The sequence below is a fragment of the Arachis hypogaea genome, chromosome 4, assembly GCF_003086295.3.
Source record: "Arachis hypogaea cultivar Tifrunner chromosome 4, arahy.Tifrunner.gnm2.J5K5, whole genome shotgun sequence".
NCBI lineage: Eukaryota > Viridiplantae > Streptophyta > Magnoliopsida > Fabales > Fabaceae > Arachis > Arachis hypogaea.
In genome coordinates this window covers 125,531,040-125,674,168 of record NC_092039.1, presented here as the reverse complement: position 1 = coordinate 125,674,168, position 143,129 = coordinate 125,531,040, and the positions used below count along the sequence as shown (strand labels likewise).

General features: G+C 33.6%; 14 protein-coding genes and 5 long non-coding RNA genes across 23 annotated transcripts; 10 read left to right on the top strand and 9 right to left on the bottom strand.

The window, feature by feature from the left end:
- The first annotated feature begins 4,907 nt into the window (after window positions 1-4,907).
- Window positions 4,908-6,000, top strand: LOC112794501 (uncharacterized). Its single transcript, XR_003198887.2, has 2 exons — window positions 4,908-5,171; window positions 5,531-6,000. It is a non-coding gene; the product is annotated as an uncharacterized lncRNA (long non-coding RNA).
- A 16,252-nt stretch (window positions 6,001-22,252) lies between these two features.
- LOC112797991 (uncharacterized) lies at window positions 22,253-30,199 on the bottom strand. Its single transcript, XR_003199891.3, has 4 exons — window positions 30,059-30,199; window positions 28,772-28,850; window positions 28,593-28,667; window positions 22,253-22,543 (listed from the first exon to the last, which is right to left on the bottom strand). It is a non-coding gene; the product is annotated as an uncharacterized lncRNA (long non-coding RNA).
- A 121-nt stretch (window positions 30,200-30,320) lies between these two features.
- Window positions 30,321-31,494, bottom strand: LOC140183991 (uncharacterized). The gene is made up of 3 exons (XR_011880599.1): window positions 31,135-31,494; window positions 30,683-30,802; window positions 30,321-30,354 (listed from the first exon to the last, which is right to left on the bottom strand). It is a non-coding gene; the product is annotated as an uncharacterized lncRNA (long non-coding RNA).
- Window positions 31,495-31,784: 290 nt separating this feature from the next.
- Window positions 31,785-36,408, bottom strand: LOC112797990 (protein FLX-like 2). Of its 2 annotated transcripts, none has more exons than XM_025841128.3 (5): window positions 36,185-36,408; window positions 35,261-35,849; window positions 33,843-33,988; window positions 33,648-33,745; window positions 31,785-32,662 (listed from the first exon to the last, which is right to left on the bottom strand). In XM_025841128.3, exons 2-5 carry the CDS (start codon window positions 35,824-35,826, stop codon window positions 32,282-32,284), a joined length of 1,191 nt encoding a protein of 396 aa, XP_025696913.1. In that variant the 5' UTR covers window positions 35,827-35,849; window positions 36,185-36,408; the 3' UTR covers window positions 31,785-32,281. The 2 variants fall into 2 exon arrangements, with proteins under 2 accessions (XP_025696913.1, XP_025696914.1); XM_025841129.3 differs by having other exon boundaries at window positions 35,261-35,939; window positions 36,185-36,382.
- A 4,115-nt stretch (window positions 36,409-40,523) lies between these two features.
- On the bottom strand, window positions 40,524-47,338 carry LOC112797989 (cell division cycle protein 27 homolog B). Its single transcript, XM_025841127.3, has 16 exons — window positions 47,059-47,338; window positions 45,968-46,040; window positions 45,665-45,774; window positions 45,488-45,534; window positions 45,249-45,346; window positions 44,646-44,950; window positions 44,244-44,399; window positions 43,734-43,941; window positions 43,254-43,480; window positions 43,048-43,113; window positions 42,727-42,846; window positions 42,529-42,605; window positions 41,927-42,046; window positions 41,594-41,813; window positions 41,199-41,480; window positions 40,524-41,054 (listed from the first exon to the last, which is right to left on the bottom strand). Exons 1-16 carry the CDS (start codon window positions 47,161-47,163, stop codon window positions 41,004-41,006), a joined length of 2,265 nt encoding a protein of 754 aa, XP_025696912.1. The 5' UTR covers window positions 47,164-47,338; the 3' UTR covers window positions 40,524-41,003.
- A 5,740-nt stretch (window positions 47,339-53,078) lies between these two features.
- LOC112797988 (uncharacterized) lies at window positions 53,079-56,878 on the bottom strand. 2 transcript variants are annotated; one of them, XM_025841124.3, is made up of 6 exons: window positions 56,563-56,878; window positions 55,464-55,782; window positions 55,054-55,199; window positions 54,575-54,851; window positions 54,174-54,446; window positions 53,079-53,730 (listed from the first exon to the last, which is right to left on the bottom strand). In XM_025841124.3, exons 2-6 carry the CDS (start codon window positions 55,770-55,772, stop codon window positions 53,245-53,247), a joined length of 1,491 nt encoding a protein of 496 aa, XP_025696909.1. In that variant the 5' UTR covers window positions 55,773-55,782; window positions 56,563-56,878; the 3' UTR covers window positions 53,079-53,244. The 2 variants fall into 2 exon arrangements, with proteins under 2 accessions (XP_025696909.1, XP_025696910.1); XM_025841125.3 differs by having other exon boundaries at window positions 55,464-55,773; window positions 56,563-56,723.
- Window positions 56,879-57,865: 987 nt separating this feature from the next.
- Window positions 57,866-60,843, bottom strand: LOC112797987 (uncharacterized). 3 transcript variants are annotated; one of them, XR_003199890.3, is made up of 5 exons: window positions 60,369-60,843; window positions 59,763-59,913; window positions 58,935-59,006; window positions 58,730-58,810; window positions 57,866-58,122 (listed from the first exon to the last, which is right to left on the bottom strand). It is a non-coding gene; the product is annotated as an uncharacterized lncRNA (long non-coding RNA). The 3 variants fall into 3 exon arrangements; XR_003199889.3 differs by having other exon boundaries at window positions 59,763-60,843; XR_003199888.2 differs by lacking the exons at window positions 59,763-59,913; window positions 60,369-60,843 and having other exon boundaries at window positions 58,935-59,668.
- Window positions 60,844-62,675: 1,832 nt separating this feature from the next.
- On the top strand, window positions 62,676-63,540 carry LOC112797985 (uncharacterized). The gene has a single exon (XM_025841123.3). It carries the CDS (start codon window positions 62,676-62,678, stop codon window positions 63,237-63,239), a length of 564 nt encoding a protein of 187 aa, XP_025696908.1. The 3' UTR covers window positions 63,240-63,540.
- A 111-nt stretch (window positions 63,541-63,651) lies between these two features.
- Window positions 63,652-67,204, top strand: LOC112797984 (uncharacterized). Its single transcript, XM_025841122.3, has 5 exons — window positions 63,652-64,302; window positions 64,956-65,140; window positions 65,825-65,923; window positions 66,037-66,188; window positions 66,463-67,204. Exons 2-5 carry the CDS (start codon window positions 64,961-64,963, stop codon window positions 66,848-66,850), a joined length of 819 nt encoding a protein of 272 aa, XP_025696907.1. The 5' UTR covers window positions 63,652-64,302; window positions 64,956-64,960; the 3' UTR covers window positions 66,851-67,204.
- Window positions 67,205-68,112: 908 nt separating this feature from the next.
- Window positions 68,113-71,451, top strand: LOC112797983 (proline dehydrogenase 2, mitochondrial). The gene is made up of 4 exons (XM_025841121.2): window positions 68,113-69,342; window positions 70,130-70,775; window positions 70,914-71,154; window positions 71,250-71,451. The coding sequence occupies exons 1-4, from the start codon at window positions 68,788-68,790 to the stop codon at window positions 71,290-71,292; spliced, it is 1,485 nt and encodes a 494-aa protein (XP_025696906.1). The 5' UTR covers window positions 68,113-68,787; the 3' UTR covers window positions 71,293-71,451.
- A 3,364-nt stretch (window positions 71,452-74,815) lies between these two features.
- On the top strand, window positions 74,816-79,963 carry LOC112795419 (uncharacterized). The gene is made up of 2 exons (XM_025837350.1): window positions 74,816-77,356; window positions 77,429-79,963. Exons 1-2 carry the CDS (start codon window positions 74,816-74,818, stop codon window positions 79,961-79,963), a joined length of 5,076 nt encoding a protein of 1,691 aa, XP_025693135.1.
- An 18,038-nt stretch (window positions 79,964-98,001) lies between these two features.
- Window positions 98,002-98,792, top strand: LOC112794499 (stress-induced protein KIN2). The gene is made up of 3 exons (XM_025836501.2): window positions 98,002-98,231; window positions 98,323-98,391; window positions 98,487-98,792. Exons 1-3 carry the CDS (start codon window positions 98,178-98,180, stop codon window positions 98,559-98,561), a joined length of 198 nt encoding a protein of 65 aa, XP_025692286.1. The 5' UTR covers window positions 98,002-98,177; the 3' UTR covers window positions 98,562-98,792.
- A 362-nt stretch (window positions 98,793-99,154) lies between these two features.
- LOC112794498 (short-chain dehydrogenase reductase ATA1-like) lies at window positions 99,155-100,988 on the bottom strand. The gene is made up of 3 exons (XM_025836500.2): window positions 100,936-100,988; window positions 100,375-100,852; window positions 99,155-99,481 (listed from the first exon to the last, which is right to left on the bottom strand). The coding sequence occupies exons 1-3, from the start codon at window positions 100,986-100,988 to the stop codon at window positions 99,155-99,157; spliced, it is 858 nt and encodes a 285-aa protein (XP_025692285.1).
- An 8,055-nt stretch (window positions 100,989-109,043) lies between these two features.
- On the top strand, window positions 109,044-111,881 carry LOC112797982 (S-adenosylmethionine decarboxylase proenzyme). The gene is made up of 3 exons (XM_025841120.3): window positions 109,044-109,295; window positions 110,098-110,247; window positions 110,348-111,881. Exon 3 carries the CDS (start codon window positions 110,554-110,556, stop codon window positions 111,610-111,612), a length of 1,059 nt encoding a protein of 352 aa, XP_025696905.1. The 5' UTR covers window positions 109,044-109,295; window positions 110,098-110,247; window positions 110,348-110,553; the 3' UTR covers window positions 111,613-111,881.
- A 4,149-nt stretch (window positions 111,882-116,030) lies between these two features.
- LOC140184368 (uncharacterized) lies at window positions 116,031-117,214 on the bottom strand. Its single transcript, XR_011880824.1, has 3 exons — window positions 117,086-117,214; window positions 116,783-116,851; window positions 116,031-116,311 (listed from the first exon to the last, which is right to left on the bottom strand). It is a non-coding gene; the product is annotated as an uncharacterized lncRNA (long non-coding RNA).
- A 750-nt stretch (window positions 117,215-117,964) lies between these two features.
- LOC112794497 (uncharacterized) lies at window positions 117,965-118,976 on the top strand. Its single transcript, XM_025836499.3, has 3 exons — window positions 117,965-118,191; window positions 118,296-118,364; window positions 118,627-118,976. Exons 1-3 carry the CDS (start codon window positions 118,135-118,137, stop codon window positions 118,693-118,695), a joined length of 195 nt encoding a protein of 64 aa, XP_025692284.1. The 5' UTR covers window positions 117,965-118,134; the 3' UTR covers window positions 118,696-118,976.
- Window positions 118,977-119,426: 450 nt separating this feature from the next.
- LOC112794496 (short-chain dehydrogenase reductase ATA1) lies at window positions 119,427-120,490 on the bottom strand. Its single transcript, XM_025836498.2, has 2 exons — window positions 120,017-120,490; window positions 119,427-119,750 (listed from the first exon to the last, which is right to left on the bottom strand). Exons 1-2 carry the CDS (start codon window positions 120,488-120,490, stop codon window positions 119,427-119,429), a joined length of 798 nt encoding a protein of 265 aa, XP_025692283.2.
- A 1,232-nt stretch (window positions 120,491-121,722) lies between these two features.
- Window positions 121,723-123,950, top strand: LOC112797981 (pentatricopeptide repeat-containing protein At3g02490, mitochondrial). The gene has a single exon (XM_025841119.3). The coding sequence runs from the start codon at window positions 121,741-121,743 to the stop codon at window positions 123,778-123,780; it is 2,040 nt and encodes a 679-aa protein (XP_025696904.1). The 5' UTR covers window positions 121,723-121,740; the 3' UTR covers window positions 123,781-123,950.
- Window positions 123,951-125,402: 1,452 nt separating this feature from the next.
- Window positions 125,403-126,240, top strand: LOC112797980 (ubiquitin-ribosomal protein eS31 fusion protein). Its single transcript, XM_025841118.3, has one exon. It carries the CDS (start codon window positions 125,678-125,680, stop codon window positions 126,143-126,145), a length of 468 nt encoding a protein of 155 aa, XP_025696903.1. The 5' UTR covers window positions 125,403-125,677; the 3' UTR covers window positions 126,146-126,240.
- Window positions 126,241-143,129: the final 16,889 nt, after the last annotated feature.

The window sequence follows — 143,129 nt, the reverse complement described above, 5'->3', positions numbered from 1 at the left end:
TACTTATTTGTTTTAAATTCTAATTATGTATGATTAATACAGTAACTTACTAACTTATATTATATAGTACGCTAATAAGAATTAGTTATTATTAGAGATTGCTTCTTTCGACAAGAGATCGATAGTATTGGTACTATTTCATTTTATTTTGTTATTTTTTTAGGGTAGTTGATGATGTCGACACATGTTTTAATGTTTACTAAAAAATTAATTAAGTTGAAGATACAATAAAACTTCTGAAATTTATTTGTTTTAATATGCAAATTGAAAGTAAATTGATTGACTCTGATATCTACACGGATCTGTAGCAGCCAAGATTATTATATATTATGAGATCTATGTGGTCATTATTCAAAGCTACATTTTTATATCTAACAAGCTTATTAGGACAAAAATAAAATACTAGACGAGATATTTCGTTTCTCAAGGTTCAAGTGCGTCTACTCTGTACATCGATATAGTTGAGCAATATTATTAAACTCTTTGTTTTAATTAATTAATTAAGACCTTCAGATACCCTAATATATATTAAGGAATAAAACTAGCGTTTGCATGTGACAATTTTTGAATCCGGATCAGATCTCTGCTTTATCTAATTGATACTCAGTTGCATTATCTTGGTGTCTATGTATACTTATTATAGGATTTCTTTTTCAAAATTTTTATAAACATGAACAACTCATAGTCATACTGTCATAGAAGCAATTTTCAACTTGGCAATTAGAATCTATGTATGAGAATTTCTTTAGTAAAATGTATTTTCATATGAAAAATTTTTGGGATGGTACGAATCTTTCGGGTTGACCTGTCGAATCCGTTAAGAAAAATGGATCAGGCTAGATTTTAGAACCCACTAAATTAAGAAAATTCGCCAAATTTACATCGCCAAAATTTGCGGATTTTGAGGGGACAGACCAACCAGTTGGGCCAAAAATTTTATTTTTTTATTAAATAAAAAAATAATTACTACAACAAAATTAATAATTATATAATTTTTAAACTCTTTTTTTATTTTTTATTCTTCTTTTAGTTATTAACTTTATTTATTTTATTTTACAATTTCGTATATATGCTCAAATTATGTGATTTATTTTTTAAAATAAAGATGGTTCTATTAATAAATATTATTTTGAACAATTTTATTGAAGTTAAAAGTTAAGAAAAAGATAGTAAAAAAAATTATCTTATTTTTTGATTAATTTTAATAAATTTTATTTAAAAAAAAAAGAATCAAGCGGGCTAGCCTGCCGGCCCGCCAATAATCCACTATAAAACGGGACAGGCTAATATTTTGAACCCACTTTAGTTTGACAGGGCGGACTAACCTGCCCCGTTTACTGGCCTAGGTGGGACGGGGCAAGTTGGGGTGGGTCGGCCCGCTTTACCACGCGAACATTTTTATTAAATTTGTAGAGATATATTCATTACATTTTACACATATTATTTTTTATTTTTTCTATTATAAAAGAATTCCTTTCACTGTTCAGTGAAATTAAAGTTACAAAACACCATAATATTACCTTATTGTCTATGTTAATTATAATTTTTCTGTTTTCTTTTTTTTTGGTAGTAAAAGTTTGAATTCATTTTATATTTCTGGTCTTTGTCACTCATGATTTCAACGGTAGTAATAACTACATTCTCATATTCGAGTTCCAATAGAGAGTATATTAAAATTTTTTGTAGAGTATATGTGTGTGAGTTCACTGAGTTGTATGAAAAAAAGGTTTATTTTGTTCCAAAGTGCTAATATTTTGAACTACATTTTTGGACCCTAATCATGTCTTGAAACGTTTTTGGAATAAAGTCATATCTTGAGTTTTGTTTTTGGCGATGATCATATCATATATTTTTGGTCATGATATCTTGAAATTTGATATCCATTTCATTTTTACATAATGGGCCTCTTTTTCACAAAGTTGTCGAGGTCCATTACATATCCACTTGTCACTGAGCCCAAAAATATTTGATCGTCATTTTTTTCAAAAAAGAAGAAGATATTTTAGTGTAAAAAAAATTACTAGTTTTTGTAAAAAGAACACGTGTGTTGGAGGTTGTTAAATTTCACCTTCATCAAAAAGAGAGAAAGTTAATTATTGCCAAAAGCTTATGTCATTTGTGTTTATTTGTTAGGAGTTAGTTATATATATATATACATAGTAATTAGTAATTTGTTACAAGTTAGCTATAGTTAGTTTTACTTAACTTTCAATCTTCATTATCTCCTACTAATACGTGTATATCAATCTTTGATATTATATTATTAGAAATGAGCAAGTTTACCAGAAATTTAATCTATTAATTTCACAATCTAATAATTTAATCAACTACATATTAACCAGAATTTGAAAACTTTGAAATTGTAAGAAATGGAGTGGTTTACCTTATTGGTGGTGTTAAGGGCCAAACTTTTATACGATGAAGTTGTATTTATAATTTCATATATTGATAACATGCTTGACGAGAATATACTGAAATGTGTCACGTTGCATAAATGTGAATAGGAAGAAAAAAAAATTATTCCCATATAAGAAATCCATATATATGTGAATATGTGATGATATTTATGCATGTTATGTAAGGTGGTTATGTCACGGTATGCCACATTGTAAATGTGTTCTTCTAAATGCATCTTATTGATAGATTTATTTTGGAAGCAAGTTTGGTATTTTGGTTTGTTGTGACACTTGGACTATGTAGTAGTACGATATATATAGCGACCTATATATATATATATATATATATATATATATATATATATATAATAATCGCTAGCTCCATATATTTTAAAAAAGAAATTCTTGGTAGCATTTGGCATATTACTGTTTTAAATAGTTAAAATCTTCTATAATAATTTTACTAATAAGAATAATGCTATATGATTATAGTAAATATTATTATTTCTGATCGATAATTAATTAACAATTATTTGTATTTATATTTATAGAAATTTTATATAAAAAATATATAAATTAATATAATTTATATTTATATTTTTTAAAAAATATATATATTAATTAATAAAATTTATTTATTAAAAAAAATTTAATATTTATGTTAGTCAAAAATACGTTTTTCTTCACTAATATATGCTAAAGAGTAAAAATAATCTTGAATTTTTTTTCTTTTATTTAAAAAACGTCATCTCAATTATTGGTTGATGGTACGCATGAGAAAACTAATTAGAAGGTGTTCTCTCTTTTCGAATTAAATTTTCTCTCTCATTTATATCAATTAGTTGAATATTCCAACAAATTTTTTTATTTTTTTGAACTTATCAATTTTTTTTCATAATTATCAAACAAATTAAAATCCCCTTGACTTTATGTAACTGGTTACTGTCATTTAGATATGAATTTATTGGACTTGATGAGTAGTTATGTCATTCATCCACGTTTGATTTCATGGTTTTCATGCATTTAATTAATAATGTTGAATAAATTTTGTTCAAAAATATATTTTTCTTTTTACGGTTGTTCAAAAATAGATATATAATCTTCAATATTATTATTTTAGCCTAGACATATGCTTGGCTGAATAAGGCTAGTCTTTTGTGCTTTATTATTCAAATGCTTCGAGCACTAATTTCTGAATTATTTACAAAACATATATTCAAGACACAAAAAATACAAAAAAAAAATAAACTAGAGAGCTAACTTTTTTTTTAATTAATATTAAGCAATTTTTATTAATTTTAAATTTTAAATTTTACATTTAAATTTAAACTCTAATTCTTCTAAAAAAATTTAAAAAAATAATTTTATAACAAAAAAATTAACTAATATTAATTAATTAAATTTCTTTTACTTATTCTTACAAAAAAATAACTTATTTAAAGATATAACAAAAAAAAAGTTCAAGTCAACTAAAATTACTAAGTACTTATTTTGATTCAGATTAATTGTCTGTTTGTTTGACCATCATACATTAATTCTATTTATTTTACACTAATAACAATAAGATTGGTCTTATTATATATCAAAGTATTTCTTAAGTCACTAAAAAAAGTATTTTTGTGAATTAAATTTAATTAATTATTCTAAATTCAACAAAAATACTCCCACAACTTACATATAAATTACATATTTTTTTTCATACATTTTTTTATCATTATTGTTGTTGTTGCATTTTTTTTCTTTTTTTTCTTACCTCTTTTTAGTTATTGCAGTCTTTTTTATTTCTTATTTTTTTATTTCTTTCTCTTATTTTTATTTTTGTTAAGATTAAAATCAGAGAACGAAACAAAAAGAAAAAAATAAGAAAAATATTGAAAAAATAAGAGAAAAATAAAAAGACAATAATGAATAAAAGAAGGATGAGAAGTCTTGAATTGTGCAAAATTTATTAAAAAAAGTAGTACCTAAATTTTTTAATTTTGATACCAAAATTTTTTAATAATAACACTAATTTTTATTAAGATGGTGAAATAAAAAAAATTATGAGAATAAAAAATAAGATAATAACAATGATAATGAATGATGATAAAGAGAAAGAGAAAGAATTAGAAAAATTTTGAATTTTGCAGATTTTATTAAAAATAGCATTGAATATTTTAATCATGATACAAGAATTTTTTTAATTTTAACACCAAAATTATTTACTCGTGATATATATTTTTGTTAAGAGGACAAAATAAAAAAATTATAAAAATATAAAACGAGAAGAGAAAGAATTAAAAGATAATAATAAAGAAGACAAAAGAAAAGAAGAAGAATTTTAAATTATATAAAATTTATTAAAAAAATAATATCAAAATTTTTTAATTATGATATATAATTTTTTTTTATTTTTAACATCAAAATTTTCTAATCATATATATAAATTTGAGTTAGTTAAACTTAGTTAAAAAAAAATAATTATCTACCATTTCTCGATAAAAATACATAGTAACATGTATAGGAATTTGAAGTGTTGGGGTGATGAGGTCCTTGGCATATATATGCGTGGTCTTAATGGTTACCATACAACACTCACTGAAATACTGACAACCAACCCACCTTCCTCTCATTCTTCATATTCATATTAATTCTCTCTTCCTCCATTCATATTCCTTCCTTTCTTCATTCTCTTACTCTCTCTTTTCTCTCTACACTTTTAGTGCAATTGTGGGAGCTTCTTTTCAACTTATAACCAAATAGTATTACACCACCTCAACAACCTAAGGTACTAAGGTAAGGTTAATTATTACTTTAATTTATTGTTTCAATTCCTCCTTTTTCTTTTCCCTTTTTTATTTTTCTCCTTTCTTGAGTTTCATTTTCACTTATCATTTATGAATTCTGCTAAGTAATCAACAGAGAGGTTTAATTAACAAGATAATTTTAATTTTTTAAATTATCAATAATTAGTGATTATTAAAATTTTATTTTATAAAAAATTTAAAATAAATAATTATTAATTTTAATTGTTTAAAGTTGACTGATTAAGAATTATTTGTCTATATTTTTTTATTTATTTATTCTTCTTTAATTTTCCCATGCACTACTTCTATGACGAGTCATTTATTTATTTATTTATTTATTTGGAGCAGCTAGAATTAATAAGATGAGTAGATAGAAGAAGATATATAGATAGAAAAAAAGATCAGAGAGATGAAGGGTTTGGGAAGGCTTGTGGTGAATCTAAAGTCAAAGATAAAGTCATTGAAAATGATGAAGAAAGCATCATCTTATTATTATGATAAGATGGAGAAGAGTGAGAGCATGAGGGTTGAGATTCGAAGCAGAAAAGCCAGAAAGCTTATTGAAGACACACTCAAAATTGCTGATTCACCAAAATCTTCCAAGACTTACACCTTCTAATAATTGTATTATCTTCTTCAATGTAGTAACATATATATACATTCTCTTTAATATAAGTTAATTAATTAAGCTTATGTAATGTAATGCTCTTCCATATTTATGTACTTCCAATTTCAGTGTGTATAACGTATATTTAGCTTAATTTTTCTAATTAATCTTCTATTAATAAAATAATCAACTCATGTCAATTTTAAATTTAGTCTTGTGTATATATGCAATAATTAAGTAGCATGCAATAACAATTTTTAAATAGAGTTTAAATAGATAATAAATTAATTTTTTTTAAGCAAATAAAGCTGTAAAAACTTGTTCGTGGGGAAGGGGGAATCCTTGTTTTAATCTCAAAGTATACAGATTTTTCACTTAGCTCCTTTCGTTTTCATATTTATTGCGTATTAAAATCAGGGCCATTTTTGGTTGGACCATCTATGAAGAAATAGTTCAGGGTAGTTATGCCATTCAATTTTATTTATTTAAAAAAATTATTAATGTCATGAATATAATAAATTGGTGGCACAAGAAATTGTTCTGTTGTTATTTTATTTTTAAAGGCCTATGTGTGCAAGTAAATTAAACACTTTAAGGGCTGAGATTTTTAAGAATATACTTGTTCCGGGGCTTACCTAGAACCGGACGGTGGTTGGATTTGTTTGAGGCCCAAGCGCTGGAGGAGTGTGGTCTCCGACTTGGTTTACGTCTGAGAGCCGCTTCCGAGTTGTGTGTTCCAAGAGATGGGGGGTGGTACCTGCAAAGACACTCCGATACCTAAGTTAGCAAGGGTGTGAGCAGGTCTAGAGAGTATTGGGCTTAGAGATACCTGAGGGGTGTCAGTGTATTTATAGTGGTGAGCCAATAACCACCGTTGGAGTATTGCCATATTTTTAGGGCGTTAACCGTCCCATTATCTTAGGGAGGTTAAGATATGGCTCGTGGAAGTGGTTAGAGAGATTCTAGGGATAGTTATTCATTTAAATGAGTGTTTATCCGCCAGCTAATCTCGTACCCGACTTCTTTAGAACAGGTCGTGGTGAGTACCGACTTCATAGGATGAAGATTGGTACTGGTGAGCCCCAACCCTTTGGATTAGGTTCTTTGATTGATCCTGTGCCTTTATTATTGGGCCAGGGTATGAACAGTGCCCCTACTCGAGCCCAATTTTTTCAAGATTTGGGTTCGAGTATTCTACTCGGGGTCGTAGCCGACTTATTGGAGGACCGACGTGATTTTCTAAAACCGACGTGACTTTCCGTGTCCTTTTGGTTCTGACAGTTACGTCTAATCAAGCGTCGTGTCCGTTAGGGATGTGCGTAGGTCTTGGTAACGGTGCATTTCTCATTAATGACTGCCCCGCTTTTACCATTATGCCCCTTAGCATGTTTATAAATACTTTCCCTCTCTTTCATTTTTTCGTTTCTGCAATTTTTCAAATTTCTTCTTTCTTCGTTCGTGCTGCGTTCTTGCGTTCGGAGACTTCTGCTTCTTCCAACCTTCACTTTTGGATAAAAGGTTAGCTTTTCTTCTTTCATGACATGCTTTGTGTTTGCATGCTTTTATCTCGTAGGTAGATAGGTTGGTTTGTAGATTTTGCCTCCGTATCTCCTCCCTTTAGAGACCGTGTTTTTGATTTCCTTTTTCTTTTTCTTTTGTAGGTTTTTGTCACCCTTTGTAAGAAAAAAGAAATGGCTTCCATAGATGTTCTTTCTCAATGGGTTGATGTCACGGTCCTAGGGGAGGAACCCTTGGTCGATGCTGAGTTTATTACTCATCTTCGTACTCACCACAGGATTTGTACTTCTGAGGAGAACGAGCCAAAGTATGAGTTGGTAGTCCCGGGTCCAGAAGACCGGGTTTGTTTTGGGAGGGCCGAAGAGGCGGCCCCTCATTTTTTCTTTATGTATGAATGTATGATCACCCGTTTGGGTGTTTTTCTTCCTTTTTCGCATTTTGAGATGTCTGTTTTGCACCACTGTCGAGTTGCCCCTACCCAACTTCACCCCAATTCTTGGGGTTTTCTGAAAATTTACCAATTTATTAGTCACGCTTTGGACTTTCCGACCTCTTTGAGGATTTTCTTCTATCTTTTCCACATGACTAAGCCCTTTAGTGGGCTAAATAACAAGCAGCAATGGGTGTCTTTCCGAGCCATACAAGGTCGGAGAATTTTCACCCTTTTTGACGAATCCTTCCACGATTTCAAAAATTATTTTTTCAAAGTGCAAGCTATAGAGGGTCACCATCCCTTTTTCTTGGATGAGAATTCTTCCCCTCGCTTTCCCCTCTATTGGTTGGAGGCCTCCCCTTGTGAGAAGTACGGTCTGGATGACCTGGATGAGGTAGAGGCGGCCATTGTGGGGTTTTTCCGAGAAGTGTGGGGGAGGGCCCCATACTTGGATACTAGGAAATTCCTCCAGGGATCGCCGACCTTTGTTCGGTCGCAACTAGGTAGTTTTTATATATTTCTTATTTCCGACTTGTGTCTGCCGACTTGAGGTTTGCCGACTTATAATTTTTGCTAATTGTTTCTTTTGTAGACATGGCAAGGAAGAATGCTCAGGAATCTTACCAAAGAGTTCAGGAGGCTAAGGCAAGATCCCGGGCTAGGACTGGTGGTACCAGGGCGATCGTCTCTCCTCCTCCTCTTCCTCCTCCTCCTCAGACTATGGGGACTCAGCCCATTGTGATTTCTTCAACTTTGTCTCGGCCACTCCCCTCCGCCCGACTTCTTTCTGAACCAGAGAAGAAGAAGCGCAAGACTTTAGAGTCTGGCTCTTCTTTTGATGGTGGGGTTAAGGCTGATGCTCTTGCATTCGTCCGAAAGAACATCTATCCTCATATAAGTATGGATGATGTTTCTGTTCGAAACCACCTCACCACTCTGGCTGAGGAGAGTTTTAGGGCGGAAGGTGTTTGTGGCAAGCTTTTGGATATTTTTTAGAAGACTCCTCTCAGCTCTTTGGGGTTAACCTCGAAGGTTGAGGAGCTGGAGGGGAGGCTTCTTTCTTATCAGGAGCATGAGAGGGAGTTGAAGGAGGAGGTCGCCAAGCTGAGGGCGGAGAGAGATAGCCTTCGGGAGAAGGAGAGTAAGTTGCGGGCCCAATGCAACATGGAGGCGAGTTTGAGGAAGACAGCACAAGAGAGTTATCAGAGTTTATTTCAAGATCTTGTGTCTGTGAAGAAGGATTTGCTGAACTCTCGAAATGCGTATGCCGAGTTGGAGGACTCTATCGCTGATGGTGCCGAGGAGGCTTGGAGGATTTTCAAGGAGCAGGTCGGAGTTATCGCTCCTGACTTGGATCTTTCTCCTTTAGATCCAGACAAGGTCGTCATTGATGGTGCTATTGTGGATCTTCCTGCCCCCGTAATCGTTTCTGAGTCAGAATTGAAGACTCGGGGGCAGAGGATTATTGAGTCCCCTCCTCGTTCAAAGGCCGCTTCGAGTTCTTCTGTTGTTCCTCCGACTTCCTCTTCATCTCTCGTGGTTGCCTCTCTTCCTGATCCTGGTGGCGCTCCTCCTGACTCTGGTGGTGGTGATCCGTCTACTCCTCTGCAGAAATAACTTTTTTATGGCTATATGGGGGCTCGGCCTGTGAGTCCCCCCTTTTTTAAACTCTTTACATGTTGTTTGTTGGTGGTGTTTGGACAATTTCTTTTGGCCTTTTAAGGCCGTAAACAAAATATTTTAGAAAGTGCCCTTTTTAATAAGGGTTTTAAATTAACAAAATAAATACCCCTTTTTTGGATAAGGGTTTAAGTTACCTTATGCGTGTATGCTTTTCTGATTTCGAAGTCCCCTTGATCTTTTTTCGAAAACCTTTCCCATTGGCTTGTCTGTTTTTCTGAGCCCTTTTGTTTAAGGACTTTTAGACAGCCTTTAAACTTTTTTCCTAGGTTTTTTCAGTCTCTTTTTTATTATTCCTTATGCTCAACTATGTTTTATTGAGTTCTTATGACTTAGGTTATTTTTGCGATGCGTTTTTCTTCTGCTCGGTTCTTCGCTCCGACTTTTGGGTCGAAGTGTTTTCGAGCTTCTCTACTCGGAGTTTTGTTTCAACTTATGAGTCGAGTTGTTTCTGAGTTGGCTACGATCAGCTTATATAACCTCTTTACACCGACTTGTACCTCGTCGTTTTATCCTGACGACCATCTAGGTCGGTTCATGGGATTTTCATGTTTTGTCGAGCTTAAGTCGGCGCGTTTCGTAGAAAGAAAGAGAAAACAAAAAAAGGAATTTATAAGAGATATTGTAAATGAAGAAAGATCTTTTATTGATTGGGGAGGTACCTTCTTGCTACTAAGGGTTTTTAATAGCCTATTTTCCCTTAGCCTCTACTATGATGCCTCGTTAAAAACCCTTCTCCAGAAAAAACCCTTTGATTTTGGGAAAAAATCATGAAGTTGGGAAAAGAGTACATCAGGGAGTAGAGTTCGCTTTTAACTGTAGTACATTTTCATATTACAAGCATGCCATGACCTTGGGAACTCAGTGCCGTTCAGGTCGGTTACTTTATAATAACCTTTTCCTAAAACTTCATTGACTTTGTATGGTCCCTTCCAATTAGCAGCAAGTTTTCCTTCCCCTGATTTGTTGACTCCAATGTCGTTTCTGATTAAGACCAAGTCATTCGGGGCAAATGTTCTTCGAATGACTTTTTTGTTGTACCTTGTAGTCATCCTTTGCTTCAATGCTGCTTCTCTTATCTGGGCATCTTCTCGGACTTCGGGGAGCAAGTCGAGCTTCTCTTTGTGCCTCTGTATGTTTCCAATCCCGTCATGGAGAATTACCCTTGGGCTTTGCTCATTGATTTCTATTGGTATCATTGCTTCTACGCCATAGACTAGTCGGAAGGGCATTTCTCCAGTGGCGGATTGGGGCGTTGTCCTGTAAGCCCATAGCACTTGGGGGAGCTCTTCAGCCCAAGCTCCTTTTGATTTTTGCAATCTTTTCTTTAGCCCTGCCAGTATGACCTTGTTGGCTGCCTCGGCTTGCCCATTGGCTTACGGGTGCTCCACCGAGGTGAACTAGTGTTTGATTTTCATACTGGCTACTAAGCTTCTGAAGGTAGAATCGGTGAATTGGGTTCCATTATCTGTAGTAATGGAATAAGATATCCCATATCTTGTGATGATATTTTTGTAGAGGAACCTCCGACTTCTTTAAGCGGTGATGGTGGCCAATGGTTCTGCTTCTATCCACTTTGTGAAGTAATCTATTCCCACGATCAGGTATTTGACTTGTCCTGGCGCTTGGGGAAAAGGACCTAACAAATCCATTCCCCATTTTGCAAAGGGCCATGGAGAAGTGACACTGATGAGATCTTCTGGTGAAGCCACGTGGAAATTTGCATGCATCTGACATGGTTGACACTTTTTTACAAATTCTGTGGCATCTTTTTGCAAGGTCGGCCAGTAGAATCCAGCTCGGATTACTTTTCTGGCTAGTGACCTTGCTCCGAGATGGTTTCCGCAGATCCCACTATGTACTTCCTCCAATACCTCGGCAGTTCTTGAGGTCGGTACACACTTTAATAATGGTGTTGATATCCCCCTTCTGTAGAGAATATTTCTCACCAAGGTGTAGTGTTGTGCTTCCCTTCGGATCTTTTTAGCCTCTTTCTCTTCTTCTGGGAGGATGTCGAATTTCATGTATTCGACCAAGGGGTTCATCCATCCGAGGTTTAAACCGACTACCTCAAGTACTTCTTGTTTGTCTTCTGTTTTTACTACTGAGGGTTCCTGGAGGGTTTCTTGGATCAGGCTTCTGTTGTTCCCTCCCGGCTTGGTATTTGCTAACTTGGATAGGGCGTCCGCTCTGCTGTTCAGATCCCGAGTTATGTGTTTTACCTCGGTTTCTGCAAAGTGCCCAAGGTGCTCCAGAGTTTTCTCCAAGTACCTCTTCATATTTGAGTCATTTGCCTGATACTCTCCACTTATCTGGGAGGTCACCACTTGTGAGTCGCTGTATATCATCACCTTTGTAGCACCGACTTCTTCTGCCAACTTCAATCCAACAATCAAGGCTTCATATTCTACCTGATTATTTGAAGCTGGAAATTCAAATTTTAGGGAAACTTCTATCTGGGTTCCTCTTTCATCTACCAATATTATGCCTGCGCCGCTTCCTATTTTATTGGAAGATCCATCTACATAGAGTTCCCATGTAGTTGGTTTTTCCTCCTGATCCCCTGCGTATTCTGCAACGAAGTCGGCGAGGCATTGGGCTTTGATCGCTGTTCGAGTTTCATATCTTAAGTCAAACTCGGAGAGCTCTATTGCCCATTGAACCATTCTCCCTACAACATCCGTTTTTTGGAGGATTTGCTTCATGGGTTGGTTCGTACGGACTCTTATTGTGTGAGCCTGAAAGTAAGGTTGTAGCCTTCGTGAGGCTATTACTAATGAGTAGGCAAACTTCTCTAGTTTGTGGTACCTTAGCTCAGGGCCTTGTAGAACTTTACTGATGAAATAAACTGGATGTTGTCCGACCTCATCTTCTCTTATTAGGGCTGATGAAACAGCCTTATCCGCTACGGATAAGTACAGGACGAGGTCTTTTCCAGATACTGGTCGGGTCAGAATAGGAGGTTGGCTTAAAAACTTTTTGAACTCTTGGAATGCCTCCTCGCATTCAGGAGTCCATTCGAACTGGCATCCCTTTCTTAATAAGGAGAACATTGGAAGGGATTTTAGTGCCGATCCTGCCAAAAATCTGGAGAGGGCTGCAAGTCGGCCATTCAACTGTTGGACTTCTCTCAAACAAGTCGGGCTTTTCATTTCTAGGATGGCTCTACACTTATCGGGATTGGCTTCGATCCCTCTTTGTGTTAGCATAAATCCTAGAAATTTCCCTGCCTCCACCGCGAAGGCGCACTTTGCAGGATTTAGTCTCATCCCATGCAGCCTTATGGTGTCAAAGACTTGTGAGAGGTCTGACAAGAGGTCGACTTCTTTCTTGGTCTTTACCAGTATGTCGTCGACGTATACTTCCATTAGACTCCCAAGGTGAGAGGAAAACACTTTATTCATCAACCTTTGATATATGGCTCCTGCATTCTTTAATCCGAATGGCATGACCACGTAGCAGAAATTAGCTCTGGGTGTGATGAATGATGTTTTCTCCTGGTCTGGCTCATACATTGGGATTTGATTATATCCCGAGTAGGCGTCCATAAATGATAAGTATTGATACCCCGAGCTGGAGTCCACTAGGGTATCAATACTTGGCAGTGGATAAGGGTCCTTGGGACATGCCTTATTTAAGTCGGTATAGTCGACACACATTCTCCACTTGCCATTCTGTTTTTTGACTAGCACTACATTGGCTAGCCATGTTGGGTACTTGACTTCTCTGATGAAGCCAGCTTCCAGGAGCACCTGCACTTGTTCTTCTACTATTAGTGCTCGTTCTGGGCCGAGCTTGCGTCTTCTTTGTTGTACAGGTCGGGATCCCGGATAAACCGAGAGCTTGTGGGACATGAGCTCGGGGTCTATCCCAGGCATGTCAGAGGCCTTCCAGGCGAAGAGGTCGGAGTTATCTCTTAGGAGCTTAGTCAATTCTTATTTTAGGGTTTCCTCTAGGTTGGCTCCTATATGAGTATTTTTCCCTTCCTCTTTGCCGACCTGTATCTCTTCGGTTTTTCCTCCCAGTTGTGGTCGCAGCTCTTCTCTGGCCCTTGCACCGCCGAGCTCTATTGTGTGAACTTCTCTACCTTTTCCTCTCAGATTTAGGCTTTCATTATAGCATTTCCTTGCCAACTTTTGATCCCCTCTTACCGTTGCTATCCCTGCTGAGGTCGGGAATTTCATGCAAAGGTGGGGAGTGGATACCACGGCTCCGAGTCGATTAAGGGTAGCTCTGCCGATTAAAGCATTGTATGCTGACCCCACATCAATGACTATGAAGTCTATACTCAGAGTCTTTGATTTTTCCCCTTTTCCAAAAGTGGTGTGGAGGGACAAAAATCCCAGTGGTTTTATTGGCGTGTCCCCTAATCCGTATAGGGTGTCGGGGTAGGCTCTTAATTCTTTCTCATCCAGCCCTAGCTTGTCAAAAGTGGGCTTAAAAAGGATATCCGCCGAGCTTCCTTGGTCTACTAGGGTTCTGTGGAGATGGGCATTCGCCAGGATCATAGTTATTACTACTGGATCATCGTGTCCATGGATTATTCCTTGCCCATCTTCTTTTGTGAATGAAATGGTAGGGAGGTCGGATGACTCTTCTCCGACCTGGTAGACTCTTTTGAGATGTCTTTTGCGAGAGGATTTGGTGAGTCCCCCTCCCGCGAACCCTCCTGAGATCATATGGATATGTCTCTCTGGAGTCTGCGGCGGTGGGTCTTTTCTTTCCATGACCGTCCGACCTTTCTATGAGATATCTATCAAGCCGACCTTCTCTAGCCAGCTTTTCTATCACATTTTTAAGGCCGTAACAGTCGTTTGTGGAGTGACCATATATTTTATGGTACTCACAGTAATCGCTGCGGCTCCCCCCTTTTTTATTTTTAATGGGTCTAGGGGGTGGCAATCTTTCAGTGTTACAAATCTCTCTGTATACATCCACTATAGAAACTTTCAGAGGAGTATAAGAGTGATATTTTCTGGGTCTCTCGAGACCGAGTTCTTCCTTTTTCTTGGTTTCCCTTTTCCCTCTCTTTTGTTGATGGAGGGGGCCCAGGTCACCAACTCAGGTCTCTCAACTTAGCGTTTTCCTCCATATTGATGTACTTTTCAGCTCTCTCCTGTACATCACTTAGAGAGACGGGGTGTCTTTTAGATATGGATTGTGAGAAGGGACCTTCTCTGAGTCCATTGACTAACCCCATTATGACTGCCTCTGTGGGCAGGTCTTGAATCTCTAAACATGCTTTATTGAACCTTTCCATATAGGCTCGTAAAGATTCTCCGACCTCCTGTTTTATTCCCAAGAGGCTCGGTGCATGTTTCACTTTGTCTTTCTGGATAGAGAACCTCATCAAAAACTTCCTTGAGAGGTCTTCAAAGCTAGTAACCGACCTCGGGGGGAGGCTATCGAACCACTTCATCGCTGCTTTCGATAGAGTGGTCGGGAAGGCTTTGCATCGCATAGCGTCGGAAGCATGAGCTAGGTACATCCGACTTTTGAAGTTGTTCAGGTGATGCTTTGGATCCGTGGTTCCGTTATAGAGGTCCATATCAGGACTTTTGAAGTTCCTCGGAACTTTTGCCCTCATTATGTCCTCGCTGAAAGGATCCTCCTCACCTAAAGGCGGTTCCTCTTGTTCGTCACGGGAGTTGCGACCTTTGAGGGAGGATTCTAACTTTAAGAGTTTTCTTTCTAACTCTTTTCGTCGTTCCATCTCCTCTTTTAGGTTCTTTTCAGTTTCCTTTTGTTGCTCCCGTTCTTGTTCTAACTGTTCCAGGCGACTGTGGACTAATCCCATGAGTTCAGTTACATGGGATAGTCCCTCTTTCTCTGATTCGCGCCCTTCTGAAGAGTTTACCTTCGGTTTTTTTTACTCCGGAGGTACCTTCCCTGTGTTGATTATCAATTTCCTGGTGGAGGGTGAAGTCCGCATCGTTATTGCCTGTGTCCAGATTCTCTTGCTCAGAATCTGTCTCCACATGACCTTCTTCGTGGGATCTGTCCGCCATCAGTGGTTGATCTCTCGGGTCCCCGGCAACGGCGCCAATGTTCCGGGGCTTACCTAGAACCGGACGGTGGTTGGACTTGTTTGAGGCCCAAGCGCTGGAGGAGTGTGGTCTCCGACTTGGTTTACGTCTGGGAGCCGCCTCCGAGTTATGTGTTCCAAGAGATGGGGGGTGGTACCTGCAAAGATACTCCGATGCCTAAGTTAGCAAGGGTGTGAGCAGGTCTAGAGAGTATTGGGCTTAGAGATACCTGAGGGGTGTCAGTGTATTTATAGTGGTGAGTCAATAACCACCGTTGGAGTAGTGCCATATTTTTAGGGCGTTAACTGCCCCATTATCTTAGGGAGGTTAAGATATGGCTCGTGGAAGTGGTTAGAGAGATTCTAGGGATAGTTATTCATTTAAATGAGTGTTTATCCACCAGCTAATCTCGTACCCGACTTCTTTAAAACAGATCGTGGTGAGTACCGACTTCATAGGATGAAGATTGGTACTGGTGAGCCCCAACCCTTTGGATTAGGTCCTTTGATTGATCCTGGGCCTTTATTATTGGACCAGGGTATGAACAATACTATATACAGAATCCAGAATATTCTTCAAGGAATTTCAAGTTTTTACTTTTTAGTGTTTACAAATCTAAATATTATATTTAAAATTGAAATTAACTTGAAGAGTTGGAAAGTATCAAAGAAAATATATCCCTGATTTTTCTACCGTTTCATATTGTTAGACATTCGTTTCATATATTGGGTAGCCAAGTAATGTAAGTGACTGAAACTAAAACAGAAAAGAAGAAGAAGAGAAGTTGTGGAAATTGGTTACACATGAACCATGAAAATATAGGGTTTGATGATGATGGAAGACAATTAAGGGACGTAATTTGTTTTCGATTTGGCTATTGCATGCACATGAAAATGAACTCTACTAGCTAAAAAAAAATCTACCTTTTTCAATTATCTAATTTGATGTTTTTGTTTTGGTGAGTTCTATGGTGTCTTTTACTATAGTGTCTAAATTGCCTAACTTTCTTTTAAAAGTAAAAAATAAAATGTTTAAAATAAAAAATAAAATATTTAAAATTTATTTATAAATTTAAAATTAATTTAATACTTTATTATTGACTAATGAATTACTACTATATTAAAATAGAATTCGATTATAATATTATAATAGATAAAATCTCAATTTCACTCTTAAAAATTTTTTATATTATAATTTTAAATGAATTAATTGATTTTACAAAATTCATATAAATAATTCTTATTTAATTATTTTGCTATTTAAATTTATGGGTTTTTTATTCTTAATATTATTTTCGGTATCATATAAGAAAAATGAGTAATATTTTTAGTATTTTTAAAAAGTAATTAATTAAATAGTTAGAAAAAAATGCATCTTTTTATCCCAATTTTAGAAAAGAATAATTTTAATTTATCAATTTACATTGACGGAATAATTACCAAAAAAAATTTACATTGATTGGATCTTACTGAAAAAAAAATCCAAATATCAAATAATCTGACTTTTATGTAATATTTAATTTTATAAAATTTGTATTAGGTTTGACAATTTTACAATTTAAATCTTGTTATGATTTTATATTTTATGTACTTAATTTATTTTTTTAATTTATCATAAAATTTCAATTTTTTCTACTTTATTCGATACTAATTAATTAAGGAGTTGAGAGAATTAACACTCTTTCGACCCAAATTTATTCTAACTAATTTGATTTAATGTTTGTAGCTTTTAACTAATAAGATCATAAATTTTTAATAGTGTGAATCATAAAATATTTGGATATAGAAATCCTCAAAAGTGAATTGAAGGTAGTTGTTGTAAAGTGAGAAACTGATAAATAATTACCATTCAATATTATTTTGGTTTTGGACTTATACAAAATGACAAGTATTAATATAATTAGTTTCTTATCTTTTCAGTTTTCACTTTATAACAACCTTCACTCTGTTTCAGGTTTAACTAAAAATGACTACTAATGTCAAAATCTTCAATTTCATAATGCATCAAAAGTAAAAAATAATTTTTGATGCAATAGATCAGAAAAGGACTTAGCATAATTAGCATATATATAATTGTTTCTTCCAAAAAGTATAGTCCAAATTAAAACACACCACACATCTTTTGTGCTTCTCATCATAAACATTGAACAACTTAATATATACAAAACAAAATAGTAGTACCGAGAATAATAATTCTTAGACAGAATCAGATCCTTTCACACATCACTAAGGTAACAGTAAAAAAGGGAAAAACACATAAAAGTAGATCATAGATTATATGATGTTCCCTCTCCTTATTAGAACTTTTTTTTGCTATGGGGCCAGGATTTGAGAGAACCCAAAAGCAAGAGACATTCATAACAGAAAAAAGAAACATTCATATTATTATAAATTGTTCTCTTTGGACAATGGGGTTATGAGATCCAATCAAAACATGTTCTATTGGTAGTGTGGACTTTTGATATATACCATAAATATATGAGGGGTGCAATTCACATTATTGTTACAACTTTAATTTGATTTTATTTTGATCACATAATATAATTTATACTTTATAGGATGAGTAGTCAAACTCTAAGTTATATATAATCCAAAAACATAGGACAAAACCTGAAAAAGAATTGCATGTTTTACTGAAAATGTTTTTGTTTCATATCATTCCTGTATCATATATGTTACCTCACATAATCAATATGAAGCAATAATCAATATATATAATCAAAGTATCCTTGTGTATGGAAATTATATTAATCAGGTTAGTTGAAATTCTTATATAATAAAAGAATTTTAGACAAAATAAAACATTATTTTTGCTTAAAGACATCAATACTTATTTATTTAAATAATTTCACAATTATTTTTTTTAAGTAATAACTGTTTTGGTTTAATAGTAAGGGATTTGAGTAATATTGTAAAAAATAAGTTGTTTCGATCTACTTTTTCATTAGTCATGAACATATATGTATATACATCTTTTAATATGAAATTATATCAAATTTTTTCTATTTTAAACGACATAATTTACTATCTTAATAAATTAGAATGCATCATTTTCTATCATAATAATAAATATACACGAGAGTACTCTTTGAGTATTGTATCTATGTTTAATTATAAAAATATTATATCAATAATTATCCATTAATATCCCCTCAAGGTAGAGCATGCAAGTCTTCAATGTCCATTTTGATCAATATTGTCTTAAACTTTTTGGCATCAAGAATTTTAGTAAAAAGGTCGGCCAATTGAATTGTGAGTGGGAACATAAGATGAAAAGAGGTTGGTGCACGATCTCATCCCGAATAAGATGACAGTTTATTTCAATATGCTTCCTGCGCGTTCATAAAATACATGATTTTTCTTGACGGTCGCAATAGAGACGAGTATTTTTCTTGACTGTCACAATAGAGACAAATGGAGACATGATGAGGGACGTATGAAGATGACAATATATTTTTAATGCACTTCAATTCTTTTGTTGTCCGAGTCATTCAACGACGTGCAGCCTTAATCGAGGAAGTAGACACTGTCTATTATTTCTGAATTTTCAAAAATATTGGTAAGTTAACAAGTTGGATGAATCAGTCTATGATTAATTTGCGAGTGAATGGACAACTAATCCAATTAGAGTCACGAAATGCGACGGCAAAACGCCGAAGAGGAAGTTCGGAAGGTTCTAAAATCCTATTTAGGACGAAATCGAACATGATGAAAAACTCATAATCGGGCGTTGACAACGACGTCTCAGATCGTTTATGTCATCAATGATCTTCCACGACAGACAGAGGAACATAATCTGATCGAGAATAAAAGGGTTTCAACAGCGAAATCGACGAACATAATCGGTCGTCTTCCGCAAGAAAATCTCTCAGAAAATCTCTCCAAAAGGTCGGAACCAGATGGTCGCAAACATTACAGGCGGAGAAGAGAGTGTTTAACTGGAGGTTATGTTTGAGTCCATTGGTTAGGACAAAATCGAACCAGCACTTGATCCATAACCATAGAGGAATAGTTCAAGAAACTGGTGCATCCGTGGGAGGTGGGGCCAGGAAATTAGATTTATCTCGACGGCGTAGTTTAGCTGCAGTCGATCTAAGAAGCTTGTGGATTTCGGAAGAGTGGCTCACAACCATTGATTTCTTTTAGGACTCGCTAGCTAGAAAATAAATTATTTCAACTTGTTTTTTTATTAGTAATATATATATATATATATATATATATATATATATGATATAAAATTATATCAATTTTTTTGTTTTAAAAGACATATTTTATGATCCTAATAAATTAAAATGTATTTTTTTAGTAATAAATATACACAAGAGTACTTTTTAAGTACTGTGTCTATACTTAATTATAGAAATATTATATAAATAGTCATGTAAAAAAAAACCAAAAAAGAAGAAATAATACAATTGAATAAATTTCAGTAGAGCAATGCTAGGGGTCAGCAATTTTTGTGATTGTTAGTTATCAATTAGCCATCAATGATGATTTGATGGTGTGAGATTGGTATGAAATTTCATCCAATGACTCACCTTTCTCTACTAGTTACATGCTGGCCAAAATTCAATAAAACTGTTGGCCCTAGATTTTTCCATTTCAGTAAGTAGTTTTCTGTTGTAATAAATACATCGAGTTTACTATTTTTCTTCCCAATTAATAACGGGCAATCTTGATTCTAACCATTTATATTCATATTTATTTATTTTTGAGGGTCAACCAATCACTTTTTGTTTTTGTCATAAACCAATTACCTTTTATTAAGAGTCTTATTTTATGAGACTATTATTTATTTAGAGGTATCAGCTTAAGCCCAACTACAAATTGGACTAAGTACGTTTTCATCCAAATTATTAGCTGGAGTTATTACCAAAAATAATTATTAGCTGTAGTTTAAAAATAAACTATATTTCGAGACAAAAAAAAATTATATTTGTAATTGAGACTTAATTTGAGAGTTGTCCAATTTATTTGATAAAAAAAAATTTATACTTATGCTGTAAGATTCATTTTGAATCGAAGATGGATCATCAGAAATATTTAACAAATAAATTTCACTAATTTATATGTGTAAACTCTAAAAAAATATAAGTGAAAATTATATTGATTTATGTGTATAAAATTCTAATAAATATATGTAAATTATATTTTTTTTTTGTGTAAAACATCTATAAATATAGATATAAATTATTATTAATCAAGTACTGACAAAAATAATAACATTTGTTAGTTATGTTGGATTGTTCGATGGATCAATCTAAAATCTTAACATCAATCTAACACCTCAAAAATGAATTTGTCCTTTAGATAGTTGCAATCTCATTATAAACAACTAGAGTGTAGAATAGTGTAAGAGAAACTAGACTAATTTAATTAAGTCATGTATCTGCTATGATGTATATCACCATTATCTTTGAGCTTCATTTTAAACTTGATCGTACTATTGGAATTCTAGCTTCTTCGGTATTCTCCTACAAGACCAAGTTGGTGGACTTCAAATCTTTTATGAAAACCATTAGAGTAATACAAATTGTTTTATCAAGTTATGAATAAAAGAGTTTAAGAGGATCAATTTTCACTAAGCTGATTGCATACGGAATATTTATTCAATTCTAAGATACCATTTAAGATGACAATGTCAATAATTTTATTTTTTATATGTTTTAAAAAATTTGTAAAACCTTGTTATTTACTGTTTTTATTGGGCTCTGTTGTGACTTCTTGATTTTGAATTTGTTTTTTCTTTTTTTGTTTGTTGTTTTTAGATGTCTGAAAATTAGGTGCTAATCACAACTATCATAGACTTAGTTTTGAGACAATGAATTGAGAAAGATAATTATGGACAACGCTAGTGAACATTGACTTCAACTCAATGAACTCAATCAACCATAATTTATTTGTTATTTATATACCCTAATTTGCTGTATCTAGTTTTAATAGTATTAAGTTGAGATAGTTAATTACTTGTTGCAATTTATGTTATTTGATATTAGTTTTTTTTGTCTATTTCATCGAATTGTTTAACAATAATTGGATTATATGTAACAATGCTCGAAATTTGGATACGAAGAAAACTAGATATAAAAGCCTATACACAATCTTGTCACTCAATCAAACTATATATAACTAACTCAATACAACCTTGTATATGATCTATTGTTGATGGTTTATAATCCTTTCTATATATGGAAGGATGCTCATCTTTTTTGTAATCAGTGAGCCTATTATGGGTTAGTTTTGTTGCCCTCCTCTGAAGAAATGTCTTAGAATTTTGAATCAAAGTCATGCGTGCAAGTTCAAAATCTTAATTAAGGTTGTCAAACTCTCAAATGAGCCAATAAACTCTCGTAATTTAGAGTTTACAAACTGAGTTTTGATCTCGTAATTTAGAGTTTACAAACTGAGTTTTGATTTGTAATTGATGGTTAGAAGAATAGATCAATACCCTTATCAATTACAAAGATTTTTTTTATCCAATAGTAAAAATAGGGTGACCATGTGGGCATAAAAACATATCCAAAAATTTCAGACCTTCTTTATTTACTACCTTAATACAGATTTTACAGTGCTATTGCTATACTGTATTCTTTTTTCACCAACAACCAAGGAATTAACCATTATGTTCAATGATGGATATGCTTGGAAAAAAATATACATGTAAATATTTTTTTGTGACAAAATGTCCATCAGCATTTCTTTTTAATCCTTCATTATTTCATTACTCCACGCTGCATGTATTGTGCAATAACAAGGCTACTTCACAAGACTTATGATGAATTCATTGCTTTGCATCCAAGTAAAAAGTTTCTCATTAAAACACAAGCAAACAACTCTTAATAAATAATATCGTATATCAAATATATTATACATGGATTGAAAATATATATTTGAGTGTCAAATAAAAAATTAAGCTAATCTTATGAACATAGTTTTGGCAAGTAATAAACAGTAGCATTGCTCAAACTCAAAGTATGATTCTTTGTCTTGTTTAGACTTGCCAATTGGGTCCCACTACTATGTATTCCTTCATCACCATCATACAACATTGTACTCTTTTTAGCATCCTCTTTCACATCAACGATAATGTTCTTCAAGCTTTTGAGAAACATGGAATCAAAGAAGCTTTTCAAGTGATCATTTTTCTACAGCAGACTTTTCATTCAGCTTTGTTTATTTACATTTAATCTTGGTTTTGTTTCTTAAAGAAACGCCAGATTTCTACTAAGATGTGTGACAGCTTCAGCTGACAACTTTTCATGCTTCAATGTGAAAGATATTCTCATTTTTTCATGATCACTTATTCTTACATAAATCTATGGTAGTTAAGCATCAAAGTAAATTCATCATAAACACTAAAAACCAAGAACAACATCTTAATGAACACAATTCAAGCAAAAACTAAAGTATCTTTAGATAAATATCTATGACAATGCATAATTGATCATGAGATTCTCTTGCAGTATCTAGAACCACTCTAATCAATGCTTCAAATTTACAAGGTTTGAAATGGGGATCAGGAGCAACTTCTAATAGGAACAAATGCAACATTTTCACAATTCGTTTTCATTTTTCTATTACAAAAGCTTAAAATAGGAATGCTGAAAATTTAATTGAGAATGCTGTCGTTTGTATAATAGTTACCATCTCTTTTTATTCTTTGCTGTCCTATTTATATTTTTCCATCAGTTTGAAATGCAAAAGTTTAATCTTTTTTCAAACTATGCCATAAATTTGTCTTATTTTGTGGAACATGCATGGCTTATATGAATCAGATACACCCTATTTTACCTCCCTGAGGTCCTCACAAATGAAAATTCAATTGATTTTGGCACAACACAGTTGGGAGAAAAGCTTGGTAAGATTTTCTACCACTGCTTTTTTGTACGTTTACATTGTATACAACAAATGCTTATTAATTTGCACATAAGGTGTCCCTTCTCCAATTAGTTTTTGTTATAACTTGTACCCGTATTATTAATGAGTCTAAATATGCAGGTATAAACAACGGGACAAGGAAGCTGTTGCAGCAAATAATGTTTTCTTTTATATTACCTATGAAGGGACAGTGGATATTGATAAAATCCCTGATCCTGTATGTCTCCTTTTCTCAACTATAATTTCTATTCAATTCCTATATGCAGAGTTATCTCAACAATTTTTGGATGAACTTTAATCAATGAATTGAATTTTGTATTAACCATTGAAAATTTGAAAGGTTGGAACTTGGTTTTCCTTTAGTTCCTATAGAAAGAATCATATGTAGTAACTCAAAAAAAAAAAAAAAAAAACATGAAAAGGGAATGATTCTGCAATGGCAGGTACTACAGTTTCTTAAGGATTCTGGTCATATTATCCATCTAAAGAATTGGTAAGCCTTCATTTTCTGAAATAAATATATGGAGTTCGGCTTCTTATCCAGCTATATTAGTTTATGTAGCTTACTTAGGCAAATCATTTTGGTGATAATTACAGGATGACAATAAAAGCAAGAAGGGTCTTGCAAACAGTTGAGGTCTGTATTTCTTTTGACCTTTAGTTACTGTTTTGGGTTGTGGACACCAAGAATATGTTGAGAAGGATGAGCCCACTTCTGCACGGTTGTCATTCAGATATTAACAGAAGTAACAGGTGGAAGTCTCAATTGCTTTACATTATTTTCTGAATTGAGATGTGTTCTACTGAATGCCTTTTATTTGTGTTCAGGCAAGCGAATTATTTAAGAAACTTGGCCTTTTAATTGGCTTGTGTTGAACTTGACAGGTATAGAGGACATGTCTGTTCAAATTAATATGCCTATTCTGGCAATGGAAGAAGTAAAGAGCTATTATCTTGCAATATCAATTTAATTTTTGCTTCTTCCAGCTACTAATGTCTTACAATGTGATACACTTTTCACGGGCAAATTGCGCCTATAGCTGTCTCAGATGCAACTATGCTGGCTCCTGAGAAGGTGTTCGAAGGCAAGCGTGATATTAAGGAAGAAACAGAGCTTACCAAGGAAGAGAAAGAGAGCTAATAAGAAAAGAAGATCTAAAGGTATGATTGTCTGCAATAAAGGTGCATATACCCTCTGTGTGATAGTTTTAGGAGGAAAGTTACCCAATATTTTGTTAAAATTATCCATGCACAGAGGATTCTCTTTTTAGTTTCAGTATTTAACAATGTTTATGGTTCAGCTGCAGCAGTAAAAAGAACGAGAAAGAAGGTGCAAGAGGGTGCATTGCCAGAAAGGTTAGCTCTTTATTAACACTGACCACATTTTCTAATAGAATGAGACATGATTATTATTAGATTGGCCATTCTATACTGAAATGTAGTTATGTTACTTGATTTCTATCTATTATTAGAAGTTTTGGTACCCTCTTCACTCTCATTTTTCTCCTCTTCCTCTCTTTTTTTTTTTGGGTTAAACTCAATTAATGGTTCATTCACCTTCTCTAGTGAGATTTGAACCAAGGTACAGTATTTTAATAGGCACGATGATAGACCATTAAGCTAAAGTTTCAACTGTTGCTGCACCAATTTATCTCCCAAGTCATTAGTTTCTTTTTTTTTTGGACAAAGCCTTCTAACCTTACCCGAACCCAACGGCACACATTCCAAATCCGCGATGTATAGAAACAACATCAATCTGAGAATGGCAAATCAGTTTATCTCATATTAATGGAACGATTCCCACTTTTAGCAATAGCTGGATTTAGTGTGTGTAAGTGGAGATTTATGTATGAGTGTGTATGTCCAGAAAAAGAAGAAAAGGGCGGCGTGATGCCAAAAAGCAGCAGTTATATGAGAGAAAAAGGGGTATTAAACAGCAATTGAGATGCGGCAGAGAGAATTGCTCATTGAAAAAGAAGGAAAGAGCATGTGTAATTCACTAATTCCTCTCTATCCTTTTTTCCCTGCAGCCTTAATGGAAGGAAAATAGAGTTAGTGTAATAGTATTTATTAAGTCCATCAACTTCCCTCTTTTCTTATGTGGGTTCAAATGTTCAATTGGGTGTGAGGGGGATTTTAATCCGACTCATATCTAAATCCAAAAAAAATGTACGCATAAATAGTTGCTTCTAAGGCAATTAAAAGAAAGTACATAACACAAATATTCAAAATTATAATAAATAATCAGCTTAAGGCTATAAGCAAATCATTGTACACCACTGCAAATCACCGAACTTTTTTAGGTTGCGTCTTATTTTTTTTTTAACTAATTATCTTTTCTTGCAGCAAGCTTTTGATCCAGAGATAAACTCTCTATTAACCTCTATGAATCATATGAGCCGTGTAAGTTGTGTTTCATAATTACTTCAAATAATTTCTTTTTGCAGAAAAAAAACTTGTTTGTTTTACAAAAAAAAAATTGTAGTAATTTTTTTAACAGTATAGGTTACATTTATCAACCATTAACTTGTATCTTTGAGAATCTTGGTACATAATAGAGGAGATCAAACCAAGGATGTGTATTTTTTTCTGCTCGTTTTTACCGTAATAAATTTAGAGCCTTGCATTTTCTTAACCTTCCTGTATTTAAAAAAAAAATAAGATTCTTAATTTTCAGGAAGGATTTACCATACATTTTACTTCGATAGTACCTATTATTGCAGTCTTTTGGAATTTTATTATAAATTTTATTTTAATAAGACGAATTTATCCTATGTTCTAATGTGTTTGAAGCTAATATTTTAGGTATTAGGATCGCTGCATGTTATTTCTGATTTAGTAAGAAAAGTAAAGAAAAAAGTTGTATAATAATAAATTCGTATACCATAATAATGTCATAGTTTACGATCTTAGGAGTATTGTGATAGCTCTAATAGTAAGTTTTATAGTACTTTTAATCTCTTTTTTATTATAGTTAGATATAAAAAAAGAAATATAATTTTCAAAATATTAGTTTTACGGAGAGTAGTATAAGTGTGTGAATATATGTATAATTAATTATTAATTATTTCATTAGTAAATTATAGTAAATTACAATTGTATACATATATTCACACACTTATACTGTCATGGTTAAAACTAACATTTTGAAAATTGTATTTTTTTTTATATCTAACCATAATAAAAATAAGATTAAAAATACTATAAAACATACCATTAGAACTATCATAATGCCATCTAAGATTGTAAACCATCACAGGTATAATATACAAATTTACTATTACACAATTTTTTGCTGCTCTTCTTACTAAATTAGAAATAACATGTGGCTGTGCTAATACCCAAATATTAGCCCCAAATATTGGAATATAAGATAAATTCGTCTTATTAAAATCAAGTTTACAATAAAACTCCAAAAGACTACAACAATAAGTACCATCGAAGTAAAAGATATAGTAAAACTTTCTTGAAAATTAAGAACTTTATTTTTTTAAACACATGAAGGTTAAGAAAATACAACGAATCCAAAGTTACCATAGCAAAAACGAGCAGCAACAAATCACGCATCATTGGCTTGATTTCCTTTGTTATGTGTACCAAGATTTTCAATAAAAATACAAATTAATGGTTGATAAATACAACCCATTCTGTTTAAAAGATTGCTGCAAAAAAAGTTTCTTATAAAACAATTTTTTTCTGAAAAAAAATATATGAAGTAATTATAAAACGCAACTTACACGGCTCATAGGCGTTAGATATGAAGGACTTATCTCTGGATCATAAGTTTGCTCCAAAAAAATAAAGAAAAGATAATTAATTTACCAAAATAATCAAAGCGCAGGATAAAAGGTCCGGTAGTTTGCAATGATGTACAATAGTTTGTTCATAGTTCTAAGCTAATCATTCGTTACTTTTCTTTAATTGCCTTAGATACGTTATTCATGTGTATTTTTTTTTTTAACTTAGATATGGATTGTGTTAAAACCCAACCCACACGCAATTGAATCCAAACAAGAGAAGAGGAAAGCTGATGCACTTGAATGTGTTTTCCACCCAGTATCTAATACCACTGCACTACCTCTATTCTTCTTCCATTAACACTTTAGGGAAAAGAACATGGAAGAATTACACATGCTCTCCCATTTTTCTTCAATGAGCAATCTTCTCTGTCGCATCTCATTGCTTTTCTGCAACACCTCACTTGCTGTTCAATACCCTTTTCCTCTCAGATGACCGCTACTTTACTTCTCTTTTATTTTGGACATACACACTCATACACACATCTCCACTCACACACACTAAATCCAGCTATTGCTCCTTGTGTGGCTTAATATGAGGCAAACTGATTTATCACTCTCATGTTGCGGCTTCTATACATCGTGGATTTGGATTTAGGGTCGGTTAAGGTTAGAGAGCTTTACCCGAGAACAATAAAAAAAAAAAAACTAATGACTTGAGGAGATAAATTGGCGCATCATCATGTCTCTTAAAATGATGTATCTTGGTTCAAGTCTTACTAGAGAAGGTGAATGAACCATTACCAAAAAATAGAGGTGGAAACTGTGTGTGCTTGAATAACAATCTATTTTCTGGAGTTATTATCTAACCATAGGATAGTGTTATGTTTAATTGACATTTTTATTAGTAATTTTCTGTGACAATTCTCATCACTTTTTACGCTGTTTTCCTAATTAATAATTCTAACTGACAATCTTGATTCTAAAAATTAGCAAATGGCCGTTTAAAAGGAGTCAGCTTAATCCCAACTTCGAATTGGGCTAAATACGTTTTCGTTCACAATATCAGCAATTATACTTGTGCTCACACCCCTCTGTATTGATCGCTATTGTACTTGATCAACAAGTTATAGAAAACAAGTAACAAAGTTTGCCAGCACCTTTTCATAAATTATAGATCAAATAGTTCAAAAATATATTAAAAAAATACACACAATAGTATAGTTTATATAAATGAAATTTCCATAATATATTAACAAATAAGATCTGCAAAGTTCATTTAAAAAATTTCAAGAAGTTTATTTTTAATCATAATAATTTTCGCCAATAAATTTATAGCATGCCTTCCTATTTGAAAGACATGCTTGTAATACATGTGTTGTATAAACTTTTGACATATAAATGTAGTAGCAAACAAAGTTTACAATTGAAATGACACACTTGTAACATTAATTTGTTGACCATCAAATTTTAGTTCACCTTTTATGCACTCTAATATTCTACTATGAGGGAAAGAACGCAAGTGAGCTTACCTTGAATGATTGGTGACAAAAACCTCCTTTGAACAATTGAATCCATATTCTTTTGACTTCTATAGGTCTCATGTTCTTGCATAAAATTAAAGGAGGAAAGCAAGAGGTTAAAAATTATCAATTCATATGAATTAATTTATGAATATATAAAAAACTTATATTGATTCAAAAAGGCTTACCTTTAGTTTGTTTTTGTAGCAATTTCCTTTTTTTTTCCCACTTCTTATCTCCCATCTTCTTTTACGTGCATTCTTGGTGCTTTTCAAATCCATGGAGAAGTGTCAATGAAGACAATTTGGTTTAGTTTTACTTTTGGTTGTTATTAGTTTGCTATTACATAATTAGAGCAAATACGAGAAAATCCTACAATTAATTACATATCCAAAGATGCTCGTGATGAAACACATGCAAAAGTCAACAAAATATTATTAGTAGAACTTAAAACTATTCAAAGAGAACTCTTTGAGCGATCATCAAGATGATGGCGTCATGCTGGGGTTAAGGAGATTTGAGATCAAACAAAAAAGGGGCATTAAAATGTCGGTTAAAGAGAAAATTAAATTATAACTTGCAAGAGCTGAAATGGTAGTCAAATATCTTTACACTTAATCACAGAAAAGGCTTTTTTTGTAATTATTTTTTATTTTTGACAAATAATTGCAAATTAATCACTTACTCTTTGTCTCTCTCCCTCCCTCTTTCTCCTCCTTTTTCTCTTCAAATGTAGTAAAAATAATTTAAGTAAAAAGATCATATAATGTTTTTTTTTTTTTCTTTGGAGCTAGTCAAAACACTTCATTAACATTTGATGCTTCAAATTAAAAAAAAATTGCTTATAAAAATTTCATTTCAAGACATTATTGTTAAGTCTCTTAGCTACTAATAGCCAAACTTCCAACAAAAATAAACAAAAGCAAAATACTAACAAACTAAAATAAAATGGAAACTAAAACAAAAAATAAGGTTAATTGGCCAGGTGAAATTAAAGCAAAAATCTTGATCTAATTACTTGCTGCTTAGTATATGAAAAGTTAGATTTTAAATCGAAAAAAAAAAAAGTCAAACCCAAAAAAGAGTGAAAAAAAAAAAGCTAGTAGTCAACAATGAACAAGAATCATGTAACACAAAAAGTAACCGTACAAGTACACAAGATTATCAGATAAATATATATACTAACCAGATCTGATACATCTAACAACATTACACTCTAAATATGAAATCAAATTCTCTCAACATAAGATCTTATAAGCTGAACCCCACAAAAAAAATTACAAAAGTAATCATTATTATTATATTAAACAGAAAAAAAAAAACAAAGTCAAGTAGATAAACATTGCTTCAATCAAATCAAGCAAATCCCAGAAAATTAAAAAACAAAAAATGAACATATATTAGCAAAGAACAACACTAGATCTCATCATAAGACACATAATAAAGAGATGAAAGAAGAAAAGAAAGATGAATACCTAGAGCTGCTACAGAACTCATAGAGTTTTCCTCTGTTGGAGAAGATGATGAGGGCAACCTCAGCATCACAAAGAATTGAGAAGACCATTCCTTCTCTTTGCAAATGTGACTTGCCTGTTTATCTTCTTCTCTATCCTCTTCAACTCAACTCTTCCCCTCCCCGTAACAAATTAAAGTTAAAAATCCCCCCTTTTTTGATTCTATTTCTATCCAACATCTATCTGTTTCTTCCCTCACTTTTTTTTTCTCTCGTTTCCTTCTCCTCTTGTGGGGGTTGCCTGATGGTGCTTCTTCTCTGGAGCAGTACCCAAGTGCAACCAAATTTGTGAAAAACAAGAGAAAGTTGGATACTTATTCAAGTTGAAACTTGAAACCCTATGAGAGAATTATAAGAGGAAAGAGCATGGACCAGAGAGAGAAAACTGATTCAAAGAGAGAAAAATAATAACCCGGGGTATTACTGTATAACTTTCTATTTTCATGCAAAGTTTTTTTTCCCATGCTTTTTCATGTTAAGCTATTTTTGGAAAAAGGACATGTTGGGCAAGCGCTCACACAGCGCGTATAATATATTCAACTTGAAATACGATGAAATGCAGAGTGCTTAAGTGATTAGTACTCACCTTAACACTAATAATGTCAACTTCAATTATGGTGTCACAGCTCTGAAATTATCATCCTCGGTTGAGTAATAGGGAATTCCTCCCACATATATCTTTGTAGGATTATCACAACCATCTTGACTGGAAATACAGAAACAAAAATAAATACATAAATAAATAAAAAAAGAAAAAATAGTTTCAGCACATAATCACACTCCTACAACAATATTACTGAAAACAGATCCAACCATTGCATTGTTATCGACTAGCCTTCTACAATAAATTTTATTGGTATAAATTTTTTTAATTTTATTTTTTCAAATAATAATTTTATAAATACCAATAAATTAATTATAATAAAATTTAATAAAATTCATAAAGTTTAAAAAGTTATAATTGGATTTTAATTATGTTAAATAAAAATGTGTAATTATATTTTTACTAGTTGTTAAAAGTACTAAAAGTTACATTACCTGCTATTAGCATTAGTATTATTATTACTGTCATTCAACACTGTAGATTGTGGCACTTCCCCTTCATGATTGGAACTGTGTTGTTCTACTGTTTTGGTCTTCTTTTTCTTCTTCTACTGCTTCTGTTTCTTTTTCTTGTTCGTTGATTTCTCAGCATCATTGGGAGCTTCAGTTGCCACATCAGCATCGTCCTTTACCTTCCTCTTCTTATTCTTCTTCTTACTGGCCAAACCCCCTGAGCCATTTTCCTTGTTGCTTCCTTCTCGGCTGTGGGTGTTCCAAAGATCGAAGCTTTCGACGTCTCTCTCTTGGATAATACGGGCATTGTGGGTAGTAGAGTCAACAAGACATTGAGAGAATGAGAAGAAGGAGAAGAAGAAGAAGGGGTATAAAAAGCAACAAGGTTTGGATTAAGAGGGCTTATAGGCCTGTATTAAAAAAGAAATAAAAAAGAAACCAATAAAAGCAGAAAGGTTTACTCCGTAAAGCCCAAAACCAAGTATATACAGATTTTCCAATTTGGCATCTCAACATTTGTAATTTACACATTAGACCATGTGCTGGGGAGAATAACAATTTGTATACAAGATACTTTTCTTTTTGTTATGTTTTTCATGTTATTAGAGACATTGCAGCCAAAGAATAGAATATTCAGGAAGAATGATCACATCTATTCTCAATATACAAACTCCCTATGGCAATCTGTATAGTTCATTAGTCTCTTATACACTTTGTGTTGCACCTGATACAATAGTAGTAACTAAAAATTATTTGAATCTGAACATGGATGCATCAACTTAAACTCTGGCAAGAAAAGAATGGCATGGGTTGTTTTAAATTACCAGTTAGAGTATATTTCCCTTTTCCAAAAAAAAAGGGGGGGGGGGGGTTGAAGATTGTAATTTTTCATGGGCGACCTGCATTTTTTCATTCTTTGGTAGATTGCACATTATACATAAGAAAGATGAGGCATACAACTCAGGAAACACTAGACAATATTCATCGATTTTCCCCCAAAGTTGCTCATAAATCTTCCAACCATGCATAATGGGGCAACATCTCGTTATGAGAGGCATGTGGCATCTCAAGGTCATCGCCTAACAGCAGGGTTTACCCCGCGAGGCTGTGCCTCGTATCCAGCTCCACCTCAAGTGGGTGGTGTTGCAGATCCGTAAGGCATATTGTTTGCTGCTGGAGCATGTCCATGTGGGCCAGCAACACCCCTTGACTGTGCATCATAGCCGGCTGTCCTCGATGGATCATAAGCAAGTGCTCTCTGCGGATCGTAACCAGTTCTTTGGGGATCAAAAACCTGTCCTCTCTTTGAATCATAAGTGGTTCCTCTAAATGCATCATATCCAGTCAATCTCTGCGGATCATAAGTTGGCCCTGAAGATGTGTTGTAGCCAGGTCCTCCTCTGGAAGCATCATAAACAGCCCCTGCAGAAACTGGACCCTGTTGAGCACCAGCAGTAGCAGCAGCAGCGGCGGCAACAGCACCACCAGCCCCAGGGATAGGACCACGTCCCTATTAACCATCCAGTTGGATAGAGCATTAATATATATGATCAGAAAAACAATATAATTATAGTCACTGGAATAAAATCAGCATCTTACTTGAACTTATAATCAGAATGAATCAACCCAACAAACATAACCTTTCTAATTGGTAACTCCAATTATCAACAACAAAGAGATTTGTACTACTAGAAGGGCTTAGCTACATGTATCAAATTATCAAACACCACCTCATATGTTCACATTGATATCACTAACATCAAAATCTCTTTGAAAAAAATTTGTACGTATCCTTGCCGCTAATATACAACTACTACCCTTTATAGATCTTCATACATTCTGAGCAAGCATTCAGTCATCAACCACACTCAAATTCTTCTCATTTTCTACTGTTAAACGGTATTTCTTTCACTATATTACAAGAAAAGCACAATTACATAGCAGTTACACACAAAGCATCTTACCCATCTGTGTTACTATTGAATCAGTCCAATTTTTTATCTATAAATAAATGAAATACTTCTAGATATTGCTATTATGCAAATCACGTAACACAGACATGCTACTTCAACAGATTTCAGTGCTATCCCAATGCCAATTATGAGTAACAATTCATTGCAGAAGTAAGATCAAAATATGTCCAATTCAGGTATGCTCCATATTATACAACTAAAACACAAACAACTGCTAAGAATTTAATCATTTATAAAACCTGCAACAGGTTGGAAGCATAACAATGCAAGCAAAACATATCATGACTCCTTGACAACAGAGGCAGATAGTTCTAAATAAATTAATTCATTCACTTTCTACCTAGATACTATATTTAAGGCTAACAAAGTATCAACTTAAAAACATGAAAACATGAAGAACAAAGTTCAAAGATTAAATTTTATCAAAAATAATATAGAAGTTAATAATATTAGATAATAGATCTGAATGCTGAACTCCCACGAGAAACTTAAAAACAATGTAGCACATGGTGCATCACACACCTGCATAACAGCATAACCATCTTCGTATGCATTTTGTCCCACAGGAAAAGTAGAAGGCTCACTCTCATTAGTGCCAGAGGTGCCACCATATGGCCCACCTAAATTTTATTACATACCATGATCAATCCACAATCTTGAAAAATGGAAGACAAAGGGTTCCAGTGTAGAAAACAGGTAACAAAAGGAGATACATACTGCTTCTTCGATCAACATTAGCAGTATTTGTAAGCTCTGCTCGGAGTTTTTCCACTTCCCTAGTCATGGAAACATAGTTCTTTTCCATGACCTGAAGTGATTCGAGGTGATCATTGTATAATTTCTTTTCATAGTCAAAGGTCGCCCTGCATGACCAGAACAGCAGATTATAACTTATAAGGGGCGCATAACATGGCAGTCCGACACTACACTAGCATGATGTAAGCACAAAAGGTGAGATAGAAACCAAAGGGTTAGGTTATCATGAACTACAAATGTGTCGAGATGCACATAGAAAGATCAAGTGGGTAGATATCAATTCGATATTATGGATGGGACTAAAGGGCCACAATGAAAGCTGTATGGGTGCTCAATAGAATGGAGAAGAGCGAAAGGAAGATTCAGATATAAAACAAAGAGGAAGGTATAACCTATGCGCCTACCAGTTGCTGACCGCACTAAATGGGACATCCCTACCCAAGAAGGGAAGTATAGATGGCTCAATATATGTTTGGCTCAGTCACAATCCCTGGCTAGTAAATTGTTTGGCAAATTTACCATGTCATCCTTCAAGAGATTCCCATGAGCTCGACTCAAGAAGCCAGTGAAATGTCCCTGGCATTCAAACTTCCAGAGGGACCGTTTCTAGAAAATAATTACACTCCAGAAAGAAAAGGCCAATTGGCCTTGTATAGTAGGGACTCCAGCTCTGGAACAAGCATATTGATTCCGAAACCCAAAAAATAGGATCTTTGGTTGAACAGTTTATAGGGTAAATAAAATGGAATCTTTTAGATAACCAAAGAAAAGAAATTTTTTAAAAGACAAAAAGTAAAACTAGGCAGACTTAAGGAGCAATTGGGTGCTGTTAATGAAGTTAGATAACAAGAACTACTAAAGCCTTATTTCTCGCTGAGGTTCAGTTTCGCTGCATAGATCATACAATGCCACTGCCTCTATCATAAAACAAAGTCTATATAAAAGCCACTAGAGTCAAGTCATTTCTGATAGTTTCATCTGCAGTTTTTGTTAGTCTTCCTCTACCCCTGTCCCTATTGGCCTAGGGCTGTTATTAAGCCACAAAAAGGAAAATGGGAAATATAGATAGTCTTACTCTTTTCATTTCTCTAACCATAAGTCCCTCAAAAGATGAGGACCATTATTTACAGAATGCATACAAGCACTGCTAAACCTGTCACATCTCCACATGATCTTTACCCACTGGCCACTGCCTAAGCGACCAAAGCTTCTAAAAAACACCACCATAAGTTCACTTAAAATTAATGGACACACTCATGTCTCACTGAAATAGCATTTCAAATTGTCTATTCTAATTATTGACGAGCAGGAAGCATTGTCATTCAATCCAGCAGCAGTTAAACTTATACCACAAAACTTAAATAAAAACAAACGATTACCTGCAATGCTGATATTCTTGTCTGAGATGCTCCAGCTCTGTGATCAAGGCAGGAATCTGCTGCACATCCGCGTGGACCCTTTGAAGCTCCTGATTCAATTGCTGTGCTTTACCAATAAGCTCCTCCCTGGACACAACCAAGCTCTGGGCCTCCGCTCGTGCCTGCTGCAGTTCATGCTTAATAGGCTCCGCTGTTTGCAGCTCAGCTTCCATCTTGCCAATCTTTTCCAACATGCCCCGTATCTGCTGCTCCCTCTCTGCCTTCACGGTGCCAATCTGCAAGTGCAACATTTGCAGCTCGTGCTGTGCTGCAGCAAGCTCCTGCCTCAAAGTCCCATGTGTTGCAGCGAGCCTCTGATTCTCAGTAGCCAATCTCTGCATCTCTACATGCTGTGTAGCAAACTTCTGCTCCATCACTTGCGGGGGTGGCAACATATCGAAAGGGGAAAACGGGCCAGGATGCGGATGCATCACAGGAGGCACCTGCTCCGGGTGTAACAAGCCATGCCCCGGGGGAAGTTGCCGCCTCATATGGGGAGGAGGCGGCATTCGACCTTTACTCCCCATTTAGTCTATATCTAAGCGTTGACCTGAACGTGATTTTACACAATTGCATAGAATCATGACCATGTCAGGGAACAAACGCCATTCGATATATCCAAGTCACCCATATGACACTCCTAACGGGTTTAAAAACAATGAAAATTTGAAGTTTATGCAAGCTAATACCATAATCATGAAATTAGGACACACATATACAGTACATATATGCAAGTCGCCAAAACACAAATTTGAATGAAAATTTGAGCAAACTGAAGTGAACCAAATATACCCAGAATTCATATAATGAATAAGCTTAACGGGAAAATAAAAAGATGGGAATCATTCGAATGTAAGAAAGGAGAGAAAGAAAAGAATGTCGTACCTTTTTTGCCGGAGAGTATGGGGATTTGGGGAGGTCGAGAGGGATTGTGAAATTGTGGTTGGGTAGAGTGAAGATTGAAGCTGGAAGAGGGAAAGTGAGAACACTGAAGAACCCTAATTTGGAGGATGAAGGAAAGAAGAAGCGATGATAGTCCCTTTAGCTATTCGTTGCAATGGTACCTTCTTTTCTCTTTTCTTTTTTATTTTTTTTATTTTATTTTTGACGAAATTTTTTTGATATTACCATTTCGATTAACTTCTGAAAAAATACAGGTAATCAACAATATTTTTGAATAATGTGCGAATAATGTGAATTAATAGGATTAAAAGAGTAAATTTAAATTAGTAGCATTAAATTAAAGTGTAATGTATCTTTATTTAATTGATGGTTGTTCATATTATTTAAAATAGTCATTGTTTACCTAGCATTCCTCTTAATTTTTTTATTCAAAATAATTATAATATTATTAACGAATTATTCTCCTCCCTTACATGGTTTGTTAACATAATTATGTTAAAATTTTAAATAATCAATAGTGTAGGTTCTTCAAACAAAAATAATGAAATATTTCCTTAAACCCTTTTTAACTTTATTAACCAAAATTTGAGAGAAAAAGAGAAAGAGAAAGGGTGTGTTTGGTTTTAAAATTAGGAAACTCCTTCATCATATTAGAAATTTTAGGATTTGAACCAAAAAGAGTACCATCGTTTAGAGAGTGAATCTTTTTTTATTTTTGTAGATAATTTATTTTAAAACATATCAAAAAGAGAGTTATTTCTCGTTTAAATGGACAAAATAATTAATGACATATATCTTGTTCGAAAGTAAAAAAGTGACAACTTTTATCTATTTGTTTTCATGCGTTACACGACAAAAGGGACCTTAAAAACTATATCAGAAATGAACCAGATGACCTTGAGAAGTAAGTTAATATCGGTAGCAAAGAGTACATACAAGAGGACAACTAGAGAAACAAATGGAAAGTTGCATAAAGAAGAAAATGAAAAAAAGAAAGTGATGACTAGGCAACTTCAATGTGGTAAAAATATGAATACTCCTAAAAAAATAAAAGTTTTGATGACGAATACGATAGTCAAGGACTCGCACGGAAATGGTTGGATGAGGAAGGTAGAAGTGCCAGTGACAAAAGAGAATGTGGATTGGATGTAGAGGAGTCTAGTTGAAAATATGAAAAAAGCATATAGATTTTAACTCGCTGAAGATAGCAGTTAGCAAGAATATGCCGCAGATTATTCAAGTGTGAGAACTAGTAGCGTACAAAGCGTTATTGACTTTTAACATTGTACTAAATGCAGAAGAAGTGTTCACTTTCAAAATGAATAGTCTCCTACAATTCTTTCATAATGTATAGAGATGGAAAGAGATGAAACGGAGTAAAACTAGACGAGTTTGGTTATAGTGTTTCGGTGCATGCTTGGTCGATAAACACGTTCAAAATTTTAAGAGGGCAATGGGTAAAAGTAGTTAGATGTGATGAAGTGACAGAATCGTTCTTATCGTTCAATGTGGGACATGTTCTAATTGACACATGTATATTAAATGTTATTAACGAATGGGTGGGGTCACATCACTATCGACACTAGTGGTTTTGATGTCTTTGTAAAAGAGATTGGTCGTGAAAAATATGAGGCCAAGAGTATTTTGGTAAAAGAACTATCACAAATAGCTACTGAGGATGTCGTCTTGGAAGACAGGTGCATGAAGGTACCGGAGTTGGCTTGGGATCTGGTTGCTGAATTGGTGTTGATGGAGGGATGGACGAATGTTGAAGAAAGGGGTAGAATGGTAAGTCCACATGTTTTTGAATGACTGGAATATCGAGCAATTAAAACCAAGATTCTAAAAATCGAACTGGACCAACCGATTTGATTGTGTTAACCAAAAACCGATTTTCTAGTTGGTTCGATCTCAAAAATCGTCCTGCAAAAAATCGATAAAAAAAATCGACTGAATTAGTAGTTAATTAGTGAACCGAATTATTGTTTTTGTGTGTCTGTACTCTGTATCTATTTCTGTTACTCCATCTTACTATGTTAAACTTTTTTGTTTAAAAAAAATTATTAACCAAAATATACACAATTTTTCAAAAGTTTGTTTACTACGTTCAACAGTTGTATATTAAGATATTTTTTTAAGCTAAAGTTTTGATTCAATATAAATCATTTGGAAGTAGGGGTGGCAATACCACCCAAATCCACAGGTACCCACCCCGTCCCTACCCGCTTGGGGCGGGTAATTATCCGCCCCGCACCGGGGCGACTTTTTAGCGGGGCGGGTTCTTAGGAGGGGCGGGGCGTGTCGGATTTAGGTAATACCCGCCCCTACCTGCCCCGCTACATATATAATATATATAATTTTAATATATAATATGTATAATATATGTAAAATAATTAATAATAATGTATCATATTTAAATTTTTACTTTAATTTATGTTATATATGTAATGATGGTTATATAAATTTTGAATTTTAATTTTATTTACTGGATTTTAATAATTATAGGGGCGGGTAGGGGCGGGGCGGGTACCCGCAGGAGCGGGTTAGGGTTTAATGTTTTCTACCCGCGGGTAAAAGTGAGGCAAGTTCTATGCGAGTTGTTGTACGGCGGGGCGGGTCGGGTAGAACAAAAACCCGCCCTATCCGCCCCGTTGCCACCCCTATTTAAAAGTATAGAAGAGAAAGACCCGTATTGTTAGTGCTTCTTTATTGAAAAAGTATCAAATCTTTTATATCTAAATCGAATGCTTTAAAATTTATTTTCTTCAGACCTTTTAATTAAAAAAATGAGAGGAAAAATGAATTTATCTGTAATGTTTTCCGACTCTACTAGAAATCTGATCAAAACTTGTTTTTAGGTAGGGCCAGGGATCACTAATTAGTCGAATGAGCCCATCCCTCTTATCATTTATTGGTCGATCCGGCTGGCGACGAAATTTTTTTTTTATAAAAGACTAGTTTATCTAATATATACTAGATTATTTTTTTTTATAGTATCTATCTATCAATCCAATATATTAAAAGAAGAGCAATGCTAGGAAACTAAAAGGGTATTAGCCAAAAACCAGTCAAATATTTTTGGATGAATTTAAAATCTCTACGAATTAATATATATAGATGTTTCTTCTACTAGGTATCAGAATGTTTTTTTTCATACTAAATGAATGTTCTTTTATATATTTGTTTCTTCTACTATTTCTTTAAGAATTTCATATTTTTTTTAATTTTATAAATATTTAATTATTTTTACTAAAATATAACTGAATGTTTCTTTTGTTAAGTATTAGGATATTTTTTTCCATATTAAATGAATGTTTTTTCGGTGTTGGACCTGTGTAGATGCTCCACCCCTGAGAAGGGAGTGGCTGCGCTGGTGGCTACTGTACCCAACACACAGCAAGAGTGTCTTAACCAGCTGGAGGACCATGTGCTGCACAATCTTGATTGGGACTCCATCATGAAGGACCTTGGATTCCACGAAGACTCCAACCCACCCTTGTTCAAGACCACCCTCCTTAATGTCCCTGACTTCTCTCCTTCCTTCGACCCACACTCCGAACTCCGAACTCCGAATCCCAGACATCCAAACCATGTCCTACAATTACGCCAACGCCACTGCCACCCTCGACCGCCTCCTCCACGACACCTCCAATAATTCTCCCCCCACCGGCTTCGATTTCATAGAGGAGCTCATCCGTGCTGCCGATTGCTTCGACACCAACCACCTCCACGTCGCTCACGTCATATTGGACCAACTCAATCAACGCCTCCGATCCCCTGCCGGTGCAAAGCCTCTCCAATGCGTCGCCTTCTACTTCAAGAAGAGTAGTGGGTCGCAGTGGGAAAGCGGAGAGGGTCTGACGGTGAGAGAGATCTGTGTGTGATTGTTGGAGGTGGGTAGGTTAATGTGAGAGAGAAGAGGAAGGTATTTATAGGTTTTAATTAGGTTTACTTAAATCTTTAAATTTTGAATTTAAAAAATTTAAAATTAATTATTAATATAAATTAATATAGTTTTGTTTAATTTTTTGCTGATAACCTCTTGGTTCCATATACTTTTCCTTAAAAGAATCCCGTTGGAGAACTAATAGAGTAAATGTATACAAAAGACTGATTCTTTGGCTCGATAATATGCCATAATTCTAAATTCTATTTAAAAATTTATCGCAAATAAATGACTGCACCCAAAAAACAAAACAAGAGTTAAACTTTGACGTTTGCTTAAAATGGATAAGTGAACTGACTCCTTAACAAACCCATTGGTTTGTAAAAATGTTATGCCACTTCAGAATCAGTTCCCATTTGGTGCATTAGGCTGTTATTTTTGTCACCTTTTAAATAAAATATTTAATTGATGAGAAGACACTATTTTTGCATGTGTTTTTGTGGGGTTGGCCGAGTTGCAGTTAGGAAACGAGAAAAATAATGAGCAATTCGACAGATCAAGTAATGTTAGGAGAGGCCACATACTAAGAGCCATGGATTTAAGAACAAATGAATGGGTTAACTAATGATACATTTTTATGTACTCTCCCCTGAACACAACTAATGATACAAGTATGGCAGCTTCTTTGGTAACTTGGTTACATCACATCCTCTTCCTATTAGCTTGTGTTGCAAAATCAGGTCTCTCTCCTACAAATCCGCCAAAGCGCGCCGACGTGGCGCGAATTCTCGCCCAGCTGTTGGTACTGCTTCTATACACAATCAGCCAAAAGCACAAGCAGAGGCCAATCCTCATGACCAGGGATTCAGATGAGGATAACTTGCATTAACATCAGCAGTTATGAGCTTCACATTGCTATAAGTTGTCTTCAATCTCATCTGGAACATGCAATTTCTCGATGGCAGCCTGATAGATGAGATGAATATGCAGTTGCATCATCAAATATACATAAATAAGTTGCAATTTCTTCTAGTAGAAAGATAAGTAAATTGTGAAAATTGTTGATGAGTTTAGTGTAAAACAATTGTTCTTTCTTCTAAATCAAATCACCTTGATGGCAGCAGCATCTGTAGCAGATGGTTTCAAATCCAAAGAAATACCATAATGAAGCATGGCTTTCTCATGCATGTTGCGCCTTTTATAGATCCTCCCCATCAAAGCATAGACACTACTTTCTCGGGGAGCATACTCTTTAAGCTCCTCTAGAACTTCCAAAGCCTCATCAAAATTTTCCAAGCTCATTAGTATATTAGCCTTCTGATACATTGGAAGAGGATTTTTCTTATCTGCTAAGATAGCCTTCTCCATTACCGCTAGTGCTTCCTCACTCCTCTGTCATATGATACAAGCATACCAAAGTTTCAGAATGCTGGTTGCAAAAGACAAGTACAAGCATAGAAAATGTAGTCAACTACTATATTCAGCGTATATAACAAGCAATCGACCTTTAAAGCATGCAAAGCTGTGCCAAGGTATGACATTATAACCGATGAGCGTGGATTAATTTGGAAAGCCATCCGAAAAAAATGCTCAGAGAACTCAAACTTCTCTTGGCGAAGATATACCATTCCAAGTCCATACCATGCATTATAATGTCTTGCATCAACCCTAAGTGCACTCTGATAGCACTTAATTCCATTCTCAAAATCTTCTAATGCAACATATCTGTAAGTACCAAGTAGAAATGACTAAAACTTAGAAGACCATAGGAAGTTGCGGAAGATACACTCAATCACACGGATAGTCATATGTAGTAAACAAAATGAGCATGTACGTACTCATGTCCACAAAGGGTGTGTGCATATGCGAATCTGGGATTTAGTTGAACAGCTCGCTGAAAGTTCTTAAGTGCAGTTTCATGATCTTTTTGCAGGCTGTAACAATTACCCATGGCACACCTACCAGAATATTTTAAAAATAATAATAATTAAAAAAACACTAGCATAAATCATAATAACTAAAATGGAACACCCAAATATAGCAGAAGCTACTATAAAACTTTTCAATTCTCAACCTGTAATTTCCAAAAGCTCACTCATGTGGTTAAATGGTAGATAATGCTGTGATGGTAAATATTTTTATGAATTGAAAGGCTTCAAAAAACAGAGAGCTCAAATTAGACAGAAAAGTGAAATACAGGGACTATGGAATGACCTTATACCTCATATATCATATATGCCAGGAATATGATATCAGCCCAAAAATAAATGCATTTATTTTCAATAGAAGTTACTGTTTTGATTCACAGCAAATGCAGCAACATGTATGCATGCATGTGACAGATTTGGGCCTTCTGACAAAGCGAAGAAGGAAAATCGCAAGTGGAAATGACTCCTAATGGGGATAAAAACAATCACAAAAATGTTTCAGACAAGCCTACCAAGTCTGCGGAGCTAAGCGGTCAGTTGATATCAATTCCTGAGCCAAGTAACTTAGCTTCATATCTTCCTTTAGATGCTGCATATAGATAACAGTATTATGGTCAAACAGTAAGCATGCTGATTTACATTTATAGTTTTCACTTGAAATGGAAGGACTAGTACTAGCAGTAATAATAATAACAATAATATAGACTCACATAAAGAACCGTGGAGTACACATCCATTCCTTCCAAACTATAAGGCGTACTCTGACGAGCAAGACTAAATGCCCGATCAGCTTCTAAATAATCAACTAATTCAAAGTGCGCTTTTCCAACCTGCATTAACAGATATTGAAGCATGCAAATAACTGAGATTCACCTGTCAAGAATCGCCAGCCTAAGAACCATTCGAGAAAACAATTGCCAAACATAAGGAAATGACTATATGAAGCAAAAAATTGGAATATTAACCAGGAATTCCTATGGAAGGTCGCCCGCAGGCGCCGGTGGGGGGCAGGGGGGAGGAATCAAAATTACCTGGGAAAGAACCCAGCCAGTATGGTAATGCTTAGGTGGAACTTTAAGATAGGCATCCAGTGCATCCTGTTTCACCAATAATAGAATCAAGGACAAGGAGCTTGTCATTGTTTTTCCTTTTCTCAAATCCCTAATACGAAATACTAATGAATAAATAAATATAAAAGCGTAAATGATATCCTGCTTTCTCCAGAAATAATTAATACCTGGCACCTATACAAGCAGGAAAGTCTATAGGCGTCACCAAGATCTCTTAAAAGGGTCAATGCTTCTGAAGCACCAGTGATGACCTTGGAGCTGCTCATTAACTGTCCACCAACTGAAAAATTGGCTTCTTCTTGTTCTTGGGATTTAGTTTCAACGGCAGGCGAGGAAGTAGAAGTTGTTGATGTAACATTTAAACGAGAATCATCAAGAACATCATTACGAACCCCTGAACATCATTGCCATATTAAATAACAAAAACCAGAAGGAACTAGCATCCAGCGAAACCATCACAGGCTGACTTTTCCCTCTTATAATACTTTTAAGAAAGTAGAATAATTGATGAAACAAATATGAACTCTTCAGCCATGATAACACATAATAAACGAATGGCTTAACTATCACCGCACAAAAAGTAATATTTATATAGGAAAAGAATAACAATACAAACAGACAGTGCCATACATAAACCTAATCATCACCTTCATCAATGTTTTCATTGGCCCATCCCTGTCCCTTACGAACTATCATGCTACGGAATGCCATAGAGCTAAGCTTTGACCCACCAAGATACTTAGAAGAAATAGACGTTCCATTTCCAGTTACTGATGCATTAGAGTTAGCATTTGCATCACCAGAGAGTCTTGAACTTCGTCGAGGACCAGAATCAGAAAATAATCTACCAGAAATCTGGCACAATAATTCAGAAAGCATTTAAAATTTTCTTCAAACTACACAATATCTCAATAAACTAAATGATCAAGCAAATAAACAAATTGTAGATACACTAGAAGTTTATGTTATAATACTTGAAATAGTTCATATAAACCAGAAAGTGCAATGACCTATAAGAAATAACAAGCTTATCCCTCAAATAAGATATAATACGAAGCCTTTCAGGATCATTCATAGACCAATAAACAAAATGTATAACATCATTTAGTAATGCAAAACTAGTAGACAATAAAGCCATAGGAATTAGACCCCCCAACCTTCCGTATCTTTCCTTCATCCATAACCTTTCTTCGTGGGGCTTGAATAGTAGAGTTCACTGTCGATTTAGGAGAACTTTCAGCAGCACCGGTACTCAGATTTGGGCCATTTGGCTGCACATTCCTACACAAAGGGGGTGGAGCAACATTTGATAGCTGCAAAGAGGTTAACCAAAAATGTCAACATTTTGAAAAGAAAGATGGACATCAAGGCACATTCAGTAGACCAAAGATGTAACTACCATTTAGGGACCCATGGGCCACATTTTATCAACATTTCTGTATTTATATAATCATTTTCAAAATTCCAGAAATTGTGACATGATCAGTTGACAATTTAGCTTATCCACAATTTCTAAAAGCACATTAAGATGCATATAGTATGGAATCAGACTTAATTACCTGTGCAATTACTGGAGATGGAGTGTTATAAAATGATATGTTAGAGAGGCTACTATTAATGGGTTGACTAGCAGTTCCCCCAAAAACAGATGCTCCATTATGAGTTCCAGGAATATCCTTTAAGCCTTGCATGTGTTTTGGTTGCCTTGGACTTGCATCATCTGAGACACAATGTCTGGAGTCAACTAGATTACTATCCTCAGCAGATGATTGTGACCTTGGAGAGGTGGAACAACTTAGGTATTGCCTTTGTACGCAAACAGCAGCAGCTTCACCAAAAACTGAAGATGCTTCTTCAGCAGCACCTAAGGATTACGGAAGAAAAGAAAAAGGGTGTAATGATCATCATATTCACAGCAATATAAGGAAAGAATGCTTGGGTTTACATGAAACTTCTTGAGCCTTAATTTTAACACAGAACATATGTTTGCTTTGCTTCAAGCGGCTCATTTCATAGGATCAACATATACTAATCTCAGTGAGAAAAGCATAACTATATAGCTTAGAAAGCAGACCCAAAAACTAAACAGCTTGGCTTCTACAATCAGTTAATTAAATATGTCCAGTGAGCATCAGCAATCAGGTCAATATCATTTTACGGACCTAATGTGCACAACTCCTCATATGCAGACCACATTAAAGGATCCATTGATAGTGCCTGCTTAAAGTGATCTATGGCACTTTTCCTTCTGTCAGTGTATCTGAAAAAGCAGCACAACAATCAAAAAAGAATATAGATGAATAAATTCATCAAATGTGTGTGAATGTGTGTCTGTGTGTAAAAATAGGAAGCAAATTTCAGAAAAACAAATTAACAATTGATGGGAAAACTGATCATCAACCTGTAAATAAGCCCTAACAGATAATGACCAGCTGCACCATTTGGAACCTATATATTAAGGAAAGAAACAAAACCAAAGTGTCAATCAACTTCTACCAAATTTATCAACAAATTGTAAAAAAAAATAAAAGAAGAAGCATGTCAATGCGAAAAAACATTCTAAATTATCTGACTTTACCTCTGCACTAGGCTCATTAGCAGGACATAATGCTGCTTCTGCTTCACTTAGAAGATCCATCTGAAAGCATGATATTGCAAACAAGTATCGGGATTGAGCCATTTGTGTTCCTTCAAGCAATAAAGACAAAGAATAGCAAGTGAGACATAATAAGAAGCACTGTTATGAGCAAATAGCAAACAATGGGGGAACATTGAAAAGAAAATCCACAAAATAGAATGCCAATGGAGACAACTAAAACTAAAAGGAATAAGAATGAAACTCCAAGCCAGGTTGGCACAAAAGATATTGTATCAAACATACCTTTTAAGATGGAGTATGCAGAATAAGCTTGATTATTCTGCAAATAACACCCAGCCAACAATTGAAGATTTGCCTGCACAGTATAAAAGAAAAATATGATCATAACACTGCTAGAAAGAGAGTAAAAGATACCCTTCAGAAAGTCATGCTGAATACTCAACCAACGAAAGTAATGTTGGTTCGACAAGTCTGACATCTCATTACATATCTTAGACACCACAAATAAGAAGGTTCCACAACAAATAAAAAAATACTAAGCCTAAACATATAATACATTACTAAAACAAAGCATGAACTTCATACTGACATTTTTTTTTTAAGTTGCTGTTTCTGCTGAATAGCAAACATTTTGTGAACAAAACTATTTGCAGAAGTACCAGGATTTTGTCGCACACGAGACTATATAATCATAAGGGCATGACAGCATAATGCCTAATCCTTAACCCAAAAAAACCTCTAAAAAACAGCTTCATTTATGACCAACCAAAATACCGAAATTTCTATAATAAGTTCCATTTAGTAAACATAAAATCCCTCTGTAACCGCACTGTGCACATAAGCAATATACCCAAAAAAAAAAATTAAGCTTTTCTTATAACAAAACAAGACTTGTAGGAGGCAAAACTATCATACATTGTTCACTGTACAGTAGAGAAACAAAGCTTGAAAAGCAATCTACCAGTACTAGCCTAATTTAATCATATAAGAGCACTCAGTTACTCACTACAGTGAACAAAAGATGATGCAACCCAGATATACCACGAAGCTAAGTTTTGTTTAATTTTTAGTCGAATCCAAATCCACCAAAATAAACTACGATAGAAGAAAATAAGAAAAGGAACTTGAATCGAATAGCTGGTTCATAAACCAGAACCAATCAGTCTCTGCAGAGAAGGAAACAGAAGCAGCGAGAATAGCTCGCCGAGAAACAGCATGAAGTTCTTGCGGAGCTTAAAAAGGAACCAGGATTAAATTTAGCTCTTCTAAATTTTCCCATGGTTTCTCAGGAACCAAACAGAAAACTTTTTAAGGAAAAAGGGAAAAAGAAGAAGAAAAATTTTGAATTTAGAGAGAGAAAGAGAGAGAGAGACCTCAGTGGGGAACTCAGCGCAGAGACGGTGGCAGAGGAAGATGGCGTTGGAGTGCATGAAATGGCGGAGGCTCTTCTGCACGCAATCTACGAGTATGGCTTCCATGGATTCGTTGTTGGTGGTGGATCCTTCCTTCTTTCTTATTCAAAATTCGATTTTTGATTCAGAAGAATGGAGAGAATAGGAAAGAGGAAAAAAGAGGGGTTTTTGGTTTAGTTTGGTTCTATTGTTCTCAATTGAAATTTAAAGGTTTTTTTTTTGTTAGTATTTATTTTGGTGGCTACTCCAATGAAGATTTAATGATTGTCATCATGTGAAGATATATCATTTTGACCATTGGATGATAGATTGTAGGACTTGATTTTATTTGAAGTAAAAGTGTTACCTTTATTTAAAGTGTTGCAAAATAAATAAGTTACACTTTTTAAACAAGGATCATCATGAGAAGATGTTTTTGGCATCTTCATGGGAGTAGCTGCCATTTATTTTTGGGGCAATTTGGGATTGGCACGTGATGAGTTCTTCTATTTCAAATTGGGTCACGTGATAGGTTGGTCCTTTACTCCTTCCTTCATCATGTTCATGAATCATTAATGAGATTGATGAAACCCTCAATTCCAAAATTTGATCCGTTGCTAACAATAATCAACTGATATAAATAAAGTGTTTGTTTAAGTATTTTTATCTTGATAAAAAAAATATTATTTTTTAATATATTTAGTAAATTTTTAGTAGTAAAAATAAAAATATTAAAAAAATAAAAAAATATTTAAAAAAAACTGTAATTTATATATTTTTTAAATTAAAAAAAAAGATATTTTTTATGTAATAAATAAATAAAAAAGTATTTTTATATCGTTATAATCAAACATAATTAATAAATAAAAAGATCTTTTTTGTATGAGATATCCAAACATAAAATTACTTTTACTTTTCTATAAAATCTTTTAAAAAAACAATAATTCGAAAAAATATCTTTCTTAAAAACCCACTCAAATAAGCCAAAAATTATATAAGGTTTGTCTAATATTTGTCCCGATAGATATCAATATTATGAGTAAAGTCTTATTTCAGTCTCTAACTATTTTACTAATTCTCATTTCACTTTTTATAGATTGAAAAATGACATTACGGTTTCTACCAATTAATTTTGTTAGACATTTTACTCCTTCTATCAATATTTCCGTCCAGAACTATCGAATCTTGTTTATGTATCACATTGGTTGATAAGGTGTTAAGAAACCATTCCAAAGAACAAAATATTCTTTATCGTATCAACAATACACTGCGATAAAATAGAACAATTAAACTCCTGAAAAATTTTTTAAGAAACACTTAAACTTTTAACTAATTTAATCATAAACCTATAATAAACTATGAAGTAGAATAAGTATCCCAAAATTTTGACAAGTCATTGTACTTGCTATTGCACTGATTGTTAACCTTGGTTGGTAGTAGCCTTAATTTCTTGCTTCTTCTCTTTCTTATATTGTAAAAATTTTGTTTGATGACATGTGCAAAAAAAAGGTTGGTTTCGAATGGTGTTATTTTTACCACTTTGATTGATGGACAATCCAAATATGAAAATTGATTTCGCTTGAAAGAATTTTCAAGTAATGATCAATTAAGGTATTAGGTCGGACTTGATCACGTACAATGCATTGATCAATGGCCTTTACAAAATCTGCGATTTGAAAAAAGTTAAGAAACTTGTGATTAAGATGAGTGAGAGAGGTTTAAAATCTAACAAGATTACGCACATAACAATAATAGATAAATATTGTAAATATAGGGAGATAAAATTTGTATTGAAGATCAAGAAAAAAATGATTAAAAGGGATTGAATTTGATGAGGTAACTTTTACCGCGCTCATATAAGAACTTTATAGAGAAAAAGGAAGCTCATATAAGAACTTTATAGAGAAAAAGGAAGAGAAGGGGGAGCAAAGAACTGAGGCTGCTGCCAACCAAGACCAGCAATCAGTGTAACAAATAGAATGACTTATTGAAATTTAGGGATACTTGTCTTACTTTATGGTTCATTATGGGTTTATGTGTCTATATTTAAATTAGTTAGAGATTTACGTGTCTCCTAACAAAATTTTCACGGGTTTAATTATCCTATTTTACTACAACGTATTACTGACACGAGAAGGAACATTTTGTTCCTTGAAATAGTTCCTTGACATATCATCAATTAACATGACACGTAAGTAAAATCCATTAATTTTAGACAAAGACATTAACGAAAAAGATAAAATGTTTAATGGAGTTAATTGTTAGGGGCCGCAATTTCATTTTCCAATCGATAAAGGACAGAATAGAAGTTCGCAAAATGATTATAAGTCGAAGTGGAGTTTTACCCCAATATTATTATGATCATGTCTTTGAACTTGCTTTTAGAATGGGATATTCAATCCGAGATTAAGGAATGAAATTCATGATTATGTTTGATAACTAGAAATTTGAACAAAAATATTAATTTTAAGATACAATTTTTTAATCTTTTTAATACTTCTAAAAGATAAAAATATAAAATTTTTAAGAGGTGACTACAACTTTTTTAATATTTCTTTTTTAAAATATCCTCAATTAAAATTTAAAAATCCAACTTTACCTCTTTAATGAAAATTAGTCAAGGCTTTCTCTTTTGATTTTTTTTTTTTTTGCATACTCACCCTCGTCAAGTCGGGACTTTATGGTCGCCACAAAGATCAGCTCGTCATGGGAGTCATTGTGACTTTTTTAATCTCCACTTCTCCTTCCTTTCTCCTTCATCTCTGTGCTGCCAGTGTTTGCTCGTCTCTGCCTCCTTTATTTGTGTCATCTCACCCATCTTGGCTTTGTCATACTTTGTCTGTTTTTGTTGGTGCTCGTCTGCTCCTACTTTTTCTATTATCATCGTGTTGGCTCCTTTGCAAATTCTACTCTACACCTCTTTGAAGTTCTGCTCTCTCTCTCTCGTCGATGACTTGTTCTTTAATGGTGCAATCCTGCAGCAATCCCTTTTAGAAGGGCTAGAGTAGCAGCATTTGTAAGGGAGGGTCTCTTATCTTTTGTAGGGGTATCCACAGATAGGATATCATATATATCCGCAAAATTAAACATTTTCTTTTTAATTATATTTCTATATAAAAAATTCAATAAAAATATTTTTTTGCACTTTTAAATTTATTTATTCTTAAAATATTTTTAATCAAACTCTTTTTAAATAACAAAAATCAAATAATATAATATATGAATAAGCGTTACATGACAATGATGGACTCAATGACAAATGAAGAGTTGGACAGTTCAAACCCAAAGATCATGAATAGTCACCAAAAAAAATCCAAAGATCATGAATGAATCTCGGATAATGCGAATTGCTCGGGGCTCTGGTCGTCAAGGGAAGTAATGGAGATGTTGGAAGAATACAAGCGTCATGCAAAAATCTGGAGCAAAATGAAAGGGCTTAAATTCCCAAAGAAGGGTGGCATGGGCGGGCTACAGAGCTTGATGAAGCAGATGGGATCTGCAAAAGACATGATGGGAATGTTTGGTGGTGGCAATTAGTTTAATGAACCTGGCCTTATGATCTGAGGATCGTTTCTGACCATAACTAACGATGCATTAGAACTGGACTCGGTCCGGTTATGCACTTCACATTGATTTAGGTTTAGGTTTAGGATTTAGAACGGGTAATTCTATTTTTGAATTTGTTGTCGTTAAGTTTATTTTGTACCAATACTTTTAAATTAAAGATTTGGGACCTATTAAAATATTTGTAGGTATTGAGGTTGCTCCATCAATAAAGAAAATTTGCTTATCTCAAAGAAAATATTGTCTTGATATTTCGGAGGATTTTGGTTTATTAGGTGCTAAGTTTTATGTCTCTGTTCTAATAAATAGTACCACAAGATTATATCAAGACAAAAGTTTTCTGCTATCTGACTCTTTTGTATATTGCCGTTTGGTTGGGCGTTTTATTTATCTCACCACTACTCGACTGGACATCATGTATGCCACTCAACAATTAAAGATTTGTTTGAGTGAGTTTCTAAGAAATTTTTTTTGAATTATGTTTTTTTAAAAAACCTCATGAAAAAGTAAAAGTAATTTTATGTTTGGATATCTCATGCAAAAAGATCTTTTTATTTATCAATCATATTTGGGTATCACAATATAAAAATACTTTTTTGTTTATTTATTACATAAAAATATTTTTTTAAGGAAAAAATATCTTTTAAAAAATGATGTAAATTACAGCTTCTCAAAAAAAATTTTTTTTCTAGTGCTTTTATTTTTACTATTAGAAATTTGCCCAACACGCTAAAAAATAAAAAAAATTTCATTGGAAAAGATCTTTTTATCAGAATAATGGCGTCCAAACAAACACTAAGTCAATTTATGGCATCTCTTACTGAATCTCATCTTCAAGCTGCCAAGCATGTGTTATGTCTGAAAACTAGCCCCGACAAAGGACTTTTATTTCTCGACTTCAGTGACTCTGATTGGGCCGGATGTCCTGACACTCGGCGATCCTTAACAGGTTATTGTTTCTTCTTAGGCAATTCTTTAGTCTATTGGAAGACCAAGAAACAAACCACAGCGGTCCGCTCATCCACTGAAGCAGAATATCGTGCACTTACTAACACAACTTGTGAACTTCAATGGATACTAAATGTTTTACAATTTTTACGCATCTCTCCTATCTGTCCACTAGTTTTATATTGTGATAATGTGCTCTTCATATTGCTGTTAACCCGGTTTTTCATGAACTGATCAAATATTTAGAAGTTGATTGTCACTTGGTTCGACAAAAAGATGGAGTGATGAAACTTCTCCCCATTCTCTCTTCTGGGCAGCTGACATCTTCACTGCCTTTGTCTTCTCAACCCTTTCATCTTAATTTGAATAAGCTTAGTTCTTGACGTCTTCCATCTTAATTTAAATAAGTTTGGTGTTCTTGACGTCTTTAAAATTAAAAATAAAATATAGTGATTAAAATATATTAAATAAAAACAAAATAATGTAATCTTTTATTTTTTAAATGTATGTGATTAGAGAGGAGGTGAGGTAGTGGAAGTTTTTTAACGTGGAATAACTGATATACAGTGGGATAAATGATTAAAAAGGGCAAAATTGAAAAAAAATGTTGGACACCAAAATAAGTTTTACCATTATATATTATTATAGATTATAGATTATAGATATAGATTATAGATGAATTTATTTAGTTAAAATTTATATCCTTGAGTTTTTTTACTCAACTATTATTATTATAATTTAATTTATAAAAAGTTAAATTAATAACTACATTATTATTTATTAATATATTAATATTGGTAATGAATAAATAAAAAATTATTTATTTAATATTTTTATGTTATTTATTATATGCTTTGATATGTTTATATAATCTTTTTATTTTTTTATGTGCTATATGCTTGTTCCATGACTTAAAATTTTTGGATTTATCATTGTCTCTTTCAAACCATGCTTTTATCCATTTTAGTCACCCAAAATAAAAATTAATCCACAAAAGACAACACCTATTATTATTACGAAAAGTTTTAAATTTGTATTTTATTAAATATATAATAAATGGATGAAAATTTTTAAATTTATATGTTTTCTATACAATTTTCTCAATTAAAAACATTAACAAAATGATACATGTTAGCTCAATAATGCACAATTAACTTTTATAAAATTATTGTTGGAGTATATCTAAAATAACAATAAAAAAAAAGCAACCAAAGTGAAACATAGCAACACTAATCATTTTATATAGATTAAAGTACAATTTTTGAGATAACACTTGGAAACAAAATTTACAAGATTGATCACCTATCAATTAAATATTTGAGATAATTGATCTTGCTTCTATTTAAAATATGAGAATTTGTTCTTCACTAACTGTATTAACCAATGTTGATTATTATTCATTTAAGTACTATTACTTTTGTCTCTTCTACCAACTACTAAGGCATGAATCATTCTTTTGATTTTGATTAGAACACTGATACATCTCCATCTCCAGAAAGGAAAACAACATTGATACACAATCCTATTAATAGTAGTAGTGTTAAAAATTTGATGAGTTGTACACTGAAAGCACTTGCTTTTTAGGTAACAAAAAAAGATGAAAAGTCTTAGGACTATTAGAACATATTAACTGTCAAAACACTCTTAATTTCATAGTTATGCAGTTACCACATCTATGCTGATGAATTTCTTTATAATTCCCATCATTTCACTCCCAGGAAAACGTCCCAAACATCCTCTTGCAGCTGCCAATTCATTCAGCTCATAAACTGAATCGCAGCCACAAGACTCGGAACATTTCTCTTTTCTCTCTTCTTGTTCCAAATCATTGGTCAAGTCCTCACCAGGCACAACACTGGGAATAGGAAAAGGGTCCAGAGAAGTGGTTTGAATGGTGGACTCGCCAATCGCACCAATGAAGTCTTGCAACCGACACATCGTGAATGGAACTGGTTCAAAGCTGTGATCTCCATACTCTACTGGAGTAGAGTGATCACCTGTGACACAAAGGTAAAACTGAAATTTTCCTGATGATTCTGCTTCCCACAAAAGCCTTGCCAACTGCCCTACTGCAGTGTCTACAGCTTCTAATCCTTTGACTTTGAGAATGCTAGCTTTGTCATGGCCTGCATCATCTATTGCCTGTAGCACCACACAAAATCTCATCACAATTCAGTAATTAAAAGAATACAACTTAGAACGCAAGCTTTAAGTAGCACTAAACACAAGACATTTGTTTGGAAATTCCCATAAGATCATGAGTAAACTAATGTTTCTGTCAATAAAAATTCAAAACACTGATAAATATACTCATGAATGAATGAAACTAGCTTTGTAGTTTGTACCCACAAAAGACGGTCTAACATTTTGAACATTCATCGGTAAAAATGGTAATTTACTCATCTTTCATGAATATAAAGTTCGTTTCGTTTATTCATAGATAGATTTGTCAACATTCTAAATTTTTACGGGTAGAAATGGTAGTTTACTCTAAACATCACTCTCTCATTAGATCATAGTCTAAACAACTATGCATTTTCCAAGCAAGTGAAAAGAGAGAAAAACCAAAGCTATAAAATTTTGACCTTGATATGAAGAAATCCAAAGTCATAGCCATCCGACCGGCCTTCTTTGTGCTCATCCTCTCCAGGTACAAAAACTCGGGGGCAAGATTGCAAAGGAGCTGAGAGAGCCTTAGCTATTGCTGATGATTTTGAAGTTAGTAAAGTTCGATAATCTCCGGTGGCTCCTGGAGCTTCTAGAATATCAATACCAAGTGATAAACCCAGGCCAGCAATTATTTTTGTGGGAGCAACCATGCAAGGCCATAAACCATGTTTGTTTATAAATGGAGGAACCTGTAATAATGATATACAATTTGAAAGTACTAATGGCAGATCAATAGTACATTTACACGAATATCCTGTATAACAAAGGTTGCAGCTTAACATAACTGTGTAATATAACATTAACCGAAACAGCATACCTCAATTCGAATGCCACAACCTCTTAAAAGGACTACATTTGCTATGTTCTTCCCTTCTGTGGCACGTTTAACATTCACAGGATGAGAAACCAATATTTTTGTTATTTCCTTGGACAACTCATTAACGACATCAGCTGTGTTTCTTGCTTCATCAGAATCGTCTAGAGCTTCGGCTTTCAAAAGTAGGCGGTTGTCCTTTAATGGGTCTGTTCCTGAAATATTTCCACTCAAATTTGGTCCTTTGACAACCACTCCACATCTATGTTCTGTTGCATACCTATGAATTTTTTAAATTAAAGCCAAATCATCCAAGATGCCCCAAAATGTATGTCATGACTAATATATATAGATTTCTATGCTACTTAAATTTTCTCGGGAAACAACCAAAATGTTCCCAAGTCTACTTCATAAAAATGGAGAACAAAAACATTAAAAACTCAGTATAATTCATGCTAAGTGGCAATCTTAAGCATCTTCACCTGACTCTAACTTCATATTGAGGGAAAGATGGCAGCTTCATTCCATCAAGGGCAGCACAAAGTATGGGGCCTTCTTCTTCGAAGTGCCTGTCAGCCCTCCTACTGGTGACTATTCCAGTTTTCTCATCAAGTGTTGCAAAATTTGACTGCAGAAAATAAGGAGGAATCACCAAGTTATTAACATGTGAAATTCAGAAAAGCCTGAGATATAACTATTTTGCAATAGGAAGATTAAGAAGTAATCATACAAAGAATACTAAGAAACCACAGTTTTTGCAAGGAACATAGATATAACATCAGTAAGTATGTTGAAAGTGTAATGTCAATTTAAAATAAAGTATGTTCATATCTACTAAAAAATGCTACCTAAATAATGAAAACAAACAGTGAGAATTGGGATCTACACCAACCTTAAAAGCAATATCACCAGGTGACATGGCCAATCCAGCCCCCATGGACTCAAATGCACCTCGACCACGATAATAAACTCTAGGATCATAACCCAACAAGGAAAGATGTGCAGTGTCACTTCCACAAGCCAAGCCAACCTCAACAGGGTCCATTAGTCCATTGATTCCAGCTGACGCAATGGCGTCCAAGTTAGGCAGTTTCGCTGCTTCAAGAGGAGTCTTGTATCCAAGCCTCGGCAGCGACACATCCCCCAGCCCATCTATCAGCACAAATGCCACTCTTTTCTTTGGCAGCTCTTGACTACTCATTCTGCTCCTTCTATTCTCAGGTTAGATATATAATAGCAGTATTAAACATCTAAAAAAGAAAATTCTTTCAAAAAAAAAAAAGAAATTGCTGATATATTCAGCAACTTCACTCTCAGATGATTCCTTCACATAGAACACAAATAGCATATTATCAATTACACACAAAGATTTTACCTTTGAGCTATTTCACAGCTTAGAATACACCACCCAACACTTCATGTGTATTTTTCTAACTAAAATCTAAATCAATTATATAAAGAAAAATGGGACATGCTACATAAAAAAGGGTAATAACCAACCAGCAGAAACCCAACAACAAAATCATAACTTTGTTTCAGTTTTGTGTTCAGTATTCAATTTAGAAACATGCGTCTGCATTGATGTTGATAGTGTTCATTATTTATATATATACCATGTTAGTTAGGCAATTAGTTAAATTGGTAGTGGATAGTTAGTTAGGCAAGGGTTGTATATAAGGTTAATATACACTGTAATTGTAATTAACTTCTCTGATAAAATAGCCACTATTCCAGAAAGTTCTCTTTTCTACTCTTTCTTTCTCTCTCCCTCTCCGTCATTGTTCTTCACCATTTCTCACCTGGTTCTTGGCAGAGCTCACCAAACGGCTTATGAACACACCTTTTTCACAATTGATCCCCTTCTTGTGTATTTATAAACTCACGGCAACAAGTAAAAGGGGGCAAAATGAACATGCAATACAAAGAGATCAAATCTCCATTGATGAATTTGACAGCATATCAGAAGAACATTGAAAAATTACAAATGTTACCTTGATTGATCAATCAGCGTGAGGAATCTAGAGAGAAGTGATGAAGATCGATGAAAATATGAATTGATAGAAGCTAATTACTTTCAAAACTACAACTTTATTCTCTTCATAGCCCTTTATTCGCACATGAACCAGAACTTATTCTCCCTCTGAGTGATTCTGTCGATAAACTAATAAACAAAGTTAATAAAAACGTAATCACTAATCAAATTAAATTAATTGAAAAAATAAAGCTTGAATCTTTCTTATGTATTGATTAAATGATAGGTTGATTTTGAGGAGCTGAGTTGAAATTTATATTAATATTTTGAAGAATAAATAATTAAATTAGTTATTGAAAGATTATATATACTCAAATTGAATTCGATTTTTTTTTAATTAAATTCATCCTAAAAAATAATACTTATTTTCACAGAATAAAACTTTATTCTTAAAATCTTTTGAAAATAAATTAATTGATTAATTTTTTTAAAAATTAATTTAAATAATAAATAATATTTTAAGAATGATTTTAACTATTAACTCTTTATATAATACATTCAAATTTCTATGTTAGAAGATAACCATTTAAACAGTGAATATAAAAAATATAGTACTAGTTATTTTACTTATAAAGTACAATATATAATTACGCTAGCATACAAACAAAATACATAAAAATTAAAGCCTTTAATTAACCACGTAATCATGTCATTTAAAGGCATAAGTTGGCAAATGACTTTGTTCACCATGAACAAGAGATCATCAATTCTATCTAGCTCTTGTAGAAATTGTGCATAGAATCAATACTTTAATTGGTGTTTAAGAAGCGGTGGAATCAACCTTTTTTTTTTAATTATTTAAAGCTACAAAATAAGAATAATGCTTATCCTGATAAAATTATCCTAAAATTATTTATGATTATTCAGATTTTTTTTACGTTGTTTGTTGATGATTGCATGCTTAGTTTGTTGATTACTATTGTCTTTACCATTTTCATGTACTTTCTCCCAAACACCAACATCAATCTAGTCTGATTTGGTTATTGGCTTATTGCCATGATTTTTGAAATCATTCTTCTGTTTAAATACCAAGCTGATATGGGAAAAACAATACCAAGCAAAATATAAATATTTTTCTTGATGATTATTTTTTTAGAATTTACTACTTTTAAAAATGGTTAAATTATATTTTTTATGATTCTATTTTATGTCATTACACGTTCATTTCATTTGTTGCTCATGATGTTGATCATATATGTTAGTTCTTATGTTTAGCAATTATAAAATAAAATAAAATAAAAAACCAAATAATTCTTTACAAATATTGGGACAAAACTATTCTCTTCATAACTTAAGATTGGCAAAACAACCTTTTCTATAAACTATTTAAAATAGGATATAACTGCTACTGCTAAAACAAAAATTGCATATCTAATGCATAAAGCTCCAAAAGTCCAAAACTAAAACACTGAAAGATACAAAGATACAAAGATATACTCCACTTGATTCATTTGTGAGCCCCAACTGTGTTCTTGCAAGCATCAGCACATTCTTGTGGCTTTGCCTTATCCTCACAAGTCTACAAAATTAAAATACATTTATCAGTCACTAAAATTGCTTAACCAAGATTTTGGTATTCTAAAATAAATAGAGACAACATGACTTATTTTTCATGTTCTCATTATTTATTTATCAGTTTGTTACCATAGAATATAGGCTCCATCTCAAGAGTACACACCACACTATGATAAATAATATATTTTTTTAAACAGTAAATAATTTTTACTAAATTTATAAATAACATGTACATTGCACATAATGTACGGTAATCAGAAAGTTAGTTAGTGAGTGTGTCCAGCTCAGCACAATTAGTTAGAATCTGTTAAAGAATCATGTATATATAGACAAATCTCTCTCTTGTTCATTATTTCTTCATCATCTCAGTTTCTGATACCTCACATTTTTCTATTCTAAAAGAAATAATTTTTACTCTTCATCGTAGTATTATTCGTGATAATAATAATAATAATAATAATAATAATAATAATAATAATAATAATAATAAACCACACGAACATTACTCTTTTGAAAATAATAATAAAAGCTTTATTATTCATTGTACATAGGCTTTTTCCCTGAAATCTAATTAAAAAAAAAAACTAATCTGTTCAAATAAATGACATAACCTCTTTGCAGGGTCCTTTGCAGGGTTGATCAGCAATGCAAGCCTGACCAGCATTGCAACAAGCCTTGTCCATCATATTCCCCTAAGTCATCAATAACATTAGATATCAGCTATCATGACATTTTTTACTATAGCTTGTTTTGTCAAAATCAAAATACATAACATAGAATGAAATACTTAAATTGAAAGATCATGAATATATTCACCTGAGCTTGTCCAATGGCTTGGCCAGGATTCATGTTCTGGTTCTGATCCATTGTTGATTTCTTTGTTTTGGACTTGTTAAAAAAAGATTAATTCAACGATATGAACTTATTAATGTTGAATTTGACTCATATGGAAAGCATAGACATATTTATTTATATAATAGCTTAAATTGATCAACTAAGTGACACATGTAATGATTTTGCACCGTTTATCTTGGTTGCTTTGGTTTAGGCTTAAAACCAGGAACTTGTATTTTCTTATTAAATTGACGGTTAAATCAAAGAAAGTAAGAAAGCTAAAATAGAGCAAATGGAACGAATTCATGGCCAAAAAAAAGAAAGGTATCAAATAGACCAGTCCTCTTTATTTTCCCTTTTTGGGTTTCTCTTCATTCAATATGTTTTGGAATTCAAGTATAAGCAAAGTAGAATCCCTTTCAATCTCAGGCTAAAATACAATGTAATCAAGAAAGTGGAAAATATGTAACCAGAAAAGAGAATATGCTAGTCCTAGTATATTAAAGATCAAAATATATATCATAAAATATAGTAGATTCTAATCAAATTAAACATATGCTGCTATCATCTTTAAATGATTTGTCCTCGCTCAATTCTATTTGATTTTTTTGCTTCAAAAAAGAAGTTGCAATTCAATCATTTTCATGCTTCAGGAGATGTTCAAAGTCATGGCAACCGCAGCAAGTTCCACAGAGTAGTATATCTTCTAAAAGCAATAAAATCTTCCAAGACAAAACAAACATATTGGATCTACTTGACAAACATATTGAAATTTGAAAGTGCAAATGTAAAGCAAATAGTTTTCTTTACTTTTTTCACTTCCTTCTCTCATTGTAGATTCACAAAATGGTAATCAATATGTGCTATCCATCTGTCAAAGTATCAGAAACTAAAGCCAACTCTCGCTTCTGTTTAAGGCTGGAAGAAGATCCTTGCAAGCGACTCATTCCTTACAAAAAAACTGGCGAAAACAACGTGTATAACTAATGTAATTCAAATGGTTTGTAGCAAATTGAACTATCAAATGTATATCACTTTTCTGAAAATCAAATAAATGAACAACATTTATGAACATGACAAAGGAAGTAATCACTGTCAGAAAACTGAATATTTGCAAAGTAGCTCAACAATTATCACTATGACATGACATTGACAACTACTTACAACTCCAAGAACAGAACAAGCAGCAAAATCCAAAATTCACGACAATTTAACTGCTATGTAGTCCTAATTTTCAAGGCAAAACTAAAAGTGATAAATATAACTGCATTCAACTAAAATAGCTAATACTCATGAATTGTGATGAAGGAAAAAAAAGTCTTGCCAATGTTAATCATAAGCTAAACAGGTTATCCTGACGAATCAGCAATAATTCATTAGTTACATCAACAATATTCAGAAAGAGAGAGACTGCACCAAGTGGATTGCTTGAATACCAGACTAGCAATTTCAGCTTCTTATCCTTAGATGCAGGTACTAATAATACAGAAGAAACAAAAGTCAGAGGTTTGAAAATAAAGCTAATATTACTTGTATACCCAAAAGGGTAGACACCCAAATACCCTCTCTATTTCACTCACAAGGGTTCAACATCATTTCTACTGAAAACAACTAAACAACCTGCAAAGTTAAGTTCTTTTAGGGACAAATTCATAAAACAAAAATTCCAAAAAATTGAGGGGCGTATATAATTGATGTCTTTGACGATTCTAGAAATCAGAGGCAACATAAATGAGAACAACAGAGAAGCATCACAGGAAACAAGGAAGCTAGCACAGACGAATTGGTCAATCAGAGGATCACACATTTTATCAAACATGTAGCATGCAACCAGTTGCAAATATAACTCAACAACAAACAGAGTAAGACACGGACGGAGTTAACCAACTAACAATCAATGTAAAATACATATTAGAATATAAAATATATATTAAAAGTAAATTAATTAATATTTATATTTATATATAAATATATAATAACTGATTTTGATAATTGATTTTAATGTACAAACATTAATTCAAAAGTCAAAATTCTTAGGAACTATGTGTTACTCTACTCTATTTTTTTTTTGGCCAGATACTTGGGTATTTGGGTTAGGCACTTGGGCCGTAAAAAACGCTGTCATGCTTCTTAAAAATGAAATATGAAAACGACGTCGTTTTTTTTTTGAAAAAAGAAACCTAATTTTTCCACTCCCTCTCTCACACACTTGAGAGACTCGTCTCTCAATTCCCTCGTCTCCCACTCGCACACAAGCAGAAGCAGCATTCGTGGCTTCTGGTTCGTGTGCCGTCGTCTTCTTGGCCTCGCCTCCGCCTTCATTTGCTCTCCGGTCAACCCTTCGTCTCGCCTCCGGTAGCTGCTCTCCGTGATTGGTGAGTTCCTTCTTCCCACTTTTTCAATTTTCAATCAGCTTCTTCTTTACATCGATTAACTAATTCGCTGTAATAATAATTAGTTGATTCAGGTTTTTAAATTTTAGATAAACAGGATTCGCTGATTTATTAATTAGTTTTTAAATTTAGGATTTTAATTATGTAATTTATTGACTGATTTAGGGTTTAGGTTTTCAATTAGTTTTCTTCACCAGAGATAACAAAAGAATGGCCACTATCTCCATAACATGGATATGGCAGACTCATCCTACCTTTTTGTGCTGAAATTTTAACTTTTATTTAAAAGAATGGGGGCAAATAAAAACTGAAATTCAGACTACTTGGTACTGGGGCATTATCTTATACTCTTATGAACTATGTTTCCCAAACTTTAAACTATTAGATATATTTTGGGTATAAGAATGAAGGAAACATGACTGCAGAACAAAGGAAATGAAAAAAAAAAACTTTTTGCTGTGTGATTCCTTTTAAAAACTTTGTCGTGGGGCTCCATTTTGGTCAGAAGAGAGGGTTTTCTCTGTGGGTGAAAGGTTATAGGTCTATGGCAGAATAATGGTACATGAAAATTGAAAAATGAGTAATAAAAATACGAATTGGATGATGTGATAACCTTTTCTTTTTCTGCTCGTCTCGTTTCTGCCGAGATGAAAAATGAACCTTTGAATTTGTTGAGAATGTTAGGTAACTAATTGAGTTCATAATTAGTTGGTAATTAGTTAAAATATATAATGTTTTATATTAATTTAATGGTGTTATGATTCAAGCTACGATGGCAAGTTGGAATAATGTCTATGGTGTCTAACAATTTGGGGAACTGGGGTGTGGCGAAAATGGTTGTATCTCTGCTGATATGGTTCTTGGTACCAATTACCGTAGTAGGTTTATGGAGTTTACTATTTTTTCATCTGAAGAAAAGATTGTGTATCTGGAATTCTGGATTAGGTTGATTTATGCTTATTGTTTTAGTTGTTCACTACTCATTGGAGTTGTTTTTTTAATTGGTTCATCTGCTTACTATCAAAATTGTTTCTACTAATTGAAATTTTTTTTTAACACTTCAAATGCTCATTACTAGGGTTGTTTCTAGTAATTAAAAGTTGTTTTGATTAGTTCAGCTAGAATTTGAAAAACACACGCACATATGCACACAGTTGCTTCTGATTGATCATTGAATTTTTGAATTTTGATAAGGCAATGAAAATGTCAGACCACAATCTGGGTTGTTTCTACTTTCTAGTCATTAAAATTGTTTATATTCATTTCAGGTTTGATACGAACAACATTACATCTGTAAAATCTGAGAAGCCAAATACTGCAGTTCTGAAAGATGAGGCCTTTGGACGAGAAGGAGACAACGGCAGTGTTCGAGAAGCTGTTCAAGTTCGTGGGAAACAACCTCAAGAACATTGTGGAAAATCCCTCTCATGAAGGCCCTGAACCAAATCCTGGGCGATACTGCTTCCGTCTCCACAAGAACAAGATCTACTATGCAAGCGAGTCGCTTGTGAAGCGTGCCACCAATGTTGCCAGGCCCAGCCTTGTTTCCCTTGGTACCTGCATTGGCAAATACACCCATGGTGGAAGCTTCCATCTCACCGTTCAGGCCCTCAACCTGCTCGCCGCCAACGCCAAGCACAAGGTGTGGCTCAAGCCCCAGTCAGAGATGTCCTTTTTGTATGGAAACCATGTCTTGAAAAGTGCATTAGGGAGGATCACCGAGAACATTGCCCCCGGCGATGGGGTTGTGGTGTTTTCAATGGCTGATGTGCCGTTGGGCTTTGGGGTGGCTGCCAAATCAACACAAGATTGTAGGAAGCTCGACCCCAGTGCAATCGTTGTTTTGCACCAAGCTGATGTTGGAGAATACTTGAGGATGGAGGATGAGCTTTGAGTGTAAGGTTTTGACAATGGTGGTTGTTGTTGTAGGCTAAACTGTGAGGTTGATTCCGAATATGTCTTGTAACCTCATAAAATTTTGTTAGATATTGCAGTTAACTAGCTATATACTTTCCTACAAAGTTGTTCTTAAAATATGATTTAAGCCATGTCTACTTTTTTTATTCCTTTGTGATTGCTTTGGATGATCAGATTACTTACTCTATTGTGTCTGTTTTTACTTTTGTCTTGTGAATTGTGACTGAGGATTGTTGTAATCTTCCTCAATTTTATCAAATGAAGCTGCCTTAACAGTAGAGCCTCGCACTAGCACATTTAGCTCAAGTTTCACCATAAACACTTCTAATAATTGATGGGTAGTGAATTTTGAAAGGTTTATCATTTGAAATTCTTTACTATTATTGTTTAAGCACATGATGCCAATATTTTGTTACGCATAGGGATGACACATTTAGTTTTTCAAGCAATATTTCAACTTTGGTTTTCTTTTACCTGCACGGCAAAATAAGTTAAAAAAATATTAATTAATGTTAAAACAATTAAGATGGACTAGGTTAACTAAAATCACATATTATATATTTTAACCACTTAAAAAATGGACATCAATATTAGTTCTTTAAAAGAAATTTGCTAAAACATTCATTTATAAAGTTAGCTAATAATTTTAGTTTTATATACTAAATTATCTTTCAAACAAAAACTTGTATTTTGAATTTAAAGATATCTGTTAATAACAAATAAAATAAAATCTCGAATTACGATGCGAAAAAGATGAATTTAAATATTTTTATATTAATAAAAATATAAATAATACTTTGGGAGGCTAATATTTTTTCAGTTGGTAATAAATTATTTTCTTTTTGACTTTTCTTGAAAGAATAGAGAAAACTTCGAAAAGAAGGGTTTTGACCCTTTGGGCATTTCCATTTTCAAGCTCTTAAATATAGAAGAGCTACTGAGGAAGGAAAGAGAATAGTAGAAGGTTCCAAAACTGTGCGAATTGAGAAAGGGAACGGGAGTGAGGGAGTCTCATTCCTCTGCCACTGCCATTGCCGAAGGTTCATTCTTCTTCTTCTTATTATTCTTCAACCTCTATCTCTATTTTTGTAATTTTTTGTAGCATCTTCTCTTTGTTATGATTTTCAGTTATAGATTTTTGTCCCCCACCCCTCTCTTTCCATGTATTGACCTTAAAGCTTTGAAATTTATACGCTGATGAACCTTCAATTTCATTGCTTTCCATCTGCTCTTTATTCCTCTTACTTAAATCGTATTGTTATTATTTATTATTACATATATGTTTTGCTTTAGTGGTTAGCTAAAGTGTTAATTTTTACGAACTATTAAATATGGAGTCAACAAATTGGGGAATTAGGATGTAGTGAAAATCTTGCATCTGAGCTGATATCACTTTTGGTACCATTTGAGCTGATCATGTTTCTAGTTAGATGATATATTTTGGGTTATTTTCATGTGATGAGAGATTAGATGCCATGACTAATGTTGTTTTTGGGTTAATTACTAGTTTCTGCTCATTACTAATGTTATTTCTGCATCATTAAGTTTGTTTATGTTTTTACCCTTTTTTTCATATTTCTTTTAAGTTGGTTCATCTGCTATAGGGTTCTTCATCATTATAAATTATTCCCTTGAACAGGAAAAACAAAAGATAACTATTTCTGATTGATTACTTAACTTCTTGACATGGCAGTTAGAATGTACAATAATGTCAGACCCCAACTTGGGGTACCTCAACCCCAACCTCCTCCAATTAACTCGCAACCGAATCCATTTGGTAATGCATTTCAATCTGCTGGTTCAGGACTCATTCGAGGTGGATTGGGTGCATATGGAGAAAGATTATTTGGATCAAGCTCTGAGTATGTTCAAAGCAATGTATGTACAATTTCCATTTTAGTATTTATTTTAGTCAGTGATTTGTACTTGAACTATTACATCATATAGTGTTTCAATTATTTTTTTTTTTGTCTGGATACTTCAATAATGATGACTTCACATGAAAATGACATCGGGAACTGTTCGATGGATTGATATGTTTGACGGAGCCATCTAATGGTTCACAATGTCATCTTCATGCAAAAACATCATCATTGAAGTATTCACCTTTTTTTTCCCTCCATAAAAAGCTTCGGATACCAAATCTGATTGTATGTCTGTGATCAGCTCGATGTGTTCAAATTGTGTCTGGAAAACTGCTAGTGTTATTAAAGCTGTGATAACATTTTCAGTCACCGATTTCTAAGAAGTGTATCATCAGAATAATACCTACTGTTGTAGCACACAACTGAGCATTATTGTAAATGGGGTTTTGATATTACATTTTACAAGAGTATTTGAAGTGTTCTGTAATTTACTTTTGATTGTATTTCCTATGTGCCATATGCTCTCCTACCTTGGCTTCAATAATGGTTACGTCTAAACTAAATCCATCTTGAAGATCATATTGACTAGATCAATGGATCTTTAGTTGCTATCTTTGCTTATGTTAAATGTAGATATTCTCTCTAGGTCTGAATTTGGGGTTTTATATTTGAATTAACTGTATATGTTCAATAACAGATAAGTCGGTACTTCTCTGATCCTCAATACTACTTTCAAGTGAATGACCAGTATGTTAGGAACAAGTTAAAGGTGGTTTTGTTCCCATTTCTACACCGGGTAAGAAGTGATGTTACTCTTTTTTCACATTTATCTCACCGATTTTTTATATGAATATCTTAATTTATATTATTCCTCGCGCATTACCCTTATCTTTGTATTGTATTGTTCAGGGTCATTGGACAAGAATCACCGAACCAGTGGGAGGTAGACTTTCCTACAAACCTCCAATCTATGACATAAATGCACCTGACCTGTATATTCCACTAATGGCATTTGGCACCTATGTTGTTCTTGCCGGCATCTCATTGGGTCTTCGTGGAAAGTAAGTATATTACCTTTACTGTCCCCTCAAATTTGAACTTAGCCACTCATCGTTGTGCCTGCAGTTTGTGTTTCTGCATACAGTGTCAGTATCTTAACATGTCTCTTTCACTTGTATCTGATTATTGAACAGCTCCGTTCTCGCACCGCATGATTGGTGCTTAGCACTGTTTCTTCTGCTAAACCAATTTTTTTTTTCAATTTTCCTCTGTCCGCACGTGGTTTCTACTCTTTAATCTGTCATTGTTTGTTAAAACCACTCTAATCTTGGCCAGGTTTAGTCCCGAGGCTTTGAACTGGTTATTCATCAAGGGTTTGCTTGGTTGGTTTATGCAAGCGTCACTGCTTAAAATGATATTGCTTACATTGGGTGGTGGAGAAGCACCTCTGTTGGATATCGTAGCATACGGCGGGTATACCTTCACAGGTATGTCTTTGGCTGTGGCTGGAAGAATCTTATCGAGTTACGCGTACTACTTTTTGTTGCTTTGGACCTGCTTATGCATGGGAATATTCCTGGTGAAAACCATGAAAAGAGTCCTCTTCGCAGAGGTCAGGAGTTACGATTCGAGCAAACACCACTACCTCTTGCTCTTCATTGCCTTGGCTCAGTTCCCATTGTTCATATGGCTTGGCAATATTACTGTCAATTGGCTTATATAGAGTAATAAGGTTACTCTGCTTAGAAGCACTTAATGAACATTTTATTCCTTCTCCTTTATTGTAAATCCTCACCAAAGATGCATAATTTTAGAACTATTACACAAATGTTACATGATTTTGGTTATTCAATATGTCTAGTAGTAGTTGAAAGTTTGAAACTTATTTCTTCTCTACAAAGATGTTTCCACATGTGACATAGGTTACATGGTTTTTCCAACATCTATACTATGGAAAGACTTCGTGCTTCATAGTTTCTATCTTTGTCACAATTTTAAATCTTATATTGATTTGTATATCTTTAGTGTAACTTAGACATTAAGTTATTGAAGTCACATGCAAATTTGAAACTTCAAATTGATTCTTTTTTCTGTTTTAAGAACTGGTTTTTCCTTTTTATTTAAATTATCGTTTCAAATAGCCTTACAGACCGATTTGCTTAGTTGGCACTACACAATTAGCAAAAATGTTTATATAGGTTCACGTTTATATTGAACACTACTCTCGGTAACATAGCAACCATGGTTTGTATGATGACAGTAATACATCTATTTTTCACATGATGATTATGATTTGTGAATATATTTTTTCTTTAAAGAAAGATATTAAAACATTATTATTATTATTATTAAAGTAATGATTATGATGTACTCAAAAGCTCTCTTTCATCATACAATGTAAACATCAATGATTAAACTTATACACACGAGAAATAAATATAGTAAAAGTTTAATTTAGATTAGGTACAAGATGAAAATAAATTCTGTTTTTTTAGTTGATGTTATAAAATACTATATCTCAATATCGTGTTACGTTTATAAAAAAAATCAACTACCAAAATAATTATTTTATAAAATATATATTGAAATTGAATTAAAAAATATATGTATTTAAATATAAATATATGATAATTGATTTAGTAGTTAATTTTTTATGTGGACATGATATTTTTATTTTCAGTTTGGATTGATCTAATAATTAGTTTACTAGTTCCCTTAAGTAAATATTGAGTTCGAATTCTTTGTGCATGCGAGTTCTCATTCAAACAAGATTAATTCTTAATTCTTAGTCTATTGAATTGACTTAATTGAGAGATATCACAAATAAAAAAATCTATTTAATAAAAAAATCATATTTAACAATATCATTTTAAAAAAATTCATTCTCGATTTCATTACTATACTAGCACACTAACTTAATTAAGAAATACGTGTTAATTAGTATTTAGTAGTAAAGGAAGAGCATCCGGATGCTTCGTATAATGCCAATAGATGATTAGAGTAGTGGTGGATCCACGTAAGGTCTGTCTCAGCTCTGAATCTCTCTCAAAATTTGGACTCTAACCTTAGTTTGTTCTCCTCAAATCACGCCCTGTTCAAACTAGTGACTAGATACCATTTCCATTTGTACTCCTCTCCCACCACCAAAAACAACAAACACCGCCCACCACCAACTTGCACAAAACTAAATTACAAGATAATCCCCTATTTTAAAGGGAATAAAACCAAGACCAATTAGGATAAAGATATCACACACTACCCTCATGCACTTGACTTCTTCCCACCATAACACACCCTTTATTTTTTCTTAATTACCTTAATTAACCTGAAACGTTTCGTTTCTTTCCCACCCCTATATAATCCCCTCCAATCCCTCACTTCAAAAACCACATCTTTGCATCGCATCATCCCATTGCATCCCCAATAGGCCATATAACCAACGCACACCAAACAAACAAAGAGAAGGAGAGAGAGGGAGAGAAAAAACAAACAACAACCAACAAACAACAAACATAAAAACAACCACCACCGCCGCAACCGCAACCACAATCGCAGCCGCGCAACCAGATAAAAACTTCTTTTAAGATATACGGTGATAAGAATTTTTATTTTATCGTTTTATATTCCGAAAAAAAAAAAAAAAACCAACTCAAACCGTTGATGGCCACCCGCGTAATCCCACCAAGAATCCTGAGGAATCTGCGATACAACACAGCCACCAAGCCCTTGGCCTCGTCCCACCCTTCCTCCCTCTCCCCAACTCTCTCTCCTCCTTGTTTATCGGACCCTAAGCCGCCGTCCCAAACCGTCCTCCGCCCCGCCTTGGACCCGTCCGCCCTCGACTTCAACGACGTCCAGTCCCTCTTCTCCTACGTCCCAACCTCCAACCTCCTCCGCTCCACCGCCGTCCTCCATGCCACGGCCGTCGAGCCAATGGTCGACCTTGGAATGTGGATCATGCGGTCCAAGCTCTTCGAGGTCGAGGGGGTTAAGGACGTCATCCTCGCCGCCATCAGAAACACCTTCTACGGGCATTTCTGCGCTGGCGAGGATGCCGTCACCGCCGGAAAGAGCATCAGGGCTCTGAATGACGCTGGTTTGAGGGGAATGCTTGTCTACGGCGTAGAAGACGCTCATGACAACGAAGGATGTGATCGGAACCTGAAATGTTTCCTTCACACCGTTGACGTCAGCAGATCGCTTCCACCATCTTCGGTAAAGCCTCTCATACTTACCATTCTTAACGGTTTTAATGGCTTCAATTTAATTAAAATGTTTTTGGCATGCCATGTTTATCACACCACTTTTTATATACTAAATAAATGATGTACAGTTCTTAATTTTTTTTTCATTAACTGGTATATGTACATCGTTTATTAATTAGTATTAAATTTGGTGTTATAGATTCTGGTGTGCATGTATAAGATTCTGTCGTTTGTTTTTTGTTTGTGGTGTTGGGTTTTTGCATGTAACGGACGGCAACGAATGAACGTGAAAAGTGAAAACTCAATTCGATCTGCACGATCTGCATGAGAGAAGGAATGAATATGAACCATGGAGAAGAGAAGGAGAAAGAGAAGGAGAAGGAGTTGGAGAAGGAGGAGGAGGAGGAGATGCAAAAAAAATCATCAATCACCATCTATGGATGTTGGATCATTGGACCCCACCCCACTATTGCTGCTTTTTTGGTTCGGTGGTTGATCACATGGAACATATGAATTGTTGATGAATGGAAAAATCTAGTACGGTAATTGTTACTAGGGAACAAGGATTGATGATGTCTCAGATGGGGTTCATTCATCGGTTCATACACACAATACTAGCTAGTGTGAACAGCAACTAAGAAAGAAACAAAGAATCTTCATGATGATGATTTCATCAATGTCTAGTATTTGGTAAAAGATAAAAAAAGCTAAGCACAATAACTTTTTTGGTTCGGTGGTTGATCACATGGGACTAATTGATGTTTGTTTCAAATTTCTTTGTAATTTTGATTTGACAGGTGAGCTTTGTGATTGTGAAAATAACTGCGATATGTCCCATGAGCCTGCTAGAGAGATTGAGTGACTTGCTAAGGTGGCAACAAAAAGATCCTTCTTTCAACTTGCCATGGAAGCAAGATTCATTCCCTCTATTCTCAGATTCAACACCATTGTACCACACAAGGAAGAGACCTGAGGCTCTAACACCACAAGAAGAGAGTGATCTTGAACTTGCAATGCAAAGACTCAATGAGCTTTCCCAAAAGTGTGTGCAAGCCAATGTTCCTTTACTGGTTGATGCAGAGCATACTTCAGTTCAACCAGCCATTGATTATTTTACCTACAATGCTGCCATTAATCACAACAAGGGTGAGAGCCCTATAGTGTTTGGGACCATGCAGACATACCTTAAGGATGCCAAGGAGAGGCTCTTGCTTGCAACAGAGGCAGCAGATAAGATGGGGATCCCAATGGGATTCAAGTTGGTGAGGGGTGCTTATATGTCTAGTGAGAGGAAATTGGCTTCTTCTTTGGGCTATGCTTCCCCTATTCACAACACCATTCAAGACACTCACAAGTGTTTCAATGATTGCTCCTCTTTTCTTCTTGAGAAAGTTGCCAATGGCCCTGGTGGCCTTGTTCTTGCCACCCATAATATTGAATCAGGTACTTACTTTTTAGTACTCTTAATAACAATTACATGAAAATTACTCTAACTATTTGTGTATGAGTAAGACCATTCAGAATCGTTAGATAAGTTAACATGTTAATGTGAAATTAATGAATGTTGAATAATTTGGGCAGGGAAATTAGCTGCTGCAAAAGCACATGAGATAGGGATTGGAAAGGTGAACCACAAGCTTGAATTTGCACAGCTTCTAGGAATGTCAGAGGCACTTTCCTATGGTTTGAGCAATGCAGGGTTTCAGGTTAGTAAGTATATGCCATTTGGACCTGTAGAGACAGTCATGCCTTATCTTCTTAGAAGGGCTGAAGAGAATAGAGGGATGTTAGCAGCTTCAGGCTTTGATAGGTTACTAATGAGGTAATTAATTCATTAACCATTTCTAATTATTTTAATTTAACTAACCCTCTAAATTATTATCATTATTAATAAATTCTTTAATTTGTTATGTGCAGGAAGGAGTTAGGAAGGAGACTAAAAGCTGCTTTAGGAGTTTAGTTTAGTTAAATTGTTGGGATGCATGGGATGTAATAATGTCTTTTGTGCAGGCAAAGATTAAAGATTGATTGCCTTTTCATTGTACAAAGTAGAGAATCTTGTATTCTTTTTTCTGAATTCTGAATTCAGATTAATGAAATGTGCATTGCCATTTCTGTATTTCCGTTTTTTTGTGCATATATGCTGCAATTGAAACATACAAGCCATAGTTAGAATTTAAGCTGAATTGCACAAATTAAGAAATAATGAAATCGATTCACAAAAACTATATCAAAAGTTGAGGTTTAATAAGGTTCCAAGTTTATATAACAACAATGCAAGTTCTATAATTTTCTTTTCCTCAAATCTATCTAATCTATGTTAATGCTAAATTAAATTATCAGATAGAATAATAAACTTTAAACTATTTGTCTAGTGCTTAATGTTAGTGATCATCTCCACCTAACAAGGGCAAAAGTTGCATATCTACCAAGCATTAATTAAAGAAAGACAAACTTGTTCAATCTAAACTTGAATACTACTATATGTTTAGAAAAAAAATGATATTTAGGTATTTAATTAAATTAGTGCATGTGTTATTTTTGTACACTAATATTAAGTCATTATCTTAGTTAGGTGTCCATACAAATAATATTACCTATATCTGTTTTTTAAGTGTTTTTATTTAACTATTGGATTATTGGATCTAAATGGTTGATAGAATAAATTTGTTCTATTAAGCTAATAATATAATATATATATACCTTGAAAGTAACCTCTTAATTTGAAATTTAAAGTATAAGTCTCTTTCATGCATTTTCAATGGTTCAATGGTAATCCTTACTTGTGGTCTTGTGAAGCATCGTATATGTTGGAAGAAAAGGAGTAAAATGAGTCAAATCAAATGTAAATATCAAAGAAAAAGTCCAAAAGTTTGGCACTTTCTAAGGTTGGAAAATGACTCTCAGCCGAAAAGTGACACTTATTAGTAATATGATTCCAACTCCAAATACAAGAACAAAATAAATAATGATCCAAGTCCAAGTTGCATATTCCACTAGTTTAATTTCAATTCAAAGTTGTCTATTTTGTGAATAATAATAAAGAGAATATATATGTCATCAGTTTATCACCACTCGTTCCAATTGTTAGGATATGTTTAGTACAACTTGTCCCTATATCTTCTGCCATATAATATAAATACAAGACTAATTACACTTGCTTTTTTTTTTAAGTTTAATAAAGTTCAACTCATTTCTATTTCTAAAATTATACATTGATACTCCACTGGTTTTGATAGTAATACTTAGAACTCTTATAATTTTTTTTTTTAAGAAAGAACATTAAAAATGAAAAATTGAAAATTCTTATAAATAAAACTTAGCTCCCTCTTACAAGAAGTTCTTGTTCATTGTTTTTTGTCTAGCCATTATAAAGAATGGTTCTGGCCTACTTGATACTGTGACAAATCATCATAATAAGTTAATAACATAAATTATTACATAAAAACATTTAATTAAATTAACACAATTTTATTTTGGCAAGTGGAAATCGGAAAGGCCAAAATTAGCCGCAAGTTGCAACAATGAAAGTGACCCAAGCCAAAAGAGTAAGGACAATGTGCACAAATTGTACATGCACAACAGCACAAGTGTATGCTCCATTAATAAATTATAAGTAATTATTTTAAGGCCAATTTTATGATTTTTTTTATTTGGTATCTAACTTTTGTCTAATTTATTTTTTATAATAATTTTTAAATATTTTGAATATTTTAATTTTTTTATTTTTAAATTTAAAATTAATTATTCAATATTTTTTAGTAATTAAACAATAATTTTTTGACACTATTAGAAAACCTTATTTTAATTCAACGGACCAAAATGAAAGTTGAAGTCAAAGTTGGAGATTCCATTCCACCTATTGCTGAGTTGGATTCCATGGATTTTCTCCTGTCACGCAGACATTGCATTGAATCCCCATCATAATAGGAGGACAACCTAAAATAAAGTTCAACAAACATCATTTAAAACCAAAAGATACGCTCCACCATTAACATGTGCTTCTTTGTCCTTTTTTCTCGGTAGATTCCCATTAACTTGTGCATGTTAATTGTTAAGTGAATCTATGATCCTGGGAAGTAGGAACTCTTGAATTCTGTGATCTTAAAATATCCGAGATTTGTTGAATTTGCTAAAAATTGTGGTGAAGGTTTTTTTTAGAAGCAGAATTTTTCTTTTATTAAAAAATGTGTAAAGAATTTTAGGTCATGACATATTCAAGAATTTCTAAGAGTAACATACTTAAATAATTTGGTATATAATTCTCTTAATAATTAAGGTTTTTGAGCTCTAAAATATAAGAAACAATCATGCTAGAGAACCAAGATAGTTCCAGCAAAAAATTAGCCAAATATATTTGGGTGAATCTAAAATCTCTATGTAGATAGTGTTTATGGTAGGCATTAAGATGTTTTTTTTTTTGTAAATTGGATAGTTCTAAATCTGTTTTTTAATTTATCATGTTTTAGGCATTTGGAGAGAGGAGGAGGATGCGAAAGTTAATTGAATTAGTTTTTATGATTCACGTTGCAATGATACTGAACGTATCTCCTCCTAATTTAAATGTGATAAAATATTTAATAACTAATATTTTAAATCATAAATAAATAAAACTAATATTATTATATTTATAATTAACTAAATTATTTTATTCTTAACTAATTTAGAGTTGGTTAGATATACTTTTACATAAAAAAATATTAACACTAAATAACTTTACCCTAATAAATAGTGGAGAATGGTACGGTGTAAGAGTTAAGACAAATTAGTGGATACTCAACAAGATTTGACAGAGGCAGAGTGACACATGCACCGAGATCCAATGTTTATTTAACACACTATTTGTGTTCCTCAGACCTCAATTGTTGGTGGTAAGAAATTTCCACCTAAATATCCTAAACTACGCGTTTGAAAGAATAATAAGGGTAGAATGTTTATACTCTGAACTATAATTTTTTTATCTCTAGCTATTATTATTATTATTATTATTATTATTATTATTATTATTATTTGGAGGCTTAAGCCTTGATACGACCGTTATACGTCGGTTACGAGTTATAACTCGGCGACGCCTTGATAACCGATAAATCCTTTATGCCGAGTTAATGGCATTGATCAACCTTATGATCAGTTACATCGGTTACGCCTTAAAAGGCATGTTAAGGAGTATGAGCCGTTACGGTATCTTGGATATAAAAAGCGATCAAAAGAATCGGTAGAGGTAGACTTTTCTGACCCTTTACTTTCTAAAAAATAAATTCTCCTAAACTGACTTGAGCGTCGGAGTACTTTTGCAGGTACTTCCCCCCTCTCCTCTTTGACTCCACTGGTTGGTTGTGGAACACTACAGCCTAAGGACAAGCTCGGCCTACCATTGCTCGGGGACGAACTATAGTTCGGCTATAACCAGGCAAGAACATTTGGCGCCCACCGTGGGGCCCGAAACTTGAAGTCCCTCTATTTCAGGCCCTAATACCTCGACGATGGCTGACGCTCCTCCTCCCACCCCATCGGAGCTCCTCCGTATGGTGACCGAACTTCAACAAGCGAATCAGCGCATGGCCGAGGCTAATGAGCATATGAGAAACGAGAATCAACGTATGCAACAACAAATCGAACAGTTAATCAACGCCCGCATTGAGCATGGTAACAATCATGACGCACGAAATAATGACGAGGAACATCGCACACATGTGTCGGAGACACCTCAGGACGAGGAAGGCGGCGGTTCGCACGACAGCGAAAAAAGAGCCGAAACAGATAAAGACGAGCTTGACAATTCCACAGGGCCATTCACGGCGGACATCATGAATTTCCAGTTGCCTAGGCAATTTACTCTACCAACAACATTGACTCCTTATGATGGATTGGGAGACCCAAAGCAACACATCAAGAAGTTCCGATCAATTATGATCGTTAATGGTGCATCTGATCCTATTCTCTGCCGTTGTTTTCCTTCTTTCTTAGATGGTCCTGCACTTGACTGGTTTTGCTCTTTGCCTGCAGATTCTATTTCCCGATTTCAGGAACTGGCGAAGCAATTTGAGGACCATTTTGCAGCATCCGCTATTTACCTACATGACTCGGACTATCTGACAACTGTTAAACAAGGCCCTCAAGAAAGCCTAAAGGACTACATCACCCGTTTCACGAAGATAGCAATGAGGATCCCTGATCTCCATCCTGAAGTCCACTTGCATGCTATTAAGAGTGGGCTCCGTCCAGGAAAATTCCAGGAGGCTATCGCGGTAGCTAAACCAAAAACCCTGGCCGAGTTCCGCGAAAAGGCTAAAGGACAAATCGACATCGAAGAACTCCGTCAAGCTCGGAAAACAGAAAAGTCGGCAATCACCAAAGACGACGAGAAGCCTCGCGAAACTAGAAAAAGCTTCAAACCAGTACCTCGATATGAGTCATATACGCAGTTCAACACCAAGCGGGACGACATCATCAAGGAGATATTAAATTCTAAGCTGATCAAACCTCCACGGAAAGCCGGGAGTTATCCAGAGCCAAAAAACGTTGATAAATCCAAATATTGTTCATTTCATCAGAAATTCGGTCATACAACCGATGAATGTGTGATCGCTAAAGATCTCCTTGAACGATTGGCAAGACAGGGCCACCTTGATAAATTCATCGCAGGTCACATGCAAAAGAGATCCACTTCTGCCACAGATCCATCCTCGGTAGCAACTCCATCAAAGGACAAAGAGAAAGTTCCTGCCCAACCCAGGGGCATAATCAATTGCATCTCTGGGGGCTATGCCGGAGGAGGATGCACAAGCTCTGCACGTAAACGCACATACAGAGCAATGCTCGCCCTGACGGATACGGCCAATAATTCTCAGCCGACACAGAAGCCACCTGAGATAACGTTCTCCCAGACTGATTATCATGCTCAAAACACAAATCTCGATGATCCTGTTGTCATCTCTATCCAACTGGGCGACTTAATAGTTCGGAAAGTACTGCTGGATCCAGGCAGCAGTGCTGACGTTTTATTCTTCACTACATTTGAAAAAATGAAATTAAGTACTAACATTTTGCAACCATCTGTAGGGGACTTGGTCGGCTTCTCAGGAGAGCGGGTCCCGGTCATGGGTTCCGTATGGTTACAAACCACATTGGGAGAACAGCCTGCATCTAGAACACAAGACATTCAATATTTGGTGGTCGACACTTTCAGTCCTTACAACCTTATTTTAGGGCGACCCTTCTTAAACAGGTTTGCCGCAATTGTATCTACTGTTCATCTCTGTATCAAGTTTCCCCTGCAGGATAATACCGTGGCCATAGTCCACGGCGACTTACAAGATGCTCGGCACTGTTACAACACTAGCCTAAAACCCATCAAAAGAAATAATGACAGACGTGTAAACTCCATAGGCGCAGAGCAACCGATGCTTACCGAACTAGATCTCCGGGCCGACCTTCAAGATCGTCCTCTACCCAATGAGGAACTGATTAAGCTCACTCTGACAGATGATCCAACCAAATTTACATTTATCGGCGCATCCATCAAAGGTGATGCGAAAAGCAAGCTCATCAACTTCCTACGACAGAACGCCGACCTATTCGCCTGGACATCAGGGGACATGCCAGGAATTAGCCCTTCAGTCATTACACATAAGCTCGCCATCAACCCGGCAGCCCGACCAGTAGCACAGAAAAAAAGAAACCTCGGCACAGAAAAGAGATTGGCATCCATGGACGAGGCTAAAAAGCTAATTGATGCAAATTTCATACGAGAAATCAGATTCACAACCTGGCTAGCCAACATCGTAATGGTAAAGAAACATAACGGTAAATGGCGCATGTGTGTTGATTTCACAGACTTAAATAAAGCATGTCCAAAAGACGCATATCCTTTACCTTCAATTGATACCTTAGTAGATAACTCTTGCGGTTATGGTACATTAAGTTTTATGGATGCATACTCTGGATACAACCAGATCTTTATGCATCCATCAGATCAAGAAAAAACTGCTTTTATAACTGAATATGGTAACTATTGCTATAATGTCATGCCTTTTGGCTTAAAGAATGCAGGGGCCACATACCAGCGGCTAATGAACAAAGTCTTCAACCAACAGATCGGCAGAAACCTAGAAGTCTATGTTGATGACATGGTGGCCAAGACAAAGATCGGAGAAAACCATGTCGACGACCTTACAGAGATATTTGGTCAAATCCGACTTTACAACATGAGACTTAATCCAGAAAAATGTGCCTTTGGTGTTAACGGTGGGAAATTTCTCGGTTTCATTCTGACCAACCGAGGAATCGAGGCCAACCCAGAAAAATGTCAGGCCATCCTAGACATGAGCAGCCCTACAAGCATAAAGGAAGTGCAGAGATTAACAGGACGACTAGCAGCACTGTCTAGATTCTTACCTTGTTTAGCATCTAAATCAGCGAATTTTTTTCATTGCTTACGAAAAAACACAGCTTTTCACTGGGATGAAAACTGCGAACTGGCATTTCAAAATTTCAAAAAATTCCTTTCTAAACCACCTGTTCTACAAAAGCCCAAAGACGGTGAACCCTTATATTTATATTTGTCTATCACTGATATATCAGTTAGTGCTGTCCTTGTTGCAGAAAATAATAAGACTCAACAGCCGATCTATTTTGTGAGCAAATCACTCCAGAACGCCGAGCTTCGATATCCGAAGTTGGAGAAACTAGCTTACGCCCTTGTTTTTGCAGCAAGAAGGCTTCGTCCTTATTTTCAGAGTCACACGATCAATGTTAGGACGTCTCAACCATTACGCCAAATACTCGCCAGACCAGAGCTTGCCGGACGATTGATCAAATGGTCCATCGAACTCTCGGAGTTCGACATCTGTTACCAACCTCGGACATCTATAAAGTCACAATATTTAGCTGATTTTATTGCTGAATTTACAGGACCCACCCAGAATGAGGATGGAGATAAATGGGTGCTATTCGTTGATGGAGCATCAAACCCACAAGGAGCTGGTGCAGGAATACTCTTGGAAAACCCCGAGGGAGTGATATTTGAACATTCTCTCCGATTTTGCTTCAAAGCCAGTAACAATCAGGCCGAATACGAAGCCCTCATCGCAGGGCTCAGGTTAGCAATCGAATTGCAAGTCAATAACTTACACGTTTACTGTGATTCCTTATTAGTGGTTCAACAAGTAAATCAGCATTTTCAAACAAAAGACCCTATTCTGCTAAGATATCTTGAAGTTGTTAATAAACTGATTACTCGTTTTTCAAAAATCGAAATTACCCACATAGAAAGAGATCAAAATCATAGGGCAGATATACTATCTAAATTAGCTACTAGTCAGTCGCATAATGCTTCACTTTTGCAGTCAACTTTACATGAGCCGAGCATAAATATGATCGGCAACATACAACCCGATGATTCTTGGCAAAAGCCATTCATTCAATACCTCAAAAATGCAACACTCCCGCTAGAAGTAAAAGACATTAAAAAGTTTAAAAGACAAGCATCATTTTTTATATTGCTGAATGACGAATTATACAGGCGAGGTTATTCTCGACCATTACTAAAATGCTTAAACAGAGCCGAGGCTGAAATTGCCCTAGCCGAAGTTCACGAGGGCATCTGTGGAATACATTCAGGCGCCAGGAGTTTAGCACGTAAAATTCTCCGGGCAGGTTTTTACTGGCCGACCATATGGGAAGACAGCCAGAAAAAGGTTCGCACTTGTGAACACTGCCAGAAGCACGCCCCAATACTTAACATTCCAGCCGAAGAATTACACCAGTCAACGGTAAGCTGGCCATTTCATAAATGGGGAATTGATATCCTCAGACCTTTCCCCACGGCACCAAGACAGGTAAAGTTTTTAGTTGTCGCAATCGATTACTTTTCTAAATGGATTGAAGCTCAACCTCTAGCCAGAATTACGTCGGCACAAATGATATCATTTGTGTGGCAACATATAATCTGCAGATTTGGTATACCACAACACATTGTGTCTGACAATGGTCGGCAGTTCATAGACCATAATTTTCAGACTTTTTTGCAGAACTTAAAAGTGAAACAACATTTTTCCTCAGTAGAACATCCTCAATCAAATGGCTTAGCAGAAGCTGCCAACAAGGTCCTTCTCCAAGCTCTAAGGAAAAAACTCGACAACGCTAAAGGCCTTTGGGCCGAGCTCGTTCCAGAAATCTTATGGGGATACAACACTTCGGTGCACTCAACAACAAAGGAAACACCATTTCGTTTGGTGTATGGTTCCGATGCAATGATTCCGGTTGAAGTATCACAAAACTCCTTAAGAACACAACACGAAGCCCATGATGAAGCCCGCCGAGCCGAGCTAGACTTGGTTGAAGAAATCCGAGCAATAGCAACAATTCAGCAGAAAGCACTGCAGCAACGAATAGCTCAACGTCATAACAAGACCGTCAGACCGAGGTCATTCTGCCAAGGAGATTTAGTGTTACGCAAAACTGAAACAGCCCGCAAGCCACCTACCCATGGTAAGCTTGCCGCAACATGGGACGGACCTTATAGAGTACGTCAAGTGGTCGGCAGAGGCGCCTACCAACTAGAGGAATTAGACGGAACAACACTTCCTAACACCTGGAATGTTACTTCATTAAAGAAATACTACAGCTAACACGATGCAGCATGCTAGTACTCTTTTTCCTAACTTGAGATTTTTCCTATATGGTTTTGCTCAAGAAGGTTTTAACGAGGCTAGCTTACCTATCTCAATTGCAAAGGTACTGCACTAAATAAAATTTGTTTTAGCATACCTATTCTATACATCTTATATACATTGTCTCTTACTACAAACCGACAATACACACATTTATACATCGTCGGCCAAACGCTAAGTCGCATAGACAACTCATGCGCAAATTAATCAGACCCTCAGCCGGGAACGAATAAAATCAGGATTGCCAAATCCTAAACAGATATATCAGATAACAAAAGTAATCAACATCAAAGCCACAGCGGCCAAAACAACTGTACGTCAGTCACCAAACAAAAAACAAACAAGTTCTCACAGGAATAACATAGTTCCACTTTAAGACAAATAACCCAAAATACAGACTAATATCTTAGCCAGCCAAATTATCGTCACCCTCTTCAGCTTCATCTTCATCATCAACTAACTCATTATTCCGAACTACCTTACTCGGATCCATGGCAGTAAAGTCACTGCCAGGAAACAAAAACTTAGCCTGAATTACCGCGCGCTCAAAACCTTCTGCAAAAGCATCTAAAACATCAGACTGCCGACTAGATTCCATTTGCTTCATTTTCATCGTAACCTCAACAATTTTCTCACCCATAGAGCTCAGCTCACTCTTCTTCTTTTCTAGAGCCTCGGAAACACTTTCATGTTCCTCTTTCTCAACTTTCAATTTCTCTTTTACAGCAGCTAACTCCTTCTCAAGTTCGGCAAGCATACTCTCTTTCATCTCCAGCTGACCTTTTAACTCGGTACTCTCAGATGAACACTGCAACATTTTTCTATGCCTCTTTTCTTGGCTCCGACCAATGCTAGCAAGTCGAAAGCCTAAAACCTGCGCCATTGCAGAACAAATTGCTTCAAAAAAAAAAAAGAAAAGAGAGAGTATATATGATTAAAAACACAACAGACCTGCATGAATTGGTCTATTCCAAGATCCCCCACCTCATCAATCCGAGTAACATCAGAAGCAGACTGCACAACTTCGTCCGCCACCACATTAAAAGGGAAATTTTTGTCCCACAATGAAGAACCATCACCCTCTTCTTCAAACGAGTGAAGCTTCTCTTGCTTCACGATGAAATTTGCCAATTCGTCAAGTTCAACCATCTTCTTCCCCTCTTCTAGGTTTTCAGACTTTCTCTTCTTGAAAACGATGCCTTTCTTTCTCGGAATCGGTTGATTCACCTCGGCTTCCCCCTCCACTTTCTCCGGATTAGAGGAAGAACCTTCAAAATTTTTTAAATTAAATCGAGCCCTCATACTCGACGCCGAAACCCCCGGATATCTGCCACCTGAAAACAAGAAAATGAAACATTTAGCAATCAGAATGTACCATAGACCATACGATCGATAAATCCTTACCCAAATATTCCAATACCGAAGCCCTACTTTCTTCCCAAGGCAACAAGTTAGAGACGGATATCAAACCGCCCAAATCAACCATTTCCATTAAAAAATTGATAATACACTCATTCCTCGGCGAAATTAATTCAGGGCCCAAAATATGATTAGGATGGCAACACCAGAAAAGAGGAAATTGTTCACCGAGATTCTCGTCCAAATAGAACGGGAACTCCTTCTCCACAGACCTCACCTTAAAGAACATCTCTTTAAAATCCTTGAAAGAGGATTTGTATAATTTAAAAACAGCGAATCCAGGGGTACTGTTCAAGTTTACCCAGACACCCTTCCAAACAGCTTTTGCTTGAAACAGTGAGAAAAAAAGCTCCACCTCAGGTTCAATACCCAGGAAATCCATTAATACCTCAAAGCATTTTATAAAAGCCCATCCGTTAGGATGAACCTGGGATGGAGCACAGTTCATCTGCTTCAAAATGTTACATTCAAACTTCGAAAACGGTAATTTCACAAACAACTCCTCAAGGATACAACTATACAAATAAAAGCTTTCAAAATCCTTTGCTCTGTGATAAACCCTATCCGTACGGCTACACGGAATCAGTTCGATGTGAAAACCGGGCCTCGTTACTTTTTCTAATGATATCGCTCTAACACTTTCTTCATCAAAAAACAAAGAAGCCCTAATTTTCACATCATCACCAACCCAACCGTAGGACCCATCATCTTCTACCTTAGGCAGTATCTTCACTTTCAGATCACCCATTTCACTCATCAGAAGAAAACAAGAAGAAATGAAGAGAAGAGAGAGAACAGAAAATTCTAACCTCTTTTGCTCATAGTTTAAAAACCGTCTTCAGAAGACAAAGAGACTAAAGCTCTCACACGTAAGTAACTCAACATCACTTCATAGCCATTGATTCAAAAAAACGTTTCCATTCCCCAAGTTGTAATCTTAACTGTCCGTTCAAAGCCACCTTCGATGGCATCAAAGTAACTTTGGAACTTGCACCTGCATTGAAAAGACAGGCGTCACCATTAACTGTTCAGGTAACTTTTACTATGCTGTAATAAATGCGCACTACTTGATATGTCAGCTTGAACTGGGGGCTCCTTACGCCGAGCTATAACTCGGTCAAATCAAATCTCAAAGCTCAACCTGCCCTATCTACGTCCAGGCTAAGCTTGGGGGCTGTGATACGACCGTTATACGTCGGTTACGAGTTATAACTCCGCGACGCCTTGATAACCGACAAATCCTTTATGCCGAGTTAATGGCATTGATCAACCTTATGATCAGTTACATCGGTTACGCCTTAAAAGGCATGTTAAGGAGTATGAGCCGTTACGGTATCTTGGATATAAAAAGCGATCAAAAGAATCGGTAGAGGTAGACTTTTCTGACCCTTTACTTTCTAAAAAATAAATTCTCCTAAACTGACTTGAGCGTCGGAGTACTTTTGCAGGTACTTCCCCCCTCTCCTCTTTGACTCCACTGGTTGGTTGTGGAACACTACAGCCTAAGGACAAGCTCGGCCTACCATTGCTCGGGGACGAACTATAGTTCGGCTATAACCAGGCAAGAACAAGCCTGATATAGATAAGTAAGTAACAGGTAATCATCAGTAGTTGAGACTCACTCAACAGTGTTTGATTCAAGTCAGACATTCTCAATTTCTCATTAAAATGTATAATGTAATTTTCTTTTAATACTTTATTAAGCATATATACTATATCTTTTTACCCTAAATAAATATTTTTTATATATATACACACACAGACATACACGCCCTCGATACGTTAATAATGAGCTCGGTTTTTTAAATGTTGGGGGGAAATGTAAAGTGTGTTCATACTATAAAAATTCAAATTGGACATTTATATGGGATTTTTTTTTTAAAGAACAACACTGTAATATATTAAACTTTTATGAACAACATGGTAATATATTTACCTTTTTCTAATTTTGGGTTTTTTTATGGTATTTTAATTCTAACAAATAAATGATTAATTCATCCTGAATTGGAATTCTATAAAAAAAAATTATTGCTGGTGACTAATTCCATTTTTTCCCGGAGAAATTAAGGTTTACTTTAACTAATGCCGATTGGTTTGTGTAGGAAATGAATTTTTTTAATTATTAAAAAAATTGAAAAAATAAAATATAATTTATAATCTTTTAATATTCTCTCTTTTATAATTTTTTTTTAGTTTTATTTATAAAAATTAATAATAAAAAATCATAATTTATTCTTTTAATTATTAAAAAAAGTTGAGAAAATCTATTTCTATTTGCGTGTATATATAGTTGACAAAATTATTTATGTTTCAATTTATTTGGATTTGGTTGCGTAATTTTATTATCTCATCAAATCAGATTTGGTTTTTTTATTGTATACTATTAAATATTTAATCTAACTGTGTCGCTTTGAATTTACTGATTGAAACAACTTTCATCAGTCAATGAATAAATGAACATTTTTTTTTCTTATTTGAACAGGTGTGAAAAACGTCTATGCCTTAGCTTATTAATTCATCCTGTATATATGTGTCTTAATTCTACTAGCACAAGAAAAATAATTAAAAGATGAATAAAGATTTTTTTTATAAATAATTATTAGATATTGATTTTAAAAAATATATTATTTTATTTTTATTAATTATTATTTTAAAATAAATTATATATTACTATTTATTCTCTCCGCATAAAAATATTTTTATTATAGAATTATTTAATAAATACTCTTAGGCTCTTAGCTATAAAATAAACAAAAAATACTAAATGTCAAAGTGTTTTCATTAATCAAGTTAACCAAGTTATTAAAATTTAAACTTTAATCAGGCACCTTCTTCTTTCTCCTTCTCCTTCTCCTCCTCTAATAAACATTATCATTATCGTTGCTGTCACCACCACCAATACTACCACAGTCATCATCATTACGGCTACTGCCACTGTCGTCATCCATCGTTACTACCACCGTCGTCGTCGCTGCTGCCACTGCCATCGGTGTCGTCGTCGTCTTCTTCTTCGTCTTCAACGTCATCATCTTCTTCTTCTTCTTCTTCCTTCTTCAATATCTTATTGTTGTTTAATTTCTTCTTCTTTTTTGTGAATTTGATGTATCTTTTTTATTGAGTGAAATTGAAAAGGTACGAATGCCTTTTATATTGTTTTTCTATACTCAATATTTGTGTTCTATAGTTGTGAATTTGTGTACTATGTTGAGCAAAAATGTGTGCTATGCTTAAATATTTGTGTGTTGTAATAAACCAAAATTTATTTAATAATTTCTAACAAATTAGTGTAAGCTACCACGTTATTAACTTTGATTACTTGTGTTATTTTTCTATACTCGATATTTATGTGCTATTGTATATATTTTTATTTTTTTTCTTGATTATGGTTATTTATGATGATCTTAGCTAGTTTTCTTTAATTGAGTTGTTTGAAAAATTAGTATTATTCCATGATTATGATTTTTGTGCCATATGTGCAAATTTGTGTGCTATGCTAAATAAAAATGTGTGCTATGCTTAATTACTTGTGTGCTATGATAAACCAAAATTTGTTTAATGATATCTGTCAAATTAGTGTGAGCTACCAAGTTATTAGTTTTGATTATTTGTGTGCTGTGAAAATAAAATGGTGTGCGTGTATGTTGTTTCACTTTATTTGATTTACACATGTAATGTGGTATGGTGTTTGCAGTGTTGATAGACAAATGCAAGAAAGACGAGGCAATCGCTGAACTTTTCAAGAGCCATTGCATTTGAATTTAAATCCTCTAAATTTTAAATTTTCACTTTAGAGAGTAAATTGTGATCTTTTACCCTTAAATGATTTTTCTCTCATATTTTTCTTAGTCCCACATATGAAATAAACTGTGAGAGATCACACTTTATTCTCTAAAGTAAAATTCAAAATTTAGAGGATCCAAATCCATTGTATTTAAAACTGATTTGCACCTCTATCTTATATCTAAGGACAACATTTCATGAATACAAAGGAGATGTGTTTGGTGCACTTAGAGATTGTTGTGCCGCACTCTCTATGGACTCTAACCACCAAGAAATGTTAGAATTACACATCAGAGTTAATGGCTATGAGCCATGATGACATATTTAAAAAGAATGTTAACAACACCTTTTTGTGTGTGTATTTTTTTTTTAGGAAAATGGAATCTGTAATGTAACATTGGCTAGTAATGAATGGTGATTGGTTTACATACCATGAAAAAAAAATAAATGTATAACAGAACTCAATAAAAGAATATATACAAATTTTGGTATAGCAAAAATTTGTCAAGAGCATATTTGTGTATGTGTGTGTCTTTTGAAAAATAGAACATTTAATATAACATTGGCTTGTAATGAATAGTGATTGGTTTATACACCATGAAGAAAAAGAGAGAGAAAAAATAAATGTGTAAAAGGACTCAATAAAAGAATACACACACTTAAATTTTGGTGCAATAAAAATTTGTGTACTGTACTTCTAAAATTTGTGTGCTATCATTAAAAAATTTATGTGTTATGTGAAAAAATTTGTGTGATATGTCAATAAGTTTGTGTTATGTATAAATTTTTGTGTGCTATACTTCGAAATTTATGTGTTTTCTAACAAAAATTTGTATAGTGCAAAAAATGTAGAAATGCTTGTATATATAGTGCAAACTTTTTGAATTGTGTGCTAGCAAAGCACTCGAGTGCGTGTCATGTGTTTCATTTTGAGAATATTTTTTATTATAATTGAACTAATTTGGTTGGACTTAATTACTAAAATAATTTGTACATATAATATTATTGTAAAATAAATACATGTGACAACTAGCAAGTAATTTGAAGAAAGTTGTAATTAGGACTAATTATGTTCACGTGGCTAGCTTGCAAAATATTATCTTAAAGAATTATATTGCTGTACTTCTTATTTATTTATAGTTAGAAAATCTCATTGAAGGTTCTATTAACTACGAACAACGCATGATATACATATACAATATAACAAAAATACTTTTTGAGAAAAATTTTCAACGACAATAAACATAAGAATTATTTATGACAGATCTAACAAATTTTAAAAGTGAAGAACAAATAAATATATATATATATATAATATGATAATAATTTTATAATAAAAATATTATATGTATGTAAAAAATTAATTATTAAATTATTCTTAATTATTATATATATATATATATATATATATATATTCTTAGTTATTTTTTTTTATAGATATAATATGAATTTAAACGAAAGAACAATTAAATGAATATAACAATGAGTGTATATATATAGCATTAATAAAAGTGTATACATAGAATTTGATTACTCTTCCAGCCTTTTTTTTTTACTCATATATATCAAAGTTTCTAATTACAATCTTAATACTACATAATAAAAAAGAATTAGAAGGAGGAGTTTATGCATATAGTAGTCATACATTGAGTTTGTTGTCATTCACTTATATTGACATCAGCATGAAAATAATGACACAATTTTACAATTAATTTGAAAAAAAGATGAAATTTTTTAGAGATCTTATTGTTACCTTCAGTGCTATATAAGTTCATGGATATTGACATTAGTGTAATGTCATGGCAGTTTGGTTCTTTTTCAGTTGCACAAACAAGAGGATTTCTAACAATGCTAAAAAAATATTAGCAGAAAAATTAAAATCAGAACATTCTCTTATGTTAGTCCTGAATTTTCGATTTCTTGAAGCCTATTAGAAACAAATGCACCATATAAAAGAGATTTATTACTTGAAGGATTTAGCTAAAATTCTTGGTATAGGGCCACTGATATTATTGTAAGACAAATCACTGAAATTAATAATCACAAAAAAAAAGATAACCATAATTAGAATAAGAGAAAACTTTAAAACCAGAATTGTTAATACACAAAAAATAAACTAAAAAAAGAGGTCAATGAATATCACAAAAAAGCAAGTTGTGTCATGTTAGTCAATGATTCTGGCAATTCACCATGAAAACTGTTATTATTGAGTCTCTTGAAAACAGTTTAAACAAATTAAACTCTTGAGTATTTAGACATCAAAATCAAAGACTATAAACTTCTAAAAATATTAGCTCATATGATATAATATGAGCTTACATGTATCGCAAACTTCTCAAGTGGCCAAGTGAGAAGAGAATTTCACCGCTGAAGAAGTTGTTAGAGAGATCAAGAGTTTGAAGCTTAGGAAGTTTTTTCAACTCTGTTGGGCCACTGTAGGATCTTTCAATCACTAAATTGGTTCTGATACCACTTGTTGAGTCACCGTGGGGAGCTCTCGACCATAAAATCAGCTCTGATACCATTTGTTGGGATCTTATACCACTTGTTGGACCACCGTATCAGTGCATCTCTCACCTCATCTTTCTACTGCGTCATGGATCACCATCTCTCTTCTGTGTCTGCACATCTCTCACCTCGTCGGCTCTGATACCACTTGTTGGGTCAGTCGGAAAGCTCTCAACCACTGAATCCGCTTTGATACCACTTGTTGGGCTCCGATACCATTTGTTGGACTACCGTGGCAAGCTATCGACCACCGAATCATCTCTAATAACACTTGTTATGATGAAACTAAGTACTCCCTCTTATACACTAATTGTCACCTTGAATAAATTTTTTTGGTTTAATATATTGGTCATTCTCGTATTTCAATGAAGTATTTATTAAGCACCTTCTATCACTATCTTTCATTTGTATTTTGTCACTATGAAGTATGAATATAAACCATCTTCTGAACTGACGAGTTTCTTTTTTTCTGATCATTGTCGGTTTCAGATGAACTAAATGTTATTGTTGTCAGCAAAGAGATGGAAAAAAAGAACGGTGGAAGATATCTTGCTGTTGAAGGTGTTATCGACTGCAAGGCAAAGGTAACTTTTTTTTTTTAATTTCAAAATAAAAAACTACTATTTATTTATTAATTTATTTTTCTAATCTTCTGTTTTTATTTCAAGACATTTTAAGACTTTTTCATTCAATATCAGAAAGATTAAAAAAAAAGGCGATCAATCGATCATTTTTCTTTTGGTTGATGATAAGAAGAAAGTCATATTATTAAAAATGTGGCAGAATCGACAAAGGTGTTCTCTCAGTTGGACGAGATAATGTTAAAAGGAAAAAGAAGAAAGATGGTGTGCTTTTTGTTAGTTATGAATAATATATTGTGACGAGATAATGTGGTTTGAATGAGATTCACATATATTTACACAATTTATATATGATTTCTTTTAAAAAATTCCTTTGTCATCTATACAAAGGAAATGGAGAGCTACTTTCACTCCTTCACTGATTTATTTTTCCATCTTTTATGTTCTTTTACGGTTGATATTATTGTTGTTACTGATAGGAGTAAAGCTCTGGAACTTGGAGATATTGGAGCTCACGGAATTGACATTATTATTGAAAAGCTTAATTTGTATGTTGCAACTGATGGGATAAATCCTCAAATGGTATATATACTCTATTCACTTTCTTTTTTCAATTTTTTCCACAACAACAGTTAAATTTTCTATTGTTTGAATAACTCTATCCAACTTGAACTCTTTCTTTTTAAATATTAATCCAAATCTAACGTGTCATATACTCCAAATTTTACTGAAAAAACTGGTGTCCAGTCCTTCTTATACTCTTCGGTTTAAGGCTCAATAAAGAATCCAAACTCTCCTTTGTTATAGTCGACCACACTTATATAAGCTACCATCCTTTTAATAGATCACCATCTTGGTTTATCATACTTCAATACAAGTTCATCAACAACAAATTAACTATCAGCATCCTATATAGTTTTTAACCATGTTCTCTTTTTTCCCAACCTCGTAATATACCAAAAGAAAGTTTACTAACAAATTAAAATTGGCGCATCTTATTATTATTATCGAAAGGCATTGGTGCAACAGAAAAATTTGTTTGGTTAAACTTATAGCCTTACAAGAAAGAGAGCAATGAACAAGAGAGAAAGGAGCCTCCAAAAATGTTTAAAGTTTTTAATAATAAACACTTTTTACAAAAACACTAACCTCTTGTCTTTCAACTGCGCCATGGATCCCCATCTCTCCTCTGTATCTGCGCATCTCTTACCTTGTCGGCTCTGATATTACTGGTTGAGCCACTGTAATGAGCTTTCAACCATTGAATCGGCTCTGATACTGCTTGTTGGGCTCTGATACCGTATCTCTCATCCCGGCTTTCTCACTCTCACCTCACCTTTCAAAATGACAGCCACCTCCCAGCTTTTTCTCTCTCTCTCTCTTTCTCTCTCTCACCTTAGTTCACTCCCGGCTTTGATGCATGTTACAATTAAATCTTTTCTTCTTTTGTATATATCATTAATTTACGAATAAAAAGTTGTGTTTACTTAAAAAAATTCTTTAGATGAATTCTAACCCTCTATTTATAGGGGGAGAGAATCATCACTCTCTCCAACTCTCTAACTTGGTAGAACCATTAGTCTCTCCAACCCTCTAAACTTCTAAAATGAAGTCAGTTTTCATTGTTTTCTCTATCATACAAATTGCATTTTCATCTTCTCCTACTTCCGATGCTTATCAATTCTTTAAATTTGTCCTACAATGGCCATTGTGAGGAGCTTTCAACCACCGAATCAGCTCTGATACCACTTGTTAGACTCTGATACCACTTGTAAGGCTCTGATACCGCATCTTTCATCCCAGCTCTCTCACTCTCACCTCGCCTTCCAAAATGACAGCCACCTTCTAGCTTTCTCTCTCTCTCTCTCTCTCTCTCTCTCTCACCTTCCTCAGTGAACTGCCACAGTGCCACCGCACGCTCCCCTCCGTATCCGCGCCTCTTGTCGGATCCACCTCACCATGTTCTCGCGAGTCGAGTCTGGCCTCTCTCCTTCGTCAGTGCTGTTTGCTTGGCCGCTCGCGTCTTGCCGCGCCTCCACTGGTGAGGGCTCGTGCGCCTTGTTTGTGCTCGTCCTCGCTGGCGGCAAAAGCAGCAAGTCTCAGACTGGTCGTCGTCATTCTCTGTTCGTCACTGTCTCTCACTCAGTCGCGAGCCTTTTTTGCACTCGTCGTCGTCGATGGCAGCTGGTCCCTGGGGCTGATTGTCGTTGTCATCTTTTTGCTTCGAGTCTTGCAGTTAGCTTCCTCCTCATGACCGACTTCTTTCGTGCAACCAGAAGCTGGTCCCCGATTTGGTGAGTTCCAACGAATTCCCCAATAGTCCAACCGATCGATTTGGTTAATAGATCCGTTCTGACAATTATGAATTGCAGTTTAGTTTGTTTTGCAACATGGCATGTTACAACTATTGCTTTGCAGTTCAGTTTACCCTCTGAGCGATACTCATAAGAGATCTATATTCCGACATGTTTGTTTTGATGCATGTTACAATTAAATCTTTTCTTCTTTTGTATATATCATTAATTTATGAATAAAAAGTTGTGTTTGCTTAAATCAATTATTTAGATGAATTCTAACCCTCTATTTATAGGGGGAGAGAATCATCACTCTCTTCAACCCTCTAACCTAATAGAACCATCAGTCTCTCTAACCCTCTAAACTTCTACAATGAAGTCAGTTTTCATTGTTTACTCTATTATACTAATTGCATTTTCATCTCCTCCTACTTCTAGTACTTATCAATTCTTCAAATTTGTCCTATAATGACCACTGTGAGGAGCTTTCAACCACCGAATTGCCTCTGATACCACTTGTTGGGCTCTGATACCGCATCTCTCACCCCGGCTCTCTCACTCTCACCTCACCTTCCAAAATGACAGCCACCTCCCAGCTCTCTCTCTCTCTCTCTCTCTCTCTCTCTCTCTCTCTGTCACCTCAGTTCACCGCTACAGCACCACTGCACGCTCCCCTCCGTATCTGCGCCTCTCGTCGGATCTACCTCACCATGTTCTCGCGAGTCGAGTCTGGCCTCTCTCCTTCATCTGTGCTGTGTGCTTGGCCGCGCGCCTCCACTGGTGAGGGCTCGTGCGCTTTGCTTGTGCTTGTCCTCACCGGCGGCAGAAGCAGCAGGTCCCGGACTGGTTATCGTCATTCTCTGTTTCGTCACTGTCTCTCACTCAGTCGCGTGCCTTTCTTGCGCTCGTCGTTGCCGATGGCAGCTGGTCTTTGGGGCTGATTGTCGTTGTCGTCTTTTTGCTTCGACTCTCGCAGTCAGCTTCCTCCTCAGGTCGCTTCTTTCGTGCAACCAGAAGCTGGTCCCCGATTTGGTGAGTTCCAACAAATTCTCCAATAGTCCGACCGACCGATTTGGTTAATGATTCCGTTCTGACAACTATGAATTGCAGTTTAGTTTGTTTTGCAACATGGCATGTTACAACTATTACTTTGCAGTTCAGTTTACTCTATGACCGATAATCCTAAGAGATCCATACTTTGACCTGTTTGCTTTGATGCATGTTACAATTAAATTTTTTCTTCTTTTGTATATATAATTAATTTATGAATAAAATGTTATGTTTGTTTAAATTAATTCTTTAGATGAATTCTAACCCTCTATTTATAGGGGGAGAGAATCATCACTCTCTCCAACTCTCTAACCTGGTAGAACCATTAGTCTCTCCAACCCTCTAAACTTCTAAAATGAAGTCAGTTTTCATTGTTTTCTCTATCATACAAATTGCATTTTCATCTCCTCCTACTTCCGATGCTTATCAATTCTTCAAATTTGTCCTACAATGGCCATTGTGAGGAGCTTTCAACCACCGAATCGGCTCTGATACCACTTGTTAGACTCTGATACCACTTGTAAGGCTCTGATACCGCATCTCTCATCCCAGCTTTCTCACTCTCACCTCACCTTCCAAAATGACAGCCACCTTCTAGCTCTCTCTCTCTTTCTCTCTCTCTCTCTCTCTCTCTCTCTCTCTCTCTCTCCATCCTCAGTGAAATGCCACAGTGCCACCGCACGCTCCCCTCCGTATCCGCGCCTCTCGTCGGATCCACCTCACCATGTTCTCGCGAGTCGAGTCTGGCCTCTCTCCTTCGTCGGTGCTGTGTGCTTGGCCGCTCGGGTCTTGACGGGCCTCCACTGGTGAGGGCTCGTGCGCCTTGTTTGTGCTCGTCCTCGATGGCGGCAAAAACAGCAGGTCTTAGACTGGTCGTCGTCATTCTTGTTCGTCACTGTCTCTCACTCAGTCGCGAGCCTTTTTTGCACTCGTCGTCGTCGACGGCAGCTGGTCCCTGGGGCTGATTGTCGTTGTCGTCTTTTTGCTTCGAGTCTTGCAGTTAGCTTCCTCTTCATCGCCGACTTCTTTCGTGCAACCAGAAGCTGGTCCCCGATTTGGTGAGTTCCAACGAATTTCCCAATAGTCCAACTGATCGATTTGGTTAATAGATCCGTTCTGACAACTATGAATTGCAGTTTAGTTTGTTTTGCAACATGGCATGTTACAACTATTGCTTTGCAGTTCAATTTACCCTATGAGCGATACTCCTAAGAGATCTATATTCCGACCTGTTTGCTTTGATGCATGTTACAATTAAATCTTTTCTTCTTTTGTATATATCATTAATTTATGAATAAAAAGTTGTGTTTGCTTAAATAAATTCTTTAGATGAATTCTAACCCTCTATTTATAGGGGGAGAGAATCATCACTCTCTCCAACCCTCTAACCTGGTAGAACCATTAGTCTCTCCAACCTTCTAAACTTCTAAAATGAAGTCAGTTTTCATTATTTTCTCTATCATACAAATTGCATCTTCATCTCCTCCTACTTCCGGTGCTTACCAATTCTTCAAATTTGTCATACAATGGCCATTGTGAGGAGCTTTCAACCACCGAATTGGCTCTGATACCACTTGTTGGACTCTGATACCACTTGTAAGGCTCTGATACCGCATCTCTCATTCCAGCTCTCTCACTCTCACCTCACCTTCCAAAATGACAGCCACCTTCTAGCTCTCTCTCTCTCTCTCTCTCTCTCTCTCTCTCCCTCTCTCTCTCTCTCTCTCGCCTCCCTCAGTGAATTGCCACAGTGTCACCGCATGCTCCCCTCTGTATTCGTGCCTCTCGTCGGATCCACCTCACCATGTTCTCGCAAGTCGAGTCTGGCCTCTCTCCTTCGTTAGTGCTGTGTGCTTGGCCACTGGCGTCATGCCGCGCCTCCACTGGTGAGGGCTCGTGCGCCTTGCTTGTGCTTGTCCTCGCTAGCGGCAGAAGCAGCAGGTCTCGGATTGGTCGTCGTCATTCTCTGTTTCGTCACTGTCTCTTACTTAGTCACGAGCCTTTCTTGCGCTCGTCGTCGTCGACGGCAACTGGTCCCTGGGGCTGATTGTCGTTGTCGTCTTTTTGCTTCGAGTCTTGCAGTCCGCTTCCTCCTCATCGCCGACTTCTTTCGTGTAACCAGAAGCTGGTCCCCGATTTGGTGAGTTTCAACGAATTCCCCAATGGTCCAACCGATCGATTTGGTTAATAGATCCGTTCTGACAACTATGAATTGCAGTTTAGTTTATTTTGCAACATGGCATGTTACAACTATTGCTTTGCAGTTCAGTTTACCCTATGAGCGATACTCCTAAGAGATCTATATTCTAACTTGTTTGCTTTGATGCATGTTATAATTAAATCTTTTCTTCTTTTGTATATATCATTAATTTATGAATAAAAAGTTGTGTTTGCTTAAATAAATTCTTTAGATGAATTCTAAACCTCTATTTATAGGGGGAGAGAATCATCACTCTCTCCAACCCTCTAACCTAGTAAAACCATCAGTCTCTCCAATCCCCTAAACCTCTACAATGAAGTCAGTTTTCATTGTTTACTCTATTATACTAATTGCATTTTCATCTCCTCCTACTTCTAGTGCTTATCAATTCTTCAAATTTGTCCTACAATGGCCACTGTGAGGAGCTTTCAACCACCGAATTAGCTCTGATACCACTTGTTGGGCTCTGATACCGCATCTCTCACCCCAGCTCTCTCACTCTCACCTCACCTTCCAAAATGACAGCCACCTCCCAGCTCTCTCCCTCTCTCTCTCTCTCTCTCTCTCTCTCTCTGTCACCTCAGTTCACCGCCACAGCACCACTGCACGCTCCCCTCCGTATCCGCACCTCTCGTCGGATCTACCTCACCATGTTCTCGCGAGTCGAGTCTGGCCTCTCTCCTCCGTCTGTGCTGTGTGCTTAGCCGCGTGCCTCCACTGGTGAGGGCTCGTGCGCCTTGCTTGTGCTCGTCCTCGCCGGCGGCAGAAGCAGCAGGTCTCAGACTGGTCGTCGTCATTCTCTATTTCGTCACTGTCTCTCACTCAGTCGCGTGCCTTTCTTACGCTCGTCATCACCGACGGTAGCTGGTCATTGGGGCTGATTGTCGTTGTCGTCTTTTTGCTTCGACTCTCGCAGTTAGCTTCCTCCTCATCGTCGGCTTCTTTCGTACAACCAGAAGCTGGTCCTCGATTCGGTGAGTTCCAACAAATTCTCCAATAGTCTGACCGACCGATTTGGTTAATGGTTCTGTTCTGACAACTATGAATTGCAGTTTAGTTTGTTTTGCAACATGGCATGTTACAACTATTGCTTTGCAGTTCAGTTTACTCTATGACCGATACTCCTAAGAGATCCATACTTTGACCTGTTTACTTTGATGCATGTTATAATTAAATCTTTTCTTCTTTTGTATATATCATTAATTTATGAATAAAATGTTGTGTTTGTTTAAATCAATTCTTTAGATGAATTCTAACTCTCTATTTATAGGGGGAAAGAATCATCACTCTCTCTAACCCTCTAACCTAGTAGAACCATCAGTCTCTCCAATCCTCTAAACTTCTACAATAAAGTCAGTTTTCATTGTTTTCTCTATCATACTAATTGTATTTTCATCTCCTCCTACTTTCGGTGCTTATCAATTCTTCAAATTTGTCCTACAATGGCCACCATCCCTTCAGCTTGAACATGGAGTACTGACAACCCAGGAGAATTTCACAATACACGGTTTTATGGCCCGAAGATGCCTCTTATCCTTCACCACAATTTTGTCCTACAAACGATCCATTTGCCATATTCAAAATGCAGACTTTAACATCTCAATTAGCGATTGATTGGCCAAGTCTATATGGCAAAAAAATTCAATAGCAAATTTTGGGAAAGTCAACGGGATAAACATGGAACTTGTAGCACTGATAACTTTAAACAATTTGAATATTTTAAATTAGCGATTACTATTAAAAATAGGTTGGACATTATGAGCATACTAAAAAATGTAAGATTAGGCCCTAATGCAATTATAACTTATAATTATATTGATATTGTTAATGCAATAAAAATTAAGATTGGTCAGGTTGAGCCCCAACTAACGTGCATACAACCTCAACCTCAACCTCAACTTCAACCTCATCCTCAACTCCAGAGTGATGTATTATTTCTTGAGGTTCGCATATGTCTCGATGCTAACGGAGTGAGATATATCTCATGTCCTATTAGTAGAGGCATCCTTACTACTTTATGTACAAGATATTTCATTAAAATACCCATATGATATTTGTTTATACCAATTATTATTATTATTATTATTATTATTATTATTATTATTATTATGTGAAGATTAGGGATCAATTATTGATTTTTCAAAAATAAATATGTTTGTATCCAATTATTATTATTATGTGAAAAATAGGAATCAATTATGGATTTTCTAAAAATAAATATATTTGTTGTACTCAATTATTATTATTATTATTATTATTATTATTATTATTATTATTATTATTATTATGTAAAAAATAGGGATCAATAATTATTATAATGGAATTGAATTAAATTTGGAGATCTATTTTAAGGTAACATCATTAAATTGCAGTTTAGTTTGCTTTGCAGTTTAGTTGTGAAATTATCTAATTGACAGATTACTTATCTTTTAGAAAATGAGTTTGGTTTAAATGGTTGATGAGCTAGTTCTTTTCTAAGCAAAGCTCTGTGAGAAACTGGAAGCTAATTTCAATAAACAACCAAAATATTAAATATTCTTTATAAAAAAAATATAAAAATAATTTATAAACAATCTTTATTTACCAAAAAAGGGTTATTAGTTGCACTTTTCTTTATCAAGTGGGAGTTTAAATTTTGTAGTCTATAAAATTGTTATGCCTAATTGATTAATTATTATTTTGTCATGTATATAAACATTAAACAGTCACTTGCCATCACTTATCTTTGGGTTTACTTCTAAATTGGATATGCCGCTTTATGAAAAAAATAAAAAAATATATAGAAACTATTACAAAGATTACACTAAAGAACTAAGTGCAGGAGAGATTATTAAAGGAGTTTCTATAAAAATATGAGAAAAGTTCTATTTTATATTTTATTATTTTTTTCAAAAAATTTAAGAAAGCAAGAGAGAAAATTTTAAAAATTTTAAAATTTTTGTGCCTCTTGAATTTTTTTATTTATTCTTTATGTTTTGAGATTTTTTATTTGCCACTGAAATTGATTAATAAATATATAATTTGAGAAAAAATAAAAAATTATAAAATTAAATTTTTAATAATTTTTATAATTTGCAAAAGATTTACATAATGATTAATTAATTAAATTAACAAAATTTAGAATAGATTAAAGTTAAAGTTAATCTTAATAAGTTAATTAATTTTATTTTAGTTAATAATAAAAAAATATGTCATAAAGAATAATTTATCTTTTAATTTAGAAAAAATTAGATAATATTCAGTATTCACCTTATAATTATGATAGTATTGAAATAAAAATAAAAATCACTAGTTATGTGATTGTGAGACTTTGTCATTAACGAGGAAGTACAAACATATAGTTGTCCTTAATTTTTATAGTATAGTTTTTCAATATATATATAATTAGTTATTTGTGTAAAATTCCTTTAGTACTTCAAATTATTATAAGTGTATGAATACACAAAATAATATTCAAATCTTTAATACTTATTTAAGCATATTACTAAACTAAACATTAGACCAATCAAACTAAGCTGGTTTATTAAATTTTTTTTATAACAATATAAAGTTTCTTTGCACAAACGTCCTTTTTCTTTTTTGGGTCATCAAAACTCAAAAGTTGCTACTCGTAAATGCTTTCGGTTTGTTAACAACTAAAACTTTTAGTTCATTACAAACGAGCAGTATTCAAGACAAAAAGTAAAAATAAATTTAGCCCATTTTGGGGCCTATTGGGCATTTCATTTCATGAGCCCATAAAAATCAGCCCATTCATAAAACTGTCTTCTGTCCAAAAATTAGCTGTCTCTCTTTTTTATTTTGTTTTTGGAAAATATATAATAAAACGAAACACTATAAACCAAAAAAAATAAAACGAAACAACAATTACGAGAGGCTATGTATGTAAGAAATTTTAATGTGGAGCTAGTTCATGTTTGTTGTGTACTCAGTTATATTTCAGATCTCTTCTATTAAATATATTTTCCCAACCATTTTATTTTTCATGTAAAATTAATAGACTTGGTCCCAAAAGTGAATATTATAAATAATTGAGTATATATAAAAAAAATCTCAAATTAATAATCTACAAGAAAGAATTAACCCTAAAAAATAGTAAGAGTATTCTCCACCACATCTCTCCTATTCAACCGGTTTTAGCTAAAGGCAATGTAAGAATTCCACAAAGGATCCTGAATTTTTGGTACCTAAAATTTCGTAGAATACAAATACCATTGAAACTTTTGCATATAAATATCAATAGAATTCAGAATAATAATATTCATCACTCACTTGAACTCCTCTCTAATACATCATTATTCAGTTAATCAGTTCCATTACACTTTCAAATTAAAGAAGATATGGACTCAGAGAAGTTGAGCTTCCAGGCTGGAGAGGCCAAGGGCCAAGCTCAGGTTTGATTACACTCAAAATAATTAACAAACGATTTATAATAATGGAGATCACATAGAATTAATTATGTATGCTCTTCTGTGATTATTGCAGGAGAAGGCAAGCAACTTGGTAGACATGGCTAGCAATGCAGCTCAATCTACAAAAGAAACCATGCAACAGGTCCCAATTCTTAATTTATATTATCTTATATATATGTATATACAATATTAATGATGTGAAATTGATAGATTTTTTTTTTAATTTTATATATGCAGGCTGGTCAGCAGATGATGGCAACAGCACAAGGAGCTGCTGAAGCTGTGAAGAATGCAACTGGCATGAACAAATGAAGATCTATAGGATTCAAGATGGATTTAATTTGATCATCAAGTTTCACTCAGTTTTTGAATTTAATTTCTTCTCTTATTTAGGTTTGTTTTTATGTGACTCTTATTAATTAAGGAGTCCTATGAATAACTATCAAGTACTGTTTTAAGAGCAAATTAACAACAGTATATGATGTAGCCCTTATTCTATTAATCAATGAAATTACATATCTTCGGATAATTTCAATTTTTTTTCTTTTTAATTAGTTCATGAGTGATAATTATTCAAAATGATTAGCTTCTGCAAATTAAATTTTTATCCGAACAAATTAGGTAACTAAAAGGAGTCTAACTAACAACAAGCCAATAAGTATTTTTGAATTGTACTTCATACTAAACTATATATAAGTGAATTAAATTATATTCTTACGTTATATATTCATTTAATAAAATTCGATCAAAACATTAGTTTAGTCGAAATAATCTTGAGTCGAATTTAATAACTACGATTAAAACTAAATTAGAAATATACATATACCTATTATTGTAATTCTTGAGTATGGAGCAATAAATTATAACTATAAATAGCATATATTATAGTCCATTTGAACTAAAATTTACAGTGAATTTAGATCTTGATAGATGAAACTCATGTGACCAAAAGCAGAAGTGTAGCCTCCATCAACTTTCAAAGAGTGTGCAGTTATGAAGGAAGATTCATCACTAGCCAAGAAGAGAGCAGCATGTGCCACATCATCAGCAGTTGAACCTTTCCCTTTGAGCAAACTTGCATTCTTCCCAATATAGTCCTTCAATTCTTGAGGGGTAATCTCTCTCCCAAACCTTCTAAAAGCACTTAGAAGCATCTCTGAGGGAACCCCATGTGGAGATATGCTATTAACTCTAATCAAATGCACTCCTAACTCACAAGCAGCACTTCTCACCTATATATTATGAATAAGAGTATTATTAAATGCATAGTTAGGGACATTTTAAAACATTGAGAGACAAGACTAATATTAAAAAAAAAAGCTATTTAATAAGAAACTTTTTTGTATATACATAACATAATTAAACATTATAAGATAATATATAACAATTTTTTTATACTTATTTTATCACTTATGAAATTTTAGTATAATATTCTTTTAATATTTAATTTTTTTATTTTTGTTATCGAATCGAATTAAATATCAACAAAAATAAATTATATACAAATGATATATATAATTCATGAAAATAATAAATAAAAACATCTTTGGCTCAGATGAGCCAAATGAAGAAAAACAGAAAAATATATTAATTTAATAAAAAAATTAATAATAAAAAATTTTGAAGTAGAAAAATTGCATACAAATACACATACCTTACATATAAATACTTAGCTAACATTTGTTTTAAAGTACAGAGATCGGAAGATTGAGACTCAGTATTATATTTGTTGGTTCAGAGATTGATACTAAAATTTCTGTCTCTGTCTACAAAATTTTAGTATTTCAGTACCTCTAAAAAATAGGGATACAGTGAACTAAAATTTTTAAAGATAGAAACTGAAACTTTAATAAAATTTTATACCTAAAATACCTTTATTTCAATTAATTAATTTCAATTTTATCCTTTCTGCAAATTAAAGTAGAATTTCATTCTTATTTTAATTTCTGTCTCTCACGTTGAACCAAATAGAATACTAAAATTTATTTCAATCTCTGTTTCTTAGTCTCTGTCTCTCAATTTCAGTCTTTCCATCTCTTTCTCTCCACCAAATACTACCTTACATATAAACATGAGTATATATAGATAAAATATTTGTATGATAATAATTAATAAAGCTTCTCACCAAACCATCAATTGCTGCTTTGGACAAAGTATATGGATGGGCACCTAAACCACCCATGATTGATGAGGCACTTGAGGTGCATATGATGGACCCTCCTTTTTGGGCATTGATCATAGCCTTAGAAGCATGTTTGATTCCATGTATGGTTCCATTGAGGTTTATGGATAACAAGTGTTTCACATCTTCCATGTCAAGGCTTGTAATGCTTCCATCAACACCTGCAATTCCAGCATTGTTGAACATTATGTGTAATTGTCCCTTCCATGAGATTGCAAGGTTAATGGCTGATTCAACATCTTGTTCCTTTGACACATCACAGTGTATGAATCTTCCACCAATGGATTGAGCTAGTGAGGCACCAAGATCATCAAGAACATCAGCAATCACAACATGTGCTCCATTTTCTGCAAACAATTTTGCTGTGGCTGCTCCTATTCCTCTTGCACCACCAGTTATCACTGCCACCTTGTTTACAAGCCTTAGAAAAATCAAATTAGAAAACATAAGCAACCTTATAATAATTAATTAATTAGTTGGAATAATTATTTTCATAATACAAACCTCTTTGAAGGTGATTTTCTTGTTTCCTCATTTAGTTTCATATGTGGCTCCATTGCATTCCTGTGATGATTTCTTTTGATTTAATTTAATTTAGTTTAATTTGCTCCCTTATATTCAACAATTAGATAGATTTTATATATGGTCAATCAATGTATGAGGTGCATAAAAAACAGGTGCTCTTGGGAACATGCTTGTTGTACCTTATAACTACACCTCACTTCTTGTTTTTAGTTTCTATTGATTTCTTGATTCCACCATCTTTGTTTGGTATATCTAATTTCATTCAAAGCTCATGTTCTAAAATGATTTTAATTTTTAAACTAATGTTCTTAAATATTTTTAATACTCACTCAATTTTTTTATTTTTACCGTTTAAAGTTGCTATTCTAAAAAATGTACATTTGTTGCATACTGTGAGAAGCATGGATATTTTCTTGATTTGTCGTGTTCCTGTGTCAAACACATTTCAGATATGACCCACGTTAATATTTGTAACACGCATGTTTTCTATGTGCAATCATCTCTTAATAAAACATAAAAAAAATTTTTCGAGTACACTTGGACACACCTAAATATCATCACATGTTAGTGTAGTCCTATTCTTAATATATATTTTTAAAACGAGTTTAGAAATAATATATATTATTAATTATTAAAACAAAATATATTTTAAATATTTTATATAATTAAAAAATATTAAAAATAATTAAAAAATTAATTTATATTTTAATATCAATAAAATACTAAAATATCATTATAATTTATCTAAAAAATACTTTATATTTTATATATGCCGTATTCCCATATCTTATAAAAATTTTAAATTTGTATGTCTCGTATCCGTATCAATGTCCATACATTATAGGTTGCATAGTAAACATACGTTTTAATTATGTTATATATATAATCATTTTATAAAAATACATATTTGGTATTTAAAAACTCAATTATATTACTATAAAAAATAATTATTCACTTATAATAAGTATGATTATTCTACTGTAATATATTTAATTATTTTAGTAATTGATTATTTTATTAAAAAATATATAAAATAATATGTATAAATGAAGAATTTGAAAAATTTTAAATTAATATGATAATTAAACATTATTAAAATAGTAATTAGAAATTGTTAAATTGATTTTTGCTTCAAAATTGTTTAATTAATAATTTCTATGTTGCTTGCAGATTTTGGTTATTGGACTTTAAGCAATAAAAAGTCCAAAATATTTCAGTCATTAGTACAAAAATATTTTAAATATTATGGCTGAATTATACATATGTTAATTGGGCCAGAAAATTAATGTGAAGCCCAATTAATCATTGCTTCAAGACTAACAAGATTTGGTCCAAAAATTGATAGAAGAAAGAAAATGGAGCATATGGTTTCGGTTATCCATTTACCTTGGTGAAATCTAAATTCTAATTGAAAGCATGCTTTCTACGGATGCCATTCTATAGGTGATGGAATTCAAATTTAATTTAACTTGGATTAAGTGTCTTGGTAACATGAGAGAGAAAATTTATATTGATTTGATTGATTTTAATGCTCTACACGTTACAAGGTACGAGGATTTTGGAAAGAGAAAATTGAACTTATTTTAATTTCTTTCTTCAATTTCATTAAAAACTTTTTCACTCTTCTCACTCTTCTCTCTCTAGTTTCGATCATGTTACAGAAAAAAAAGAAGAAGCAAGTTATTAGAGGTGAAACACTATAGCAGTGAAGCTATGAACAAGCAAGAGGCCGATGTGATGATGACCCTTGCAAAAAGAAGATCTACAGTATGGTGTGGTTAAAATCTTTGCCACTAATAGTAAGATGTGGTGAAGAAGTCTCAAACTCCCCATACTCAAAAATGGAAGAAATCCATTTTGGTCAGAGAAGAAGATCCATGTGGTATGGCTCACGTTTCTACTTTTTGTTCATCCATCACAGAAGGTAGCTACGTGGAAGAGGAAACAAAAGTGGAGTAGTTGGAGCTGTCAAAGATCAAGTTTTTATCAAGGATCAGAAATTCTTCTTGGGGACCTAGCAAGATGGAAGGCTCAGATTGATGAAGATTGAAGTGATGGGATGAGGAAGAGGTAATTGCATGTTGGTTTTTGCATTCGGTTCCCTATCTCCTCTCTCTGTTCGAACCAGTTTTGGTGTTGAAAAAGAAGAAGTTGGCTCGGTTCAACCGTTTCAACCTTGGAGGCTTCCCTTTCTATAATAAAGGTGAACAGCCAATGTTTGAGACAAGAAGAGTAAACACAGAGTTCTCATAGCTATCCAAGCTAACAGAAGTTCTTCTCCTTCAGTGTGTTTCATTTTGTATTTTCTTTAAGTTTTGTCTGTCTTGAGTCTCATGGTAAAAAAGACAAATAGTGAGGTTTGTAAGAAAAAGCCAATGAGCAGAAAAAGGTCGAGTATACAAAATTAAAGAAAAAAAAGTCATAGATGTTCTAGAGGTCTTTTGTACATCTGTGTTGTGTATTATGATTCTGTAAGAATTTACTTGCAAGTTGGGTTAGCACTTAGTAGTTGAAAGTTTGGTAGGTGATCAAGTCAAGCTCAAGATTGGGGATAGATTATGGACTTGTCTCGAATAGGAAGGGTAGTTCCTAGGGAGAATTGGTGTCGGTAATCTACATGATTAGAGTGAAAATTTCATCATTGTTGTGATGAAGACTGGATGTAGGCTGCATTGCACTTAGCAGCTGAATCAAGATAATTCTTGGTGTGATTCTCTCTCTTCTACTCTATTTCACAAAATTGAAAAATATCTCTTGACTAGTTACGAGACAAAAAGAAGAAATATCTCCTAAAGCTATTTCAAAAAGCAAAAAGTAACACTAAATAAAAAAAGCTAAGATTCAACCCCTATTCTCTTAGCCACTGATAACCATCAATAAATAATATATAAAAATACATAATTGATGGTCACCATTAAAAAATTTAAATGCATTAGAATTTTATATTATGGACACACCAAAAAAAATCAATCACTAAATCATCTATAGTATATTTACATTATGAATAAACATTCGTATTAATTAATTTATTTTTAATATATATTTTATATTTCAATAAATATTCTACAGGACAGTAACATGATTGTATTTAACTATCAAGTGATAATTATTTGTAGACTATAATGTTATTTGATCTGTGATTGATTTCGAATTTAAATCCTTGAAGGATCTGTAAGATTCAGATTTTAGATTTTTTTCTTTTAAATTTGACCAAAAGTTAATTTAGTTTCAAATCTTTAATATCTTATCGCATTATAATATATATATTATCTTATCTTAATTAATTTCCAGAATCTCCATCTATCTCCGATTATGTGCTAAATCCTGAACTGTTGAGATGTGAGTGTGTGAAGATCGGAGGTTAGAGAAAAACGCATATATAGTTGAGTATGATGTTAAGAATAACAAGGTGAATGTTGGTCACCAAGAGGGAAACGCTTAGATGCGTTCCCAGTTTGAGTTTTTATTTTTTATTTTTAGTATTTTTTTATTTTTTAAAATTTTAAAAGAAGAAATAAAAATAAGAAGTAAAAATAAAAAAATAAAATTTTATTATTTTCACTTTTTTCTTATAAAATTCAAAAAATAAAAAATATTAAAATAAAAATAAAAAATAAAAACGTAAACCAAACATATACTCTTATATTGTCTCCTACTACCTAAACAATTATTTTCATATTCTATAACCATAGTTCCACTCAATGATACATAGTGTTAGCTAGTAGATGCTTTATTTTCTCTATTTTTTGGTGTAAATTATTTTTTATTTACACTCTTGATTGTGGGGCAAGTTTTATCTTATAATCTTAAATGAATTTGCTAATTAAACATGAACATTGATATAAATATGAAATACGATATGATATAAAAAACGTAGCTACATGAATTTTAATTTTTTATAAGATATAAGGATATATATATATATATATAAAATATTTTTTAGATAAATTATAATAATATTTTAATATTTTATTTATATTAAAATATAAATTATATATTTTTACTAATTTTAATATCTTTTTAATTATATAAAGTATTTAAAATAATTTTTTGTATTAATAAATAATAATATATTATTTTTAAACTCATTTTAAGAATATAGATTAAGAATAAGATTTAACACGATTGATATATGATAATATTTAAGTGTGTATAAATGTCTTTAAATAATATTATATATTTTTTATTACGATACAGATAAATAAAAAATATACGTATCAAATAAATATTGAATGAATATCATATTTAAAATGTATTTGACACGCGAATACAACGAGTGAAAAAATATTTGTTTTTGTGTTTTATAGGATGCATCAAATTAAATGCATTCTGCCACCTTGCTTATTATATCTTGTAGGACTATTAAACTACTACAACTTTTCCATCCTCAACTCTTTTTTCTAGGTACATTTTAATTTGTTAAAAACACAACCTATCTTTGTTAATTATCAATTAATCAATAACCTTCGAGGTAAGTTGGAGTATTTTCATCATCTTGATTCTAACATCTACCTATCTATGTTCTCTAGCTCTCACACGTATGATATATATTCAAAATTCCAAATAATAGCCACTATATACATAATGGACAATCTAATAATATATATTAATCCATATGGCACTTGGGCCAAAAACTTTATTTATATGTGAACTTACATAATCTTTGTTTTTATTATATGTTAGATATTGTTCTATGATTTTGCAATGGAATGAAAAAGGTAGTTTCATCTAAGCAACTTTTTGAAAAGTAATGACTTCCATGCGTCCAAATTAAAGCAAAAAAAAAAAAAAAAAAAGAAAATGATTATTCCCCCCCACCCCCTCTTCAAATTGTGATATTATTTTCAAATTATATGACCACATGTTGCAATCCTTGCATGCAATGATGCAATAGATATAATATTGTTAAATTATTAGATAATAACGAGCTAGCTAGCTAGGCTAGTGCCATCTTCAAAATTCAATATCTCGAACCTTCATTGATTTTTTTTAAACAAAAATAAAAAGGTATGTTGATTCCTTAACTTTTTTTTTGGTTTCATTTATTAATTGATGAAAGTTTACATATAATTGTCTCCATATAAATTTAATAGTTAATAATTATTAAATAATTTAATAAATTTAATTAAATTATTATTTAATAATTTTTAATTATCAATTTTATATAAAGATAGCTGATCCAAAATAAACCTAATTAATTTCGTGGAACCGTGTTCTTATTCTATATATAACATATTCATTCCCAACCGTGATATACTTCGACATTTGTCAGTGGAATTTTTCTTTTCTAGCAAACTGTGATTATTCTATGATGCTTAAAAATATCTATAGATCAGAGAAATCCAAAATGAAAAATCAATCAACATTCAGTTAATTTTATCCTTTTCTTGTCCTTCCTTTTTCTTTCTTGTTCCTTTAATTTATTGATTGAAAATAGTTGTTTAAAATTTTTTTTAACCGAAAATAAATAGTGTATGTTATTTATATTGTTTTATCATGTTTACAATAGTTATTTTTAAATTTTAATGTTAGTAAGAGAAAATACTATATATATATATATATATATATATATTGTTCTATGAATAAATTGGATGTAACTTGTCTCTCAACCATCGAGTGACTTTAATGTCCAAGCTTTTCGTCCAAAAAACATATATATCACGTCGCGAAAAGAATAAAAGGAAGAATGTATCTGCAAATTTAAGTTAGTATTGTGTATTTTTTATTCATTCTACTCAAAATAAAATGTCTGTACCTTTTTTATATGTAAGGTGAAGTAGAACGGTTACGATTTTTACAATCATTTTTATTGAAGAATAAAAATATCGTATTAAGTCATTACAATATTTATTTTGTGTGAATCTGAATTATAAACGTTTGAATAAGTCATAACGTGCAGAAGTAAATTGTAACATATAAGACCAATTTATTGCTTTTTTTAATTAGGTTTTACCGACTAGATCATATATGAATCGCATAGAATAATCGGTTAGAAAAAATATTCTTTCTACAAATTGAAATTTTATTGAACATAATTTTTTGTTTAATAAAAGATATTTATACAAGGAGTCACTCTGATAAAGACATCTGAAACGTCTTTTTTTAAAGATGTTATAATAATTAAAATTTAACACATATAATCGATTAAATCGTAATTTTTTTGTCAAAATTAAGCCAGATAAATTAATTTGACCGAAAAATAGTGAATACAATTTTGAACCGGTCTAAATTAATATTATTTTTTATAAAAAATAACTATAATACTTTTATTATAAAAAATGACTAAAATACTTTTCTTATATATATTAATTTTGAGAATACTAAATTCTAGCATTTTTCTTCTTTGTCGATAGGGTTAGGATTTAGAGTTTCAAAATTAATATATATATATATATAGGTATTTTAGTTATTTTTTATAAAAAATATTAATTTAGACTAATTTAAAATTTAATTATTAATTTTTTGACTAAACTGATTTATTCAGTCTAATTTTAATAAAAATAACATAATTTAATTAATTATATGTGTTAAATTTTAATTATTAAAAAATATTTTAAAAAAAATATTTTTGATATTTTTATTTAAGTGACTCTCATTTATATAACTTAAAAAAATATTCTGTCTTACAAATTAAAGTAACCTTTTTACTAATAGTAAAGATTATAGAAGAAAAGCTAACTATATTAAGAAAACAAGAAGAGATTCTCAAGTCTTAATTACCATATATATAGGCATTGATGAAACATGTGATGTTGATGTGAGAATAACACATTAATTAATGAATTAATTCCTACAAAAATTGACGATCCAAATTATAAAAACATGAAGGATTCGTTTAATTTAGGAAAACTTGGGTACGAAGGATAAAGACGAATATAAGATGGCAATTGGCAAACAGCTCATATATCTTCTTCCATTCATGCTTTTTATATGTTCATTCCAATAGAATCTTTTTCATAAAAATTCACACGTAATAACATGCTTCATGCCCACCCACAATGTTCCTTTATCTATATTACATGTATATATACCTACAGTTAAACTCTAAATATAATCTTACTATTAATAAAAATTATGAAAAAATAAGAAAAAAAAGATAAAAATTTTTTATTGTATATTATTATTGTTTGATTTTTTTATGAGAAAATAATGTTATCTATTTATATTAATTACTAAATTAATTTTAAATTTTAAAATAAGATACAAACAATTAGAATTTTTAGACGATTCTGATAGAGAAAGATAAAAATAACTAATTTAAAAAAAAGATAAACATAACAAATTTTATTTTTAGAAAAAAATAACAAATAAAAATAAAATAAAAATTTAATAAGTATATTTTAAAGATAAATTATTAATGATATAGAATAAACTTATAATTTGCTCTCAAAAAATATTGTCTAAACAGTTACATACAATTTGGTGTCTAAATTTATATTATAGGATGAAGATAGAATAAACCAACTTAAATTAATTAAGTGATCGGTTTATTTAAATAAGTGTTAAAAATTTAAATTTTATTTTATATATGTAATAATTTATTGATTAACGATAAATTTTTAACTAAGTGCAGTTTAAATTTACGGTAAATTAATTTTTAATTTATTAGACTAAAAAATACTATAAAAAATGACATTATTATTTTCTAAAATATTAGGATACATAGGTATCTGTTTACTTTGGTTAAAAGACATATAAAATAATGTAAATAAATATATCAAAATACTATTAATTTTAGTGACTACTCTTTTATGTTCTTGAAGAATTTTTTAACTAAATGTTATGCTTATTATAATTTGGACCAGATTTGTTGTCGCCCAAATAGTTTAGAAGTTATTATTCAGAAAACGAAGAATAATAATTCAATTGAACATATAATTTTTAGGTTTTATTTTTATTTTTTAATTTTTTTATTTGTTTGTAATTCAGTAAATTCAACAACCCAAATTTCAACCAAATCTGTTATACAGCAAGAACATTTTACAGGGACGAAATTGTAAATTTAAATAAGATAAGAAAGTGCTTGTTTGGTACGGAAGTTTGAGAGATTCTCTACCAGTTTTATAGGAGGAAAATCATAAAAACAAGGAAGACGTGTAACTGAAAGTTGGGAATTGGTAGGGGCATTAAGGTAATTGCATACTCACCGAATCCACTATATAAATAAACCCCTCCCTCTCTCTCAAACGCCATAACAACCCAATCGGCCTCATTCACATTCCACATTCCAATTTTCTCTTCAATTTCATCGTCATAATTACGATAATAATTATAATAATCGAATTTCTAGCTTCAATTCCTTCGCATTCATTAACGTTTCTCCAATTTCTTTAATCGCAGTAAGTGCATTGCGTTCAACTTTCAGAATTCCTCTCAAGATTTCGTTTCTTTTATGTGGTTTCAAATTTTATTTTTGTTGCTATTTTTCAAATTATTTTGATTTTATTGAAATAGGTTAATTATGATTTTAGAGTCTGGTAGCCGAGAGGGTATCTGAAATCTTGATTATCTATGATTATATTTTATTGTAATTATCAAATCCGTAAATAAATAAAATAAAAAATTGCTGGTTTATTATTGTTTTTGTTGTTGATGCATGGATATGATTCAATTTTTCAATGATCAGAGAGAAACATGATAAAGAATTTTTCTTCCGTTAATTTTGCATTAACTTTGTATCCTTTGAACAAAAATCATTATTTGGTGATTCTTATGAACCCTGAGGACTCTTTGGGAATTTAATTTGATTATGATTTGCACGATTTCAGTTGGATGAGGCCGGTGATAGCCTTCTTATGTGGTTATGTGTTTTCTCTGCATCTTGTTCTTGATTGTTTTATGATCCTTTGGGGCTCTGGAGAGTGGGAGGGAGATTTGGGAGTTCTGAACATTGATTATGAATTTTGATTACTTGTTTCACAAGTTTTATGGCTAATTTCTAATTTTGACAAAGCATAAATAAGATGATTCTTTTTGCTGCTATCTATAGTGCCTCTCCTTTACCTTTATACCACATTTGTCTATGTATTTGTTATTCATGCTTCACTGAGGTTTATCCAACATGATCAATTAGTTCTGTATTTCAGTTTATCCATCATATTTTTCATTCATCTGATTTCCCAATTTTTATGATTTATGCAGAAGAGTGTGAATGAGCTGATGGAGTCTAAAGGTGGTAAAAAGAAGTCTAGTAGTAGTAAAACCTTATACGAAGCTCCTCTCGACTACATCATTGAAGACGTTCGCCCACACGGTGGAATCAAGAAGTTCAGAACTGCTGCTTACTCCAACGTGAGTTCTTGCTTCAACCCTTTGGATAACTGAACACAAAACTTGTATTAAGATGGTTTCATTTGATTTTTTCTGACATTTGTTTTTTCAACTTGTGCAGTGCATCCGCAAACCATCCTGAGATTCGTTTGGTTGTGTGACATAGCCCCCCTTTAGGCTTTACAAACTGCAACATTTTCTACTCCTGTCTTCTTTCTATTCTCCTTCTCCTTTTCCTTCTTCTCCTTGTTTCATCTTTCTCTGTCTTGCTTTGATTTCTCTATTGCTCTTGATCTACACCACAGCATTTTGTTTCTTTGAGTGAAGATGGCTTTGACCGCCTCAGCTATTGGTTTTGAAGGCTATGAAAAGAGGCTCGAGATATCCTTTTTCGGCCAAGGTTTAGGCCTCCGGGCATTGTCTAAAGCCCACTTGGATGAGATTCTAGAACCAGCACAATGCACTATTGTTTCCTCTCTGTCAAATGATGATGTTGATTCTTATGTTCTCTCAGAGTCAAGCTTGTTTGTTTATTCTCATAACATCATCATCAAAACCTGTGGAACCACAAAACTACTTCTGTCAATCCCTGCCATTCTTAAGTTGGCCGGTTCCCTCGACATGACTGTGAAATCGGTGAGGTACACTCGAGGAAGCTTCATTTTTCCTGGGGCACAGCCCTTCCCTCATCGTAGCTTTTCAGAGGAAGTTGATCTTCTTGACAGCTATTTTGGCAACCTTGGTTCCGGTAGCAAAGCTTCTGTGATGGGTGATCCTGACAAGTCACAACTTTGGCACATCTACTCTGCTTGTGCAGAGCCAAAAGCCTCATCTGAAGCAGCAATCTATGGCCTTGAGATGTGCATGACTGGATTAGACAGGGAAAAGGCCTCTGTTTTCTTCAAAGAAAACACTGACTCTGCAGTTATGATGACTGAAAATTCTGGAATCAGGAAGATCCTTCCAAAGTCTGAGATATGTGATTTTGAATTTGATCCCTGTGGCTATTCGATGAATGGAATCGAGGGAAGTGCGATCTCCACTATCCATGTAACACCAGAGGATGGTTTCAGCTATGCAAGTTTTGAAGCTGTTGGCTATGATTATGAAAAAACTTCTCTGTCTGAACTTATTGAGAGAGTTTTGGCTTGCTTTGAACCATCTGAGTTCTCTGTTGCTCTACACAATGACATGCATGGTGAGAAGCTTTTCAACAAATTTCCCCTGGATATTGATGGATACTACTGTGAGGAGAGGAGCAATGAAGTGCTAGGAGCTGGTGGCGGTGCTGTTGTGTACCATAGCTTTGTCCGAGCCGATGGAAGTGCATCTCCTAGGTCTATTCTTAGATGCTGCTGGAGTAGTAGTGAGGATGAGAAGGAATAGGAAGTGGGACAGAGAACCATATATATATACACCTTATCTTTCTGTTGCTGTTTGTTTTGATACTTGAGTCAACTTTGGGGGTTATGGTATGTGTGAGAATGGTGGTGCTATTTAGGGTTGTTATGCTATATATTTGCTTGATGCTTTTATTTCTAGTTCCATGTATTTACTATTTAGAAATTTCCTACTAAGTTTGCTAAAGGCTTAGTTCCTTTAATAATGGATTGTTGCTCTCTAATTCAAGCAATAAAATACATATTACTATATAATTTAATCTTCCAGATTGTGTTTGGTAATCATCACAGATGCTTAATACTATTGTAATTCAGCTCCATGAGTTTCAGAGGGTGAACTTTAATCCAAGTATTATTTTGATTTAATTAATACATATATGTCTCATATGTTACACTTGCGGTACATAGCCGGTCCCAAGCCCGGATAAAGGAGGAGGGTTGTGTTAGGTCTTCGGCAACCAACGTAAAAATATAGCCGAACCCCCCATGACATGAATCAAAGACATTATTGCGCTAAAGCTAGGTCGTTACCCGGAAGTAACGCGCCGTATGGCTCGAGTACGGTGTCAAAGCAAGAGCCGTTGCATCGGTGCCCGGATGTAGTGTTAAATGAGCAAGGGTTCTCGCGTTTTCGTGAACGGACGAGGGTAAATAAGCTAGTTCACAAAGGAAAAGGTAAAGGTCGAAGCGACAAAAGGTTGAGATTTGGGACATGAAACATAGGCACTCTAACAGGAAAGCCCATGGAGGTGGTGGATACCATGATAAGGAGGAAGATTAACATTATGTGCCTACAAGAAACGAAATGGGTTGGTGCAAAGGCTAGGGAGTTGGATTCTTCTGGTTTCAAACTTTGGTATACAGGAAAGGTGAAGAATAGGAATGGAGTTGGAATAATTGTGGATAAGCAGTGGAAGAAGGACGTAGTTGATGTCAAGAGGGTGGGAGATCGGATCATCTCTATCAAACTTGTGGTGGAGGGAGGTGTTTTTCATGTGATTAGCGCCTATGCACCGCAAGTGGGTTCGGACGAACAACACAAGATAAGGTTTTGGGAGGATCTAGAGAGTTTAGTTCAAGGCATATCTTTGGGAGATAAGATTTTCTTAGGAGGAGATTTAAATGGCCATGTTGGGAGAGAAGTGACTAGATATGGGAGTATTCACGGAGGCCATGGTTTCGGGGTGATCAATGCCGAGGGTAAAACTATTTTGGACTTTTCCTCAACTTTTGATCTTCTCATCGCAAATACATGTTTTAAAAAGAGAGACGAACATCTTATAACCTATAAGAGTGGCATGACAAGCTCTCAAATCGACTTCTTCTTGTTGAGGAGAGTCGACCGGAAATTTTGCATTAACTGTAAAATTATCCCGGGAGAGAGTTTGACAACACAACATAGGGTGCTCGTCATGGATTTTCGCGTTGAGCAAAAGTTGAGGAAAAACATCATACGAAGAACCCAAGGACGAGGTGGTGGCGGATGAAAGGTGAGGAACAAAGAAGCTTCCTAAGACGGGTAGGAGAAGAGGCAAGGTGGGATGGGAATGGAAGCGCGGAAGAGATGTGGAGGGAGATGGCAGAAGTTATTAGAAGAACAGCAAAAGAAAGTTTTGGTGAATCTAAAGGAATAGGACCAAGAGACAAGGAGTCCTGGTGGTGGAATGCGAGTATACAAGAAAAGATAAAGATAAAAAGAGAATGCTTTAAAGAGTGGTCTTTATGCCGCAATGCAGATAACTGGGAAAAATATAAGGCGGCTAAGAAAGAGACAAAAGTGGCTGTAAGTGAAGCAAGAACAAGAGCATATGAGGGTCTCTACCAGTCTTTGGACACGAAAGAAGGAGAAAAAGGTATATATAGAATTGCAAAGAGCCGGGAAAGAAGAACGAGAGATTTGGATCAGGTTAAGTGCATAAAGGATAAGGATGGAGAGGTGTTGGCTCAAGAGGAGAAGATTAATGAAAGGTGGAAGAGCTACTTCTACGAGTTATTTAATGAGGGACAGAAGACTCTTCCGAGCCTTGGTCGATTATGCACAAGGGAAGAAGATCAAAACTTTGACTACTATCGAAGGATTCGAGACTTCGAGGTAAAAGAGGCTCTAAAGCAGATGAAAAATGGCAGGGCAGTAGGACCTGATAATATCCCGATTGAGGTTTGGAAGGGTCTTGGAGGAAAAGGCATCAACTGGTTAACCAAGCTTTTTAATGAGATTTTAAGGTCAAAAAAGATGCCTGATGAGTGGAGAAAGAGCACCTTGGTACCTATCTACAAGAATAAGGGGGATATACAAAGTTGCGAAAATTATAGAGGGATTAAGCTTATGAGTCATACTATGAAGTTATGGGAAAGGGTGATAGAACGGAGGTTGAGAAAAGAGACACAAGTAACAGAGAACCAATTTGGATTTATGCCAGGCAGATCTACCACTGAAGCGATATACCTATTAAGAAGGATGATGGAGAGGTATCGTAGTAATAAAAGGGATCTACACATGGTGTTTATTGATTTGGAAAAAGCGTATGATAGGGTACCAAGGGAGGTCTTATGGAAGGTTTTAGAAAAGAGGAGAGTAAGGATCGCATATATTCGGGCAATTAAAGACATGTATGATGGGGCCACAACTAGTGTGAAGACTCAAGGTGGTGTGATAGAGGAATTCCCTATTGGTATAGGATTACACCAGGGATCATCCTTAAGTCCATACCTTTTCACATTAGTCTTGGAAGTACTCACAGAGCACATCCAAGAGCCTGTGCCATGGTGCATGCTTTTTGCCGATGATATCGTCCTTATGGGAGAGTCAAGGGAAGACCTAAATAAGAAGTTGGAGTTATGGAGAGAAGCTCTAGAAGTGTATGGTCTGTGCATAAGCCGTAGCAAGACGGAATATATGGAATGTAAGTTCAGTCTGAGAAGGGAAAACTCCAATATAGAGGTGAAAATTGGAGAGAACACCTTACGAAAAGTTAAAAGTTTTAAGTATCTTGGGTGCATCATACAGGATAATGGAGAGATTGAACATGATGTAAATCATAGGATCCAAGCAGGTTGGTCAAAATGGCGGAGTGCATCTGGTTTTATATGCGACAAAAAAGTGCCTTTAAAACTTAAAGGTAAATTCTATCGCACCGCTATAAGACCGGCTATGCTGTATGGTACGGAGTGTTGAGCGGCTAAAGGAGAGCACGAACATAAGCTGAGTGTGGCAGAGATGAAGATGTTGAGATGGATGAGTGGTCACACGCGATTGGATAAAATAAGGAATGAAGATATAAGGGAGAGAGTTGGAGTAGCACCCATTGTGGAAAAGATGGTTGAATCGCGTCTCAGGTGGTTTGGACATGTGAGAAGAAGACCGATAGAACATCCAGTCAGGAGGGTGGATGAGATGGAAGATGGACAAAGGGCGAAAGGCAGAGGAAGACCTAAGAAGACCATCCATGAGGTGGTCAAACGAGATCTACATGTAAACGGTCTCTCTGTAGACATGATACATGACAGAGCACAATGGCGTCGTTTGATTCATGTAGCCGACCCCACTTAGTGGGATAAGGCTTTGTTGTTGTTGTAATACATATATGTCTCATATACAACTAGTAAGGTTTTTGTGTCAAGTTTTCTCCATATAACAACAACAAAGTATTATTCTATTAATTGAGTTGGTTACATGGATTAAACGTCATTGAACCCTATTATATTTACGGTCCTCCAAACTAAATGCTCTGAAACGAGCCATTTTTTCAACAATATCTTCATTCATCTCAAAATTTTCGTCTTTGTCACACTTAAACTTATATTTATACATACCCTTTGCCTTCCAACAGTATTCCAACCGTTTATCTCATCTCTGAGTCCTCTACATGAAACAGCTCTGATGTATTAAGGAAACAATTGCAATGGTATGAACTTTTTGTAGGCGTATGAATGAAAATTGCGTGTAGAGTAGTTGTTTTCTGGTTAGAAATTCTGAAATTGTGTAGGTTCTTACAAAACTCATCAACCCTTAATAGCAGGGGACACATGAACCATGTGATCACAGTATTTAAAGTTAAACAAAGTTAGATTATGTCAAGGTTCTTGTATGAGAGAGGGTTCTGTGACGTCTCTATGATGAGAACTATGAACATGATTGGCAAAATTTAAGGTATTTTTCTCTTCAAATTTGGTGCAAAAGCATATACATTCAGAACAAACATGACTCTGCTACATGGGAATGCATTTTCTTAAGTGCTTTTTACATGATCAAGTCACGTGTCATCATCATCTTTCATCATCTATTCTCTTCTACCAAGTTTTTACTTAATATATGAGTCTCACTTTGTTAAATTATTATTTTATTTTATTTTTTCATATATGATTAGTGCACCTTCATAGAAAGCAACTTAATTTACACTTTTTTTAATCACTTTTGTAAGTCTTGAATAATGTGTAAAACAAATAGGCTACTGTTTATTTTGAAACTTATTTCATTAAAATTATGATAGAATCAATTATTACATAAAAAAATTGGAACAACATTTTTGTTTCTAATCAAATAAATGAACCTAAGAGGGATTATTTTTAACTCAAAGTCCATCACAAATTCACAATGATGTCTTGAAAATTCATTTGTTCATCCCGGTTGCATCCTTCACAGCATCAGCAACTCCTTGTGCCTTTGCCTGCATTTGCTGGCCAGCCTATAACAAACAAAAAGCAAATCAAATAATAAGAACTAATTTTTGGATTCTTTATATATTTTTTCAAAGTTTAATTATTCTGTTAGTCTTAATAATTTTACCAAATTTATAATTAGATTCCTATATTTTTTTTTTTTCAATTGAATCTCTATATTTCTTTTAATTTTGTAATTAAGTTCTTGCCAGTCTAAAAAATATTAGAGTTAATGAAATATTTTTTCACAAATTGAACTTAAGAATCTAATTAATCTTTAATTATATATTTTTTGGAAAGAGTATTTTAATTTTAATATTTTTGATACAAAGATGACTTAGTTATAAAATTAAACGAGTATAAAAATTTAATTAAAAGAAAAAAATGTAAAGAGTTAATTATAAATTTGGTGAAACTATAAGAAAAAAAGAGTAATTAAATCTTTTATCAATTTAACCGTTGAATCATGTCATATATTATATATATAAGGAACCAACCTCTTGCATGCCTTCTTTAGCAGATTGAGCTGCATTGCTTGCCTTGTCCATCATGTTCTCTGTCGTTTGCTGTAATAATAATAATAATTAATAACACAAAAGCATGGAACAATATTAACTGAAATATTTATGACTATAATCAAATATAAATTTCTAGTTTTTTTTTTTTTTTTTGAAGAAAGTAAGCTCAACATAATAGAATGGAGCAAACATGAAAAGGTAACAACACAGAAACCAAAATAAAGATACATAACTCTGGAGTAGGATCCGTTGTAATTTTCTAGCTATCATAATGTTTCATACCTGTGCCTCACTCCTGGCTTTTCCTTGTTGGTAGCTCTGCTTAATGGACTCCATTTTCTTTTCAAGTTCTAATAATAATCAAGTGAAGAGAGTTTAGATTTTGTGTTGTTTATGTGTTTTTTAGATGAACAGAAACTAGACATATATATTTAGTTTCTCAAATCAGAGTAATGTTCAACACTTTTTTAAAATAAATAAATAAAAATTATTATAATTTTGTTGCGAAAATTGCGATTAATTGTTTGATCCTTTCACAAATGCTTGTTCAATGGCGCATGTCATGCTACTCATAGAAAAATGCTTCTTTTTTTTTTTTACTTTTTTCACTTGTTGACCTGTAATATTGTGGATGAGATTCATTCATAATTTCTGACTCCTAATATCAATAGAGATGAGTTATTTTTATTTATTATTGTATAATAAAATGAAAAAAAAATTGTAATTTAGTTTTAATTTTGTAGCTGAGATCTTTGGTAGAAAAAGTCGTTTTCTCCTTATTTATGGAAAGTTCATTCATACATGTGGTTTTAATAAATGCTAATTAACTAAATTCAAGAATTACATTCACATAGCAGGCATATACTTTTACTTTTACCAATACAAAAAAAAAAAGTTACATAATAAAAAATTATTTTAATTAATTTCTTTATGCTCCGTGTATATATAATACATTAAAATACGTAACATTACATTTATAACTTTTTAACGATCGTCTAAAAAAAGTAAATTAATTATATAAAAATATATCAAATTTAAACTGTCAACGTGTCAATTAATTTATATAAAAAAAAGTCATAGATAAATAACTTCCTCATCAAATTCTCTTTGCTATATTTGCATAACATGTATGTGTCCGATTGAAATCGACATTGAAAATTTCAACTTATAATGTGGGGTGGGGAGATAATACACATGTTGAACAATGCAATGCTTTGAGAAGCTATATAAACCAACAAAACACATAGCAATCTAAACATCTTCATCTCAAAACATAAAACAATATTTTGATATTTATTTGAAATACTTTCTGTTTATCAAATACTTTCAATATGAATTCTTCCGAAAAGATGAGCTACAATGCTGGAGTTGCCAAGGGCCAAGTTCAGGTTTCCCTTTTCTCTTAGCTTCATAATTAGTCTCTTAATGTGCTTAATCAATCTTCATAGTAATTATATTAATTTTTTACAATTATTTTTTTCTGTGTCTATAGGAAAAGACCAACAACATGATAGACAAGGCTAGTGATGCTGCTCAGTCTGCTAAAGAATCAGTGCAAGAGGTTCTATTCTAATATTAAGTTAATTCGAATGTTTTTTAAAATAGAAAAGATATAATTATAAAATTAAAAATAGTGTAAGGGCTCTATTGAAAGAAAAAAAATATAGATATAATTGCAAATGTAGTAAAACTATAAGGACTAACAGAATAATTAAAGCGAACATATCTGACCTAAGACAATGTTATACACAAATATTGTGAAAAAATTGAATTGGATAAAACCATATCAGTTATGATATTGTGTGTTGTTTATTTTTTGGTAGACTGGTCAGCAGATTAAGGCCAAGGCAGAAGGAGCATGTGAAGCAGTGAAGGAGAAAATGAACAATTGAGGACTGATTGATTGATGGAACAAAGGTTGATATTGTTGCATGCCTTCATGATTCAATTGATCAAGATTCAGGATATGGATATATATATTTTAACTGAATACACTTTTGTTTCTCTCAGTTTTAGTCTAGTGCCTTTTCATAATAATTTAGTTCCATTATTGTAATAATTTTTTATTCATAAGTCTAGTGAAATCAAATTCATTAATGACAAGGTATAAGTTTTGATTTCTAATTTGTATCTCTGGTGCAAGCTCCTTGTTGAATAATATGGATCTAACAAAGATCTTATAATCTTAGGCAAAATAAAAATTGGTATGTCTAATTGGAGATCCAAAATGTATTAACACATTTTAATCATCTTTCACAATTGTTGGAGCTATCAAATAAAATAAAAAGGAGAAAATGGTCATGAATATAATAAATATATGGTAAGATACCATAGTTATGGGATTACAAAAACAAAATCATATCAAGGGTAGTTCAGTGTACGAGCATTTCGCGTTAATGTGGGGTTCAAAAAAGAATCGTATTCCGAAAAGTGTAGGCAGCCTAACTTAATAATTATTCGAGTGATTAATTTCATAACTTAAACCTATGACTTTAAAATTACACAGATACAAGTTAATTGTTGGTCTATAACTACCTGATTATAAGAACATAGTCATATAAAGTACAATAATGTGAACTTAAAATCTAATTCAACTTGAATTTGTTGAATTCCTTTTTCATGATCACTTTGGATCTTGGTAGATGAAACTCATGTGACTAACAGCAGAAGTGTATCCTCCATCAATTGGGAAAGTGTGTGCTGTTATGAAGCTAGATTCATCACTAGCCAAGAACAGTGCAGCATGTGCAACATCTTCTGCAGTTGCACCTTTCCCTTGAAGTAAACTTGCCCTCTTCCCAATATGCCCTTTCAACTCTTCAAGGGTGATGTCAACCTTCTCAAACCTCTTGAAAGCACTAAGAAGCATATCTGAGGCAACCCCATGTGGTGATATGCTATTCACTCTTATCAAATGCACTCCCAACTCACAAGCAGCACTTCTCACCTATAATTCACATATACCAATACAATACTAAAAGATTAAATAAGTTTTTAGTCCTTATAAAATAGTGATTTTGTTTTGGTCAAGATACCTTAATCACAGAAATAGAGTTGGAAATGGGTTTATCTTAGTTTAGATCCGAACTTAAATATTGATCTAATATATTTTCAAGATCTTTATTCGACTCTAAACCCGGTAAAATTTATTATTTTCGGGTCACAATAAGATAAAAGTTAAAATCAAAATATTTGAGTATGGTAGATTCTCACCAAACCATCCATTGCTGCTTTGGACATAGTGTAAGCATGTGAAGCCAAACCACCCATGATGGCTGCAGCACTTGAGGTGCATATGATGGACCCTCCCTTTTGGCCTTTGATCATTGCTCTTGCAGCATGTTTGATTCCATGTATGGTTCCATTGAGGTTTATGGATAACAAGTGTTTCACATGTTCCATGTCAAGGCTTGTAATGCTTCCATCAATGGCTCCAATCCCAGCATTGTTTAGCATAATGTCCACATGTCCCTTCCATGAAAGAGCAAGGTTAATGGCTGATTCAACATCTTCTTCCTTTGACACATCACAGTGTATGAATCTTCCAACAATGGATTCAGCTAGTGAGGCACCAAGATCATCAAGAACATCAGCAATCACAACATGTGCTCCATTTTCTGCAAACAATTTTGCTGTGGCTGCTCCTATTCCTCTTGCACCACCAGTGATTACTGCCACCTTATCCATAAGCCTTAAAAAAATAATAAGAAAAAAAAAAAAAAAAACAAAAAAGTTTAAACAAAGCAACCTTATTGATCAATTGGAAATTCTAAAACAAAAATTCATAGTGATTAGTAATGGCTACAATGGTTATTTATATTGAAAACAAAAGATCTCTAACCTCTTTGAAGGAGACTGTTGTGCCTCTTGCTTTTGTAGCTCCATTGTGTTCTTGTAAATATATATATATTTTGTTTCTTGTATTCTGCCATTAAAAGGATTACCTATTTATATATGGGTGCTCAATCAGTTAATTGGGTTGAATAAGAAACAGGTGCTCTTAGAATGCATCTATCTTTATATGTAAACATGCTGCTTGTACCTTTGAACTACTTCTAAACCTCACTATACTTTAATTTTTTTTTTTTTTGTTCTTTGACTTAATTTCAAGCTCTTGGTTTGGTTTATCTAATTTCACCCAAATCTCATGTTTCAAAATGCTTTTGAGTTCTGACTTACTGAGTATGAATCCAAGTAATGTTGGTGCAAACTTCTTTTAATTTGACTCAATTTTTTTTATTTTCAAACTCGCTTTGTTAATTAGTATGTAAAACCAATGCTACACTCGTAATATTATAAGCAAGCAATTACTATAAGGTGCCACACTATTCATAAAGATGATTAGAATCATTTTGATATAAAAATGATAATTGAAATGTAAATATCTATTATATTAATATCAAACTAAATGAAAAAAAAATTAACTAATATCTTTATAAAAAAGACTAACTAAACCATTTTTACATTAATAAACACTTTTATATTTGTTTAAGTAAATGAGTGAATTGACTACTCGGTCAATTTAAAGACTATTTTGAATTAAATACTTCGATTTTGATAGAAAATCAATTAAAAATGTAGATAACTTGAAGCCAACTAGTTAAAAAACTTGTCAATTATAATTAAAAAAAACTCACTATTTTAATTTTTTAATTTTAAAATTAAAAATAAAAAAATGAATTGAATTGTCTTATTTTGTAATTCGCTCCCAAAACTATTTCTAAATACTTTATTGCTTTATATCCATGTGTTGGTTTTTTCTAAAACTATATCCATGTATTTTTTTGTGTTTTCATATATTTTGGTATTTTTTTTGTTTTTCCTTTGGACAGTGGTATATTGCTTGTGTTTCAATATAGTTAAATGGGTTATACCTAACTATATAAAGGCCCAAAATAAAAGCCCGAATCTTCATTAACCCAAAAAAATGGAAATGGATGCAAAATCATAATTCCTGTAAAACCCTAACCCTAGATTCTCTCTCTCTGAACTTCTTCCCTCACTCCTTCATTTCACTGCAAAGAATCTCCTTGATCCTATTCGCAGAAATGAGACACCAATGGCGTCTTCTCCATCTTCTCCGCTCCCACAACCACCACCATCTTCACGCGCTTCGCTCTTCCCCTTCTCCTTCGATCCCTCGCTTCACCACCACTGCAAAATCAATCCCTTCGATCCCAATTTTCCTTCGCACATTCTCCTCCGAGCCCGTCCTCGCACAACAACAAGCTGATACCGACAGCCACCTTCTCGTAATATCCGAGGTTTTCTCGAAACCCAGGGATGTGAACGACATCAAGAGCCGCCTCGATTCGAATCGCGTTTCCATCAACCACGACGCGATCAACGGGATTCTCGCGAAGCTCGATTCCAATGCTGACGTCGCGAGGAGGTTCTTCCGGTGGGTTCTGGAAACCGATCCGCAGAGATTGAGCTCCAAATCGTACAACTTGATGCTTCGCGTTTTGGGAACCAATGGTTTCACTGAGGAGTTTTGGGAATTGGTGAACGAGATGAAGAAGAAGGGTTATGGGGTCTCTAAAAATGTCCACGATCGGGTTTTGGAGTATTTTGAGAAGAATGGAATAAAGGATGATGCATCGAAGTTGAAGTGTTTATTTGATAACGGTTCGTTGAGTAGTAACTCCAGTGAGAAAATTTGGCTTAGGGTTTGTAAGATTGTTAAGCACAATGTTTGGAGTGATGATGTTGAGAAGCAAATTAGGGAATTGAATATGGAGTTTTCCGGCGAAAGGGTTAACTTGATCATAGAGAAGTTAGGCGGCGAGGAGCCGAATAAGGCATTGATATTTTTCCGGTGGTTGGAGGAGAGTGGATTGTATAAGCATGATGGAAGTAGTTACAATTTCATGGCTAGGGCATTGGGGAGGGAAGATATGATTGATAGGTTTTGGAAGCTTGTTAGTGAAATGAGAAGTGCAGGGTTTGAAATGGAGGATGAGACGTTTTGTAAGGTTCTGGGGAGGTTTTGCAATAGGAGGATGATAAAGGATGCCGTTGAGCTTTATGAGTTTGCAATGGCCGGAGAGAAGAATAACAAGCCTTCGCCTGAGTGCTGCACCTTCCTGTTGAGGAAGGTTGTTTCTAATAAGGAGTTGGATATGAATTTGTTTTCGAGGGTTGTGAAGGTTTTCACTGAAAATGGGAATGTGTTGACATATTCAATGGTTGATTCTGTTCTTAAGTCTTTGACCAGTGTTGGTAGGATTAGAGACTGGAATAAGGTTTTGAAAGAACTGGAATGCTATGGTTTTGTTGCTAGAAGTAATCTACAGAGTAGGATTGCGTATCGACTCAGTGCTTCCGGTAACAAGGAAGAAGCTGGTGATTTTGTGAATGGCGTCGAGGCATCTGGATCCGCAGAACGCAAGACATGGGAGTCTTTAATTGAGGGACACTGTGTTGCTGGAAACCTTGACAAAGCTTTTGATTCTTTGAAGGAGTTCGTCGACAAAGAAGGTGTGAGTTCTGCAGGCTACGCTTTTGATGTGCTGGTTAATTCATATTGCCAAATGAAGAAGGCGAAAGATGCAAGCAACATTCTCTCTAAGCTGGTGAATGAAAAAGGATTGAAGCCATGGCATTCGACTTACAAGCTGCTCATAACTAAGCTTTTGGCTCAAGGTGGATTTGAAGATGCTTTAAACATTTTGGGCTTGATGAGAAATCAGGGATATCCTCCTTTCACTGATCCGATTTTAGACCATATATCAAAGTCCGGGAGTGGTGATGATGCTGTTCTGTTTCTGAAGGCAATGACTTCGAAGAGGTTTCCCTCTACATCTGTGGTTCTCCGAATGTTTGATGCGTTTTTTAAGCGTGGAAGACATGAAGAAGCACAAAATTGCCTTTCAAAATGTCCGCAATACATTCGAAACCACGCTGACGTTTTGAATCTCTTTTGTTCCATGAACTCTAAAGAAGGTGCTGCTTCTTCTGGTATGTTAGCTGCTTAAGTTTTTTCAGAATATAATTTGATACTGTACTCTTTAGAAGATTGTAACAATGGCAGTTGTTCAGAAGTTTTGGCCAAATTTATTCATTTGTCCTTGTTCTAACATTGTTAATCTCAAAAGTTAAATATAGCTTTTGAATAAAGCAAAATAACTAGAAATTTTTTATGATAGGATGAAATGTGTAGTTTCCATTCTACCTCAATTCCTGTCTTCTACATCAGCATATGCGACTGAACAACAACAACAAACAAATAACTTTTGCTGGTATTTGGATCATCCACATTTTTACATTCAATTCATTCTATTCTAGATTCTACTACGCCCGTGGTCTGGGTTACAGTTTTATGCAATGTGATCAAAAGGTGTTGCCAAACTTTGTTACTTGTTTTCTAAGCTTGGTTTGTTTCTCTTGTTGATCAAGTACCATAGTGTGATCAATATAGGGGACGTGAGTGTATAGGTCAAACAGAGAAATGATTTATGTCATTTAAGGGGTGAGTGTAATTTATCCATATTGGGTTGTTGCATGCAAAGTCTGAAATTCGAACCCCAATACTTCCTTAACGTAACTGGAGTAGTGAGCTAATTGTTACACTAATCAAATTTGGTAAATTGAGTCCTTCTCTATTACGACATAATATTAGGAATCACGAATGTGACTGTTCCATCCTATCTTCTATATCCCAAAAGGTGAAAGTGAAGCGAGTGTACTACTAGTTATCATAATCTCAACTAATTTATAAAAAAATGTGATATTACTAACATTAGCTATCACAGCATAACGATAATCAAATTGCAATTCCACCTGTTTTAATTTTAAAAAAAAAGTAATTTAAAAATTATACTATTACGGATACACGTTTTAATAAATTAAGAAAGTTACTATAAAAATTATACTAAGTAATATTATGGACAATTTTTCTTCCTCTTTTTACTATTTGCTTCTTCCTCTTCTTTCTCACGTTCTCGTATCTTCAAAGCGAAAATGGCACTATGTTAGTACTTATAGTAATACTGAGTTACTTTGCTACCCAAACGAGAGTGACCAGGTTCAAATCTTTCATAAAATGGACTTCCCATTCATGCATGTATACACGTTACAACCGAGTATAAAATGGTCAAAACCGATTTTTCTCTCAAGTCTCACCTACATTACCCAAAACGTCCACGTTGTTTTTTTGCTTTCGGATGAAATTCCCCCTTCGTGTTGTAATTACGAAATCAACGATTTCTGAATTAGAAAGCAATAGCCCATGAACTTGTATTTCACCAATCTAGTCCATTGTTTGAAATTTGGCTTTTTTATCCCCATTATCAAAAATAAAAACAAACCATTTAATTTTATATTTTCATTTCAGCAAAGCCAAAAATAATTATCTATAGATAATCCTATAAAATTATTTATACCGTTAAGGTATCAAAGTTAAAATCAAAAAAGACAAATAGCTTCTGACTTTATAATTCGGACACACATAAGTTACTGATTAGTTAAAAGTATAAAAACATCTCTTACTTTTTAAAATGCGAGATATTTAAGTCTTTTCATTCAAAATATATAAGAACAAATAGGTTTTTTGAAAGGACTTAAATTTCTCGAATTTTAGAAAATTAAAAATGTTTTTTATTTTTAATTATTCAAAAACTTATTTGTTTTTAAGATAAAAGACTAGGGACTTATTTGTCATTTTTTTATTTATAAACTTTTAAGTAATGTTTTTTCTTTTTTTTTTGGATCTTGGGCTACCCACTAGCATACACGGATACACGAGCCCAAGCAACCAACCACACATCCGTGAAACCCTAACCCTAATTCCATTCTCACCATATAAATTAAAACCTGAGCTTCTAAACTCAGTTAGAGCGTAGCGTCCCCCTTCTCCCACCGGCAGCCGTAAAGATGCAGATCTTCGTGAAAACCCTAACGGGGAAGACCATCACCCTGGAGGTGGAGTCTTCCGACACCATCGACAACGTGAAGGCCAAGATTCAGGACAAGGAAGGCATCCCTCCGGACCAGCAGCGTCTCATCTTCGCCGGCAAGCAGCTGGAGGACGGCCGCACCCTCGCCGACTACAACATCCAGAAGGAATCCACCCTCCACCTCGTCCTCCGCCTCCGCGGTGGCGCCAAGAAGAGAAAGAAGAAGACCTACACCAAGCCTAAGAAGATCAAGCACAAGCATAAGAAGGTGAAGCTCGCCATCCTTCAGTTCTATAAGATCGATGACAGTGGTAAGGTTCAGAGGCTTAGAAAGGAGTGCCCTAACGCCGAGTGCGGTGCTGGAACTTTCATGGCTAACCACTTTGATCGCCATTACTGCGGCAAGTGTGGCCTCACCTATGTTTACCAGAAGGCTGCTGCCTAATTTCCTTTAATTTAATTTTCATTTTTCTCATGTCGTAGTTTCGGATATTAAGACTGCTATGTTAAAGGTTTAATTCATGTTTCGATTTTGAAAAATATCGTTTATTTTATTGCTTTTTACTGCTACTGGTTACTGCTCTGCATCCAAATAAGCATGATTCACTGTGCTACCTTCAAATTTATTTTGCTTTTCAACACTCTGCTGCTCCTATAGGGTCAAACAGATGAATTATGTGTATAATTTTGACAAACTTCAGGGAACGTGAGTGTAATTTATCCATAGTTTATTTGAACTCTTATGGACCAATACAATACACTTGAAATTATGTGACTGCCCCATCCAATTTTGTACTATACTACCATTTTTTATCATAACCTCAATTTGACATTAACACCATCAAAAGGTGTTGTCATACTTCGTTACTTGTTTTCTATTGCTTGTTGATCAAGTACAATAGCGATCAATATAGAGGGGGTGTGAGCACAAGTATAATTCTATTTTAAACTCCGGCTGGTATTGTAAACTGTGAGTTGGATTAAGCTGATTGTTCTTAATAAATAGCTGGCCCAGAAAATGGGTTACCCTTCCTTAATAAAACAGTCACTTGTTAAACCCTCTACCCCCACCCACTCACCAAAAGAAAAAGATGTCAAAGTTCATTTGTTAATTTTTAGAATCAAGATTGTCAATTTGCATTATTAATTAAATTAGGAAAACAGTGTAACGTTGGCGGGAGTAAATATCAATTAAACTAAATGAACAAGGCTAGGAAATGTGCAGTTGAAAATCACTTGTTCACATAACAATATTTGCAGGGATGAGAATTGCCCCTTTTCTTTTTTTTGGTCAGTAGAATTGCCCCTTTAAAAGTTTCTTCCGAAGCAACAAACTGAACAAAGTCTCTAAATTCCAGCAACTGCTCTACAGGCTTCGGGTGTCCCAAAATATTTTGGCATACATGTGAAATATGCTTATATTTGTTGTAAAATAAATAAAAGATATAAAATAAAGATGTATAAATAGAAGACTCTAGTATTAAAATAATTAGCTCAGTAATATATATATATATATATATATATATATATATATAAAGATAGAAAGAAGTATTAAAAACAAAAGAACTGTATTTGTTTATTGTTACTATCTCAATATAATAAAGACGATTAATATTGCTATTAATATTATGTGTAAAGAGTAATAGAAAATAGAATTTAAAATACTTATAAAATAAAAGAAGAGAAAGAATTGTAGTAGAAATATAAGGAGAAGAGTATTTGATTGCAACATAAAGATGCTTGTGTTGCTATTTTTTTTTTTTTGTGTAATTGTTAAAGGCTTATGCCTCTATTTATATACGTACATGAGGTAAATTTTCAACTTCATATTAAATGAAGTCATCCTTGAGAAACTACATATCATGAAAAATGGGCATCCACGTAAGGGTGATAAAGTATCCTTATCACAATACTCCCCCTTGGATGACCATTTAGGATTATTGCCTCATTAAAACCTTACTTAAAGGAAAATCCTGTGGGAAAAACCTTAGTGAAGGAAAAAGAGTACAATATCCTTTGTGATGGGGACTGCCTCATTAAAAACCTTGTCAAGAAAAACCCAATGGGAAAAAAAACCTGACCAAGGAAAAGAGTACAGTCTCCCCCTCTTGCCGACATCATTTAATGTCTCGAAATCGACGCATCCCAATCTCATGTACCAATCTTTCAAAGGAGAATTTTGGGAGTGACTTTGTAAACAAATCTGCCAGATTGTCACTTGAGCGGATCTGTTGGACATCATTGTCCCTTGATTTTGAAGGTCATGAGTGAAGAAGAATTTGGGAAAAATATGCTTTGTTCTATCACATTTAATGTATCCGCCTTTAAGTTGAGCAATGCATGCTGTATTATCTTCAAATAGGACAGTTGGAGCTATCTTATGATCAATCAGTCCACATGATGACATAATATATTGAATCAAACTCCTCAGCCAAAAACACTAGCGGCTAGCTTCATGAATCGCCAGTATTTCAGCATGATTAGAGGAAGTTGTTGCTATCGTCTGTTTCGTGGATCTCCATGATATAGCTGTACCACCACATGTGAACAGGTATCCTGTTTGAGATCTCCCTTTATGTGGATCAGACAAGTATCCGGCATCTGCATAGCCAACTAGTTGTGACTTGGATCCGTAGGGATAAAACAATCCCATATCAACCGTTTCATGAAGATATCGAAAAATTTGCTTGATTCCACTCCAATGTCTTCTGGTTGGAGAGGAACTATACCTTGCCAGTAAATTCACCGCGAATGATATGTCAGGTCGCGTATTATTAGCAAGATACATTAGTGCTCCAATGGCACTAAGATATGGTACTTCAGGACCAAGGATATCTTCATTTTCTTCTTTAGGACGGAATTGATCCTTTTTCACATCCAAAGATCTTACGATCATTGGGGTACTTAATGGATGTGACTTATCCATATAAAATCTCTTCAAGATCTTTTCTGTGTATGTTGTTTGATGAATAAAGATCCCGTTTTTCATATGCTCGATCTGCAGGCCGAGACAAAATTTAGTCTTTCCAAGATCTTTCATCTCAAACTCTTCTTTTAGAGTTTTTATAATTGTTGGAATCTCTTCAGGAGTCCCAATGATATTTAAATCATCAACGTACACAGCAATTATAATGAACCCAGATGTAGTTTTCTTTATGAAAACACATGGACAGATGTCATCATTCTGGAAACCGTTTTTGGCCAGATACTCAGTAAGACGATTATACCACATTCGTCCAGATTGCTTTAGACCATATAAAGATCTTTGCAATTTGACTGAGTATAACCCTTGCGAATATTCCTTGGATGGTTTAGATATCTTTAGACTTTCAGGGACTTTCATATAGATATCCCGATCTAATGAGCCGTATAAATATGCTGTTACCACATCCATTAAATGCATATGCAGTTTATGATATGCAGATAAACTGACCAAATAACGCAATGTTATCGCATCCACTACAGGGGAATACGTTTCTTCATAATCTATACCGGGCCTTTGTGAAAAACCTTGTGCCACAAGTCGGGCTTTATAGCGCACAACTTCATTTTTCTCATTTCGTTTTCTCACAAATACCCATTTGTATCCAACAGGTTTTACATCTACAGGTGTATGGACTACATGTCCAAAGACTTCACGTTTTGCAAGTGAGTCTAATTCAGCATTCATGGCTTCTTTCCATTTTGGCCAATCATTCCTTAGTCGACATTCTTCGACTGATCTTGGCTCAAGATCCTTATTTTCATGCATGATATTCAATGCCACATTATATGCAAATATTTCATTGACAATTGTCTTATTTTGGTCCCATTTCTCTCCTGTAAAAACATAATTTATCGAGATCTCGTGATTTTCATAATTTTCAGGTACCTGAACGTCTTCTGGCGTTAATATTATATCAGAATTTTGGACAACTGCAGGTGTCTCTACTATGTCTTTTTCAACAGGAATAATATTTACCTCTTTTCTCTTTCGAGGATTTTTGTCTTTAGAACCGACAGGCCTGCCACGCTTCTGGCGTGAATTTGCTTCAGTGGCTACTTGTCCTACTGGGACATCAATTCAAATTGGGGCATTTTCCGCTGGTATATAAGATTTAGTTATCCTCTTTGTATCGGAAAATGCATCAGGAAAATCATTTGCTATTCTTTGCAAATGTATAATCTTTTGAACTTCCAGTTCACATTGCCCTGATCGAGGATCTAAATGCATCAACGATGATGCATTCCAGTTAAGTTCCTTTTCAGGAAGCTTATTCTCTCCCCCTAATGTTGGAAATTTTGATTCATCAAAATGACAATCCGCAAACCGGGCTTTAAATACATCTCCGGTTTGTATCTCAAGATACCTCACTATAGAGGGAGAATCATATCCAACATATATCCCCAATTTTCTTTAGGGTCCCATTTTAGTGCGATTAGATGGTGCAATGGGAACATATATTGCACACCCAAATATTCTTAAATGGGAAACATTTGGCTGCTGGCCAAAAGCTAATTGCATAGGAGAGAACTGATGGTAACTTGTTGGCCTCAAACGAATAAGTGCTGCGGCATGTAAAATAGCATGCCCCAAACCGAAGTTGGGAGATTTGTTCTCATAAGCAAGGGTCTGGCAATTAATTGGAGGCGTTTAATAAGTGATTCTACTAACCCATTTTGTGTGTGAACATAAGCTACTGGATGTTCAACACTTATTCCATTAGCCGTACAATAAGCATCAAAATCTTAGGAAGTAAATTCACCAGCATTATCAAGACGAATTGCTTTGATAGGATTTTCTGAAAATTGTGCTTTTAATCGAATAATTTGAGCCAATAATCTCGCAAACGCCAGGTTGCGAGAAGATAATAAACACACATGTGACCATCTCGAAGATGCGTCTATTAGGACCATAAAATATCTAAAAGATCCACATGGTGGATGAATAGATCCACATATATCACCTTGAATCCTTTCTAAGAATTCAGGGGACTCAAATCCAATCTTTACTGGTGATGGCCTTAAAATTAACTTTCCTTGAGAACATGCAGCACAACAAAATTCACTAGATTTAAGAATCTTCTGGTTCTTTAGTGAATGTCCATGAGAGTTTTCAATAATTCTTCTCATCATGGTTGTTCCCGGATGACCCAATCGGTCGTGCCAAATTATGAATTCATTTGGGCTAGTAAACTTCTAGTTTACAGTGGCATGTGACTCAATTGCACTAATCTTGGTATAATACAACCCAGATGAAAGTGAGGGCAATTTTTCTAATATAACTTTCTTATTTGAATCATGAGTTGTGATACATAAATACTCATGATTTTCCTCATTCATTGTCTCAACATGATATCTATTTCGGCGAATATCTTTGAAACTCAACAAGTTCCTCAGAGACTTAGTAGATAATAGTGCATTATTTATTATAAAATTTGTTCCTCTAGGAAATAAAATTATAGCTCTTCCGGAGCCTTCAATCACATTGCCTGAGCCAATAATAGTATTAACATATTCCTCTTTTGGCACAAGATGGGTAAAATATATATCACTTTTGAGAATAGTGTGCGAACTTGCACTATCCGCAAGGCATACATCTTCATTACATATCCTTGCCATTTTCTTCAAAAACAAATAATAATAAAATGAGTAGTATGCACAGTTAAATTGAATACTTGATCAGAATTATTTCTCTAAGAAACACTATACATAAAATAATGTCATATACTAAAATTTTATTTTAAAACATAACACATTTAATGATTTCAAAATTCATAAACATTAATATTTCATTATTTATGTACATCATATTTGAAACATAGAAAATAAAACTTAACAATAAGTTCTTTACATTATTTATTTACATAGATACTTCACAATCCCACATATTAAACTATTCCATCATTGATCAGATGACCAATATTTCCTTCAGGATCCTCAAAGAAATCAGATACATCATAATGAGTGGTGGAGTTCTCAGCATCATTTGAAACAAAATTTGTTTCCTTTCCTTTATCGTCCTTTTTCAAAGATGCCTGGTAAAGATCGACTAGGTGCCTTGGGGTACGACAGGTACGTGACCAATGGCCCTTTCCACCACAACGGAAACACTTCTCCTTGGTTGATTTATTCTGCCCGGTATTCCTTTCTTTATCCCACTTCTGGTGAGATCCTCTCTTTTGAACATAATTCTTTTTCCTTCCATAATTTTTCTTGTTATTAAAAGCTTGCCATTTACCTCTTCTGGGGTAATGATTTGCCGCATTTACTTCAGGAAATGGGGCGGCGCCAGCTGGGCGCGCTTCATGATTTTTCAATAACAACTCATTGTTGCATTCGGCAACAAGAAGGCAAGAAATTAACTCAGAATATTTTTTAAACCCTTTTTCTCGATACTGCTGCTGCATGAGCACATTCGAGGCATGGAAGGTTGAGAAAGTTTTCTCCGACATATCATGATCAGTTATTTTTTCCCCACACAATTTCATTCGTGAGGTGATTCGAAACATTGCAGAATTATATTCATTTATAGATTTAAAATCTTGTAAACGCAAATGCGTCCATTCATATCGGGCCTGAGGAAGTATTACCGTTTTCTGATGATTATACCTTTCTTCAAGGTCTTTCCAAAGATCTGCAGGATCTTTTAATGTAAGATATTCATTTTTCAATCCTTCGTCAAGATGACGACGGAGAAAAATCATGGCTTTAGCTTTATCCTTCTGGGATGCATTATTTTCAGCGTTAATGGTATCTCCAAGATCCATTGAATTAAGATGGATTTCAGCATCTAATATCCATGATAAATAATTGTTTCCAGATATATCAAGAGCATTGAATTCAAGATGAGAGAGCTTCGACATAATGAAAATATTACCTGAGTCTTCCTAAAGATTTGATCAGAGTCTCGTGCTGATAACGTGTTGTAAAATAAATAAAAGATATAAAATAAAGATGTATAAATAGAAGACTCTAGTATTAAAATAATTAGCTCAATAATATTTATATATATAATAATATTATATGTTGTATTGTGTATATATATACAAAGATAGAAAGAAGTATTAAAAACAAAAAAAGAGAGAACTGCATTTGTTTATTGTTACTATCTCAATATAATAAAGATGATTAATATTGCTATTAATATTATGTGTAAAGAGTAATAGAAAATAGAATTTAAAATACTTATAAAATAAAAGAAGAAAAAGAATTGTAGTAGAAATATAAGGAGAATAGTATTTGATTGCAACATAAAGATGCTTGTGTTGCTATTGTTTTTTTTTTGTGTAATTGTTAAAGGCTTATGCCTCTATTTATATACGTACATGAGGTAAATTTTCAACTTCATATTAAATAAAGTCATCCTTGAGAAACTATGGAAAATGGGCATCCACGTAAGGGTGATAAAGTATCCTTATCACAACAATATTAATATCTGATCTTATGGGCTGGCCCAGGAAAATAGAGAGGTGACCGATTAACCGTCAGCGTTTGAAATTTGCCCAGCCCATGATCATGATCAAACCCAATCAACTCTTAATGTGATATTGTACTCACTTTGGGCTTTTGACCCCCTCGTTACAAATAAAAAGAATTTACTCATTTTGTCAAAAGACTCTTTACTTGAACCAAAAAAATTTTGACAAAGAGAAAACAAAGGAAGCAAGACCTTTTTTTTAACAAAGAAAGCTCAACACAATAAAATGAATTAGGAAAAAATTAAAAAACACAACTAAAAATACAAAACAATAAACACAGTAAAAATGGTATAATTCGTTGTTATCTCTGACATAGTCATCAACAACCAAATGGATCAATACCACACTATTCCGTTTAACTAAAAAATGACCTATTTATAAGTCCATCAACACGTGTCTCTGAGTTCTGGAATACTCTGCTATTCCGTTCCAATTTAATGTTTCAAATAATTAAAAAGAAATCTATCAGCCACTTCTTATACTCAGAGTTACGACCAGGCACTCCAATCCAACTCTCAAAAATCCATTTGACAGTCTCTGGAATAGACCAAGCTCTATCAGCACATGTCAATCAAGCGCACCACACCTCTCACGTAAACTCACAACGAAAAAACAAATGATGCACAAATTCTACATCTTTTTTACACAGAACACCAATATTATCACTATGAAGAATAGTTCCTAGCCGACTCAATCTCTCTTTAGTGTTAACCTTGCTTACTAAGACAAATCATGCAAATAGTTCAACTCTTGGAGGAATCAATCCTCTCCATATGGTACTAATGAAGCTATAGCTTGTGATGTCCTTTGAAAGAGTCTATTTCTGCAACACCTGCACAAATGAATTAGTAGGAAAAAACACATGTTCTGTCCAATTTTCATATAACTGTATTATCTCTAGCAAACGAAAATCTAACTAGCCGTAACCGGTCATGAAATTGATTGAGAAGCTCTAACTCCCATTGGAATAAATCTCTCCTCCACTGAAAGCTCCATACCCACTCAAACCCATCCCAGAACTCACAGTTTCCTATGACAGATTCTTTTTTATTTGAAACAGAGAAGAGCCTCAGACAACTCTCTTTCAAAGAGCCACTTTGTAACCAATTATCCTTCCAAAATCGAATACATCTTCTATTTTTCACCTCCACAGACAGACCACTAATAATCTTATCTCTCACCTGTTGCTCCTTAATATTAAGCTGGCAGATATTTTTTCATGGGTCACCTCTTGTCGGTAACGACTATTTTGGTAACATTACATTTGGGTTCAACTGATTACAAGAATATACAACCTTCTTTTACAGTGGGCACTCCTCCTTCGAAAAGCGCCACCATCACTTAAACAAAAGTGATGCATTTCTGATCAAGGCATCAAGACCTAATAGGCTAATACCAAAGAAATAAAAAGCAGCATGACCTTAGTTTAATAGTGATGATCTCTATCTTACAATAAGTACATTCGAATTTAAAACTTAGTGAGGCGAGTAATGGATGAAATCTCTTAGTGATATATGATTGTAGACAATGTTCTGAAAATCGGTTCGAACTAGCCGGTTGGACCGGTCAAACCAAAAATCGTTAGCAAATACGGTTCGAACAAAAGACAAAACCGCAGAATTTGAAAACCAAAGTTGGCCCACCGAACCGGCCGAGAACCGAACCGTGATCCGGTCGATTTTTTAAATTTGCCCCAAATGCCGTGTTTTTCATGCTGAAGGGCCAAAGGGAACCCTAGTCAGTAGTCATAGAGGCACACAGACCTCACCCCTCTCTTCTATTGAGCCTCCACTCTCACCTCTCACTTCTCACGTTTCCAGTCTCCACTCTCACTGTCCATTGAGCCAACGTTAGCCAGCTCTATTTGCGCAGCCACGAACCGTCGCGAAGTCAGCCTTCGAAAATTGAAACCACCACTAGCGCCAGTTTCCATCGCTTAGTGTCCTCCCACCGGCGTCAGCTCTGTTTGACACTTTCCGTCGCACCACTGTCCATGCCACCTCTACATTTTTCCAAGTTTCTAGCTTCTATAACCCTAGGATTAAACTCTGTTGATTGTAATAATAATTGTTGAAGTTGATTGCTAGTTATTAGAATATTTTTCAGAAACTGATTGTAATGTTCTTCACATCAAAAGTGATTACTTATTGCTTCTAAATTTTGTTGTTGATTGCTTGAAGCATCAATAATTGTTGAAGCTGATTGCTGGTTATTAGAATATTTTCCAGACACTGTTTGATTGCTTTTTATTGTTTGTTCTAAACCTTGCTTTTGATTGCTTGAATCATGATTAATTGTTGAAGCTGATTGCTTGAAGGGTGAATCAGGATTAATTGTTGATAGATTTATTTTTTTCTTGTCTCTGTTTCCAGGAAATCATTCAGCTATCTTTTTTCTCTCAATCTGATGACCCAGTGATTGGAAATGGCTCCTTTAAATCGTCATTCTTATTTCCAGGATATGAATGGGTTTCTATTCCTTCATAACTACCTACATTTGTATGTTTTCTTTTGTTGTCATGTTGACTTTTGTTTATTGATAGTATAAAAGAAAGATTTTATCTGGGTCCACCACCGAAAGATAAGCTTTCCACGGTATATTCTACATTGTTAACCTTTTCGATATTGCCACTGATAATATATAATCCTGTTTGTAATATTTGTGCAGAATTCTACACAAGGTTTTGTATTGTTAGGGGCGATTTTGTATAGAAAACTATCATTTTCGGAGGGAGAGAATAAAAATTTAGAAAAACACCCTGCATCATATCAACTAATAATACACAAGGTTCTGTATTGTTAGTGATTAAATGTTTATTCTAAACCCTGCTGCTGCTGTTTTTTAATTTATGAGTATGCTCATTTTGAATTTTTGTTGTTAGATTTATTGATTTCAGAGTTTAGGGTGATTCATGAAATTGAGAATTGAATTGTTGGTGCTTCTCTATATATATACTTGTTCTATGTCTTGGTACTGAGTCTCACAAATATTTTCAATTATTTACAGCTATGATTTCCTTCTTGAATGAGATTTTATTTTTTCAAAAGAAATCATAGATAGAAGATTAGGATTGTAGACTTTTTAATTGAATGATGAGTGTAAAGTTGAAGATGATGATGATAAAAATGCTTGAAAACATATATTTTAAGAGTGTTTTAAAAAAAATTGAGTTTATAAATTGATAAAATCATATAGTTTTGGTGTGTTTATTTATATTTTATTTATTATTTTATTATAAAACGGTCGAATCTGTAAACCAGTAAATCAGTAGCTAGAGCGATTCGATAACCGATTCGATTTTTAGAACCTTGCTTGTATATTTGATTGTTGTTGCGTTGTTGTAATTTGACCAAAGAAAAAATGAAATAAATGTGCTTTTCATTTATATTTTTATTTTTTATTTTTATTTTTATTATTTTTCTATATTTACTTTTGACTTTTTATTTTTCATTTTATTATAAAATTATGAAAATATATAGAAACTATTAAAAATAAAAAAATAAAAACACAAACTAAATACATCCTTAAATTTTTACTCTCTTAACTTTTGTCAAATCGGATTGAGTTAGTTAAATTTATAATCAAAGGTAATTTCAAATAAACAAGTTTCTAATAAAGGACATAAATGATTAAATGTCAATTATTTTAATATAACAAAAAAAATTGTGAATACCACAAAGGAAAAAGGGACACATCTAGCTAGTCCGAATTTGGAAATAGCAAAAAAAAAAAAATTCTTCAAATTAGATATGTACCCACAAATTGACATATTTTTCACGCTAGAGTCGGTATAAATTATTTTTATTAAAGTTAGTATTTGTTAATTGTGTGATTATAAATTTATAATATAAATTATTTTTATTAAAGTTAGTATTTGTTAATTGTGTGATTATAAATTTATAATATAAATTATTTTTATTAAAGTTTTAACTTTTAGGCGTTGTATAATAGTAACAAAGTATAACAACATTTATTTAAATACATAAATATAATATATTTATATTTAAGTGTATTCATTCATATATGCTAAAAAATAATAAGATTATTTGGCCTCTCAAAAATAAATAATAGAACAGTAACAATTATTAGTATTAATAGATAAATAGCAAAAAAATTTTACAATAGATCAACATTTGGTCCACGCATCCTACGAATTTTATACTAGTTATATATAAATTACAACTATTCATACACTTATAGCACAATATTATCGATAAAATTAATACCTTAAAAAACTAATTTTATTTTTGTATAAACCATAGTAAAAACAATACTAAAAATATTATAAAACCTATCATTAGAGCTATCTCAGTGCCTCCTAAGACTGTAAATCATAACAATGGTATTGTATACGAATATAATTTTACAGCACTACCTACTATTTTACATCGATAACTAAAAAAATAGCACAATACATAGGAGTCCAATATAAACTTGTATTAGTAAAATTTAGTTTAAAATAAGACTCCAAAATATTGTAACAATATATATCATAGAAGTAAAATCTATGATAAAAGCGTTCTGAAAATTTAATTTTTTTTTTTTTTAATTTGAACAAAGCTAAAAAAGATTCGTCAGTTCCACAATTAAAGTGTAGGTACCGAGGAATATGAAACCCCAAACCCTTGGCGTTATCCTCCTTATGTACGACCAAATTTCTTAAATTATAAGGTCATTGTTCATAAGATGTTTCACTGAAATTGTTGGGTAACCTTTAAAAATAGCAAATAAGTTATTAATGTAACTAGTGGTTCGCAATAATAATGTTTTGTTATAAATAAAAGTGTATAAGAAAAGTTTAATTTAAAAAAGACAGATAAATAGAGAAAAAATGTTTATAATAAAAATAAACAAATAATTTAAAAATATTTGTTTTCCTATAAAAAAAATTTAATACTTCTTAATAATTTTGATACTAAATATTCTTTTTGATAATTAAATCATCCTAACGGTTCTTTAGAATAATTTTTTTAAATAATATTGAGATATCTTAATTTTTGTCATCTAATTGAATTGAATACAAAAACCACCTTTTTTTAGTTAAAATACAAGTTATATAATGCCAAAAAAAAATAACTTACATGGTTCTAACCTGGATGCGTGCTCTGCATCTCCAAATAAGAAGACTGTTGCAAGAAAAGAATAAAAAAAAGTTAATTTACAATGAAAAAAAATTTATGTGGTGCTTACATTAAAAAACATTATAATATGTTAATCTTTGATGTCAAGTTTAAAAAAGCAACACATAACTTTGCAATGTGATATTTTTTGTTTTTTTTTTTAATTAGTTTTATTTTAATTATGTTTTGTTTTAATCAATATTATCTAATAATATTAAATATCTCCCATAATTCGCACAGGTAATGTTCTAAGAATACATAAAAGTAAAATTTTATGTAATTATATAAATTATTAAATTTAATATCATGTAATTATTTCAATACACAAATATAACATATTTCATATTTAAGTGAATCCGTTCATATAAGCTAGAAAAAATAATAAGATTATTTAGCCTCTCAAAAACAGATAATAAAACTGTAACAATTTTAATATTAATAGACAAATACTAAAATTTTTTTATAATGTTACAGACCTAGCTTGCAGATGGAATCTTTTGGCATTTTTTGTGTTTACATAGTATGTGTCTTGGTGTATCTAAGCATCATCTTTATTCCTGCTAAGCTAATAGTGGAAAGGTGGACCTATTGATAGTAAGACATAGAGCATATGGTATCTATTTTGGCGGATATCTTTAAAACATAGTAAGTTTCTATGAGACTTACTTGATAGTAGTGCATTATTTATGAAGAACTTAGTTCCTTTAGATAATACTATAGTAGTTCTTCTGGAGCCTTCAATCATTTTTACACTACCTACAATTATATTTACATTTGCTTCCTTTGTAACAAGAGAGACAAAATGTCTTTTGTCTCTAAGTATTGTATGTGTTGAAGCATTGTCAGTAAGACATACTTCTTTATTGTTGAATTTGAGCGAAGCGTGAGAAATACCCATATCTTCATTTCTTGATTAATGTTCTTCTAAAAAGAAAATTGCATCATAAAAAAAAATGTCATTGTTTGAGCCACCAAAGGTTAAGGAAGTCCTCAAAGTCTACATAGATATCATCCGTGGATTTCAGATTCGTTTCAACACCGTTAGCTTCAACTTCATCTCCTTGAATACTCAAATTGGTCTCTTGTTTTTGCCCTTTCCTCTTGATTGAATCTTGATATAACTTGACAAAATGGTCAGGGGTATGACATGTACACGACCAATGACCTTTTAATCCGCATCGATAACACAAGTTCATTTCGATACTAAAAGTTCATTTTGATAATTAAATCTCTCTAACGGTTCTTTATAATAATTTTTCCTAATAATGTTGAGATATTTTATATTTTTTTCATCTAATTGAATTAAACACAATAACCATATTTTTTAGTTAAAAACTTAAAATACAAGTTATATAATACAAAAGAGAAAGTATAGAGGGTCAGCACTTTTTTTTTTAATTTGGCCAACATTTAACCAACAAAAAAAAAGTGAGTAATCCTACACTATTGTATGTAATCTCATACCATTAAAAATACTATTGATGGCTATAAATCACAAAACTTGCTGCCTCTAGCACTCCTCAATACAAAAAAAACCCAAGTTATGTGGTTCTGGCTTAGATGCGTGCTCTGTATATCCAAATAAGAAGATGTATATCCAAATAAGAAGATTGTTGCAAGAAAAGAATAAAGAAAAAGTTAATTTACAATAAAAAAAGAAAATTATGTGATACTTATATTAAAAAATAGCATAATATGCTGAACTTTGATATCAAGCTTAGAAAAGCAACACGTGACTTTGCAAAGTGGTATTCATTGTCTTTTTTGAATTATTTTATTTTAATAATGTTTTGTTCTCATTAGTAAGTTCGTAATCAATATTATTTAATATTATTAAGTATCACCCGTAATTCGCACAGGTAATGCACTAAGAACACATAAAAGTAAGAATTTATGTAGTTATTTAAATATACAAATATAACATATTTCATTGTGAATATGTTTATATAGACTAGAAAAATAACAAGATTATTTGGCCTCTCAAAAACAGATAATAGAACAGTATCAATTATTAATTAGTATTAATAAACAAACAACAACAAATTTTTACTACGGATCAACATTTGGTTTGTGCATAACACGGGTTTTACACTAGTTATATATATATATATATATATATATATATATATATATATATATATACTTACAGCACAATATTATCGGTAAAACTAATACCTTGAAAATTTAATCTCTTTTTTTTATATAACCATAGTAAAACTGATGCTAGAAATATTATAAAATCCATTATTAGAGATATTCTAATGCCTCCAAAAATTATAAACTATAAAAATGGTATCGTATACAACTATAATTTTACAGCACTGCCTGTTGTGTTACATCGATAACAAAAAAAATAGTACAATACATAAGAACCCAAGATAAACTTTTATTAGTAAAATTAAGGTTTGTCTGTTTCACAATTAAAGCGTAGGTACAGAAGAATATGAAACCCTAAATCCTTGGCATTATCTCCTTATGTACGACTAAATTTCTCAAATGAATAAGATCATTGTTGATAAGATGTTTGTCTATCAAAATTGTTGGGTAACCTTTAAAAAGAAAAAATGAGTTATTGATGTAATTAGTGGTTTGCAATAATAATTTTTTTGTTATAGATAAAAGCGTATAAATAAAGTTTGAAAAATTCAGATAAATAAAGAAAAAATATGTTTATAAAAAAAATAAAAAATAACTTAAAGATATTTATTTTTTATAAAAAAAATTTAATTCTTCTTAATAATTTTGATACTAAAAATCTTTTTTAATAATTAAATCTTTCTAATGGTTCTTTAAAATAATTTTTTTAAATAATATTGAGATAACTTATATTTTGTCATTTAATTGAATTAAATACAATAATCACATTTTTTTAGTTAAAATACAAGTTATATAATACAAAAAAAAACCAACTTACCTGGTTCTGGTTTGAATGCGTGCTCTATATCTCCAAATTAGAAAATTGATGCAAGACAAGAATAAAGAGAAAGTTAATTAGTTTATAATTAAAAAAAAGAAAAATTATTTGATGTTTATATTAAAAAAATAGTATAATATGCTGAACTTTGATGCGAAACTCAAAAAAATAACACGTAACTTTGTAATGTAATATTTTTTTGTCTTTTTTAAATTATTTTTCATTTTAATTTTTTTTATTTTAATTAGTAAGTCTGTAATCAATATTATCTAATACTATTAAGTATTGTCCATAATTCACACAGATAATACACTAAAAACATATAAAAATAAGAATTCATTTAATTATATAAATAATTAACATTAAAATTAATATAATATAATTATTTAATTACACAAATATAACAGATTTTATATTTAATTGAATTAGGGTTTAAAATGAAAAAGGGGTCGGGTTGGGACTTGGGGAAGAAGAGGATAGTAAACTTAGTAGGACACTGGGTTTAAAATGAGAAAACTTTTATACTTGATAAGTACTGAAAAGATTCTTCCTTTGATTTTATATGAATTCATTCGTATAGACTAGAAAAATAATAATATTATTTGGCATCTCAAAAATAAATAATAAAACAGTAATAATTATTAGTATTAATAAATAAAATATTAATAAATTTTTATAATAGATCTAGCACAAATTTTATACCAATTATATATATATCTTCTTCCATTCATGCTTTGTATATGTTCATTTTAATCGAATCTTGTTCATAAAAATTCACACGTAATAACATGCTTCATGCTCACCCACAATGTTCCTTTATTTATATTACATTTACATATACGTAAAGTTCAACTCTAAATAAAACCTTCCTATATATTTTAAAGATAAATTATTAATTGTATAGAATAAACTTATAATTTGTTCTCGAGAAATATTGACTAAGTGGTTACATACAATTTGTCCAAAGAAAAATTCCTGTGAAAAATCGTTTGAGACATTTAATTATTAAAAAATTAATATTAAAATTATTAAAAAATTATTTTTTATAATATTTAAAAAAAAGACCAATTAAAAAAAAACAAATATATTGTTAAATTATTTTTTTTATAAATATATCTATTTTTTAATTACCTATGATACTCAAATTTTAATTAGCTATTATACTCAAATCTTTATTAATTAAAGGACACGGCCAGATGGAGACAATTGCCATTTCAGTGTGTGAAAATTAGGGCCGTCAAAATGGGCTTAACCCATTGGGCCAGCCCGTTTACCCATTTAAATGGGCGGGCTTTGCCCCTAAAATTAAGCCCGTTTAAATTTCGGGCTAAACGGGCTGAGCCCGATTAACCCGAAAAAAATGACGGGTTAAACGGGCTAGCCCGCGGGCTAAACGGGTGGTCCGTTTAATTTTTTTTCATTTTTTTTAAAAAAAGTAACACTTTTAGCTAATATTTTTTCCAATCCGACCCGAAATCCGACCCATCAACTAAAAAAAATTTTTTTAAATGGATTTTGACCTAAAAGTGGTATTTTTTGTCAAAATATTTTTCAAAAAATAAAATAAAATGATAAACGGGCTGGCCCGTTTAACCCATCGGGCTGACTATAAATGGTCCGGGCTAAAAAATTTTGGCCCGCGAATAAAGCGGGCTTAAATGGGCCAGCCCGTTTAACCCATGGGCTTAATGGGCTGGGCCTAAATGGGCCGGGCTAGCCCGTTTGACAGCCCTAGTGAAAATGAGTAAATGGAAAAAGGGCTCCACATTATATTTGTCTTTTGGAGGTGGTGATGATCACCTCTTTATTTATGGTATGCTTCGAATATACAAAATAATTCAATACTATAGATATAGTAAGGTTTTGATCAATATGGATGACATCATCCACGGTTTATTCCTTTTAATTTTAAATCATTTGCAGGTTTAATAATAA

Coding starts and splice junctions, on each gene's coding strand:
- LOC112797985 (XM_025841123.3), top strand. CDS start 62,676: ATGAGGCCTTTGGACGAGAAGGAGACAACGGCAGTGTTCGAGAAGCTG.
- LOC112797980 (XM_025841118.3), top strand. CDS start 125,678: ATGCAGATCTTCGTGAAAACCCTAACGGGGAAGACCATCACCCTGGAG.
- LOC112797983 (XM_025841121.2), top strand. CDS start 68,788: ATGGCCACCCGCGTAATCCCACCAAGAATCCTGAGGAATCTGCGATAC. Junction 70,776..70,913: donor CACCCATAATATTGAATCAG/GTACTTACTTTT, acceptor TAATTTGGGCAG/GGAAATTAGCTGCTGCAAAA. Junction 71,155..71,249: donor TTTGATAGGTTACTAATGAG/GTAATTAATTCA, acceptor TGTTATGTGCAG/GAAGGAGTTAGGAAGGAGAC.
- LOC112794498 (XM_025836500.2), bottom strand. CDS start 100,988: ATGGAGCCACATATGAAACTAAATGAGGAAACAAGAAAATCACCTTCA. Junction 100,853..100,935: donor AGAAAATCACCTTCAAAGAG/GTTTGTATTATG, acceptor GATTTTTCTAAG/GCTTGTAAACAAGGTGGCAG. Junction 99,482..100,374: donor AAGCAGCAATTGATGGTTTG/GTGAGAAGCTTT, acceptor CATAATATATAG/GTGAGAAGTGCTGCTTGTGA.
- LOC112797990 (XM_025841128.3), bottom strand. CDS start 35,826: ATGGGGAGTAAAGGTCGAATGCCGCCTCCTCCCCATATGAGGCGGCAA. Junction 33,989..35,260: donor CAAGAATATCAGCATTGCAG/GTAATCGTTTGT, acceptor CTGGTCATGCAG/GGCGACCTTTGACTATGAAA. Junction 32,663..33,647: donor ATGGTTATGCTGTTATGCAG/GTGTGTGATGCA, acceptor GATGGTTAATAG/GGACGTGGTCCTATCCCTGG.
- LOC112797989 (XM_025841127.3), bottom strand. CDS start 47,163: ATGGAAGCCATACTCGTAGATTGCGTGCAGAAGAGCCTCCGCCATTTC. Junction 44,400..44,645: donor CATCTCCAGTAATTGCACAG/GTAATTAAGTCT, acceptor ACCTCTTTGCAG/CTATCAAATGTTGCTCCACC. Junction 42,606..42,726: donor TGTACTCCACGGTTCTTTAT/GTGAGTCTATAT, acceptor ATCTATATGCAG/CATCTAAAGGAAGATATGAA.
- LOC112794497 (XM_025836499.3), top strand. CDS start 118,135: ATGAATTCTTCCGAAAAGATGAGCTACAATGCTGGAGTTGCCAAGGGC. Junction 118,192..118,295: donor TTGCCAAGGGCCAAGTTCAG/GTTTCCCTTTTC, acceptor CTGTGTCTATAG/GAAAAGACCAACAACATGAT. Junction 118,365..118,626: donor CTAAAGAATCAGTGCAAGAG/GTTCTATTCTAA, acceptor ATTTTTTGGTAG/ACTGGTCAGCAGATTAAGGC.
- LOC112797982 (XM_025841120.3), top strand. CDS start 110,554: ATGGCTTTGACCGCCTCAGCTATTGGTTTTGAAGGCTATGAAAAGAGG.
- LOC112795419 (XM_025837350.1), top strand. CDS start 74,816: ATGGCTGACGCTCCTCCTCCCACCCCATCGGAGCTCCTCCGTATGGTG. Junction 77,357..77,428: donor ATGGTAACTATTGCTATAAT/GTCATGCCTTTT, acceptor TTCAACCAACAG/ATCGGCAGAAACCTAGAAGT.
- LOC112794499 (XM_025836501.2), top strand. CDS start 98,178: ATGGACTCAGAGAAGTTGAGCTTCCAGGCTGGAGAGGCCAAGGGCCAA. Junction 98,232..98,322: donor AGGCCAAGGGCCAAGCTCAG/GTTTGATTACAC, acceptor TGATTATTGCAG/GAGAAGGCAAGCAACTTGGT. Junction 98,392..98,486: donor CAAAAGAAACCATGCAACAG/GTCCCAATTCTT, acceptor TTATATATGCAG/GCTGGTCAGCAGATGATGGC.
- LOC112797984 (XM_025841122.3), top strand. CDS start 64,961: ATGTACAATAATGTCAGACCCCAACTTGGGGTACCTCAACCCCAACCT. Junction 65,924..66,036: donor TGTTCCCATTTCTACACCGG/GTAAGAAGTGAT, acceptor TGTATTGTTCAG/GGTCATTGGACAAGAATCAC. Junction 66,189..66,462: donor TCATTGGGTCTTCGTGGAAA/GTAAGTATATTA, acceptor AATCTTGGCCAG/GTTTAGTCCCGAGGCTTTGA.
- LOC112794496 (XM_025836498.2), bottom strand. CDS start 120,490: ATGGATAAGGTGGCAGTAATCACTGGTGGTGCAAGAGGAATAGGAGCA. Junction 119,751..120,016: donor AAGCAGCAATGGATGGTTTG/GTGAGAATCTAC, acceptor TGTGAATTATAG/GTGAGAAGTGCTGCTTGTGA.
- LOC112797981 (XM_025841119.3), top strand. CDS start 121,741: ATGCAAAATCATAATTCCTGTAAAACCCTAACCCTAGATTCTCTCTCT.
- LOC112797988 (XM_025841124.3), bottom strand. CDS start 55,772: ATGAGTAGTCAAGAGCTGCCAAAGAAAAGAGTGGCATTTGTGCTGATA. Junction 54,852..55,053: donor CAATATGAAGTTAGAGTCAG/GTGAAGATGCTT, acceptor AAAAATTCATAG/GTATGCAACAGAACATAGAT. Junction 54,447..54,574: donor GTTGTGGCATTCGAATTGAG/GTATGCTGTTTC, acceptor TCATTATTACAG/GTTCCTCCATTTATAAACAA.